Source organism: Passer montanus, unplaced genomic scaffold (assembly GCF_014805655.1).
Source record: "Passer montanus isolate IOZ18808 unplaced genomic scaffold, ASM1480565v1 scaffold52, whole genome shotgun sequence".
Classification (NCBI taxonomy): Eukaryota; Metazoa; Chordata; class Aves; order Passeriformes; family Passeridae; genus Passer; species Passer montanus.
This window is the reverse complement of record NW_024370152.1, coordinates 4021901-4165380: the sequence shown is the minus strand read 5'-3', so window position 1 is coordinate 4165380 and position 143480 is coordinate 4021901. Positions and strand designations below refer to the sequence as shown.

Below are 143480 nucleotides of genomic sequence, written 5' to 3'. Positions count from 1 at the left end.
TCCATCGTCTCAAAAACTCTGAGGTCAACAGTCTGCTACTGATCTTGGTGACAAGTGCAAACCCAGATGGATTTTGTCAGCCACAATGGAACCATTCCAGGTAAACCATGTTTTAATAGATTGGAATCTTGCCTGCTTACTAATTCTTTTTACTGTAGTATTTGTGGAAAGTGGAAAGAGAAAGTGAGAGAATTCTTATCCAAGGAGAACAGTGTACTCAGTTGCCTAGTACAAATACATAAAGGAGGTAAGTAACAGGACCCATATTTTGCCTCAGTTGCAGCACTTCAATGTCCTCATGCAGCAAAACAACAGAATTAATTAGTCACATAATATGCTAATTACTTTCTTCTAAAAAGAGATTTGACTTAAGGACTTTATTTGGTCAGATAAAAATGCTCCTTTTTTTTTATGTAAAAAAAATTTACATATTTCTTCCCTTTCCTGCAAAAAAGGTATCAACACACACATGTTCACACAGACTTTCAAGGTATCTGTCTGTCATTGTTAAGACTGGTACTCCCAGTATTTTATGTACTTCTTGAAGCTGCATTTTACACTAAATTTGCCGTCGTTGGAGCATCAAGGCATTCCCAACCACTGTGCTGTTCCCCTCTAAGGCTACCTTGAAACATGTCAGCCTGGGAGTCCTGCAGTTTATCACCCTCAGCTCTTCAGTCTTCACTATTTTGCAGCAGATTTAAGTGGGTTGATTTTACATATTTTGACTTTTTTACAGCACTTTACTTTTTTTACACGTGTCTTTTGGCTTTTCCAGAATAAATCTGGGAAATTTCTACTGTCTTCCCAAGCTCTGTATCTCACAATGTGTTACATAGAGCAATTTTAGTTGCTGGATTCATGTCCTGCTTCATTATTCATAGCATGTGGTGTTTTTCCCACTAGTCACATAAACCAGGAACAGATGTCTGTTAAAATCTGCAAATGTTCTTTCTTAATGAAAATGAAGACAATAGCACCTGTTGGCTTACAGCTGTGTGCTCCTTACCTTCAGATACTTCTTAATACATAAAATACATATGGAGTTTAAGGAATACTAAGTAAGTCTGCAGATGTAAGGCTGAGAGACCTTGATAAATCAGAGGGCTTGGCAATGATCAGCTGTTGGAAGTTCAGCAAGGGCCAGTTCTGGATTCTGCACCTGGGAGGGAGCAACTCTGGATGAACTGGCAGAAAGGGGAATGACATGATGGAGCGCTGCAGAAATGGATGTGGGGGCCCTGGTTGATGGCAAGTTGAACAAGAGTCAGCAGTACCCTGGCAGCCTGGGGGGCCAACCCTGTCCTGTCCTGGGGTGCATTAGCCACAGCATTGCCAGCCAGGGTGATGTAGGGGATTGTCCTGTTTTGCTCTGCACTGGGAGAATGGGGTTGATGACATAGCAGTGTCAAGTGCTGGGGCTTTAGGCAGTTTTGGGTGCGAAAACATAAAGTAATTAGGGGCAAAGGAGGGCTACAAGGATGGTGAAGGGCTTCAAGGAGAAGCCATATGAGGAGTGTCTGAGGTCACCTGCTTTGTTCTGGCTGAAGAAGAGAAGACTGAGACCTCATTGTGGTCTTCTACATTCTCATGGGGGTAGGTGGAGGGGCAGGCACTGATCTCTTCTCTGTGAGGAACAGTGTCAGGGCTTGAGGAAATGTCTTGAAGCTGTGCCAGGAGAGGTTTAAGCTGGGTATGAGGGAAAGGTTGGACTTGTGATTCCCTTCCAACTCAGAATATTCTTTGACACTACATATTTTTACTGAGTCCTTTACTGTCTCCATCTTTCCTTTACTTGACACTAAGCTCTGAAGCCTGGCATTGCCCAGTTTGGAAAGTACTCTAATACTTGGATTCTTTAGTCACTTCACAGGTGCACAGAAGGAAGACCAGAAAGAAGCTTAAGGAATAGAAAATGGGAAGATATTTTAAAGTAACTAAATAGTGAAACTAGTAGGTAAGAAATGCCTTTTTCCTGAATGTATTTGTGGCAAGAAAATCCCTGTCTGAAATCGTGGTCTTCTCTGTCTCTGCCCCATACCATTCCTATTGTTTCTCAGATAACAGCTTTGTTGATCATAGGAAGTATTAGTCTAAAATCTTTAAAGAGTGCTTGTGCAGCACTACTGATTTTCTATGTATTGCTGTATGTTATGTGGAGTACCAGTCTTATGCTAAACCTGATACATGCCCTACAGGCAGAAAAATTTGTATATTTCAGGTTCATCTGCAAAAAAACCAACCAGAAAACCCAAACCCCAGCCTCCCCACTTCTCTCTCAAGATACTAATTTTCCATCAAATACCATGCAACTTTTGTGTGAAGAACTGGACATTACAATGGTATGTTGTAACTTTTACATTAATATTATAAACTTCCTTTCTAATGCCAGTGAATTAGACTGTCATTTGGGATTTTTTTTTCAGAGAATAAAGCAGAAAAAGAAAATATTACAACACAAAGCTTACTTTTTATAGCCTTGGCCAAATGTTTTTTCTTCAGATACAGTTCTCAGGATCACACATGTTGTGCTACAGGAGAAGATCTCTTAGCATTGCAGGGTCAAAAATAGCTCTCTTTTCCCCTTCCTCAGTCTGATCAGGAGCAAAAGGATTCTTTACAAGGAGTGATTTTTTACTACAAGCTCTCATAAGCTGTACTCATAGAAATTATGCAGTCTCACATGAATGATGGAAGAGTAGAAGTAGTTCTTTATACATACATTTTAAATGGGAAAATTAGGTTTTCTATACATAAAAATCCTGTTCACCTTAGATTTGTAATGACATTTAAGCAACATAGGTGGGGATCAGACCAGGGACTTTGTTTTTCATGCTGTATATGTTATACAATTACAAAAATGTGGAACATTTACATTCTTGTCAAACACATCCACTTAGTGAGATGGAGCACAGAGCTTCAGAATCTCTTGAATGCATTCAGGCCTTACAACCAGAAATTAATTGCCTACTGCAGTGGTTTGGATTCTTTTCAATAAACTCTTCAACACAATTTGAAAGAAATCCTGTTAACTATAGTGAGTCTTTGTCTGCAGAGAATGAGTTTTTGGGAAACAGGGAATATATTTCTCAGTCTGTTTGAGCACAGAACTGTGAACCAGTATAAAATGACCAGGTTGTATCTAGAGCAGATCATGTAGTGCCAATTCTGAGGATTTTGTGGGTGTGTCTGGCTGAGTTTATGGTGTGTAGGTGTTGATTTTGTGTAACCAGTGATATTGGGTAACCCTGAAACCAATATGAATTGAATAGGTTGGGCAAACTCAGTTCTCCTAAGCAAGACACCTGAGATTTAAAGCCTCCTGAATGATCCAAGAAGAATGATGAAAGAGTAAGTCAGAAAATTAATATAACCCAGACAGCTGTCCAGGAAGCTGCTCTATTACTTCCCCTCCTCAGCAGGATAGTGGGGGGAGAAAATCAGATTAAAAAAACCTTGTGGATCAAGACAAAGTCAGTTTAATAATGATGGAGCAAAGGCTGTGCATGATAGCAAAGGAGAACAAAATATATATTATCTCCATCTCATCAGCAGGCTATGTCCAGTCAAGTAAGGATTCAGAACACATAGCAGTTCTTCCAGAAGATAAACATCTAAAGAACTAATTCTTCCCACCCATTTCTCTTATCTTTTATTGCTGAAGAGATGTCATAGTTTATGGATTATTCCTGGGTCAGTTTGTCTCAGCTGTCCTTGTTGAAGGACATCCTTGAGCGAAGGGCAGCCTTGAGTGAAGGGCATCCTTGATGCTGTGGGAGCCTTGCAACCAAAACACTGCTATGTCATCAACCCCGTTCTAGCTCCAAATACAAACTACAACATTATCAGAACTGCTGTAGAGAAAATTAAGTCTACCCCCTACAAACCCAATACACAATCTGAACATGATACTACAGTGAGTCAGTTGTGGGATATTTGTTTGAACTAGTTTTGGTTCAGTCTCTACCCTCCTAGTCTTGTGAAAGAAGAAATGTCCCTGGCAGTTCAGACAAATTAGATTCCTAGAAAATCCAAAAATTAACTTAAGCCTATAAAATGAATATACCCTTAAAGGAGAGAGAAATTAGCTGTAAACAGTGTTTTCTACATATGCTGTTTGGAGTAGCATAGCTCTGTAAGAGGCTGCAATATAGGGAAGAATGAGTAGATCCATATCCTGGAGTCAAATGTACTACACTGTAATCAAGTGAGGTCTGTTCTTTGTTTGAGAGTAGCTCCAAGAACATGGGAAAATTATTGCGGTAAGTAACTAAAGAAATGTTGTGTAATGTGGTGGTATCTGGACCAAATTGCTATCTAGCTGTACAAACTTAATACTGCCCGTATGCATGAACACTGAAGTCCCCAAGAAATGCGAATGCAGTCTGCATTCAGCAGAGTAGGACCACAGTATGCACTGGGGACCTAGAGCTGTAGAGAACTTTCTAGCTGGTGCATGAGTGAGATCAAGATAAAAAGTGCTGACCTTTTGGAATTGTCAATGATCTACATGTTTTTCTGTAGAAAGTGCTGGAGTACACGTTAAAAAATGTATCTGAAATAGCCTGCAAATTATTGTGAAGCAAAATATTTTGTAACCTGAAAAATATATGTAGAGGTCCCAATTTAATATTTAACATAGCAGCTTCTTATCTTGTGTCTAAAGCATACTCATTTTGATCTCTCATGACAGCACAAAGAATTTTTAAGTGAGAATTTTTCTCACTGGGAGCTGTCAAACAAGTCTTAATATGCTCTGTTAGCTACTCCTTATCCCACACAGTTATATCCTCAAACATGAGACTATAATCATGCTGAGCCAAAAAAGTTTGCAAGTCTCACTTGCCTGAATTCATCAACTACCCTGTGTGCCTACACAGCAAACAAATGCATATTTCAAAGATGTACACTGTGTCTTTTTACCCTACTCTCTTTAACCCCAGTAAGAAGAACAGGACCTAGCCTGTTAAGGTTTTTTTCAGATCAATCAGTCTTTTGATGCATAGCGTTACCATCTTGTACAAGTAGTGAACTGCTTTAATGGGGAGGAATGACAGAGCTGCTGATGCCAGTTCTAGTGGCATGGATATGAATAAGGGGCCTTCAGAGCAAGTGTTTACCCATGGGAGGTCAGGAAATAGGGAAGACTGGATGCTAAGGTCATGACAGCAAGGATTTAATGTTTTACTGGGTAGCAGCCAATGCTACACCTGCATGAATATATAAAGCCTAATTCTCGAACTAACAGCATTGAGATGTCTCTCCCAGCACCTCATCTGTTACATCTGCTTTCAATTCCTAAACAGCCAGGTGCATCCAGGAAGACTAAAGTGACTGATTCCATCTAAGCTGTTGGCAGAGACAGGACTGTGATGCCTGATCAGTCTGATTATTTGCAGTTCTCTGCACATGCATAAGGAAAGCTCTACTGTTTTTCTACTTTTATAAGCTTTCCAAGGGTGTTCCCTACAAAAGCATCACAAACAGATCACAGTGGTTTATTTCTGGTGAGCTGTGACCTCATTACCCCAGCAGAGGGAAATCTGGAGACATTGTCAAAGCAGATTCAGTTTTACAGAAGTAAAACCAGCTTGATGTCATAAATATACCAGAATTAGCTAGTGAATGCCTTCCTTTTCAATTATATGACTGCAGAAAATTATTAGTTGATGTTTTTGCTTAGTATGCATTAGGAAATATTGGTTTTTATGCTGCACTCCCGAGTAGTATCTGGAGCCTTAAATTCATTAGTGGTGTCACTTGACTTCCTATAAAAATTACATCTGTTTTTTTAAGGTATTCATACTTCTAAGTGTTATTGATAGAAGTGTGATATAGTATTGGGCATTTTTTCCCCTTCTTCTTTACGTATTTTACATGTGCCAAAAGTAGATAACTGTTCTTCACAAAAAATAAAGTCATGCTTTATTTTTTATATTAAAAGCATCAGGTTTTATAGAAAGGGATATATATTACTTAATGAAAACTCTTCTGGTGCTTAATAGAAAGTTATTTTGTGGAAAAAAAATGGTGGGTTTTTTCCTTTATTTTCTCTCTCAAGTTTTCATCTCCTGCAGAAACAAGAGAAAATGTAATAGTATCTCCAAAAGGGAATTCTGCTGACCTACCTATGGTGGATAGTAACAGGAACTTCAGATGCCTGAGAAATGTATAAGTGACCAAAGTCTCTAATGTAAAGGTAATCATGAGAAAAAAAAGATTCCTGATTAGTCAGGAGAGTGAGAAAGAATAATTACTTGATTATTGTTGAATGTATTGAAACTAGAACAGAACCACAACTGAATGGCTTAGGACAAATTTTATCTCATTGTTCTAAAGGAAAAGTCTAGGATTATTCTGAACTGATAGGAAATAAAATATTTGCAGAAACAATGAACTACAGACTCCTATTCAATTTATTGAGCAAGTCTCCATAGCCTTTTAGGCAAGCCCTTACCACAAAACTACACTCCAGAATTTGAAATTTCATTTTAATACAACTAGTTCCAAAAAGGAAAAATAAACATGTAAGAAATGGAAACAGATGCACACTGCTACTTGAAGCTCAAGAATGCTGACTCGCCATCACAAGGAACTTCAACTCCAGTGGTTTATTTCTCTTCCTTCCTCAAGCCTTCCCCACAGACTGTTGACCCCAGCACTGCAGGAGCATGCAGTGCAAACATATATAACTTCTCCCTATTCTCCTCAGTTCATAATATAAGCTAAGATCATCAGCAGTTTATACATGTCAGGCTGGAAGCAGTGGTAGGAGTGTAAAGGATATGCCATCCTCACTGTAGAACTGATTGGTCCATGAACAGCTGACTACAGAGCAAAACTACTGTTTTTTATTTGCTTATTTAAGAGTTAATTTTAACCTTAGTCAGTTCCTTGGTTTTGTCAACTGTGGCTTTAGAAGCAGTCTCATCAACTTCACAACCACCAACTCTGGGGGGGGACATGACATGGGGAAGACACCAGGGGACAGGGAGGCAGGAACTGCTGGCTTTAGTTTTGCCAGGAAGCAAAATTTTGCAAAACTTTGACAGAGCAAAACTTTGCTCTGTCACTGTAGCCAGCAGCAGGGCAGCGGACCATGCTGATTGTGGGGAACGGGAGATGCTTCTGTGCCTGCAGCTGAGCCTACTGCAAATACAGTTTAATAATGTCTGTCTATACAGCATGTGAACTACATAATTTGTCTCACGGATAAACTGTCCCAGCAGTCTATAGCAGTTTGTGTCACTAGTCAGCTGTTCTGCAGAATACCTTGGTAATCTTCTTAGCCCTATTCACAAGTGCCTTCTAGGTGTGAAACTAAAATATTGAACTCAGAAACTGTGTGTTTGAACACCATCTTTAGGATTTCAATGTTAAACTCCTCATCATAAGTACATACATCTGCACTGAGCTAAAGATACAGATGAAAAAAACCCAAAGTACACTGAAAAAGTATATCATTGTATTCTAATTTTTTTTTAAAGAGAAAAAAAGAGCAACTTGATTTTTAGAAGTGTCTGAAGTTCTGTAATGGTGGAATGATTTTTAATTTTCTTAAGCAAGTTGACTTTACTCCTGAGACCTGGAGCACTGGTCAATACAGAAAAGCTTTGCTACAGGGTTCTCTGCCAGATTCCTATAACCTGTGTATCTGTGAAGTTTTTCTGTTATGTCAAAGCTGAGGTCCTTTTACAGAGAGATGCTCTTTTCCTGTGACTTGTTATCTGGCCTGCATAGTAGGGCATACTCCAATGTGCTTATATATAATTGAGGATAAACACAGACAATTCCTGATTTTGCATATGTGTCAGCTAGACACATTGGCCTTTTTAATTGCGGCTTCACACTGTATAGGTGATGAAGGTGCCACGTTTATGAAAATAATCATGAGAAAAACATCTTATTTCTGTATCACCTAGAAACAGTTAACCATGAAATTATCAAAAAATGGGTTACAGGTGAGTCAGGGGAAGAGGAAGATTTTACATCTGGCAGAGCAAACCATTGCCAGGCTAAGTCAGTATATTTATTTTGTTGGTGGCTAAGTATTTAGGATAGAATAGTTCTTACTCCACATTTGTTGGCAGGAAACAATCTTGTCATGTGGAAGTACCACAAAAATTAACCAGGATGTGCAGTTTAAGATACAACAGCTAGATAACAGGCCTTCCTAACTCACAGTGCTAACCAGAGTTTTGAATTATCTCTACAAGGAATGAGTGTTATATGTGTTAGCACTAACGCTATATGTGGTCCCACAAGATAAGTCTTTGCTGTCTGGGACAAAGCCTCTATCTGATCAGCATTTCAAACCTATCTGCAAGTACTAGGTCAGCAGGTTAATTGGAAATTTGTGACTGGTTTGACAATCCAGGAAAACTAGAGTAATGTCTCACAGCTTTGTATTTGTAAGACGCAAGTATATTGAGGTCAGTAAGTCACAGGCCTTACAGAAGCATCCCCAAATTTTTTCAATTCCTGTGTCAGCAGAGCACTCTTACTATTTACTATTTTGAGATTTACTGTCAGCAGGAAACCTCTAATGCAAAAAAACCCTGGGGCTTGTGACTGTATAATTCTAAACAGTGTAGCAATATATTTTGTAGCTTTTATCACTCTGATGCCTGAGGCTGATAAACTGCAGTTCTGTTAGGTTTACTTCCTCAAAATGATTTAGGAGAGGGTATTTGAGTAGTAGAGATGTTCAGAAGCCAAAAGAGAGTGAGTGGTCTGTGTCAAAAAAGAGAACTGAAAGTAAGGGGGTTTGCTTGGGCAGACATCTGATTCTGCTGCTTTCTTCCTGCTGCTGCTACTCTTTTCCCATGCAAAGCAACAGGTTCCTTCTGCACAGTGATTTGCTGTTCCTGTAGCTCTCCCATTGTTTCTGGCATATCTTTTCCAGCTGTTGCTTGGCAAGAGCCTTCCAAGAGCACACCCTGTCAGTGTCTCAGTCTCTAGTGGAATGTTTGAAATGTGTATGCTTTTGGAAAGGCATATATAATGGTGGTCCAGGCAGCCCCTTGATGGTAGCTTCAGGCAAAAAAGGACAGTGTGTCTAATACCCAGTCCACATTTTGTGCTCTTACTGTATACCACAGAACACAGTAATGCTTTCAAATTTTCTTATCTCTTTCATTAAAGAGATTTAATTTCAAAACTGAAAATATAGTTTAAGCCCTTTTTCTTTAAATTTATCTTCCTCATTCTCTATGGATTATTAAGGTTGGTTGTCTTTAATATCATGAGGCAGATACCATAAATTGTTAGGGAACTAAATATGTTCGTGTTGAGATGCAAAGTTCCTCTCTTTGTTTCCAAGCTTACTGCCTCATGCTAGGCCAGATTCTTTAGTCAAGAAATGCAAAGGAGTAAAAAACCGTTGTGGTCCATCCAAAGACAAACTGATGCTTTAAGTCATATGCTTTTAAAATCTGCATTTACACTTCCTTTAAAGACTTACCCAATTTTCTGTCTGTAGAATTTCTCTGCCATATGAGAAATTGTTTCCAGTACATGTTCCATGCTGCGACGTACCTTATTTTTCAATAACTCTACATAGAAGAGTTAGTTCTTGCTTCCTGCTGAACTTGCTCTGTAGCTTTGGGCTGTTTGGAGTAAACCTGTTTCCTGTCCCCTCCTTAAAACTCCATTAAATCATCAGCTTCTGTTCTTAGATGTGTCATATTTGGTTAGCAAAATGGAAACAGATCGAATTCTGTTGTATAAGATTTCCTTGGATATGATCTGTGTATGGAGAAAAAAGGATCTGCTGCCTTCACTATCAGAAACTTGCTCAGGGCAACTTAAAAATTTATTTTCAAAAATCATATCTCATGTCTTGGAAGAAGATAAATGTGGGTGACAAGAGTGAATGGCTGTTAGGTGAAACATATTTAATTTCCCCATTTTAATCTTATATGGTAACACTTAGTGCTCAATTTTTAACAGTTCTGCTGGGAATTCACAGTAAGAAAGGACACATTTTGGTGGGACAATGTCATTATTCCATCACTGAGCATGAACTTGGCCCAAAATATTGATATCTTTGTCCATCGAGATAAACAACTCCATTGTTGCTTGGATTCTCTGATCTGTATCCTTTTTAATATTTTACTGCAACACAGGCACCAGAGAGCTAGTTCCTCACATTTACTTTCTTCATCCAATGCCACAGGGTCAATTTCTGCTAATAATGCAATGAATCTTGTGATTTAATTTATCTCCAGATTTATAACTGTTTTCTTGATGTTCATAAAATTCACATTTTTCAATAGCTTCTGAATTTTGCCTAATAAAATTAGAGAACAAATTGTTTGGCTTGGAGTGTTTTATTTTGGTTTCATATAGGGTCTTTTGTTTGTTTGTTTTTGCTTTTTCCTTTCTAATCTTATAGATTTGAAAGAAAACTGCTACACTAAAATATGCAACACTTGTGAATTACCTAAGATACTGTTTTGGAACAAATTATTATGACATTCCTGACCTTTTCTCCCTTGTTAAGTTGCTAAAGATTTTCCTGACAAATCTGAAATGAGTACATTTCTGCATGTACTTGTGTATTGTCAGACACGTATTTGAGAATATGGAGAAGCTTGTGCTTCAGCAACCTACTCAGTGTGCTTTCATCTAGCATTTTTACAGGCATGGAAAATATCTCTTTGCATACATGAGAGTAATTAAATCTCTTGTTTGCAGTAGCATTTTTTTGCTGACTGAGAGGTCCAGCATTAGGCAGGTTTGCTTCAGTCTGTGAAAAAACTTGCCAGTCAACAGAACAGCTGACTTAAGGCACTAAACAAATAAAGCCTTTACTAAGTGAATGTTTTTCTGCCTTTCTGTACATATACTTCATTGCTTGAGTAAAAGCTACATGGGACTGTTTACTGGGCCTTTCTTCTGCCTTAGGACTTGGGCTCATGAAATATCAGTTTCCCTCCTTTAGTCTTCTAGAAGAAACTCCTTACTGATACCATTTGTGCATGGATGGCTCTGCCTGAGCTAGGCAAAAATCACTTTTTTCTTTAGCAAAGGGATTGGAAGGGCAGAAGTGCTTTGGTGCCTCTGAACAAGAGAAATGTGACACACCGGATCTCTTGATGTAGTAAGGGAACAAGGAAGAAGAAAAAGTAGATTTGGCTTGTTTGAGGTTATTCTAACAACATTGTGTAGTAAAATAAGGAAATACAACGTAAGGAGATTATGAGTGGAATGTACGTCAAATCTACCAGATATGGGCAGATAATACACTTTTGAAGAAGGCAGGTTATTTTCAGATGAGAAAGCACACTGGAATGAACATTCCCTCATCTAACTCCTACTTTTTAGTAGCTTTCTTCTAAGGAATGTTTTTTCATTGGGAAGGATTCCCAAGAGCTATTTCTAGGAGAAATTATAGAGAAACCATAGTGGTTTTCCTTTAAACTACCATTTAATTACATCAGATGCCACCTACAATGTACTAAGCCATCTGGCTTAGTACATTATAAGCTGGCTTATGGAAAAAAAAGAAAACTAGATTAACTCCAGTTCAAAGCTTGGACTGGCACACCTATCACCTAGAGAAAAAGCTATGGTGATGTTAAAGTTATTCGTCCAGCAGTTATTGTTCACTGTGGGCATCAGTTATATTCTGTAATAGAATGGAAAGGGAGCACAAAGGCTTCATATTTCACATGTCTTTACGACTGGTGAAAGAAAATCATAAACTATTTCTGCATAAACATTTCCCAATTTGGCCTGTTATTACTTTCACTGGAAATTATGCCACAACCTAAAGGCACTAAATTTTTGGGGGTTGAAAAAGGGAAATTCCTTGTATTTTTGATCTGACTCCAAAAAATGATGTCTTATCTCTTGTTTTGTTGGTTAAGACTTCCCTGGAGAGCTTACACTGACTATACTGACTATACTGACGATTCAGAGCCTATTGAAAATGGTGGTCTCAGACAAAGCTGGAACCTCTAGGCATGATTCTAATTTAAAAAAAAATCCAAATTCACTGCATGAATGAATTTGTAGATATCCTAAGGCCCTTGTTTTCTCTTGAGAGTCATCTTAAGTATATTAATTACTTAACAAGCATGACATTGCAGAAGTAGTCTGAAGATTGCTGCTAATACACTTCTCTGTCCCATTGTTTGCTACCTGTCCTTGAGGGAATATATGACTATTCATGCATGTAAGTCAGGATGGCAGCCCACTCTTCTGACATTGTTTGAAAGTTTAGTTGGCTTGAGCAGTTAATAAAGATTTATAGTTGAGCAGAGATTTCAGAAATGTACCAACCCCATTATTAGCTGGGGACACTATGCTCTTGTATTTTGGGTTTGCTTCTAAGTGGAAAGGAAGAGTGGAAAAACACAGAAGAGGTCAGAATGACCTGATCTGACTCAGTTCCTCTCAATTTTTGTCCTACGCTTCTTCCTCCACAGTCCCCAAAAATGTCAACAAGAAACAGTCTCCAAGTTTCACTTCAAAATAGCTCTCCCTTCTCAATCTGCTGTTAATTTAAAGCCAACATTACAGTATTCATGCTTGCACATGGTGGAGATTTATTTAATTTAGTAAGATTGATAACTATCTTTATAGATTTTTGTTAAAACAGATATGTAGCCTGGTACTGAAAGTGTAAAAAGCCACCCAACAGCTACTAAAGAAAAGAAAAAGCAAATCAAACCAAAACTACACTTTTCACACTCTTGGGAGGCACTTATTTTTCTAACCCTCTGGCTCCTATTTTGACATAGCTCTACTTTTCTGTCAGCATATTCTTGCAAATACATCACAAAAGGTGTGCAACACTTTCAGAAGTGCCTGTAATTAGGATTCACTGTTTATGGGAGCACCAACAGCTGAGAGGATATGTGGATCACACGCATTTCTTTCTTACTGCATTTACTACTATGAGTCATGGAAAAGAAATTAATGGGTGCTCCAGCATGTTTTCCAAAACTGCAGCAGCCAAGTTCCTTTTAGTAGCAATTGCTTGCTTACATATGCTTATTGTACATAGACAGATTAATTTTGATCTACTTAAATGCAAAGGGAGAATATCTTATTAAAGACAGAGAACTCAAATGGAGAAATACCAAATATAGGTGCCTTGTGTCTCATCAGCTACTGGCCAATGAATGTATGCTTTTCACCAAGCTGTTCAATCCTGGCTCATCATGATAAAACTATTTTAAAACCCACATATGAATGACAGAAAAGAAATGAGAGAAGCCTGACTATCCCTGATGGCATTTGCCCATTGTTATTTCCTTTTGTTTGCATCCTTATATATAGGTTTTCATTTTGAAGGTTGGAAATTTTTGTTATTAGTAGCTACAGGCTGCATTTAGTCCTTGTTTTCTCTTAGCTGGCATCAGGCTCCACGCAACCCTCAGCCTCATAGCTGAGTTCACAGCTGTCCTGTGATCTTGCTACATTGTGCCTCATATATTCATTCTTATGAAATGTACTGCTGGAGTGCTGTTTCCTCATCCCTAGTAAAACTCTTACCTAAGGAATCAAAAGCACAAAAAGAAAATACAGAAAAAGAATTATGTATACTTAGGAGGTTGACCTGCAGAAGAGGTCAGAGATATTGAGGAAATCACCATATTTTGCAGAGCATACTTGAAGTACAAGTGCAAAAGCACTATCTACAGTGCTATTGCTTTGTAAGTCCCTGTGCTCTGTCATGGAGTTGGAAACTCCTAACATTAAACTTCCTTGCATCTTTCCTCAAGTGTATAACCACTTCTTAAGTACTCAAGAAAAGCTCATCGATTGAGTATGGGTAATCAAGGCACCTTTAAGTTTCCACCCCAATATGCACCACTTCCTGAGACCTGCTAGCCTGAGGAAGCTCTCTTACAGTAGATAGGACCCAAGAGAAGCTTACTTGAAGAAGATAATGATCTGTGGAAATAACACTAGCATCAGAGGTGAAGATGTTTCACCAAAGATCAGTGTTCTAGTAGCTGAAATATTTCTCTGCAGAGCAGTTTTTGCCAAATGCTTCATTGCCATAATGAAGAACCTTAATTATATGAGCAAGAGTTAAACCTAGAGTATGTAGTTGCTGGTAGCTTATCACACTTATGGGACAGTGTACCTATTATTGTAGTTCCAGATGTGTTGTTCATATGCTCATTTACTAATCTTCTCCTTCTCTCCCCTGCTATTTTTTTCCTCTTTTTTTTCTGTGTCAGAGGTTGAGAAAATAGAGTTGTGCTTTGCACTGTCCTTTTGTGGTCATGCACAGAGGAACTGGAAAAAGGGACGCACACCACAAGGTTCTGCAACAACGCCAGAATAAAATAGGACAAAAGAAAGCAAACAGAAAATCACCATGAAGAGCATGTGGATGAAAAAAGTAAGGGAATATTAGAGCATGGAGACAAGCAATAAAGAGAATAAGGTAACTGCAGTAGCAGACTACACAGAGCTTTGGCCACAGGGGCAGATCTGTGAGGAGAGGAGAGTTGAGAAAGTGTCTACTTCTGATGCTGCTGACCCAAGCTCAGAGCTGCCATTCAGACTGCAGCAGAACTTTAAAAATGCTCCTGTTCTGGTGCTTTTGTCCAAGCCTCTTTGGTACATTTTGTTCAATGCAGCTTGAGGAGAAGATGGAACTTTTTTTGTCATTGTATGAGGAGTTTGGGAACAAATAGGTTGGGGGAGAAACCAATTGCTGCACAGATATCCTGAAGATTTTCATGCTACAGACTGGCATAAGGCAGTGGGTTTTATAGGGAAATGAAATGCATGTGTGACAATTTTCATGCTCTATACTTGCAGCGTATCTTGCTCTGGTTATTATATTACAGAGTGCTAACTTTATTTTTTCCTTCCTGCGGGGAGTACATTCCCTATCTGTGTGATACGTGTACCTGACACCTTCTAACAATCCAAGGTGTGCAGACACACGGAGTGAAGGGAGGGGAAAATTGGGCTATGTGTAAATTGATGGAGCAATGTACCGAGCAATCACGCTGCCACCATTTTCAGTGTGCAGGAAACAGCCAGGACAGCAGAGCTGCATGAAGCACAGAGCAGCTATTCCCTTTGTAGCTGAATGGAATAATACCTTCAATGTAAGTGGCTTCATCAAGAATTGCAACAATGCCCTGTAGATTGCCTAGGCAGCTGCCTCATTAACATCTGCTCTCAAAATCCTTAATGTATCTGCAGAGCTGGTTTCTTATCCTAAGTGAAATTTTGGAGAAAAATGCATATGAGCTTTCTGTTACATGCATATGTACATTCCCAGGGCTGAGGGATGGGGAACTTTCTTTTCCTGGTGTTGGTAGGGAACTTCTACATGTGGTACTAGAAAACAGCTTGTCCTCATGGAGCAGCATTTCAAGGCACAGCAAATCCAGAGGCCCAGAGTGGGAAACACTCATTCACTGCCATTCCCTAGTGGAGAGAGACTGGAGCCTTCCCAAAGGGAAATGGCAGTATCAGAGCAGCATGAGGCCCCTTGGGATTACTACAGATATGATGTGCTCTCTGTGTGGCTCACTCCTTATGCTTTGTGCTGTTCATATATGTTGGTCCTGCATATCCTACACTGCTATGATCAGCTTTAGAACAGGAAAGATGCAGTGGGATGTGAGAACAAAGCACTGCCGGAAGACCTGAGACGAGGCTGGAAGGCTAGTTGTGCTCTCTTACTACTCAGTAACATCTCATGTAACTGCTCTCAGAAGCAGCTTAGAGACAATGAAGCTTTGAAAACCAATACCAGGCGGTAGCATGACCTGAGAACCGGGCATGCTTATGCAAAGCAGACATGTACTGCTTTGTCCTGTGTACACTCTTCTCGTACAACATGTTTCAAAAACAGTATATTTCCTATCTAGTTCAGAATTACCTTTATTCCACCTAGACAGAATAAAGGTGGCTGCACAAGCAGCTCTTTGAATTTATCTATAGGGAAATAATGGAGATTAAAGATGTCAAAAACCAAAAATGGTTTCAACAGTGCCTGCCAGGTCAGCTGCTCGCCAGGTCTAAGATGAGACAAGAGATCAAGAATTCAGCCAGACTTGTTGGAAAATGTTAGTATCATAGTGTGAATAATGCATTTTCTTCTGCCTCATCCATATTTTTGTGCTAACTAGGGCTTATTTCTGAGAGCCAAATGCAGCAGAAAATGTGTAACTTTTTCTTGGTCGTGCACATATTTGTTAGAACTTTTTTGTCTATTGCTGTTGGGGAGGGAGGAAAAAGCACTGTCACTAGTTATTTCTTTGGTTTGATCCTCAGAGATTTGGGACAGTCTTAAGGGACATACAGAGAAGCTTTTGTATTTCTGAGGTGGTAAATATCTTAGGGCAGTAAAATGTTTCTTTTCAGTGTGTCTGGTGGGATATGGGTTGTTTCTGGGTGGAACTGGTACTAAAATGCCTGAGAGCAAGGCTCATAGCTAGAAGTAAGGAGAGACAGTGCAACAGGAGGTAGGGCTGCCAGCAGAAAGCCACTGGCAGTGCCAGGTAGGATTTTCAGCTTTAACTGAAGCGAAAGATTAGAGCAGACAGTAATATGGCACATATGGCACTGTGTCAAACAAGCAACTCTGTTTTACCCTTTAGAAGAGAGCTTTGCTGCTTTTTTTGCCTCTCCTTTGAGCTGAGGATTCCGTGAGCGTCATCACAGAGCTAATCATAGCGGGTGCTAAACTCCGCCTGTGCTGCCGAAAGGCACAGCCCAGGGGAAGAGGGGCTCAAGTGCAGATGGGCACACAGCAGGAGTCCCGGTCTCACACTGCTCAACCCAACCACCCACTGTAAGCTGATGTGTAGCAAAAATTTATCAAGTGTTTGGGATCTATTGGGTAATGTCACACTAGGGTTTTTCTTAATTTACATTATTTTTCAGGACTTCAGACCATTTTAAAACAGACAACCAAATGCATAGTGATAAATGGAGTTGCTCTGCATGAGACAAGTCTCTGAGAAGCTGCAGTGTGTTCTGCAATGGCAAGAAAGCAAAGTCAAGGGGGAGAAAAAAGCATATACGGTTTTATAATCCTGGTCTTGATCCATGCGTTTCTATTGTTCTCTTGGAATGAGAAATCAGTGTGCTTCTCATCTGTTCATAATGCCTTCTTCCTAAGAGACATGCAGAGGAACAAGGGCAGCAGCACACCGAAAGACTTACATGGTGACTCCCACCACCACTGGCAGTATGTCAGAGAACCTCTGAACACTTGAGATTGTGCATCAGTTAAAATCACCATTACTCAGAGGTAGGTCACCTGTTAATACGAATTTTGGTAGCAGACATCTTAGACCACCTGTTCCATGCAGTGTTGTGAAGAAAATTAAGCTTAGCACTCACCAGTTCACCTTGTCCAAAAGTGGATAGTATCTGCCCACCATATTTTTCAAATAAGCTCTCAGGTATAAAGAAGAGCTTAGTAATAGGGATGTATTGGGGTTGTTTGGTTTATCCAGCAAGGTTTTGATAGAAGGGGGGGACTGCGGGGGTGGCTTCTGTGATGCCAGAAGCTGCTCCCAACAGACAGTGCCAGTTCCAGCTGGCTCTCAGATGCACCCACTGCTGGCCAAAGCTGAGTCCATCAGGAACACTGGTAGCAACTATGTGACAGCATAATTAGGAAAGTGTAAAAAAACCCCACTGTGCAACAGCAGCTGGGAGAGAGGAATAAAAATATGTGAGTTAAAGAACTCTGAAGACAGCTCGGTCAGTGAAGAAGGTGAGGAATGAGGTGCTGCAGGCAGAGCAGAGATACTGCTGCCCTACTGCTGCTTGTGAGGACTGTGATGAGGCAGGGTGTCCCCCTGCAGGCTGCCCCCTCAAGGATGTCCACAGTGGAGCAGGTATCAACTGCAGCTTGTGGAAGATCCCATGCCAAAGCAGCCTGAAGGATGCTGTAACTGTGGAAAGCCCATGCAAAAGCAGGATCTTGTCAGGACCTGTGGCACCATGGGGGACCACACTGAAGCAGTCTGCTCCTGAAGCACTGCACCCTCTGGAAGGGATACAAGCAGGAGAAGCTCTCACAGAGCTTCAGCCAGTGAGAAGGATCCATGTTGAAGAAGTCCATGGAGGACTGTCTCTCATGGGAGGCACCACTAACTGGAGCAGGAGAAGACTGTGAGAATTCATCTTGCTGAGGTGGAGGAGCAGCAGAGACATATGATTTAATAACCCCATTCCCTGTCTCCCTATGCCACTGGAGGGGAGGACACAGAGAATTTGGAGTAAAGCTAAGCCTGGGAAAAAGACTTAGCTAAATTAAACTGATGTCCCCAAACTGAGTCTCTTTTGCCTGTGATGGTAATTGCTGATAATCCTTCCTTGACCCTCTCTTGATGCATGAGCTTTTTGTTATATTTTCTTTCCACTGCCCAGCTGAGGAGTGGAGGGATAAAGCACCTTTGGTGGGCACCTGGTGTCCAGCCAGGATCAACCTACCACAGCTGGCAAACTAACACAAGGGTCAAAAGTAGAGGGAATAGAGCTGGACAATATAACAGTTCTTCAGCGTTATTATTCCTCAGACTACATGGCACAGTGAGAAAATCTGATGGGGGAATCAGAGTTGAAAAAGACTCCTGCAACAAAGGCAAAGTTATTTCAGTTCATCAGTAGATATCACTATGTCTTCCATCTTAGTCACTTCTGCATCAAACCCATCACTGCTCCTCCTGAAGGCAACTGCTGCTATTCAAGGTCAGTTTCCAGTTTTCTGTGAGATTAAAGAAATTAATGTCACTTAGCCTGCCATCTTCCTTCAGTCCTGATGCTGACAGTTGTATCATCTGAGACTTTCCAGATATCCATTTGTCAGTCCAGAAGGACAAGGTGTCTGTCTCTTCCTTCAGGGACCAGGTCTGGCACCACTCCCATTTTCCTCTATCTAGGCAGTTTTACCTGACCAAAGAAAGTGGAACCTGGAAGTGCAGTAGCTGCTGTATTTTCCTTTTTCACTCTCAAAAACTGCTGCCAAAGTTGGCTTGTATTTGTGGGCTTTTATTTTGAGACCTGTGTTCAGCCTCAAAGCAGCTGGACAGCTTCACTGTGGGTCTGGCTTTTTGGAGAACTGCTGATTCTGTAACATACACCTTTTAGTGTACTTTCACTTCCAGGCAGGCTGGGATTTTTCTGTTGCTTCCCTTTACACATGAATGCAAACATCATGTTTGCTGATTAAAGAATCTCAAACAATCAAAATCAATATTGAAGCATTTAGCTCTGATGAGTACATGTGCCATGTTCACAAAAGCATTTCTCAAGTAATGACTCTCCCTGTAAGGAGAACAGGTGGTATGTTTTTCACATCTCTGTTCTCAGAGATAAGAGGTGAAGATGGCATTACATCAGTGCCAATGTTGTGTCATTGGTGCTGACTAAGAGGATGTCTTACTGTTGTAAACAACTTCTCTGATGATCATATGCAGGCATACAGTCAGAAATATTTGTCAAAACCATGCAAAGTTGCACAGACAGAGAGCTCTGAGTATTGCAAAGAGCTGTGATATACTGTGATACTATGAGCAAAATGCCAGATATGAGCAGCTCTTGTGGACAGACCTCTCAGTTGCAGCAGTCATGACTGTGACAGCCACCCTTCTGCTCTTCTTCCCTCTCTCCCTGGATGTACTGCTCATAGGAACCAAAAGTTTCCAGTACCGGAAAAAGAAGTATCCCATCTACCTGCATAAGCTCCTGAGACTTACGTCCTATGTTTTGGTGTTTCTTTCGTTGTGTCAAGATGTCAGTAACAGGACTGTCTCTGCAGAGGCTTGGCAGAGGACAGATCTTGTTCCTGTGTCCCAACAAATGAAAAATTGAGATAGATGGCACTAAAACTGTATCTCAAGCTGTATTAGAAGTGGAAGTTTCTTTTTTCACCAGATGATTCTAAGTGTTCTTACTGACAAAAATGAACAAAGTAAATCTAAGTTGCAGTAACCTCTGGGAAGAAAAGTTGTCCTATCCTGGTTTAGTTCCTGCAGTCCTTGTTCAAATAAATCTTTTTATTACAAAACAAATGAGGCTTTTTGACAAGAATACTGTGACCCTTTTTACTTTTCTCAGAGGATCTAGGTTTTCTTATGTCATGGTAATTGCTTGAAGCAGCAGAGAACTCTCTTGTTACCCTGCTGCTTCTGCAGGAGTCTTATCTTTCTGACTACAGAACACAGGCAAGGGACAAGGCAATTAGTTTATGGAAAAAATGGCTAGTTTTATATAATTATTACTAAAAAAACAGATGAGTTTTTCTTTTTCAAAGCATCTATTATGCCCTATGTACTTGTGCATCTCACTAGGAAGCTCTGAAGTAACCTTACAGTAAGTATTACTGATGAAATGAGGGTTAGGCATGGGATGCCAGTCATTTGATGCTACATTACAAAAGCAGTGCTCTTACCCTTTAGAAGGTTTTAACCCCCAAACAAATTTCAAACCACTGCTGATGCTACTGGTTTAGGAGCATTGTAGATATTTGGGGCAGTGTTCTTATGTTTGCTGTTTCGAGTCTCACTTAAATTCATTAGCTCCGGCTGCATATTCCCGATAATCCATTGAGATATGGGTGTGATGACATTTATGTTGGGAAAATTAAGACATTCCTCAGGTGAGAAACAAGAAGCAGCAGCAGCACACAAAGTCTTTAGAAATAGTTCTCAGGAGCCCCAAAACCTTAAGCAGTACACAGTGAAGGAATAAAAATGCAGATGATGCGGTGTACCTGAAATTTGGGCAAAAGGTTGTGCAGAGCAAAAAGCAAAGCACTGAAATCCTGAACCGCAGAAAATTACTCGTAGTTCTGTAAAATCATCTAAACTCTTTGCAGCTCTCTGATTCCGGATTCTCTTGGTCTGATCAGAAAATACCATTCTCATTTGCAGGTTCATTCATGGTCAGAGCACTGGACTGTAGATTTCTCACCTGGGAAATAGTTCAGTGTGCTGTGAAACTGGCTTTACCCTGAGACAATAGAGAATCTAAAGCAGTGCCCATCCAGAAAAGCCAGTGCCCACTTTCTAATTATCTAAATATTTATTAAAATTTTTAAACATATTGTAATGTGAACATCAATATTGCAAATAATGGGGCAGAGCAGGGAAAGGTTATGGGCCCTGTGGCATGGTTTGTTGGACAGGGCTGTGGAAATTTCTTACTTAAAGAGGTTAAATTTAGAAGGCATGTCTATTCCCCAGAGAACTTTTCATCATGGGTGTGGATAGATTTCCTCAGTGAGAATGCTATTCAAATGAGCAGCTGCACATACTTGATCAGTTTTCCAAGCAGTGACAGCTCTGATTATTGTATTGATAATAGCCAGCCCCAGTGGCCCTTCCATGAGCTGACTCTGCTGGCATAATCCTGCTATATGGGGGCAGGGAGCAGGATGATCTGACTTTCTTCACAGCATTAACCAAATGCCTTTTCTTAGAAAATGTGATTTGAAAAGGATTTTCTTAGTGCAGTACCGTGCAAATTTGCACTTGGAAAGACAGCAGAGCAGCCCAGGAATGTGATGTAAATGTCTCACTTAGTGCGTGGGGAGGCTGGAGGAGTCTAGGCTGCCTCAGCTGCCCCTTGAGCAGGGCAGCTGCTGTAGCAGCACATGTTGGCCGACCCTGCAGGCCCACTGAGCTGGGGTCAGAGCACTTGCATCAGGCTTTACCTGTTGCAAGCACTCACAAAAATAGCTGCAAGTCCCTTGCGCCAAATGGCTTCTGCACTTTGGCTTGGGATACCATGTCTGTCCTATCAATGCTGTGCTGGCCTCCACATTGCTGTGGGAGAGATGTTTGAAGTGCTGCTTCAAAAAGGTGGACTCTCAGACACCAGCTGAGAAGTGCCTTGTGCTCTCAGAAATTGCACTCTTTGAGACAGAATTATTATGTCTCCTTATGGCACGTACATTGCGGACAGTATGGGCCATTGCATCTACATAGATCAGAAAGTTTTAGTTTTGCTCTACAAGACTATGCAAGTGTGTTGTAGGAAGCTGAAAATCTTACTTAAAATTGTTTTAGTAAGCAGTCATCTTCATATAACTTCCAGTTCAAGGTTTTATAAAGCTGTTGTTTTAGCCACAGTATTTCCTTCTGTCATGTATTCCACTGCTCTGGTTGTGATTCAGAGAATAATCAAGGAAGCTCCTAAATCAAATCATGGCATGGCAATTTAATTCCCTTCCATGGACTGGGCTGGGTGCATTTTGGCAGTCTCTGAGGAAAACAGCATCTGTGCAATTGCAGTCAGATGTAAGCAGATAGAAGTGTGTGGTTCTAGTGGGACTTGAATCTATAGCAGTAGGTTCAAGTATCATCTTGATTTTGTCCAGCTCCAGTAAATGAGTATGGAAATACACTTCTTAGTAAGTTTTTAAAGAGATGTGAAGCTGCATGGCCATCTATTCACCATCCTACATATGCTCACAGTAAGAAAAATAGTTTACATTTAATATAGACTTTGAAAATTGTCAAAGAGTCTCATTTCCCAGCTCTGTTCACCACACAGCCCCATAGTCCTGGGCTGCTCCACTGCCCATTCTGACAGATCCTGATTATGCCAGCTGGAAACCAAACAAGCATTGCAACTTACAGAAAGAGTAATTGTCTTGGAACGTACTACCTAGAACAGTGAAAAATTAATAAACCTTGCTGCACTGGGCTCTGGTTTTTGCAGCTGTTGCCAATAGCTCCTTCTTGAAAAGGATGCCATGGGGAATACAATACAGTGCTTGGTCATCTATCAAATTTAGCCTTCCCCCCTACTTATTCTTCTTTCTTTTCATTCATGCATCATTTATATCTGCCCTCCCTGCTGTCCTCCATCCCTCCCAACCCAATACTGCTTATTGAAATGTGACTTTTTATTGCTTGTTTCCACCCTTGGAATTTTTTTTTTTCATTATAAATGTGAAAGAAAATGCTGTGCAATGCCCCCATATCAATGCATTACTCTACTGCTTAATGCATATACCACACACGAGATTATTTTTAATGTTCCAGAAGGTGGAATTTTGACAAGTAAAAAAAATCTGTGGAGTGCCAGAATGTCCATTAGCATCAACCACTTTGAAACAGTACTCTTTTCCAAGGTGTATGGTTCTTTGAAAGCTTTATTGCTAGTGTAAAGATGATTTCCTAAGGAAAACTATTTCAGAATAGCCATTTCCCTAAAGATACTACATTTCAAGAAAGCTGAGGACTTCAAAATTAATTTCAAGCTGTACTCATTTTCCTCTTTAAGGCAATGTTTTTTTTTTAGAACTGGCCCTGCACAACCACAGCCAACCACACACTTTGGATGAGGGATCACAGCGAGTGACAGCAGGTGCAAAAGATAAAACCAGGCTCCTCAATGGTGCATTAGAGTTCTTCACACCACTGTTCCATCAACTGAAGCCATTCACCTGGAGCTTCCCAGCAGGAAAGGGACAAATTTGATATAAGTTTATTTTGCCTGGCAGATTATTTCAAATCAATTAGGACCTACAAAGACTGATGAGAGATTTAAAAAGGGAAAGCCAACAACCCCTTCCTGGAACTGAAGGCATATATGCAAAGCATATTCCTGGGAAATAGGGATATGCCGAGGACTCTGACATGCAGGGCCCTGGTAGAAGACTAACACCCCTAGAATGCTGACATCAATATATAAAGCTTTCTTACTGCTTACTGATGTTCACTTCACTTGAAAGAGCTGATAAATCAAACCTCACACCCTACTGTTATTTTCTGCTGATAGGCTCTGTTACTATCTTGTATATAAAAACACACTACCAAATTTCTTGAAAAACACCCCTAAGAAACCATGAACTTGTCTATAGACAATGAATGCTATAAGCTCACAGAAATGCTTAAATAGCTACAAACGAATGCAGCTTTTTGCATGACAACTTAGTTATTCATAAATGGGCCATTCTGCATCATATTGAAGGAAGCAAGTTTGATATTCAGCAATTTACTGCCAACTCAACCAGCACTTTGAGTTTTCCAGTCTCAATAGAAAACTTGCTTGAAACCTGAATTTATAATTTCCCTTGTCTTGTGTGATGGTAGAAAGTGATTTTTTGTGCAGTGCTGATAGATTACCACTGATAGCAGAAATAAATCATACTGCATGAGGATGGCTGACTCTTGGTGATGATGTTGTTCTTTTAGCAACATTTTCAATGTGCTCTGTGCCCCCACAACAAGCAGAATACTGTGGACAAAGCTGGTGAGCACAGTACACGGAAAAAGAGGTCCAAAAATGTGGCATTAGTCTTTTCAGTAGACGTATTCACTGCTGCAAAGTCTGAATGTTCTGTTTTGCGTGTGTTTTCCTTTTGGTTTTGTTTGGTTTTTTTGTTTGTTTGTGGTTTTGTTTGGGTTGTTTGTGTTGGTTTTTTGTTTTGTTTCTTGTTGGTTTGCTGTTGTGTTTTGTGTTTGTTGTTTTATTGGTTTAGTGATTTAATTCAGAAAAAGCTTGATGTTTTTCCATGGCCAAACTATCAATGTTCCCTGTAACAGATTATCTCTGATCCCATGACACTCACTCCCATGCTTACTCTGAATAAGCATTAAAGCATTGGGAAACTGATCCAGGTTGAAACTAACCAATGTGGTCATACAACCTTTCCTGGAGGTCAGTATCCATGAGTTAGCTGCTGAATCAGTGTCAGAGCTATCATGGACTGTAAGGGTAAGCAGATGGGACCAATCCAAATCAGTTTCACGGGTGTGCCTTTGAAGCAATCCTACCAATTAGTGGCAGAACCTTTAATGTCAATCACTGAATATGCACTTACGGTGGAACATTTGGTCTTCAAAATATACCTTTGTTGACAGTTTTAAGTATCTATAACGTCAGCATTAAAAAAAGAAGAACCCTTTAGTTGATTTATGTCTGTCTTTATTTTAGAACCTTATTTCCTTCTAGCTGCCTTTTATTCCCTCAACTGGCAATTTAATGGACTTGGCATGAGCTGAAGAATTAATTATCAGTCTTTAGAAGAATTTAGCATGATATTTAAAGTAGTAAATTAGCGCTTAAGGAATAAACTTTGAGAGTGTCAAATATAAAAATTAATTGACCCAAATAGAGAGTAGGCAATACTGTACCTCCCAGGTACTTTTAATGTAGATGAGCATATTATGGTGACAAGTCTTTTACTGACCACCATAGTAATCTGCAGCACAATCAGGAAAGTAACACACATATGAGTTGCAGTCAAAAGGAAAGATTTCCAAAGTATTTTTAGGACACTCTCCCTTCCTTGCCCCGGCATACATGTTAAATCAATGCAACAATAATACTGATAAAATTACGGGTTAATCCATTTGGCAACAAAAGCGTCAAGTGCCACGAAAAAAATCTCAAGCCTGCAATTTATTTATTGTCACTAATAGGTTACTCTTTTCACCACAAATCTGTCTGTAAGATCCAAGTGTTTTTCTAATGCAAATACAATTTATGGAAAGGAAAAAGGGTAGGCCACCAACTGAAAGAAAACATTTATTGAATCAAAGTCAATACTTTCCTTTTAATATCTACAAGCCAACACTGAACTGACTTTATTCAAGAATGAACACAATGTACAAAAAAAGTATGTCTGTTATAAAAATATGTCAATTTTTTTTCCTGGCTATTGAGCTGAAAACATTTTGGCAAGTGCAAGATAGGTTTGGCAAGCAAATTTAACCTGCTATTACCAATAACAAAGATCAAATAATTTTATAATAGTTTTGTAGTATTTTTAAGAGTCATTGTTAAAGTGGCATTGGAAATGCTAACCCCTAAAAAAAATATATGTATCACTGCACCGCCATGTACTTATGCATCCAGACAACTGAACATCTCATCAGGAATCAGTATTATTACCAGTGAGCACTATCCAACCTACTTTGAACTATTTAACCAGATAAGTGACATCTACCACTGAAGTACAACCTAGGGAAGGCAAACTACCTCCATAGCTGTGTATTTTATGTGTTACTTACAGAGAGAGAAGGTTAGGTAGGTTCATAGATACCTAAATCAACCAGACAGCTGTTGCAATGTGAAATCAGGGAAAGGATAGAAACAGAATAAAGAATAATTTATGATAGTAGTCTACATGCATATTTGCATATAGAAATTGATTTGATTAGGATCAGTTACACCTTATTTGTTTAGATGGTTTGGGTCTTTTTCCCTCATAAAAATCTAATGTAACCAGGCCTCAAATTGACTTCTCTAAAACCACCAGCAAGAAGCAAAAAAAGGGACCATTTATAGAGATAATCTGAAAACAGTGCAATATTAAAATGCAGTTTCACAACATGTGAAAGAAACATGCTTTGGAACCTGAGCAAAAAGGCATTTTACTGACTTAGTAAAAAGTCACCCTGTATGTTGTTTTCATTGGCACCTGTTCTGCCAGATTAGTATGTCGCTCTTAGCAACTTCCATGGCCCTAAATATTTAGTACACAGAAACTGCCAACTACTTAGAAAGGTCTACTAAACTTTTCAGCCAATATTGCAGGCAGTCTGACATGCTGCTACTGGAAATGACTGTACAGGTTGAAATTAAGGAAAACTGTAGAAAGAAAAAGAAGCAGCCAAACATGTTGCTCTTCTGTGTAAATAGACTAAAGCGATTCCACAACACTTAGATACGGTACTACACTGGTTTACAGTCTCAAGGTCAGCTCTTTCAAAATAAATATACTGAACATTTACAACAAATGCCTCATGAATGCAAGCTCTCTCTTTATTATTTCAAGACCAATTGGATAAAATCTAAAATAAAGACATGACTGAAGCAGCTAAGTTACAAGTCCTTTTTCAGAAACAGGCATGACTTGGTGCCACAGCAAAATTTTTCACATCTGCAGTAAGCAATTTTTTTTTTCTTTTAGCACCAAGCAGGCCACCATAAAAAGCAACCTCACAAAGCATGCAGTCATCTACTCTGTTGATTTTGTATGAAATAATTATTTGTGCTTGCAGGTCTCAGACCTTTCAAAAATTCAGTGAACATTAGGTAATTGAAGACACTAGTGGAAACTCATTCATTTCTAAACTATTTGAGTGGAGAAAAGATTAGAAGACTAAAAAGCAACAGAATGTTGTGCATTAGTATTTCTGAGGAATGAGGAAAGCTAAGATTGGTGCTTTAATTTAATCCTTAGAACAACTAAAAAGTGACAACCAATTATAAACAGCTCTACGTCCATGATACTTGTAGAGGCCAATGCGTGCATGCCACTGAAAGGCACAGTTGGACCAATCTGATAAGTGGCATCATCAGAGCAGAACAGCAACTTTTCACTGGACTAATCACGAAGGGTGAACAATGAGCCATCACTTCTCTTGTCATGAGCACAGAAAGCAGTCACCAAGGCAAAAGAGAGGACACAGGAAAGAAGATACAGGAACTCACATAAACCTAAAAGACAGAAAACATGCATTAAACCAAGTTTTCATCATTCCGACCATTTTCCAACTGCAATACTGCTATACATTGACTTAACACCATACATCTTATGGAACTACTGCAAAAGCGGTATCATAGTCACATCACAAATTTCTTGTGAGATTTGTTTTACAAATAACTTCACCTGCAAAGATTGGCCTACAAGATCACCTTTAGTTAAAACATGCTTAAGGTCAGACTGATACAGTCAGAACAATCTGAACTCCTTTTTGTGAAAAAGTAAAATTCTTACAAGATATCTAATTTTTTACTCAGAAGTAGATTTAAAAATTGGTCATCATAAGGAGACAGGGTTTTATAGGGAGATAATTATGAAGCAGTATGATTGTTTTTCATACTGGTCTAACAGTGCCTAAGAAGTAGAATGAAATACTTACAAGAAAGTTATCCCCAAGGTTATCCTGCCTTTGTATCTACGAGCTGCATTTGAACATTTGCAGATATGCCACCTCCATAGCCTCCCTTGGACTGCATCTGATTCTGAATGGAGCTGACCTAGGGATAGAAGGGAAAAGAGGGGTAGATGAAAGAAGAAGAACAATGAGTTGTAGCATCTTCCTGCTTTTAATTTTATTTTTTCTCTAGGTTTAGTTTCCAAGTTCTCCATTGTTGCCAGTAAAGCTATATTACTTTTGCACAAGGACACGTGCATCCAAGGCTTGCTGAAATCTTAACTTCAGCACGCAGCCCAGCAGAAAAGATTGAAGAAATGGTGCTGAGGCAAAAGTTCTTCCTCTCTCCTAAAGAAAACTGTCTGATTCATGGTTTCACTGACCTACTTGATTAATCAAAACATTTAAAAAATTGAATCTTTTACTGGCGTTGACTCCCCCTGACAAACTAAAATTTATCTTGTTATATGGAAAACATTCTGTGGCAAGTATGATGAACCATAAGTTTATCACTAAGTTAACATCATTATATTGAAAGTATAATATCCAACTTGCAAATACCTCTATGGCTAATTCAGATCATTAAAACAGGGCTAAACTAGGATTTTCTAAATCAAAAAGGACCTTTTGGTTTGTGGAACATTTTTGGTTTATCTATTTACGTGACAACATACAACACTTCCCTTAATCGATACTGCTCCTTTAAATGGAAGGGATTTGTTTTTTAAACCACAGTCAATCTGAACTTTCCTGAACATAGCTGATCTGAAGGTATTTCTAGCCTGATGCATATAAATACATAGAGACACAGTCTTCATGCCCCCATTTCACGACTCATGCTTCAAGACATGCACATCCTGCTATGACTTTCCCTGCCTCCATCACCAAACAGAAAAGGAAACCCATAGTTCTTTCCTGCTTGTGTTGCATGAGTCAAAATAATAATGTCCAAGTGCCTGCAGGAAGACAACTTGGATCTTAAAGGTTTGGCCCTTTTTGCTATGCATCCCAGAGCGTACATAACAACTACACAAACAGTGGAAAATAACATTCATTCAAGGCTATGCCTGCAGGGCACCACTTGCAATTATTTCATCTGTGCTCCTCCTTCACAGAGACCTAAAAACATCACTGGAACATCACTGTGCTGTATTAAAACAGCACAGGAGAAGTATTTCCAAGCAGCTTGCACAATACTCCCTGTCTACAAAGACAGAAGAAATATATTTTCTTTTCCACAGCAAGCAAAACACATGCACATGTACAGAATGCATCAGCAAATGAACGCATTGTTCCACGCAGTTTTTCAAACTAGCAAAAGAGCCTGTTTTTTTCATCTGTGTCTTCAATGGCATATTGCAATGCTATGCAAAGGATTGTGTTTTTATGTATTTAAGTAGCACAATGTAAAATCATTTTTTACTTCGGCCTTTTGCTGAAATAAGTGATACAGCTGCAGCAAAGCAATATTACCATCTTATTTTTCTTTAGGGAAACGTGTTCAGAGCCAATTTTCTAGTGCATCTGACATCAAAGACTACAAACTCAGTAAAAAAAGAGGGTGCTAAAGTGCACGGGGATGTATTTAAAAACTTTCACATTTTACCAAGGCCATTCATCTTCTTCACTAAGCATCTTCTGCTACCCATGGAAAAAAACAAAGTCTGAATTCAAGTTTTTTCCTCAGAAAATAATTAATCTACACATAAATGTATTCACAAGAGTGAATACAGGATGCTGGTAATTTTATCTGAATGAACTCTGACTCCAGCATAAAAAAACCTACAAAGATCTCCAGGCCACATCACCTTTCAACCTAAAAACTTGCTTACAAGTCTTGAAATTTTGGAAGGCAGAAATCAACACAAATTGCAAGGCTGAAGTGTAGGTTTTCAAGACTATTGCTAAAAGTTAGACTAATTTCTGTGGTTCATGACTCACATGAGTAACTGAATAAGGAAGTATAAGTCTTAAATGCAGAGACTGCTGCCCTTAAAACAGAGAATGCAACAAATGGAACTAGTCTGCATTAGCTATTTTGTATATGGAAACTTTTGTAGGAGACATGCAATGTTAAAATTGCTAAGCAAAAAACATCTAACCTTTGTAGGTTTTTAAAGTGGCATCCTTCTGAAGCACCCTCCTTTTGAGGCTGAGCAACAAGCACAAGCACTGTGAAATGCAATTTTGGGTTTTTTTCTTTCCCAAAGACGCCACTGCCTTTCTTTGATGATATGCAACAGCAAGGTTCTTCTCTCTTAAGTCTAATTTAGATGGGACTTAAAAATTTTAAAGATTTTGGAAAGGAAAGAGGATTGTACCCATTAAGGGTCATGCAAACTGTCATGTTGCTTATGCATCTCATTAAATTTCCTTCGTTCCTTTTTTTCACTCTCCCTTTCAGAATTAGGAAACAGCACAGACAGATCTTGAAAGAGAAAACAATGGGAAACTACATGAAATCAAAGACTGAACTAAAGAATATGAAGCATCAGAACAAAGATTTCACCATGGACTGTGAAAGTAAAATAGGGAAAAAATGGATGGGAATGAACAAGAAACAGTGCACAGAGGGCTCTTGCCGTTTAAGTACACATCTGACAAAGAAGCAAGGCACTCTACAGAAAAGGAAAACAAAAAAGCAAAATATTTCAGAAATATTCTGAATAGTCAGAAAACTATTCAGTCAGAATTGTAAGGATGTATAACAAAGAATAATGCTGGTGAAAAAAGGCACAGGGCAGACAGAAAGTGAATAGAGAACCAAATAGAAATGAAAAAACAGCAATTAAATTGCAGGTATTCACCTAAGTTATTTAAAAAAGTAAAGCACAAAGAAGTTCGTGAAGGAATATAATGTCCATACTATAACGGAAATTATGCAGGAGAAGAACATATGAAGGTTAATGCTGTAATCTTGGAATTTACACTGCAAAGTATGAATGTGAAGACCACCACAGAACAGGTAGAAAATATGCAGTGTGAGAAAACAGAGATTTGAGTTTCTGAAGCAGGTAGAGTGCGAATGATTTGTTTTCACATACAGATACTTTCCATCTAGGATCAGAAAAATCTTGCTGATCATTGATGCAGCACATTATCCAAATGAAAAAAATAATAAAAAAAGAGAGAAACAGCTACTTAGAAGCATTCAAAATGAAAAAAGTTTATGTAGAGAGACAATAATGATTACCTACTGTTTTGGGATAAATTTTGGGATAAATTGGTATTATGCAAGAAAAATATGAGCCCAAACAGGCATAAAGTGAAAAAATAAAGCTTCAGACTACCTATACAAATCTCAAATGAGCTCAGCTGTGAGAATGAGGAAGGTTCTCTCAGGAGAAACAACAATTACTAAAAAAGCAAAAGTCACGCTTCAAAAAAAGTAATCAAACAAGCTGGTCACATTATATCAATCTATTATTTCCATTTATACTGGCTTTAAATACTAATGTAATATATCACATTAAATAAGGAATCAGCTTTAACTAAATTTTATCAAGTGGGATCTAGTTTGGCCATTTAACTTGCTTACCGAGGTTTTACTAAACAGTTCCAGCCCACTATGTTTCTAAAAAAATGTATTGCATTTTTTGATGTTGAATTTTTTAGCTTTGCCCTTCCTCATTACATGCTGAATTACAAAAATTTTTGTCTTATCTCAATAACACCAACTTAAACTAGCTAAAGCTACAAATGACCTCCCTTGCCTACATTTAAGTTTTTTTAGCTCTGCTTTCTATTCTGATACCTTTGACAGAGATGTTTCCTCTTTGTCATCTCCAAATATATTTATCTTTAAAGACTATTAATGAAGTCAAGAAATATTTTTAATCTACATACAACCATTTTCTATATTTTATATTATTGACCTTTGAAACAGATTGACATTTCACAGAAATTTGAAGCTCTAAAAGATACACCTATTTCCATAAGCTCATTTTCATTATTTATCTTACCTTCTGTTTTTTCACTTTCAGAAAGCTAAAAATATTTATTGCGCCCATCTTCTACAGGAAGCTACAAAATCTTACCTGTGACACTGCTTGCTCTGGAAATAATTCACACTGCAAACAGGGCTACAGAATATAGAAAAAGCTCAGCAAGAACACCCAAACTTCAATTTGTATGCACCATAAACTGAAGTAAGTTAGAGTTCTACACGAACTATATTTAAAAGAGCTTGAAGCATTTAAGGTAAGAAATCTAGCCAGCTAAAAGACACTTGGATTTTTCTATATAATACTTGAGTATATTTTCAGGTATACATCTATTTTGGTTCATACATATAATCAGAGTGAATTTTTAGCTTAAAAAGTGTTCTATATAATTTATACAGTGTCTAAAATGTGTTATCAATAAATATAGGAATTTAAAAAATTATAATCCATATTCTTGATTGCTACCAGGTCATTCTTCAGTTTCATACAGATTCCTTCTTATAGCTGAAAGAGTCATTACTCCAGCAACAACATACAAAAACAGTGTGACTGTATTCTGTCTAATATAAAATTATGTTCATCCATTCATGCTTACTGAATTCATTCCACTGAACAGATCTCCAGATCCTACATGAGCTGTGTGAACGAAGTTTGTCGGCTCCCCAATCATGCTTCGATCAATCCGCCGTCGTCTTTTCTGAAAGGAAGGTGAAAAAAACATCTGAGATTCACTGAAAAGGCAAAACCAGTATGTCATAAAGATAGATGTTAACCATCTATAGGAAGGATATTGCATACACTGTAAGCTATTTTAGCAGAGTCAAAAAACAGAGACCAAATTCTGAGGTTATCCAAAACACTAGTATTACTGTCCTTTTTTACTTGGAGGATGTGTACCAGACAAGCAGAGGTACCACTCCCAGCATTTAGGCCAACAAAACATTTGTAAATAACTTTAATAAATTCCACATTTATTAACCATGCAATGTTATTTGCAATGTTTCATACAGTAACTTCTGTCTATATTTGTATTTAAATCATGGTGGGGCAGATCAAATTTCAGTCATTCAAAACCAGCATTAAGGATCAAAGTGTGTTAGAACAGTCTTATGAAGCCACTAACTTATGGAATTTCTTATTTGCGTGCCCTGATGTCACTGTTTGCAATATACTTCATGGCAATGTCCAGAACAGTGCCTTGAGTTTGATCAGGGTTAGTCATAGACATATCTTTACTGAACTCTGAACCCATACACTCAAGATCACTTCCAGTCTGCATGACCCTCAGGTGTGAGCTGAAGGGGTGCAGTCCAGTAGTAAGGAAAAATGCCAGCTCAGGGATTCTTCTGATTCCTATACCATGTGACAGAAGGCAAGAATTGCTTAACCTCTGCTTCCCAATTTTCAGAGTCACTGCTTCATTTTTTAGTATTCTAATAACATGCAAATAAAAAAAATTAGAGGCAGTAAAGAATTTCCCTAATTAAAAGCTGCTTTGGTTGCCAGCCTCCAGCTAAGTATGGCATCTAAAGGACAAAACCAAGAAAACCCTATCCTCATTTCTCAGGCCAGAGCCAGGAGCTTACACGGAGCAATTCATGCAGTGTGTAGTCACCACATGCCCATACTCTGAAAAATGTCTCCATTTGGAAAAAAATTAAAAAGGCCACCAAACACAGTTCCAATATCTTTAAGGTATGTTGTACAAAGCAGAGTTTAACAGCTAAAAACTTACTTGAGCTCAAGTGAGACCTTCCCATTACCTTTAAGTTCACTTGGTCTTGTTTTTAATGATGGCTACTTCTAATTGGCTATGAGATTGTAAGACCACATAGACTCAAGGCATGAAGGTACATGCCTCGAGTGTGCTAGCTACTATTTCAATAGCTACAGATGAAATCTTTATGAATCAGAGCCCACAGCTAGGAGAATACCTCACAGGGTTTAGCCAGCAAGTACAAAACACATTTAGTCCTGTCCTGCTCCTTTTCCCTATTACAAAAGGAGATTTCAGTAGGTCTCTTGCATGCTATGAACAGCTGGGATGAGGAGAAACACATAAAATTCTGAGGGAACAGCTAAATACAATGATCTGATCTATGCTAAAACTACTAGTGAATTCTCTAATTCCAAAGAATTTTGCAAAATCAATCAATTGATCAAATAAAATATTCCACCTGTAAAAATTTGTATTTACACCATCCTGTACTGCAATATGCATAATCTTGACACAGAAAGGTGATCTAGATAGCTGTATGAAAATACACTGCTTTAATTAAAACACTTAAAATTTTTTAATGCCTGCAGCTGTTGCTCCCTCCCTCTTTTAAAAAACCAGTAACCAAATGTATGTATCTACACAATACACCCATAATTCATTTTAATAGAGTTTTGATGCAGAGAAGATATAGAAAACCTCAAAGACTTTAGATTTTTCTTATCTTGTTTATGAGTTTTTAAGACAATTGAACTTTTTTTTTTTTGTTCAAAGTAACTTATGTTACTCCTTAACTTGTTAAGATCACTGGTATGCTATTAACAAAGTGCTGGATCTTGTGAATGACTGTAAATGATTCTCCACTAATCATCAGGTAGTCAACCAGTAACCACTATTTAAACTGCACTGTCACCAAACCATGTCTCTTAAGCGAGTTCCTTATCAGAGGCCATCAGCCTGCCACCCCCTGACATGTGTCCACTGATGTGAGCTCCATGAAACTGTGGAACAGTATTTAAATGCAGTGCCACAAAATAGTTCACTGTGAAAGCTAATAAAAAATTTCCTTTTGGGGTTTTTTTTCTGCAGGAGTACCCAGCTTGCATTTACATTACTGTTTTAGCTTGTATCCCGAGAATGCTTTTGAAGCAACTTCACCAGTTCTCACTTATCATAATTCAATTTTAATTTTAGACTACCCCAGAGTGCAAAAAATTACACTTTTTTTTTAACAAAGCTGAAAAGACTAACTGATGTTCTCCCACAGCTATCAGACATTGAGGCCAAAGAACCAGGTGAGCCAGGCTGCAGTAGACCACAAGACATCTAATACACATCCCCAACAGCAACTGTTCTGCTGTCCTACACAGCTGATCCTACTAGAATGCGCTGTTCCCTTAGACATGGTCTCAGCCGGAACCAAAATGACCAATTAGAATGTGTAAAGAGACATGGGGAGCACTCCAAAAAAATCACCTCTTTATGAGGAGTGTAACACAGGAGAAAGCAGTAGGGGAACACACTTGAAAAGGTTACAAAGCTTTTACAGAGGACACCATAAATACTAGCTTTGCCGGGATTTCATTCTGAAGTTGTATTTTTTGAGGGCTTGTATCTGTTTGAATACATGCTTAACAATGTATGTATGCTATGTATGAATTAACACACAATAATAATTTTTTTCAGTAAATTGAATTTGAAGGAAACAGCACAATCATCTCCTACTTAAAGAAGAAGAAATTAAACATAGTTATGCTCATTTCCCTCTACCATCTGTGGCTTTCCATGCTCTCTCCTTGCGCAGCTCACAAGCCTTCTTGCATGACCGATTTGTTGCAGTGAAGGACTGATTTTGTGTTCTGGGAGTTAAAAAAGCAGTGCTTGGGATGTGGCCCCTGTCTTCTCCAGGGCCAGAGAAGCTGTGGCTGATCAGCTGAGATAATCACCATGGCTTTCAGGAGGGGAAGACACATAAAATAATTCATGTTAAAAAGAATGTTAAAAATCTTAAAAAATGCTGACAGGGCTCAATAAAAATTTAATCCCACTAGGCTTTATCCATACCTGAAACCGCTTGACATCACACCATAAATAATTATCTCTAGAATACATTTACACACCACTGATCTAGTAATAAGTAGTATTGAAATGTGACTAAAGGTCATCTATAAAACAAATGAATGTTTAGGACACTAGTGCAAAGAACTTCAACATACAGACCTGAGTACTTGTACCATCTAAAAGTTTGTTTTCAAGATGTTTCTGACTAAAGAAATAAATGTCCTAACCTAACTAAATGTCAGCCTAACTACAATGAGTCCTGTGTCCTCTATTTGCATTCCCTGTGGATTTTTTTCCTAGCAGGAGGGAAACAAAAGAAGGTTCACATTACAACTAGCTAACTTGACTGTTATCTTTCTTGACAGTTTAGGTCAAGTTACTAAAACAATCAGTATAAGTGGACAAAAAAAGTTTGAAATCTGTATTAAAATATTTTTTTCCCTTTTGCCTTGTGCCATAGCACTTCTCCTTTTGCTAGGAGGGCAAGGGGTGACATGGAGCACAACAATAATGAGATGAGAGGAAAAGACCTGTAAAAGGATCCTGGAAGTGGAACATGAAGTGTCATCATTTAATGGCTTACTCAGTTTATTCCCTTGACAAAGAGCTGAAGAATTTGGATTGCGAAGTACATACCACACAATCTTTACACCATGAAAAGAAAAACTGATCTTGAAACTGAAGCAGAAGAGATGCAGGCTTGTGTGTTAAATGTCTTGAGAGTAATGGAGATAGCAGGAAGACCCACCTTAGAAGCCCTGTTTTGAACGTGCACTAGATGCAACGAAACAGGATCACATTTCAGTTACCATAGAAATGAAGTAAAAACGGATCTTTTCTATTCTTAACTTGTGAGTTATGCTTTGCACCCACACGGTAGCATTTCCTTTGAAATACCAGATTAGAAATCAGAAAGCCTCCAACAGTTGCATCACACAAATATTTGAACCTGCAAGTTTCTTGAAACTTTAAACAATTTTAAACTTTTGCCTAAAAAGTTAAAACAATTATAGCATGTATTCAACCTGTCCTTCAGCAAAGCCACAAACATTTCACTGAAATGCTGTTTTTCATAGTTCCAAAGACTACTTGTTGCAAGAAATTCAAAATTGTAATTTGTTTCTTTAAACATACTGATGTGTCTAGAAGTATGTAAAATTTCCTTTCTATTCCCTTGTATTTTTGGTTTTCAGGAAAGAAGTTATCTTTTTTCACTATCTCCAGATTTTGTCCAGAGGTCAGGCTGCCCTTCTTTAGCTCAAGCCCTTTCATAAATGATGGCAACACTTCTGAATTGACAAGATCTCTACCTGTATAAAAAAGACAAGTTTGGGAATTTTGGGAATTTTTTCTCCTTCCCATGGTAATGCACCCTTCTCTGCTCTTCATGAGAGGTCCTATCAACAACAACAACAAAACAAAACAACAAAAACCAACAACAACAAAAAACCACAACCAACGAAACCAAACCAAACAAACAAAAAAACCAAAAACCAAAAAAACAGAAAAACAAACAACAAAAAAAAGGAAGTTAAGACTAACACCAAGGTCTCAAACATATAAAAAAATATTAAGTGATATCACTTAGATCTTGGGAGGTTGACAATTACTTTCCTGCTAGAAGCTGAAGATGCCAGTGAAGTCAACCTTTGTATCAAGTTTCATACAAAGATATTCCGAAGTCAAGTGCTAGCCTGCATTTGCTGGATATTAAAAGCAAAGGAATCTGTTAAGCTCCAGAAGAGCACGTTTTGCTAATTCTACACCAGATATTTTGAGATGGCTGTGACAGACATATCAGAAATCCAAGTCTAAGTGAAATGTAAGTGACAACAGCATTGCACAGGATTCTCCAACACAAAAATCTGTGGATTTTACCTGCAGCAGGCAGTCCTCAAATGAAAGGTTTACTGCAGGTGTAGATGAGGAATGTGCACTAAAGTACATGGTAGACACTGAAGAAATTCAGGGGGGATGATGTATTGTGAATATAAAATCTCTAAAAACAATGCTTCTTTTTTAAAATTCACACATACGGTATCTTTCTCCCATTGCTTACCCATTTAATTTATCCCACTTTACAAAACAAGAAAAAGTTCCAACTCTTTTTTTCCACACAGAAATATTCTTTATTCAGCTGTATGACGTCCTGGCTATTTATATCGTAGTATCTCAGTAAACTAAACTGTAAGAAACCAGGCAACAGAATACCCACTGTCCCCAATGTCTACACAAGCAACAAATCAGTGGCAGGGACAGGCTGGATCTTTGCATCTCATATTGAGAATAACAAATCTTGGTATTTAAGATACAAGCAGTAAATCCTTGTTTTAATCATTCTCCTCTAAAACTAACAAAGACACAGTTATGTCTGTATTGAAGAGAACTTTTTAAAAATTAATATTTGTTAATGTCATCAAGGAATCACAAGGGAAGGATAACTTTCCTCCTGCCAACTTTTCAGCATTTACCCAAATGTTATGAGTGCAATTTTTAGTAACTGTTTTACACATATAGTTTTTACTTATTTCATATGCAGTAAAAATACATTGAACATACCATGTTTATGTATTACTTAAGTTATATTAATATATCATGCATCTAAATACATTTTTTTCTGTCATTCCATACTTATCTGTGTCCCAAAAGAACAGGGCACAGTACATTAGAAAGGAATAGCATGCTGATCTGATCTATCTATTCTGATTTTGTGCAATGTGTTTCCAACCAGATCCAAATCAATATGAAGTGTTCCATATATAAATTGCCAAGTGATGCACCTTCCTTTTTTTGACCAAGATTATCTAGTCTTTCATTTTAACTGAGGAAGAGGAAGTTTTGTTCAAATTTGTCACAATTTCTCCTTATTCTTCAAGACACTAATATTTTTCATGACATATTATTTTGGCTTGATGCATAATGAGGAAAAAACAAAACTATATACCATGCTTTGGTATCTCAACTGATACAGAGTAAAAACATCAGATTCCAAGATTAATTTTCCAGTCTTGTATCAATTTCTTCTCTAATTTCAGACTATTAAAAACACAAAATTAAAAGGAGTGGAGATTGTGTAGATCAATACACAAGTGCATTAATAACACTCCACATTTGAGTGGGTTATGGCAGGAACATCTGTAGCTTCAGCGGGCCCCGTTCACCTGCCAGGCTTGCCTTCATGGAGTCACCAATGCTTACTTACTGTTGGCTGCCAGACTCAGCAACCTTGCCAAGCCAAAAAACAGTCTTCCCTTTTCTTTAAATGAATATAGTCATAAAACAGGCTTATCTCTCTTGGTAAATGCCAACTAAAGCAGATTTAATTCCTCTCCACAGCCTTATTCGAGATTTAATAAATTTACTTGCTAACTTCCTACATGGAAAATCTCCCTGGTGAGCAGAGAACTAAATGATACATCTGCAGGCTGTAAAGAGTTGCTTTGCAGAATGGGTTTCTGTGGTCAGAGAAAAATCACTTAACATTTATTGCCTTCAAAAAGTTTTCTTTTTAAAAGCAAAATGACTGTGCATTCATGAACACTAGAAAGTTACACAGTTTTCAATACTTGTTTCCACAACATGAGGGTAAATTTTGACTGCTAGCCCAGTCATTACAATGGCATCAAATACAATAATAAAAAAATCACTCTCTGATACCTCTTTGCAAGCTTGACTGTTATGCAACAGTATGGTAGTTAGAACATAATGAAATATAGTAACTTTTAACATCATCTAACCCTTTGTAACACTAGGAGATCTAGTGCTAATACATCTTTCCATTCTAAACCAACCCAAATCCCAAACTCTCCTAAAGCAAGATAAATCCCAGTAGAGCCACCACAACTGCTACTCTTATGACAGACAAGGCAAATGCTAAGAAGGAATATGCTCCTGTTTTTCCTTGGTATCTACCTGCTACATTTCTTTTCACTATATTTTGTTTTCACACTATATGGGTGCACTATCAAGACACTGATAATACAGATACAGTATGGATTTTTAGAAAAAATTAAATAAGAGCTATCAGACTACTGGTACTCGCATCTACTGTGTTTGATGTTTCAGAAATAACCCTCAAACAGCAAGCCTTTTTTAGAGAACTTCTGTTACCACTCATTCTAGTGATAATTTCATGATTACCTACTGCAAAAAGCAAACTCTCAATCTGCAAATTCACTTTGGGTTCTTTTTACCAATCAAGATAAGTGTCCCTGAGGACATTTCAGTGATAGAACAGAGCCATTTGCTAGCTTTGTATTCAAAAACTCAGCTGAAACTTCAAAAGCAGTTGCAGGCCAAAGATTAAAAAAATCCCAAGACAGAAATCTAAGGGAAGGATTTAATCAAAGTCAAGATAGTAAACGATTTCAAGATGGAGGATTTGGATGGTCAGAGGAGAAACTGAAACCCTTCCCTTTATTTTCCTCCTTTGATCTTTCATACTTTTGTATCTGCTCTTAAAAAATACAGCAGCAAGACTCCCTCTGCTGTGGCACCCATCTGATCCTCCAGACACTAACACACAAAATAGGAAAATTGCTCAGAATAGGAAGTATCAATTCACCCTGTAGAGGTAGTTTTCTGTCCTCCCACACACATGCTGTTCTGCTTCTAAACAGTCTCGTAGACAGAACATCTGAATGTGTCTCAAGACGAGCTGTGGTCTGAGTGATGTGTCTCAGCTCCCTGTAGTGACCCATCAAAATTGCCTATAAAGGTTGTAGCATCTTGCATCAAACTCTACATGAGGGGATTGTAGGAGCAAGGGCATCCCTTGCATTTGCTTTTGTGCATTGAGTGTTTCAGATGCATTTCTCCACACTTTCCACCATAATTAGGAACCTACAGATTCATGTCAAAACTAACAAAAAACATGTATGCAAGTGAAGCTGGAAAGCTAACACCCATCTCTATCAACTAGATCATTAGGTCACAAACTAACACTGTGAAAACAAAAGCTGGATGTATAGGATCATCACAAAGTCAGTGTGATATTTTTGAAGAAGAAAAGTTGCAGGTTTCCTAAACATTTCTGGGTTTAAACACCACTAAGTATTGTGGTATTCCCATTTTTTTCAGCTGTTTTAAATCTGTGAGGTTACAATGCAGTCCATCATTTATACAATCTCCAAGTACTACATAAAAGTTGTTGAAAGAGACACCATACTGAGTAATACTAAAATTCCAGTCAGCACTAGTATGTATTTAACATTTCAGTGTTTAATTCAATTTTTGAACCATAAAGTGGCAATGACCATTTGAAATGTAGGAGCCCACATACTCTTTCAATGAGCCAGAGTAGACCTATGAGTTTCAAATGCCTCATGTCAAAACATCTCCCACACAGAAGAAACACAGAGACGCACAACTAAGGTAATGTACAAGACAAATTGAAATGCTAGACACTGCCTCCAAACCACTGAATTTCAGTGACAGATTTATTCTAAATCAGTAACATCCGATATCTAAGCCCAGCATAAAGATGTTCTATCCAATGCTGTGATCTCCATCAACAAGATACCAAAGCTGCTGCCCTCACTGAAACACATTTTTCTCAGTCTCCTACTTGGGCAGTTTTTAGCAGATTGTTTGAAGACTCCTGACTGATTAAGGATCTTGCAAACTGTGGCGTCATCACAACCGAAGCAGGAAGAAACTGGCACAGGCTTTCATGCCAGCTCTTAAGCAACAGAGGTAAGTAGCAGGTCTCCACCACACTCAGCTTTCATTAAGTTTTCAAAAGTTCATGATGCCTCATAATTTCTCTAGCTAAAGGAGTTAGGAAATTGAGACCAGGGACTCAAAAGAGGTAAGTTTTTTAATAATGTGAGCTGTTACAACTAGCATCTAGTAAGCCGATTATCAAGCGTACACTGGATTTAGCTTTTACAGCAAAATCACTTGGCATGTACTGACTGACTCAAGTGGAAAAAAAAGAATGAAATCTTATTGTCCGAGCTCCTCAGCAAAACAACTAGCAGTTTCATTCATGTACATAAAAAGCAAAATTAAAGGAAAAATAAAATAATCTGAAATTATGATGCAAAAAGCAAAATTAAAGGAAAAATAAAATAATCTGAAATGTCAGCAAAGATGGCATCATCAAATCTTTGCAAAATGAGGTGGATTTTAAGTTTCAACTTCTCATCAAATTAATATATTTTATAACTTTATATATCAAATTGGATTGCATATTATCTTAAACAGCTTCTTTTTTTAGCAAATTCACCACCTTTTTGCATCTTTTGAAATATAAGCTTTTTTGTTTGTTGACACAATATTCCATTATACTATGATGATGTTAGTCATCATATGACATAACTGGCAATTGTAGGCTATGTTTTCTAAATAAACAGGAAAAAATTGCCAGATGAGGTCAAATGACTTTGAAAGACAATAGGTCTTTTAAGAAATGTGTTTAGCTCACACATCAAAGGGAACCATTTCAGATGCTTGAACCACCTTTAAGTTACACAGCAAGTCCGAATTTGTTCCTTGGCATTAGCTAGAAAGCACTGTCTTTTTCAAAAAACACATTAGTAAAATTTTAAATTGACATTTGCAACTTTCAACTTGGCTACCGTTTTGTCCACAAATTTACTTATCCTTCTAATAATTTTATTTTTATTACTTTGGGTGGTTTAATGTCTCTTTAACATAATTTTTAAAAAAGGTATAAAGGTATTAAAAACCCCCAGTAATCTAAAAGAATCACACTTGATATTTTTACTACAGTAACTATAGTGTTTTAATGTCTTTAGACTGTGAAGTCTGACTGTTAATCAACAGGTAATCAATTAAAGGACAGTACAGCATGATGAAAGCAACAAATTCTAGACTCAGAGAACAGTCTGGATTAGAAGAGACCTTAAAGACCATCCTCTGACCTCCAAGTTTCAACTGCCCTCCCAACACCTTACACCAAAACACATTACTCCAAGTCTCTCACAGGGATGTGGCAACAACAACTTCCCTGTGCAACTTGTTCCAGTACCTCACTATTCTCATAGTAAGAAATTTCTTCCTGACATCTAATCTAATTCTACCTTCTCTCATTTAAAAGCCATTCCCCCTTGTCCTACCACTAGCTGCCCTTGTAAAAAGACCCTTTCCAGCCTTTGCAGGCACCCCTGTCTGTGACACCTTGTCTGTGACAGCTTTAGTTTCTCAGCAAAAATCAGAACTTAACATATTAACTCTACCCTTAGAGCTGAGTGACTTCCAACACTTTAGCTGGTGCTTGGATTAAGTGCTCATTATCAGCCTGCACAGATGAAAATAATTAATCACTGAAACTTCAGAGTCAATCCAGATCCATGACACAGATAAGGGACAAAAACTCTGCTGGACAGGACGTGGGAAGAGAGACTGAAATACTGGCTTTGTTAATCTATAAGAAATGAGACATCTCCTTGTGGTCTTAATGGTCCTCAATTACTTATATAGGAGGGAACAGAAGACAGACATCATTGAAGGTCCACAGTGGCAGCTTGAAAAGCCACAGCCCAAAGTTACAATGTAGAAAATACCAATTAAACATACAAATAAAATAAACAGTTGTGTAGGTGGTCAAACACTTGATCAAAAACTCAGTGAATTTACATGTCTGTCCTCTGAAATCCCCAGAACACAACTGGTCCTGCAAAAGTCGAGTCTAGCTGCTGCTTCTGCTTTGAGCAGCAGCACTGCACCTGATGGCATCCAGAGGTGTCTTGCAATCTAAACTACTTTACAAGCCTCTAACTTCAGATGGTAATGAAGAGCAGGCTGCAACTGATTTTCCCATATATTCTCCCTCATAAGCAAAAATGATAATAACACAAAACAGAGGTTAAACGGATTATATAAGGACTCACCACAGCACAAACTTTCTGGAAACTTCTAATAGCTTCTTATAAAATCAAAGTCTTGATAAGAGCATGCCATGAACTGTATCATACTGAGCTTTCTTTCAATCTGCTTACTGACCTTTCCCAACAAGAACACAGGAAATACTTGAAAGATCATCTGGCATGATGAGAGCTGTAGTTCTCTAGAGGATGTAGCCAGGATTACAACATGTAGCCCCGCCTGCTCAGTCAAACGAACATCTCCTGACCCCCCAGACACAACACAAACAAAAGCCTTGGGTGTGCTTAAGAACACTGAGCATTGAAGCAGTTTTGTTAAGAAATTATCTTCCATGCTGTAGTAAGACTTCCCAGAGCTAGGTGACTAATCTAAAGAGGTTTGTTATATCTTGTGTGTGCAGGTGTCTGAAAACAGACATTTGCATCTTGATGGAAGCACACGTTAGGTAAGGTACACCACATGCAAGCCTTCTCTACTCCTTTGTACACTGTTCATCTTCTACAACACAATGATATGCACATGCCAAATTTCACTGCAGAAAACTAAAAGAACAAAAAATAAACTGAAATATCACCTCCAAACAGGTGATAGCTACTATCAGACGCAGGATCCTCACACTCACCATAAAAAAATCAATCCCTTAGTAAGCTTAAAACTTCCTCTGGACCAGCTAAAGTATCCACTGCACTGAAGGTAATACCCCTAGAGGCACTGCCATATGTTGTCACAAGCCTGCACATTGTGATTCACCTTTAACTATGACAACAAATCAGGGTCCACGTGGTATTTTCGGAAAATCTCTTTATGCAACTCAATGTAATTCCCTTACTGGGAAACAATGGATTTTCATGAGTTATGGCACTGTTTATTTTTTAGCAGTAGGATTAATGAGTGGAAGATCTAGTACTTTTGCTGCAGGCAAAGACAAAGCCACAATATTTACACAAAGCAATATCCTCAAGAATCAACAAACACACACATAGTGAATTCATGAGTTTCTAAACACCTCTGTGAGTATCATCTTAGAAACATGGCATTAGTTTGCCCGGATAGCAGCAGCTTCTTGTTGGTATATATATATGTGTATACATATATATGCAACAAAATACCTGAATTTTTTCCTGGTTTTCTAATGACATACTCTACTATTTACTTCTCAGTGAAGTTTTACCAAAATGAACTTGCTCCAAATGTAGATACTTTCTTCTTTTTTCCGGTACAAATCCCTTTTTAAGGGAAGTCATCCCATTACAGCTTTGTGTGTCTCAGTCTGAGACACATTCCTAACAGCTAACCTTTCTGGAGATCCTCCCGTTGGCTTTTCCTTGCTAAGTTATTTGTCACCTGAACAACCTCAGCATTGTCTTGGAGCTGTCCCTCCCACTCCAAAGATATACTGATTAGTTACAGCCTCAGCATGAATGCTGTCACATAGCCTTGGATACCCTCATCTGCAGTAAGGGAAAAGAACTTGTAAGCATGGAATCAAAAATTTCTTTCAGTGGCAATCCCACTTCTTGCTCTTGTGAGGACTTCTGCAAGACTCCCAAATTTAACTGTCAGTCCAGCTCATTTTAGGCAAATCATTTTGTAAAAAATTCATCCCAAAATACATTATTATGTGACAGTCTATCTTTGCTTGTGCTTGAGGCATCAAAGGAAAAATGAGTTAGAAGCTACACAAGGGAAGCAGGAACAGCCTCCCATGTTCTTCTCATACTATGAAAAATAGTCTCACATTTGAAAAGTGATCTCACTAGTGGATGTAGAAATAGTGACATTATACACAAAATTATTAAAATACAATACAGCAAGTAGCCAAGACAATTTAGCAAGAGATGGCCCAGTAGGTATTTTAGAGATCTTTACACATCGAGCCTGTACACAGCATGGCTAGAAGCATTTCTGGGAGAGCAGTCTACCAGTAAGTCTTAAGGAATGTTCAAATCAGGAGCTGTGCTTAGATTTAGATTAGCTTTCAGCTCAGCTTTTGACATATTCAGAATAGTAACTAACACAAAAGCCTGTGCCTGACGTGTGGCAAATATCCCCAAATGAGAGAAGGGATGTTGCTCAGGAACCAATTAACAAGTTCCAACAGAAGCATGGCAGCAAATGAGGAGCAACACAGTGTGGCATTGAAAATCTGTGGGTTCAAAAGACAGACAATATAGACAAAAGAACATTGTGTAGGAAAACTAGTCAAGCACTGTAAGCCTACATATTTTATTACAACAAGGAACATAAAAAGGAAGCCCTTTCAAGAAGTGACCTGCTTCCCTTGGCAAAACAAAGGAATCTCTACTGCCTTGTCCCATGTCCCATCAAAAGGAAAACACCAGTTCCAAACATGTACAGACTTTTTGTGTAGTCTTGCTGAGGCATGCCACAATTCCAAAGGCTTTGAGTGTAAACAATCACTACTATTTCAATTTCATCTCATAAGGAAGAACCTCATACTCCTAACTTGTCCCATTCTACTCCTCTAAATTCAGTGTTATTGAAAATACATATTCAGGAGCAGTAGCAGTTTTTTGTGTAGTCTTGCTGAGGCATGCCACAATTCCAAAGGCTTTGACTGTAAACAATCACTACTATTTCAAAAATATTCCCAACTTGTCCCATTCTACTCTAAATTCAGTGTTATTGAAAATATATATTCAGGAGCAGTAGCAGCAGCTTCTTACTGTTCCACTAGCTGCACTACAGAAAAGTGGTTAGGGAGCAGTAGCAGCAGCTTCTTACTGTTCCACTAGCTGCACTACAGAAATGTTAAGTCAGGTACATTCACTAATCAATTTACTGCTACAATCACTAGTAGTATCAACAACATCACACCATCATTAATAGAGGAAATGTTGGCTGTTCTTACTACTCAGGAGAACCTTCCTATTTACTAATTAATTTCTGTGGCAGCCTATCCTTCCATATCTTGCAGGTTCTTTGCACCAAGTTATCCATGATAAATCTATTCCTGCAAAAGCAGATTTTCTATTATTGTCTATGTCTCCTACTTGTATATTTTTTTGATACCATTACATACAATTTCTTCAGCTAGTTATCCATGATAAATCTATTCCTGCAAAAGCAGATTTTCTATTACTGTCTATGTCTCCTACTTGTATATTTTTTGATACCATTACATACAATTCCTTCAGCCTAATACTGACAATTCTGAAGCTGAATTCACTGTAGAAATCCAGAAAATATATAGTGTGGTTTTCTCAGTGTGTCAAATCTAGTGATCTTACAAGAATAAAATCAAATATTGGAGCATCTTGTAACAGGAAGAATAGGAAAGCATGGTTTCCTATTGCCAACTGCACAGGAAGCTTTGGCATTGCAACATTGAGCACCATGGAGATATCTAAGATTCTTCCAGGTTCATGCATTATTGGCAACTTCAGGGCAACTGCTTCCCTGTTCCACAAGTGTAGTCAGCTTCTACCAAAACCAAGATACACCCAACATCAACTTTTGGCTACAGATTTGCAGTGACTGGCAGTTAAAGTAAGAATGAAGAGTAAAAAGAACAACAAACATACACAGAAAATCAGGTCTTCTGAAGAGCTGCTGGCTGGGCATTTTTAAACTGGCTGCACAATAATAACTGCACATTATTTATAGCAAGGATTTTTCATTTTACTCTTCAGCAAATGCAACCATGTAATATCTAAAAAGACAAAACATAACTCCATTTTCCTAACAACTAGAATTATGAATACAGAATTGAATAGTAATTTTTGGTAGGAAGATAGACATTGTTCCTAAATTAAAGAAAAATGCCAACAACCAAGACAAAATATTACCATCACCACTCTGTTTCATAACCTGAAACAGGACAGGTACTCTTTACTGACACCCAGGTTTTCAGTGGACTATGGTACCTATGCCAATTAAAAGAAAAAAAAGCTTCGAACCACTGGCTTGGCAGCATGACAACTGCCAAATCTTGACCATTTTTGATTATTTTAGGATAATGCTACACTGTCATCTGGCTATACCACCCACAAACACATTTCCATGATCAAGGCACAGAATTTGCAATAATTGAATTTTCTTACCAGATTTCCTGCATGTTTTCTATGCCTAAACTTCGCTTCACTATCTCACCAGGTTTCCCTGAACATCCGTCAATGTCCTTGAACAGAGGCATTAGAGTGGCCACCTACAACTGCTGTCATGTACAGACATTGACACGACTTTACCAACTGTGGTAAAGTTTTCAACTATGGAGAGATGTATACTACATCAAAATAATTTAGGGCAAGAACTGACTCTGGTTTTCTCCAATGATGTTATCATCATTACAGACAATTTTAAATGTAACATCTAAGCCATGAAGTTCATTTTAATGCATACTGAAAATGCAAACACATTTTGAGTACAATTTTAAAATCCAGTATTTGTCAAAACTCAGGGGAAAAAACATTCTCCACTAAGAACACAAAAGGTGTTTGCTTTTCAGCTGCAAAGCTAAGAAAAAAAAAAAAATCAGGATTCAGCATTATCATGAGAGTTAACATACCCTCTTAGGGATTACTACATAAACATATTGAGAAATTCAAACCTTTCTGCCCTTCCCAATAGCTCCCCAGCAATGTTTACTTTCAGACCGCTCTTCTAGGTTCAGGAATTGTATAGTTACAGTTAATTTTCTTTTCAAGAAACTAAACCACATAAACTCACGTGTGGCTGTTTATCTGGGATAACAGTAAAATCACAAACCATACCACAGTCTGCACATCCTACAGAATTTCCTGTCTTAGGTATTATAAAAACAAGTAAGTGTCTGCTATGTTTGGGCATAAAAAATACTTTGTCAGTAATACTCACCCCTGCAATGCCTGCAGAGCCAACATTGCTAAGAACCTAATCTGAATTCTATTCCTTCTTGGGCATGACCAAATTATTTACTAAATTCCAGTGAGCTGAAGCAGGGGGATTATTCACAGAAAGCTTACTGTACCAGTGTGGGAAAAAGATTCAGCTTGACTCTCTGAACACAGTGGGAGCTTGTAGAGCAGTGGCAACTGGAAGTTAAAACGTGATTCCTTGTCAGAGTCAACCACTTGATGTACATTTTAGTGATCAACAAACAACTTTAGGGTAAAATAGCTTTTTGAGGTGTCTCAGAGTATCCTTCAAAGGGAAAAGTTTGCTGGTCATTTAGATGAAAGTTACAAACACACCAATACCAAATAAAATCTCACTCCCTTTACCATTTTTCTTTCCTTTTCACTGGGGAATAAAGTGAGCTGACTAATTCTAGGACACTAAATTATATAAATTGTTATGTAATGTACGGTTTTGTAGGGTACCTGGTCACTTTTCCTATCCTAAAGATAGATCAGACTGGTGCAAGACTTCTGTTTTCTCTTACTAAACAAAGTGAACATTATTTACACAGGTGTCTAGTTTAGAGGCACTGAGAAACAGACAAAGATATTGCAAATCATGATTTTGGTGATATGAGATATTGCAAATCATGATTTTGGTGATATGAAACATGCTACTAATACACCAGGAGAATAATTTCATTGACTCGGACAATGATCACAGTTGTAAGGTGTTACAGCATTTTGCAGCACTTATGTCAGGTGAATATTGTTCCTGTCAGAAACCCTTCTTGTTCTATAATCTTATTAGATACAAAAAAGCTATTCACAATGAATATCTAGTAAGTAAAAAAACAAACAAACAAAAAAAGAACCCCAACAACAACAACAACAAAAAACTAACCAAAACACCCAAAGCAAACCACATAATCCAGAATTAGCATTATCCATTTTAAAATCTAGCTAGAATAAATTTTTGCCTTAGCACCCAAGATGAGCTGCCTTCAAAGAAAACCATGATGCTTCTACACATGCCCCATAGAAACTACTAATAAGCTTCCAAGAGTATCTTTACAGTCAGCAGGATCTCAGGGAAGCACCAAGGAAAAAACTCTGGCAGCTGGGTTTTGCTGTAATTCAGCAGATTATCCCAAAACACCCACAAAAGAACCCAAAGCAAACAAAACAACCCCACCAACTAAGCAACAACAAGAAAACCCCAACAGAAAAAAACCAAAAAACCCATCACTACCACCAACAAAACCTCAGCCAAAAACCCCCCAAAAACCAACAAAAAATCCCAACCAACCAAAACAGACCAGACAAAAATCAACCAAACGGCAAAATCCAGCCTACAATACAACAAATATTTTCACAAATCCGAAAAGAATTACTTTGGTATGTAGAAGAAGTTTACATCCTGCAGAAATCCCCAGAGCGTTCAGCTCTTCAAACAGAATCAGCCAACACACATCTTTGTACCTCAGTCAATTTTTTGTCAGGTTTTAATCTAGGTGTGTATGTATGAAAAAGTGTAAACTTCCTCTTCATTGTCTTCTCCGTGTAGGAATATTAATCTTCTTTAATAATGGAAATGTTGGCATTTTATTCCTGTGTTTAAAACAGGAGCTGAACCTCAGTGATGTGAGATGCACGGCACATGTTTTGTTTCTTTAGGGGTAGGACCATGCAAAGAGGCTTCAACTGCATCCTTACTAGTTTTCCAGCAGTCATTTTAATCCATGCTTTCATTACAACCACACTTTTTAAAGGTTTTTAAATAGTATTTAAAAGCAATAATTAAGTAGCACACACACAGATCTCATTTCTTTATTCCCTAAACTACACAGATTGAAGCTTTGTTCCCTCCTCCTGTAAATTCTCCTTTCTTTGCATTATGAACCCAAAAGTCATTTCACTTTTAAAATTTTGTTCCGATGTTAAAAAGAGAAAACATGCATTTGATATTCTTCCATGGAGAGTAAAAGGCCTGTGAGATCTTTCACCTGCTATTCTGTGCATCAGCATACCTACTCTTGTATTGGCATTTTTCCATGCCTCCCAAGTTCAGCAATGCCAAGCTGCTGCCACAGCAATCCAGTATGTTGCATATGTGCATGTATGTGCGTGTGTGTTTACATATCCTAGCATATTTCTTTGGAATTGTGCCTGGCAGAATTTATTCTCCCATTTAACAGTAATCCTTGATTTGACCACCATCCAATAGCCTAGGAATTAAATGAGGTTTTAGTAACTGCAGTACAACAGGCTGTATTTAAAGTAATATTTGTTCCAAACAGAGTAAAATAGGACATGTCCTATACAGATTTGACTCTAGTCTTTCAAGAAATATACTTGAAGTGGATTTCAGCTTGTAAGCCACCTACATTTAGAATATATATCATAAGTGTAATTTTCTTCCAAAAGTAATACACTCCTTTGATACAGAGCTCCAATTCCCAGTTGAACACAGGCATATCAGAGAGCTCCAATTCCCCAGAGGCATATCACCTTTCTTTAGGCAATTTAATCCCTGAAAGCATCAGCTTTTCCGTTCACAAAATAAAAAAAAAGTACCCCAAAAGATAAGTTTTATGCAAATATATATAATGAGATGAATAGCTACATTTTATGTAACTTTCTTTGTTAAAATTTATTTCCCCCCTCTAAAGGGGGGAAACAGTACTTTAAGTTTTAGCTTTCATAGTTTTAGATTCTGTGCTGCCTAGGTGCGTAGCTCTGAGCTTCATATTAAGTGCTAGTAAGTTCTCTTCACAGAAGAGGCAGACAAAACAATCCTTTTCCAGCTTGAAACCCACTGTTACAAGTTTCAGTCCCAAAAAACGTAAGAGTGAACTGAAGAGAGAAACAAGGATGGGACTTCATAACCTGAAGCTGTAACTGGACAATTAACTCCAATATGCAAATGGACCAAAACTTATAGAAGTGTGAGACCTTGCGACCAGTTGTCTATTTTGGGTCCATCTCAGATGTAGCCCTGGCCAGGTTCTGGTACTGCCCAAGGTGTATCCACTAAGGCCTTTTAATGAATACCTACTTTATTCCTTTAGCTCTGTCCAGTCTCTGTTGCAGATCAGCCTCCCAAGACATCAGTTCCATGTCTAAAATTCTATCATTCTGGTGTAATCTCCAGTTAACATCTATTCATAAATCCTGCTGGAAGTATTTTCTTCCATTTTATTCAAATGAGATTTGTTTTTCACTATGTCATCCTTTATGTCCCAATTTTTCTGTTCTTTCCTAATTTAAGGTCACAGGTTCTGAAGCCACTGATGGACCACCATGCAGTTTCCAAATAACCTGCCTGTCATTTTCCAGCCGTAAAACAAGAATTGCAATGTCAAACCTTCAAATCAGTCAAGCCTGAACTGCAAGAAAACAGAACTCAGCACCAGAGACAGAACTGGAGGGTTTCAGTGAAGGTAAGACTAAGGCTACTTGGGGCTGTCTGAGGCCAGAATAAAAGAATGCTAAATTTCCAGAGCATTTACCTACACTCAGCAGTCATGACACACACTGCCCATGGGAAATGCTTTTACTTTTTAATTAAGTACAGTACTTTCAAAGGTCACAATTTCTTTTAACAAATATGAAGTACAACGTTTTGTGTTATGCCATATCCCACTCAGAGAGGTGGATGTAAACCAGAGGGCATGCAGACACTGATAAGCAACAATCAAGAACTATTTCCTCCTGTGCACTGGGATGAGAGGAGCTCTGTATGTCTGGTCCAGAGATGGAAAACTCCAGGTGGATGAACAGTAGAGCATGAATGCTACCCTGTGTCAGCAAAGAAAGACTGGTCCAGGCAAACTTAAAAACACAAATCACAATTTGGGCTCAATAAATTTCTCATTCTCTGGAGATAAGGCAGCCACATACCAACTTGAAACCATCTTGAGCAGATGAGAAACACATAAATCGAATGTGCCAAAGATAAGGCAAAATTAAAACAGTCTGATTTGAGAGGATCCCAGTACCAAAACTTACGAACTGTGAAGTAGGTGGTTTTTAAGATACACTATCAAGCAGAACATCAAGGGTGGTTATGTTCACCCTGAAAAAGTTATACCACAAGCCAGGGAAAAGAAATTAAGACCCTAACCATGTTAAAGACAACATATTATAAATATAAATCCAGACTATCTTCTAAGCCTGAGCAATCTAAATTGACAATTGCAGTAAGAGAGACAATGTAGTTTAAACTATTTTTAAAAATTCCATGTGAGCCTCATCCTTATTAATGTCAAATCACTTTCAGAGCATGACATATCAACAAATCACTGGGTGTTACACATTCATCTGAGAGAGTAAACACAAAGAGAGATGGTATCTTTCCTTGGCTACAGTTAACTACAGCTCTCTTGAGGATACATCCAAGTAACTAAAAAAACTCTCTAAAATTATTTGACAAACAAAAAATACCAGTGGGTTCAGAGAGTCATTACTTCCCTAAATCTGCATCCCAGTGCAGTTGACAGCTTCAGCTTTTCTGCCCTGCCTACACTCTCCTATTCTCCTCACTCTGGAGACTATCCTCCTGTGGCAGGATATTCACCCAGAATTACAGCAGTCAGCATTTTAGAGTGATCAGCTAAGCCACTCTGAAGACAAAGGCAAGAAAATAATTACAACTGATTACCTATTAAATTCTCTGACTATCTTATAAATTCAGGATATATGAGAATAGTGAAGAATAGCATTATCGTAAGTAAATGGGAACTTTGGTATCATGCATATCTCCTGTGTCAGTAAGTGTCATGACAGGAACTGCAGAACCAGAGGTTTGAGGAACAGTCCGAAAAAGGAAAACTTTCAGCATTATGAAATGCTAATGTTGGGAATTGAAAATGCAAATGCAGGCAAAGATCTTTAAAACTGCAGTTTAAAAATACATATTTTTTGAGTTGCATATTGGTCTTAAGAATTATCACCAACAGAGTATCTGAGATCCATTCCATTAAAGTTACAATAAAAATACAGTCAGATATCAGCAGAAAAAGCTTCCAATCTCAATACTCCCTTTCATATCAAAAGCAGCCATAGCCAAAAGGCTGAACAAGTAGCTTTAGGGCAACTAAAGTTACAATAAAAATACAGTCAGATATCAGCAGAAAAAGCTTCTAATCTCAATACTCCCTTTCATATCAAAAGCAGCCATAGCCAAAAGAACAAGTAGCTTTAGGGCAATGACTGACTTCTCTATTCACTAACAAAAAGCATGCTTCCAAACAGTGTCAGTGAAAGTGCACATCTCTCAGGCTATGTCCAGATTACCCCTGCCTCTAGCTGTTGGCAAGTAGAAATGCCCCTAAATCTTCATGCTTCCCCATCTCCCCGCTCTGATGTGAAAGGCAGAATGGGATAAAACAGCTGAACTGACAAACACTAGAGCTAAGGCACACCAAAAACACCAGAGCTTTATAGCTTCAAGTTCCATTAGAAAAATAGAAAAATTACAAAAAATTGCATTGGAAATGCTTCAGCACAATCTCCAAGGGTGCTTGCAAAACTATCAATTTTTGCTAGGCAGCATCAACTAGTTCTTGGGGAAGCTCCTTTTGTCAGTGACTCATACCAGGATTTTGCTGTTGAAAATGTCTTCTCACTGAAAAATTTGGAGATTTAAGAGAAATAAGAAACAAGAAATTCAAGGGCTCTAGCACTGGTGTCAAGATCAACAAATAGCACAATCTACTTCCTGCCCATGCTTAGGTGGAAAGCCTGAGCTCTGTGGAGCCTGCAGATATTAAAAGCATACTACGTCCTTCTTCAAGTATGTTGAAAATGGCAAGACACATTATCATCAACTGAAAGTTGACATAATTCTTGTTTCCAACCTCCTTCAACGAGCTATTTTCCATGTCATCAACTAGTATCATATTGAGCAAATAGCATAAATGCAGCTAATGAAGGGCTAAAAATTTCACAGCCATAATAACAAAACATAAAACATTCAGTTAATTTTCATTCAGGTATTTATATATAAACACAAAACACTTCCTTTGTTTTTTTTGTAAACAGTTTAATACCTGAACATCTCCAAAAATATTTCAAGATGTGTGGAGGCTAATTTAAAGGTAAAAGAAAAATCTAGAGCAGCTCTATCAGGCTGAAAGCCATACAAGCAGATCACATTTTATAAATAAAAGCCAATGATTTTGCTGCATTTTTGATTCTGCTCCCTTTGATAATGTATTCCCTCAAGGTACTTCTGACAACAGCACTGAATAGGAAAAAGAAAGAATTTCAAGCCTTTAAACTGGCAGCTCAAAACGTAACTCAGTAGGGTAACTGTGATATCTGAGGGCGCTCTAAGGTTGTCATCTTTTACATGAGTCTTTCTTAGGATTACTGAATACAGTAGAATGATTGAATTTAATGAAAAAGAAAGCCTGAATTTTAGGTATTTTATACCAGAAGCTGCACTTGCACAGAGCAGCTGTACTGAACACAGAGCCTGAACCAGTATTTCAAGTAGCAAGGTGGTATGTGTGCCTGCTGGGGGAGTGACCTATTCTGCAACTATAAGGCATATGGATGTGCCTTATGAATGTTTAATGAATGAATGTTTAATTCTCCCTTTTAACTGCTGCAAAAATTGCAGTGTTAGATGTATCCTTAGCTGTATGTCCTGTAGGACTCCTTCTCCAGAAAGGAAGCTAGGGATGACAACATCCAGCCATGGATAATTTCCTTAGGTAACTAGGGTTAGGACAATTTAGGTCTTCTGAAACATCCAGCATTCAGTTACACAGCAGTATGCACAGGACTTTTTCCTGCCTCTCTTTTAAGACTGGCTTCCCCACTTTAAATACCTACCTGTTGATCCTCTTTCATACATCAGAAAAGACACTAAACAAACTTCACTTTCCAAACCACTTTAAACATTCATGGCATAGCACGTAACAAAACACTAATACCCCCTTGAGAAAACACAAAATGGAAATCATCTAAACAAGAGACAAGCAACAAAACATCAACAAATTAACTAGGGAAGGAAGTGTGGAGCCAGAAGTAAGAGAGCACAGTTTATTCTTTTGTAGCAAGGTCAAAGCAAACTGAAAAGCTCAGCTGTACTGAGTTTTGGCCCAAATCGGGTGGGAGTGCACCAGATCATGACCAAAGGCTTCTCAGACCAAAAATTAACTTTGCAAGTTAAAAATGGACAGACCAGGAAGAAAGCAGTATAGGAAAATAACAGATTCCTGGCATAGGTAACAAGCTTAGCCTAAAAAAGAAACCATGGACACTTCCTCTAAAAACCTGCAAGATTTCTAAGCTTCTGTTACCAAGCAATACATCTAGTAGTGAGAATTTGGCAGAGTTTAGTGAAACTTAGCAGTGGAGAGATGATAGCACAGAGGAAGTACGTGAAAAATTACTGATCTTGCACTAGGAAACAAAATCAGCTTACAGAACCTGTAAAGGGTATCAGTGGGAGGTGTAAGAAAACGTACAACCACAGAAAGTGCTACTTCTCCCAAAACAAAAGTCTGATCATAAGAAACTGAATTCAGGCTACTTAAACCACCAAGAAAATCTGGACATAGTTATTAATAGATTAGTATCTACTCCTTGGTATCATGAAAACCGATATGAAAGCAACTAGTTGACTAGTGGTAAAATACATTATGAATAAAAAAAACCCAAAAAACAACTTAAGAGGGTGATACAAGAACACTCTCCCTTGGCTTTTGTTTGGATTCTACTGTGGTAAGAACCTCAGGCTACTAAGAAACCACCAAAAGGAACAAGCTTTTTTCAGCTGCATCTCTAATTAGTTTCATTGCTTTGAATACCTGCTTTCTTAACTTTATCACTCCATTTCAGAGAAGCTTAGAGCTTCCAACATGTGCCTTCTGCAATCATGAGAACTGGATACAGTTTTGGATACACCAAGTGAAATATTTAGCAACCAAAGTAACATTTAGGAGAGAGAATAGAACACTGCTTTCCAAGACAGGTGCTTTATTTCACAGCAGCATGGTGCATACAATTAGCACTGACAAAAGACTAAAAGCTGTGCCAAAACAGATTTCACTATAAGATGATGGTAATACTTGAACACTGTCTTTGATTTACAGAACCACAAAGAACACTAGTATATAACTGTAACATTGTTACTGTTCTGCTCTGGGGTATGCTATTCACAAAGTAATGTGTTCTTATTGTGCTTCCATAAGAATGACTGAAAGGACTTGTGCAGTTTCTCATGTTAAGTGCACTATAGCTGAAAAAAAATATAGATGCTGTATTTGACCATTTCAAATGTAGCACGCTAGAATTTTGCCAGCAAAATTCTGAAAGCAGGGACAATTCTGGCATCCTGGATTTCAAGAGAGAATGAAACTCCTTAGCTCAATGGATGATAAAAATACCACAGAAACATGAAACTACTAAGACTTTCTTTTTATTTCCCCCTCTAGCAAGGAGGGTTATCATTTATGTCACTATCCACGACATTAAAGGTGCCTCAGATATCAGCACCTGCCAAAGATACAGAGAAAAAAGAAATCATCATTTCAGAACATGTCCCCTGGCAGAAGGAGGGGACCCAGGAGACACAGGGGAGAATGGAAGCAGGTTACTACTGCTTGTGGTGACAGGCAAGTTCCCTCACAGACTGCCTCACCTTCCCAAGTGCTCTTACACTACAGGCATGAGGCCCTGGAACAGGATGGACAGACAACTAATGATGTGGGCAAGGTTTTCCTGCTGTGCTGATCCTCCTTCCTCTACTGAACAGTGACAGGACCTGAGGGAACACATGAAGATGTGTCAGGGAAAGTATGGGCTGGATATAAGAAAAGATTCTTCACCAGAGGGTGAATGTGCACTGGAAGAGGCTTCCCAGGGAAGTGGTCACAGCACCAGCCTGACAGAGTTCAAGAAGCATTTGGACAACACTCTTGAGCACACAGAGTGAATTTTGGGGCTGTCCTGCACAGGGCCAGGAGTTGGACTTCATGACCATTTTGGGTCACTTCTGACTCAGGATATTCTGTAATAAATATAAGTTTAAAAACAGAAGGAACATTTTCAACATTGATCAGAACAATTACCAAATTAACTTCCTGCTTTCAAGGTCTATTTTGAGAGGCTGGTGGTTGTTGGTGTTGCCACAAGACCATATTAGTCCTTCCCCAGAAGAAGGTCACTCACCATGTAATGGCTGAACATGAAATGGCTGGGACACTTAGGCAGGCCAGGAAACTGGTTGAAATGCAGGAGTTAAAACGAAAGAAGGCACATGAAAGGAGTAAGACTGGGCAGATTAGGCACTTCTCAGAAACTGAACTCAACTGACAAGTTGAATGCACAGCAAGGGACAGACACACAACTTTTATCCAAGTTTGCATGTTTCACTTAGTTTATGATATAATGGGGAAATATATAACAGTATTTTGGGACTAAAACCTATAATGTTTTTCAGGAAGTCTCTCAAACATGCAAGCACACAACATCTGCAGAGACAGGGAAAACTGCTTGCTTACCACTTGTCTCATTTATCAGACTCATTTGCCTTGGAGTTACAGTACATGCTTTGCTATTTGTCAGAAATGGAAAACATTCCTGTACTTACTTAGAGGCATAAGTGTCTGATTAAACACTCCACTTAGTGCAACCGAGCATGGCAGAACAAGTGCTGTACAACACAACACAGTAAAATGAGATGAGTAACTGCAGGGAAAGGACAACTAAGTGCCTTTTGTCAAGCATGCCAAGAAGGGCACACATCTCTTTTTTTTGAGACATACCCCGAAGAATTTTGGCACTTTTTAACAAGCAAGTCTCCTAGAACACTTGAAAGGCACATTTCAGAAACTAGGATAGTGCTCAACAACATGCTATTAGGATCTTAAACACAAGGATGGTTTTAATTATCAAGCCAATGCACACCACTGTATCAGCAGAAACATAGTGGGTTGCTTCCCTTTCCTCCACTTTCCATGTACAATCTCCAGCTGCTTGATGAGGCATTACTCACAGATCACTGTATTAACTAACGTATGTGGATTTCTTGGGCAGTAACTTAGATCATAGAACTCGAGCCAAGATTTTTTTAAGGACTGAGCCTCGGGATTCTCAAAAACAAAGAGAATATGCCATTTGGCTATCTGAAATACTTTGAACTGTCACATCTTATTCAAATATGCTCAAAACCAGAGATAAATAACCTTGGCTCCATATGAGCACAGCTAACATTTTAAAGGACTGCATGGTATTCAAGCAAGAGAGGAGGATCACAGCTTCCCATCCTGGTATCCCTGAGTTCGTCTCCCACAACTCTGCTTGACTAAGACTGAAATAAAGTTTCACTCATTAATTCAAAATGTTAATGGTCACACTTCAATATCTGCATGCCATCAGTCTGGCATTCAGGCTCTGTGCAAAGACAATGCCTAATGTGAGGTGTTTTTTCCCAATCCTTTAGTTTCCCTAAAATCAAATATTAGCAGCTGAGCACATTGATGTGTGTGGCTTCTTTATTCACTCTGGGTTTCTCTTGGTTACTTGTAATACTACCAGCAGTAAGTAGGGGTTTTTTCTTATGTTTGTAAAACTACTGTATGACCACTGTAATTTCTATAGATTCACTTAGCTTGATCTGGATATCACATCATAAAATTATCTTTCTCACAGTCCTAACCATATTCTTGGTTAATGCCACCTTTGTACAAGCAGAATTTCTGCCAACAGCACTGGACTCAGAAACATACTCTAAAGGTACTTAAAAATATATGAAAACAAAGAATATTTCTGTATCTTCTGTTTTCCTAGCATATGCTTTGAAATTTTCTTTTATCTAACCATTTGCTATATAGTTTTACACATAACAGCCATTTTTAATTCTACTTTTAAATAAGTATTTATAATATGAGTGCATCCCTTCACTCTTCAAAGATTTAATCTAAAAACTAACCTAATAGTTAAAGGTGAAATCCTTTTTTGAATTAAGGTGGTGGAGGATGGGATTTCACTTTGGACTTTTTAATGTAATCATTTTCTTGCACCATCATTGTCTAGCTACACCCAAAGGCAGGCCTTAAGTCATATAAAAGTGAGAACATTTACACATCACCACTAAGAAGTTATTTACTCTAGAAAGACTGTTTACATCCTCATCACCCTTTTCCCTTCCCCTCCTTTTCAATTCCAACAAATACAGGCTCTTTCCAAAGGCTTTGGACAGATTCAGTCTCAAGGACAGGAAAGTAACAGCAGTTTAGAACAGACTTTTTTGATCTGCATCAAGGCAGGTTATCAGTTAAGTGCTTAATTCTCACCAAGGCTGGCCAAGCAGCCCTAATCAAGTAATAAAAAAAAGTAACATAAGAAAACCAATAAACATGAACAATTTAGTTAATTATATAAAAACAAAGCAGTGCCAATATTCATACTTACAGGCTGAGGCTGTTCTGCAATACAGCAGTTGAAACACAACCAAAACTCACTCATTGTTTACAGTCTGAAGTGGGAACACGGACGAAAAGCAGGACTCAACCTTTGTAAGTCTGCCTGTTCTTTGAACAGGTTTATTTTTAATGGCTCCAATGTGAAAATCTTTTCTGATGAGCTCTTCTCCAAAGACAAGTCAGTCCCAGGACAAAGAACTTGAAGGCAAAAAGTTATTTTAGAGTCTTCTTCCAGAAGGTTGATCCCAGCACCAGAGAAATATTACGAATGCTTCTTTGGTCCCTAGCGTTACGAGAACCTGAAAACAGAAGTACATGAATCAAGAAGAGAGAATACAAAGAAGCTTAAGCTCCAAGCCAGCCACCCACACCACTGATTTTTTGGTAATACCCTGAATCACAGATTGAAAGACATTAGCAAACAAGTCAGGTGCATTTTTTCTACAATGACTACCAAAAATGGCATATAACATAAAATCTATATGAGACTTAAATTCCAGCTTTGGTTAGATGAAGTGACACCAAGAATTGGTGTCCAATCTTTTGGCAGTCATCTTGGTTTGTCTGTAACTTTCAAATGTCATTTCAGAAAGTGATAATTGCCCATACACACCTTTATCTTCTTAAGAGAATTGCGCCTGTTAACACACCATACTTCTAGATGCATACATACTTTCCATCATACACTCACAGTGTGAGATTTAAAATGTACTTAACCTCAACCCTGTCACACAATTGTCAATTAAAGGTATACTCTCCGAAATATCGAGGAAACAAATACTATTTCTGTATATAGAATATTTGCAAAATGGCTGGACCTGGTCAACACATTGTATTTTCTTTCCTTCCACCCTCTTCTACCCTGTATCTCATTTACAGCTGACTTCAAAATAGGATATTAATTGTAGACCTTGAAATTGTTTCCTTAAACCTCTAAAATTCCTCAAGTGGAACAAATGAGGCTCCGGATTCCAATCATTCCTTTGCTCAAATAATGTTTGTTGGTAAACCGGCATTCTGGTTTCTTTCAGTAGGAGCGCAATAAAAATTCCTGTGAGACTTCACTTATCTTGCTACATATCATAAACTTTACTTGCAGAGAAAGCGAGATAATGAATACTCAGAAGTTTCTACAGGCATACTCCTTAATAACTCCTTATACACCTGCATCTTCACTCACACAGATGTTTTCATAACCGTGCAATTTCTATTTCTATGCAATTCCTCGCACTATGAAGTGGTTTGGAGGCTCCATGCAATGCATGAAACCACGCATATATCAGTACACATGTTCTGTGGTAGAGCAGCTCCACTTTGCTACCACTGTCAAAAGTTCTCTATGGGCCAAGCACATGAGCAAAGCTGTCCCTCATCTATTACATACATGCCAAGTCATTGCACTGTGTGGCCATGACAAGCCATGTACTTTCCACAGCTACTGTCTACAACACGCACAAAAAGAATACAGCAGAACCTTTTCCATACTATCTCCAAAGCTTTTGGGAAGCTCTCACACTTCTTAGTTTTTAAGACACTATCTGAAGATCTTTGAGAAAAACATGCATGCTGCAGTAACAATATGTAAATAGCAAAACCCCATCTAAAGTACTCTCGCCTCCTAGCTTCAAAAGATCAACTGATACTGTCAAAATTAGGTTTATCTGCCTGTTTCTTACATTCCTTGCTTAAAGATCAGAACAGGAAGGGGGTGGGGGATATGCTTTGCTAGGTTATCCTGTTGCTAACACCATAAAAAACAAAGCAACTTTATTAAACAGGATACCTTGAGGGCAAGAAGGAAACATAAACAAGCAAACAATCCCCGCTCTGACAAAAATACTTCTATACAGCCTTTTGCTTGTCAGGCACTTAAAAAGAAGGTCTTAGAACAGTGCTAATATGACATATTTTCACTACTTAAAAGATGTTTTTCCTGCTTTAAAGATCACTGTCTAAATCCCATGAATGAATCAAGAAATTGCAATAAAACTCAGGTTTCAACAACCAGTAGTGTGAAACCCAAGAATGAAAATAGAAGTCTCTATGGAAGTTCTCACTCCATACTTAGGTGGTTTCACGCCCATTTTCTCAATTATTCTGGCGACTGAAAATTTCAAGAGCAACAAAGAAAACCTTGACAGAAAAACACTCAGCTGTTCTCCACAGGCTCACAATTTGCATGCTACACAATTATTTTCTAAATTTGATTCAGTATGTTACAAAATCAGAAGTAAAACGCAGTTAACTCCTGTTAAGGATGTAACATTTGACAATTCTGGTCCCATGTCTGTTACAGCTTATGCCTCTTTAAGAACTGGCTGATTTACTTGTAAGACAGGCGTGAAATTTTTCTGAAACACAGCAATGCCTCGCCAGTGCTAGCGGTTCAGATTATGAGGAACTGAGAAATCAAACACTCAAAGTTAGCATTTTGAAGTTTGATATATTGTACGCTGCTAGAGCAAGGAATGGGTATTGCACAGTGAGCTTTTCTTGCTCTGCAAGTACCCCCAATATTCTGATCTGTGATTCCTAAAATGATTATATTTTTTGCTTCCTTACAATCTCTTCCTGACTAAATCCAGAACTGACATATCAAATTCATATTCTCACGGAGGATTAACTTTGATCTGCCTGTTACACCCAAGTACAGAAAACATACTCTGAAGGGCAGGGCGATTCCTTTTGTTGATCTGTCTCTGTTTGTCCACTGACAGCTGCCACACTCCCCCAGCTCACTGCAGCCTCGAGCATTGTGCTGAGCTGAAGCGCTGGGAGCAAACCTGAAGGGCTTGTGTGGGCACCTGTGAGCCTGGAAAGCTCTTCCTGGTTACAGAACACCCAAGGGCACACAAGTCTTGCTCTACACAGCCACTCTCTGCATGCAGGACTTGTGACCTCCAGGACAGTCAAACTGACTCCCTGCCTTAGATCTAAAACTTTCTATTGAGAAATCCAAGCTAAAAATTGTAAAGAATGATCTCTGATCATGTGTTTATTCCTAAAAAGGCATTTAAACTCTATAGCCTGTAAAGTGCTACATTTCCCTTTATTTTGGTAGTTCTGCAATCACTAACACTTCTTCAATCTGTTGACTTTTTATTAAAACACAGTTTACATATCATTATGTCTGGGAAAAACTGACATTAACTGCACCTCTTAAAAGGCAAACAAATGCTCAGCAGTATTTTTTAGAGCTCTGGAATTTCATACATCTTCCCAGTCTGCTAAACAAATTATTTTTACAGGAATCAAGTTAACACAAATATCAGGTATAAATCTGTTGCACCATCATGAAAAGAAAAAGCAATCACACTGAAAGCAAAAAGGTGTATTGGTCCTGTGATTTTAATGAAGACACACTAAAACTTCTTTTACACTGTCAGTTGCTTCTTTAAAGAACAAGCTAAAGCAAAGAAGAAAAATCTCCTGTTCTTTTCCAAATTTTTGGTTAGAAAGGAAGGAAGAAGAGGAGGAGGGGGAGAGGGAGAGGGAGAGGGAGAGGGAGAGGAGAGGTCATAGCGGGCTACAGCTTCTAGTCAGGTAATTATGTAATATTAGCACACTAGCAATCTCATGGGAAATTGCTCCTGCAAAGCTTGAACTGCATTCCAAGCCTAGCTGCAATTAATGAGGCCTCAAAATATAAGCAGTATTTCACATTTAGTTCCCTCCTTTTTCATTGGATTAAGATTTCATTGGATTAAGATGAATCACAGAACCATAGAACGGTCTGGGTTGAAATGGACTTTAGAGATAATCTTGTTCCAGCCTCCCTTCCATGGGAACACCTTCCACCAGCCCAGGCTTCTCAGGGCACCATCCAACTTGGCCTTGAACACTGTCAGGGATGGGGCATTCACAACTTCTCTAGGCAACCTGTGCCAGTGTCTCACCACCCCCACATGGCATCGCTTGCAGTATTGCTGGATTTGTCAGAGCAGACTTGCCAGATGAAGGGCACAACAGAGGCTGAAGAACACACTTCACAGTAACAGCTCTGCCACCCTTTGGTTTTGCTCTTTGCTCAGTTTATAGTGCTCAGAGTGGCAGAACAGGATAGAGCGCACATTGAAAAACAAGGCAATTACTCTGTCTGAACCAGAAACTTATGAGAGCGATGAGTGGTGAAACACTGATTTGCTGTTCCCATGTAAACTTTCTAAACTCTGAATACAGCTTATTTTAGAGTGGATGATTCACATGAAAACAAAAACGCACAGGATTATAATGCTGAACCACTCTGTTGCATCTTAAGGCTTTTATACCTTAGTTATGACATCAATTTAATAACTTTTATAGAAATTCTAAGTATAAATAAATCAATATTTTTTAAATAATACATTATTTAAAGTGAAACACCAATAAGGTAACTTTCTTCACTCTAAGGTTTATTCCACAGTGGCTGGTCTAATGTGAAAACCAAAACTCTTATTGCTTATTGTTAAATATCAGTCACAAAGGCTGGAAGTGCATCGCATTAATGATTAGTGGGCAAAACACATCTTATTACAGTATCACCCATTTTTCTTACTAAAGCAGTATTAGCTTTTCAGTGAGAAATACACAGAGCAGGAAAGCATGAAAGGTAAACTAAGACACCAATTTTCCCTCTGAGCTTTTCACATTTATTGATATGGAATAGGTTAGACAGCATTTACCTTAATTGATGCAAACAGGAATATGCACTATGTGCATGTATGGAGAGTCAGTTAGAATAAAACTACTTATTAAATACAGAGCTTGAGAACAGTCTGGTCTTTTGAAAAAGGCATCCTTTTAAGGGTGAGTTTTCTATATCCCTTGGCTGTGTACTCTTCACTGTGGCTTTACACAGGAAATGTGGTAACAACGCTCTTTGACAATCACTTGAAACAAATAAAACCACAGGAAGAGAAAAAAAAAATTACAGGTGTTAGCATCTGAATTTAACTAGGCTTGCTCCAAAGCTCAGACTACTATTTAAGAAGAATGGGGAAAAAAAAGAAGGGGGGATAAAAAAGGCAAATCTTGAACAAAAATCATGCCATGCCATGGTATGTCACGACACAACATGATGTACCATAATATGCACATGTAGGCACAAAGTGATGACCAAGCCCAGTACCAGTGTTTTAGTCTCAAGTACTTCATAAGAAAAAAACCTTCCAGTTGCTCTTACTATAGGAGATTCATCCCATGAAATACATGGGCTTTTTTATTTGGTTTTTTATGCTTTAAAGACTTTGAAAAACTATAATTTCTTTCAATCCTGCAAGCTGTAAGTAGAAAATCATCATTTCTGAATGATAAATTTCTATTATAGCCACACTATTTCCTCTTGATTGTGACTAAATTAAGTCGCAAACCAGAAATGAGGGATGGAGAGGACTAAGGCGTGTCCAAACCAAGAGAGTCTGTGCTCATGCACACTTACAGCTGTAGCAACCAGAGGACACTCTCCAGTTCTCAAAGGAAGTGAGAGATGTTTTCATTTGCCAGCCTAATTTTTTGAAACAAACCATCTACAAGAAGCAAAAGGTTTTAAACAAAGACAACCTACAGAGAAAGCTGCTTCCATTAATGAATTCTGTATCAAAAACTTTATCTCATCAGGGCACTGAACCTACAGAAGCACTCCTCCTCCATTCCCCACTACAAGAACAGACGCTTCTGGGCACTTTGACACTGATTTTAATGTAGCAATTATGTTCTGCACTTTCAAATCCTGAGAAACTTGAGCTGCAAACAACTCTTGCCACACAAAAAACAACATTCACCATCAACACAGCCTGAATAAGGATGAAATCCTTTTTTCATTTCTTCATAATCTTCCCATATCAATTCAGCATTAGTGCCTCCCAAGTCCCTTAGGGTTTAGTTTCAATACATTTAACAATCTTCTTAGAAGTCTGAGTTAGACTTTCTTGCATGCACATGTCCTGACTCTGTAAAAAGGTTATTTTATTCATGTCTTTGTGATAGAGTTTTTCACATCATTACTAAAGTGGTAAGGCTATAGGGCTTTATTTTGGGATTATTGGTCACTTGGACTAAGTTCTTATTTTTTGCCCTTATTAATACCAAAATGATTTTCATAAGTGTATTTCCTTAAGCAACTTAGAAATAGTTTGTACTTCAAACCAAGCTCAACACAAACTAATAGCCATAAACTCAGAAGCATAAGAGCTTCTGAGTTTAAGGTTTGAAAGACTGTTGAAAACATGGCAATAGTATGAAGGCACGATTTACAGCTTACTTAAAGGAGAGAGATAGGGCAATTTTTTTTTTTTAATTGTAGTTGTTGCTAATAGTACAGAATCTAGCTTTAGGAACAACCACATCTTTCAGTGAACACTCAGCATTAGTGCCTCCCAAGTCCCTTAGGGTTTAGTTTCAATACATTTAACAATCTTCTTAGAAGTCTGAGTTAGACTTTCTTGCATGCACATGTCCTGACTCTGTAAAAAGGTTATTTTATTCATGTCTTTGTGATAGAGTTTTTCACATCATTACTAAAGTGGTAAGGCTATAGGGCTTTATTTTGGGATTATTGGTCACTTGGACTAAGTTCTTATTTTTTGCCCTTATTAATACCAAAATGATTTTCATAAGTGTATTTCCTTAAGCAACTTAGAAATAGTTTGTACTTCAAACCAAGCTCAACACAAACTAATAGCCATAAACAATTACTAGCATAAGAGCTTCTGAGTTTAAGGTTTGAAAGACTGTTGAAAACATGGCAATAGTATGAAGGCACAATTTACAGCTTACTTAAAGGAGAGAGATAGGGCGATTTTTTTTTAAAATTGTAGTTGTTGCTAATAGTACAGAATCTAGCTTCAGGAACAACCACATCTTTCAGTGAACACTTCCAGTTTTTGTGCTTTCAGTTTGTAGGAAGCCATCACAAGCTCCCCTGCAATAAATGTATCCACCTGGAATAATACACGGGAGGGCAGCAAATGATACAGGAAGGAAACCACAGCAAGTTTCTAAGGAGAAATCCTAGGTTTTCCTTATCAGGTTACTGATAGCATGAGAGGGAGCTGTAAAGAAGGGGACAGCAGGAAAGCACACAATTCTGTCAAGGAAAGTACAGCTCATCAAGTGTGACAGTAAACACATTTGCAAGTGCCAGCTGTGACCTTAAAGCAGAAAGGCTTCTTTAAACTTTTTTTTTTTTTTTAATATTGCCATCTGCAACTGCCTGAGTTTAATTCTGTAGCCATTCACTTACATTTATTTATTTCATGTGACGGATCCAACCCTTGAAAGGTCCTTACTATTTTGGGCACAGAACCAACAAATGAGACATACCACCTAGTCATATTGAAATTCTTCACGTCCAGTTCTTTTCAAAGCTTGCTCCTGTCTTTAATTAATAACTATATTTGATATATATGGGTTCAATGCATCTTTCTGAAACAGTCAATTCATAGCTCACACTATTCCCCACATTTACATGCCCACAGAAACCTACTTCTCCTGAAACCACAGCACTAATAGTTCTGCACTATGAAAATTTAGAAAGACTAATAAAAAATGAGTAATGCAAATTTTTAAACTAAGTAACAGGAAGGCAAACCACAGACTTAATAAATATGTTCTGTCCTACCTAAGATATAGTCTAGGCATATTTTGCCCTACCTCCAAAAAGAGCCAGCTAAGAACAAGTGAGAATTCACCCCTATGGTTTAGAAAATCTGATTTCATACTGACTTCCTATTTGTGTGAAAAAAAATGCTTTTAGACAAAGTTTTAATTGGTCAATAACATTTTCTTGTTAAGTGGCAAGTCCTATAGAAGGAAAAACAATGCTTTTCTCAGCTAGCTCTCCTCGTTACTTCTAACAGGTAATACCAGTCAGGGAGGAAAAAAATGAACAGGTCAAAGTAATGGTTCAAGGAAAACCATCAACAATGTACCATTTCTGTAAAGAATGAAAAGAAAGAAACCCCCAAACAAACTAACATTCCTGAAGAATGCCCAGTTATTATTATTACTGCCCTGTTCTACAGTAATGATGGGGAATCCTCACCATTGGCATCCAGGGAGACCATCACTCTAAAAACAGTGCAGCCATTACAGAGAATGGAACAGGCTATGCTCACAACATACTACATGGCAGATACTGAAGGGATACTTCAGGATACTGAAGGGATACTCAGCTGTTCTTACTACAACAGTAGATAAAAAGCATTACTCACAGTGTTTAAAATGTTCTTTTTTTCCACAGGAAACTAACACATCAAAGCAATATCCAAGGGAAGTTTGGGACAGAGGAAAGGAGTAAGTGCGAACAAGGGAAGAAAGGCCATTAAAAGTGCAAGAGTTCACAAAGGCAGACTCTTAACAGTACAGTAAGTGTTCCATATAGAAAAATACATCGCTATGGCACACAACTATTTCAGATTTTAAACCAGCCACTGTAAAACAGTGGTGCAACACAAGTCTGACGTGGTACCTAAAGACCTTTAAATGCACTTCATTAAATTATTGCTGCTACTTCTGTTGTCCCAAATGCCTGGTGTGCAGTGCCAATTTATACACTGAGACAAGGTATTCCTATTTTTTTATTCTAGTTTTATGCAAAGCATGAGCTAGGTGACAACCCACAAAAGGCTGGCTCCCCAGTCACCAAAACTTTACACCATTTATCCATTTCAGCAAAGAAAGAAATTGCAGTTCATTGGCTACAAGTTACACAGGTATCTTTAGTTAGTATTACACCTTTTACTGGTTAAATGTTCTCATGCTAAGTAGTTCACATGCTCAGGCTTTCTCCTGAGTTGGTAAGTTTCTTTAGTTCGTGTGAGTCAGTGGTCCTCGTCTCCCTCTGCCAGAATTACTCTTTACCCAGTTGGAGCTGGTCCCAGCACAGTTGCTGGGTTTGCTTTATTAGTTTCTTCCTTATCATAGGAGTCATGCCAAAAGTCCTTGTGGCACATAAATTCTGCTTTGTTTTTGTCCACTATCAGCAGCACATCCTTCTCCCCAAGCTTTGTCAACCTCCCCCTGGGTCTGAGATCACAGAAGAATGTCGAAGCCTAAATCTTAACAAGGCAATTTTACAAAAAAGTAATTTATCTAATACCTGGACATCACTTCACCTCCCAATTGAGCGCAAAACAATTATGAGACCAAGTGCAGTAAGCAAAAGCAGTCTCACATTTTGTGGGACTGGGTAAGTCAATGTCACTGTTACTCCATTAAACTACCCAGGATTCACATGGGGCTATGTGAAAAGTCAGATGAATTATCTTTGTTCAAGTCCTCCTTGGCATGCAACAATGCATGCTTCAAATGGCTAGAATGTATCATCAGGATGTCTCTGCTTTAACTTTCAGTTCCACAGCTGGCAAAAAACAAAACAGAAGTAGGTTTTTGTTCCAAGTGCAACAGAACTGGGTATTTTTAATCTGCTGTCATTAAAGGCCTTATGAGTCATTAATATTTGTTCTCTAGCCATTTTATAATTTCTCTATTATTAGCTCATTTAGATGACTTGAACTCTGTGTATGCATCCACATGCAGGCACACGGGAGATGGCTTAAAGAAACTTAGAAGTTAAGACAAATCACATTTTCAAAGATAATTTGGGTCACTCCAGAGCAGAAGTGCAATTTAGGACTTCTGGAGTGGGTACTCACAGAAGTTGTAGGCCTGTGAGCTCACGCAGTCATTTTTTCAAGCGTACTGATTCCCAAGAAGCAATACATTTTCTTGTTACTGCCCAGTACTCTCAGAACTCACTTAAACGACCACTCTGCAGCTTAACACAGGTGACATCTCTTGGCTTCAACGTCAACCTCTGTTGCTGTTGGTTCATTTGAAGAGCACGCACACAAGAACCACACACACAAGTCTAATTTAGGCTTTGACTGGTCTGAAATGGTATCAGTTTTTCCTGACTAGACACTTGAAAACAGTATATGGAACACTCAGTTTATTTTACATGCAGTCCATCTTCAGACAGAAAATGGTGCAGAAATATCACCCAAGTTTGGCAGAAAAAGCAGGATGTAACTGGGGCATATGGCAGAGCCAGAAAGCAAAGAAATTTTAGAACTTGTGAGAGGTGGCAAGTGCTAACTGGGCCTGTTTAGATTTCACTCTAAAGACAAGCATGAGGAGCAGCATCAGTAGACTCACAAAGCAAAAAAAGAACGCTCTAGTCAGAAACCTGCATTCATGTAAAAATCCTTACCATAGCATTATGTGTGGTTTCAGACCAGACCATGTGGAAAAGAAAATTGGTAAAATATTTGGCTTTTTCCTATTCTCCATCAATAGCCAGAGATTAGCTAGCACATTATTGTGTAACACACAGCATAAATGATGCCTAGACAGGAGGGTAAGGTTTCATCTTTTTCTAGCAGTATAGAGCAGTAAATGCTTTTTTCTCCCGCCTCCAGACATTTCTTAAAGTCATTTAAGGTAAAGGAAAATCCAGACATACCTATAGCAACAAAGAAATCTGGTCCAAGTAGTATAATTTAAGTATGCCATAATGCAGGTGAGAGTGTACTAATTCTGTAACACTTAAACAAGTGCAAAGAAAACAATGAACTGAAATACAGCACACAAAGAAGCTCCTACGCTTCCACAGGACAGAAAACCCCTTTCAGCCACTTCTACACACAAGAAACCTGCTAAATACTGTGACTGCATGTGCATGTCCATACAAATCCACACACACAACCTACAATTAGTAACTGCAGCATCATAAAGTATTTCTACCCCTATGGCTAAGGCTCTCATGCTACATCCAGCAAGTATGAAAACCACCAACCAGAAAGCTAACAAGCTTTTTCCTCCACAAACTTCAGATAGCCAGCTGGTACTAAGGAGAACAACTACAAACTAAAAAAAGTTTCTAGGGATACCTGGTAAAAAAACCCCAACATTTATTAGAGTTGTAGTCAGTACGAAATAACATTTTTCAAGTCAACAGCACTTTTTTTTTTTTTTCCTGGAAGCACCACTCATTTTTAGAAAGAGAATGAAATTCAGAAAAGGAACTCTTTTTCTGAAATTCAGAATTTTTCCTGGAAGCACCACTCATTTTTAGAAAGAGAATGAAATTCAGAAAAGGGAGAAAAATCAGAAACTCTTCAGATTTTTTTATACACTCAGTGCTCTCACTAAGGCATTACACATACACAGAGTTATACGTCCTTAATAGCAATAACACCAGTACCTACACAGGGTTGTTTATCACAGAAGAAATACTGTAATTTCCAAAACATGTTCTTTTGTAACTTCAAATTACAAATTTTGTAATCTTCAAATTTCAGCTTGATTCAGATAAAGCACATTAAATCACAGAAGAAATACTGTAATTTCCAAAATATCTTCTAAAATGCACATTAATTAAGAGGAATTACTGCTCTTTGCTTCCCCCTTTCCCAAACTGAAATTCACTGCAAATGAATTGAATATTATTGAACTGAATTCAAGTATTTACTCTTTAAAGTACTTGACCACAGAGAGCTTTTGCAGCTTACCAGTGTAAGATAAAAATGTTTACCTCCACAGAGTATGAAAAAAATGCAACTACAAACAAAATCTTGAAAATCCTCACTAACTTTCATTTTGTGATAGATAGATGCTTACTCGTTTTTTGGTTGCAGATCTTGTTGTTTGGCAAGTCTGTGATGGATGAACCCATTCTGAGTGAAGAGTGCTTTGATCCAGACAGACATCATCAGGTCCAACTGAAGTCAGTCCTGCTGTGCAGAATGCTGCTAGGCCATATCTTCACAGGAACTAAGGAATCTGGGCCATGTCCTACCACGAGCTAACAGAGCCAGCCTGAGCTGACTGTGATGGGGTCATTCCCTCAGCTTTATCTTCTCCAAGCTGAACAAACCAAGTCACCTTAACCACTCTTCAGAAGTCTTGCCCTTGAGACCTACCACCATCTTGGTCACCCTTCCCTCTCCAATAGCTTTAGACATGAAGATATTTAAATTGTGTAACCCAGAACTGGCCCCAGCACTCAAGGCAAGGCAGCCCCAGTGCAAGCAGAGTGGAACAATCCCCTCTCTTGCCTGGCTGCTCAGGCTGTGCCTGATGCACCCCAGGACATGGCTAACCCTCCTGGCTGCCAGGGCACCGCTCACTCATGTTCGTATTCAAACTGCCAGAAAAACCAAGCCCCAGATCTCTTTCCAACTCTCTTTCTGGATGGTTGCTTTTCAGACTCTTGCTCCCCAGTCTGTATATTCAAGCAGCATTACTTTGGATCAGATGCAGAATCTGGCATTTGCTCATTTTACATTCCATACGTCTGGTGATTGCTCAGCTCTATAGTCCATCCTGACCTCTCTGCAGGGCCTCTCTACCCTCAAAGGAATCCACAGCTCCTCTTAATTTAGTACGATTGGTAAACTTACTTCATGTAGGACAACTTACTTAATATCTACATTCAGAGACCATTTCTTAAAACAATAAAGAGCACTGTCCCTAAGGTGTAGCTCCATGGAACCCCACTAGAGACATGTCACATCAGTCTGATGTCACCCCATTCACTGTAGCCCTTTGTGCCTGACCCGTGAGCCAGCTGCTCACCCACCATATGATGTGTTTATCCAGCTGTGGGCTGGACATTTTCTCCAGAAGGGTCCTGAGAGAGACAGTATCAAAAGCTTTGCTGAAATCCAAAAAAGATTACATCAACTGGCTTTGCTTGGTCAACTGGGTAGGTTACCTTGTAAAAGAAAATTAAGTTGGGTAAACAGGTCTTTCCCTTCATGCTGGTTGTGACCAGTGACTGTGTTGTCCTTATGATGTTTTCCAAAAACTCCCATACCAAGCACTGAAGGGAGACTGACAGGCCTACAGTTACTAGTCCTTCTCACCTTTCCTGAAAATTTGGTTAAATCACTGCTTAGTTTCCATTCAATTACTGATTGATTGATTACCATTTAATTTCCATTCAATCACTGATTAATAGTAATTTGATCACCATGTAATCACTAATAAAAGCCTTTTAGTTAACATTATAACCACAACTTCTCTTAGTTCTCTGCCACTTAGCATTTTATACATTGGACAACATGAACAGCTTTACCAAATTAAGTTCAATAATAAGTTATTAAAATTTAGAAAAGCATAATAGGAAACCAGGTAGTGATGTCTAGCTTTAAGCTCAAAAGACACTATGACATCTTTCCTACATATGCAGAAAAATAACTAAGTACATACAGTCAACTTAAAAGAAAAACACATGGTGCACAAATTTTCAACACTTCAATGCAATTTCATTGAAGATACCAGAATTACTGACCTAGTTAAGAAACAAAGTGCTATAGAAAAAAGGGAGTTTCAAAATGTTCCAGAAACATTTTAACAAAGTACATATCCTCAGCAGAACAGTTGCTGCTGTTCTGCAATCTGAACCCAAAGGAAACTAGACGGTCTCCTCAGAAATGTGCTTCCTATCTTGCCAAGGAACACTGACTTGTGTTCCCTGTGTACCCACAAAAAGGTCGTTACTGTTAAAAATGTCAATTTGGGAAATGTCCTGTGGGTAATATATCAGTGGCAGAGCAGAACTCACCTGCAGTTCTACAGCCAGTGAAAAACCACTGCAAACCTCAAACAGTTTGACTTTCACAGGGAACACCTACACAACACAGTGGTGTATGACTTACCTACATTGACAGGTATCCAGGGAAAGGAAACCTAAAATAAACCTGTCAAGGCTACAAGCCATTTTTCCTGCAAGCTTTAAATAAGCTTGTTCATACCAGTAAGTCTAAAACAGATTTATTTCAGCTTCCGAAAACGAAAGCTGCTGACAAAGCCATAAACAGCTTGCAGTACTTGTTCACTAAATATGGAAGAAATCTTATGTCCCTCAATTCTTAGCTTCTTACTATAAGGAAGCAAATAGGTAATGTGAAAAGCATACTTTGACACCAAATAACCACAGGAGAAAACTATTTGAACTCCACAGGGAACCCCTAGTTATAGTAACAACTCCAAATTGTACTGTCATATAGCAGACAAAAAATACAAGCAACACCCTCTTAAAAAACAGGCATATTCACAGATAGGATATAATTTGATAGATGTAAATTCAGTCTGTCAACAATAAATTGCAGATTAACCCATGTCACAAACTCTCCTGTCTTATCCAAGAGCCTACTAACCGATGTGTTTAAACATGCTTTGTAGCTTAAAAGACCGCTCTTTTACATTCTGAGTTTTGGGGATATTTCTCATAAAAACAAAAAAATTTTAAAAAACCCTCAATTTTTGAAACTGTCAAAACCACATTCCTATGTGGTAAGTTGTGCAAAATATAATTTATCAACTGAAGAACCCTCTGTTCTCTGTGATGCAAAGTATTTTCTATAAGCCACATTAATAAGCATGAGAGGACTGAGAGATTATACCTGGACACTTCTTGTTTTGTTCCTCAGAACACAACTAGAGAAACTTTCCAGGTTACATCTGGATTCAGCACATGGTCTCTTGCCTGCCCTAAAAATAACAACTTTCTTGGCTGTGTCTATTTCACCATTAGCCTGGAAGTTTTCTGTGAAACAGAAGCATTTGGTTTCCTTAAGATGTGGGCTGTGTGACAGCAGGGGACAATAACCAGATCAGCAGGTACACTGGCAAGATCTGGAGCAGGTTCTTGGCCAAGGGTGCAGCCACTGGGCATCCAGCAGGCTCCAGATTCACCCCAGGAGGCAAGCCCTGGGTCAGGGACCTCACACAGCCTTCCAAGCCCCATGTACAGCCCCGTGGATGTTATCTACCTCTGCAAGCACCCTCAGTGAGGGTAGCTGATGTTTTTAAAAGCTGAAGGAGAAAACAGATGGATATGTAGATTACTAAGGTTTTATTTTTCTCCCCACAAACAAAATCCGATTCACCTGAATTACATTTATGTATTCACTGACTGCAGAAGTACTTCAGCCAGCTGGCTCTGATGCAGTCATGCATCTGCCGTTAATTCTCTTCCTTAAAAATTAATTTTGTTTGCTCTTAAGCATATTTTGCACCAACAACACCCTATTATTTTTTCCCAATACATTCCATATTAAGCTCACGTCACACAATATAAACTATACTCATGGCAGGCAAACATGACATTTGCAAAGTTGAGTCATGACAGCTACTAAATACAATCTCTTTTAAAGAGAATTTAAATAACACAATTTTAAAAAATCAATTAATCCAGGGACTGTGAAGGTAAACTGTTAACTTATTGTTGGTAGAAGATGTTTTCTGTAAGCTAGAACTTAACTCCCTACAAAGTTACCTGCTTCTCAATTAAATTAAGTTAGAAGAACACTACTTCATATCCTGCTACCCAGTGCTCACAAATTGATCATCTGAATGCAGAGTCAAACACAGTGCTTGTGCTATCTGGAGTCCTAATTAGACCCTAATATCTTTAAATGAAAATTAACAAGGTGCCCAGCTCTTCTTATCAGGTTCATGTTCTTGGACTGATCAGAGAATTCTATTCTGAATTAGTAGGTAGCTATCACAACAACATAAGATGTTCCCAAACAATCTTAAGCACACCAAAGAGCCCACAAAGAACCACATCAAATCCTCTCTGCCTCCAAATAAGGGTATTTAATTATTTAGCTCAAGGCCAGACAGCATTTGCTGCTTAATTCCTTTAGCTTTCAGTCACTCACGTTCCCACACAAAAACTTCTGCCTTTGAATGTAATTCACAGATTAGAGACCAATTGATTAACTAAGAAATCAGAAAACGTATTCTGGAAAGGAGGCAAAAAGAAGGCAATGCAGAACACACTGGATATGAGGCTAGATCTGCCCGTGGTTAGACACACTATGCCTACAGAAGAGGTAGGTGTTCAGCTGCCTGAGATGTGATTTCATGCACAATCATTGCGCTACGCTCCAGCCACGTCCCATGATGGCACCTCTGGAGATGCCAGGTGTGGCTGCATGTGAGGGAGCTGACTTGCACAAGCAGAGCAGTGTTAGCTACAGCAGACAGAATTCTGGAGCAGACTACAGAAAGTGAGTCTGGACCAGTTGCTGCTGCAACTCCCACAGACAGGCATGACCCAGACTGGCCAAGCCTCCGAGCACGGCCCCTCCCAAAATGCCTCCCTGCCCCTCACACATTCTTGTACATCAACCCCTTCGTGGCCATCCCTGTAGGGTTGACAGCTGGGCTTCCAGAGCCACATCTAACTTTGTTTTAAGATGTGATAATTGCAAAGCAGAGTCTTCACATATGGCCTAGCTAAAAATTACTTCAGACAAGTGTTTTTTCTTCTGAAAAATGCAGCGTATTGCTATCCAGCACAAAGAAATCAGAGCTGCATCACATCAAAACTAAAATAAGTATTTCCATGTAATTGTAACAACAACAACAAAAATAGGTACTTAAGAGATTTTGAGTTTAGCCTCAGTAAATGCTTTACAATAGCACTGCGCTCATAAATGGCTTCTATTATAAAATACTGAGTTACTTGTCAATAGCTACTACATAGCACAAACCAGCTCAGAACATGCTGCTGTCAAACACCTTGTACTACACTTGTCAGTCAATTCCACTGAAAAGACACTGTTGCTCTGAAGGGAAGCAGAGGTGCCCAAGCTGAGCTAGATGTGGACTTCTAATTTAGTTGATGCTAGCCAGAAAGTCCTCTGTAAACAGAGTATTTTTAATCACTGCAAACAATGAAAAGACCAGTATAGCATTTTCAACAATAAATAAAAAATCAAAGTTAAATCACAAAGGATAAACATGATAAATCAAGTTATCTAGCTTATTTAGCAAACATAAGGAGGTTTTTATTTGCACAGTCATGCTTTCAGATGAAAGATGAAAGCATAAAACACAACTTTAACTACAAAAATAATTACTGTGTCCAAAACACAAAGGACATTGTTGATATTACTTTCTAAGGACATTGTTGATTATTACTTTCTAAGGCAGGTTTGCAAAGTAGCACTTTTGTACTCTGACATGCAGACTCCAGGCCCCCATTACTACTCTAACACAGACTTCATCAATTTATCCATTAAATCAAGTTAAGTGGTATAGGGGGAAAAAACAGAAAGCTATTACCAAAATACATTTCCTGGAGCTTTTTTCTAAATTGTAAAACGGTCTCAATAGGTAAGTAGTAGAAGTATCAGCCCATCATTCAGTGGGGGAAGAAATGAAAAGGTTCTTGATGTATGTTAAAAAGCCACATTACAAAAAAAAAATATAAAATATTATTCATTAATGATTCAAAGACTTCACCAAAACTTTGAAAAATAGTACCAAGCAAGTAACCAGCCTATAGCTTTTTTCCTGAACAGGTGTGATTCATCATCTTAGATCCAGTGACTTCTTTGATGTAATTTGTGGTATCAATTTTGAGACAGGTTTGTCACAGCAAAGGCTGGTAGTTACAGTAAAAAAACCATAATGCACATATATAAGGATCTTTGAGTATAATCAATCATCATGAATTCTATTTCTAGTATTTAACAGGAATTAGTTTTAATGATAAAACCAAACAAACAAATAAACAGGAGGCTCATGGCAGGTATAGGCTTTAAGGAAGTCTCCTGGCCTCTCCCTCTTTTATATGTGTGGGAAACTAAGGCATGCAATGATTGTCTTTTAGGACAGCCAAGAACATTAGAACTGTGTTCTAAGCACACACATTTCCACAATGTGAAGGATTTCCATGTGTATCTTTCACACAGGTAAGGCATCGGAACTGCTCACAGATGCTGAAGACAGAGATCCTTTCAACTGGCCGACAACTATCTACTAGTTTTTGAAATTCTGTATGTTAATCTTTTACAATTTTATGAACAGACATTACAACAGTAAAATATGTTACCTTTTCCTACAAAGCAACATATATATGCCTCAGCAGAAGTTGTTCTATACTGTGCTTAAAGAACTTTGCAGTTCATTGAATAGTATGCCTTGAAAAAAACCCCACTGAATATGCATTGCTGATTACTTTAATTTGTGCTGTATTTAAAAAGAACTCTACACATCTGCCTTGGTATCTGTTTTCACTGCATTCTAGCAATACACTGTAAAGACATATTCAGACAATTTCATTACAAAATCACGTTATTTTTAAGGGGAATATTTTCAGTTATACAGTTTTATTACTCAGAACAAACTTAACAAGTGGTCCTCTGTATGTCTGTTAGTAACACACAATTGCTCCTCAATTAACATAATATTAAGAGAAGACCAGGTTTAATCCTTCTTTAAGTGGAAAGACTGACTGAAGTAAGGATATATAATATGAATGTACTGCAATGGCTGCAGTGTCCATGGAAACTACTTCTCTACTAGATGGGCAAAATTACAGTATCCATATGGCGAGTTAAGAGTATATACCTACCAAGTTTTATGTACTCTTAGTAGCATCACTCCCCTTATGCCGATCTTGTATATTTATAAAAGCTCTGCAGTATCCTCAGCAGCTCTTTGACAAAACCATCTAACAAACCCCTAATGGATACAGCGAGTCTGTTCTTTAGGCAACACTAATAAAACACAGTTAGAATTGTCCAAGCTTACTTGCCAGATCACACCAAGCAAAATGTAAAAGAAGATTTGTTCTCTTCGCTACAAATACACAACAATACAGGACTGCAACTGTGCCAGATAACACTTCATTTCTCACTGTTTATTAATACAGGGGCTTGTGCAAGTCACTAGAATTTTGTATTCTATTTTGAAAGGATTCTCATACGGCATACCAGGATTTTAAAATGCCTCATTTTTTTTCTCAAGATACAGACTTTATACTTATAGCTTGAGATTATGTATGAGTCAAAAGCCTTGTAAGTGAGACAACCTGCACAAGAAAAACAGGTTAAAAAAACCAAAACACAGTTTGGAAAGAAGCCTTAATGACTAATGCTGACCTACGGAAGTTACAAAAAAACCCCGACTAATAACATCCTGGTTTCTGATGGATATATTTGCTACAAGTGTATTTCTTTCCATAACTGCTCTTTGCCAAGCATTATTAAGTTGAAAGTACAACAAATAAATATATAGTTAAGTCATTGGTTAATTTGTGGTCACTAACAAGCCACTAACATGCTTGTACTGCTTTGTATTTATCTGAATGTTCAGTCGTCTTTAATTTGTTTGGGGTTTTTGTCTTATTTTGTAAACTAAGAAGCAGAAAAAACCTCCCTGAAGTTTGAAACTTCATTGTGTAGATAAATGCCAGATTAATTAAAGGTAGCCTGCTTTGGAATTCCTAGTTACAGACAGAATCAGTGATAAATGGACAGGTGTGCTTCCCATCTGAAAAGGCCTCCACACTACAAGTAACCACTACTCTACACAAAGAGACAGTAAAGCAATAATTGAAGATCTTGAACCTCTAGTCCACTTGTATGATTTTTTAATAGGCATTCAAATGCCATTTGAAGAAAGCAAGTGATGCAGCATTCATTAGTGCCCTTAAAAAGTTATTCTAATGATTAAGCCATCTAAGTCTGAAAAATAGGCCCCTTCATTTCCTTACAGTTCACAAGCACTTTCTCATCCTGCCCCTTTCCTTAACATTTTTTCCCCTCTATCTCCTCACTTTTAAAGAGGCAATATACAGGAAGGAGGCATCTGAATAGTGTGCATATTGGGGAACTAGTGCATCACTAACCTTTTACTATTATTTTCATTATGAATGACATTCCAAGAAGAAACAGTTTTATTTTGGAATAAATTAACCAAGTAATTTTCCCTATTTCACAATTCACCTTGACATTTTTGTCATGAATGCATTCCATATGTTTTGTTGTTTTTTGTTTTGTTGGTTTTTTTTAATTAATAAATATTGTGTTGTTCTTGTCTATGTATGTAGCTTCTGTAGGATGACCAAACTGGTACAGCTCAAATCTCAAAGAAATAAAGATTCTAGAGTGACAGAGGATGCAGAACTTGGGAAAAGTAACCCCCAAACTACTAGGCATATTCCTTAAGATACTTGCACTAGTATGCTGCTGTTAAGGCTGAAACTAATGTTAGAATTGTGTGCAGCTTTTATCTTTCTCCGGGTGCTTCAAACAAAACAATCACCCTCAAGGTGTGTCAAGCTACACAGTTCTCAGTCTCTTAGTGCTTTTCCTTTTGCTCTGTCTCTGTTCTTCCCATTCTGCACTACGAAGCAGGAATTTTAAATCCTGGGAACAGTACAGGTAGGAGCCAAAAGTTAGTGAACAAAATAGAAAGAACAAGCCGAGCAGCCCTTTCATGCTGTGTTCAGCTCTTTATGCAGTGATGGTGAAAAACAGCCATTGAAGGAGAACTAGGTTCTTTTTGCTACTGAATCCTTTTATACTTATATTCCTACAACTTCTGTTAATAGAGGAGCCTGTGCTTTCCATGCTGTCCAGATCTCCACACTAGCCCAGCATGGTCTTCAGACATTTCTCTTACCTACTTCTTGATTTCTCCTCTTTCCCAAGTATATCTGCACTTCTCCAGTGAACGCGTGTGGCAAGGAAAAATGATCTATTAAATATTAAATTCTGTACTGTAAAAATAGTATCTACTTACAGCAAGTGTTATCAGGGTGAAATAAAATCTTATTGCTGCAAGATGGCACAGCAATGAAGTTACATTCTTTTCCCCATTGTGGGCACTTCAATTTGGCCATCACATTACCTGGCAATATTTGCTTATCCACGCTGAATGAACACCTTCAAGTACAAAGACCTAACACTGGAGACGTTGTTTGATAGGAAGGAAAGGGAAAAAATTAGATTATTTGTAAGAAAACATATCTGAAAACAGTATCAACAACTGTGATACATATAAGAGGCATCCTGCCTCCATGCAATCTCTCTTTTATTATTTCAGTTAGTTACCTGCTTGCCAACAGGTAAGGAAAGCAAATCAAATACACAACATACTTGCCTCTAGTTCCCAAACTTCTGACCTAAGCAGAAACCCTAAGTGAAGCCTAAAAAATAAACAATATTTTGACCACAGTATTTCTCATGCCAAAACAATCACAAGGCATGGAGTACTTCTGCTGATAACTTGAAAGTCCTGAATAACAAATGTGAAGTATAATACTTGTGCTGCCTCACTATGAAAAGAATGCTGCTTCCACACTGAGTAAGAATCTCAATAAATATAAGCATGAGAACTCAAGTGTTTCTCACATCATTCAAAACCATTTACCCACTTGAAACAGGGAAATACAAGTTCCTTTACTCAAGATCAACTACAGATTTTTCAGACAACCAACAAACCAGGCAGTTTTTTGTAACACATATGACAGAGTCATAAGGAAAATGGCGGTGACAACTATTGCGGCTCTTTGTATCAGGAAGCATTCCTGCGTCAGGTTCCTTCAAGATCCAAACTAGCCACAGACAGCACAGTAAATTACAAGGCTTAGCTCCTGATGGGCTTCACATCAGATGCTTTCAAGTTTAAATCTAAACACTTTTCCAGAACCTTCTATACTACTCTCACCATCCGGTGTCTTATTCTACTCTTCTGACAGGTCAACTTAGTTAATAAGTTATTTCTCTTGGTGATTACTTAGTTCCTTAGACCACAAGGTAAAAATATATTCAGAAGTATCATCCTGGCTCCAACTGCTATTATGGCAAAACAAGACAAACCATAAGAATTTCCTTATATACAAATCCACTACTTTTACTGGTACTGCCACGGTCAGCACATGCTTCCCTTTCAAAACAGAGATGTAGTCTCATTTAACACGGCAGAACTTGTCCCATGCCCTCACTGCAGCAATGCAGAGATGGAAAGCACTGATTAGTACAACAGCTTCATTTTGTCTCAATAACTACTGTGGCAAATGACCACAAAACGGTCATTACACAAGTTTGAAAAGACAAAAATAGCCTAAACTAGCACACTGCCTTTTACAAATGAGGTACAAATGAGAGATTTTTTGACTTTGAGAGAAGATGCACAATTTTCTTCAGTTCTATTGAGACGCTTTCCCCAATCTCCAGTTACCTTGAACTCCTAAGAAGCTTTGCAGGCACTTTTGAAAAAGACATTGTAGTATCTCTGAAATATATGACTGGTATTTACAACTGGTAAATATCTTCATACTGACATTCACAAACTGCGGTTTGCTTAAGCGCTCTGTCTGCACACTACAGAAATGCTGAGAAACTCCATTATCATGACAAGTTAAGTTGTCGAACTCAGTGGAAGCCTCTCTATTACAGAAAAAAAAGAAAGGTGCTTCCTGCCTTCACACTTGTCTTAATTGTGTCTGGTTTTGTTTGTTTGTTTTGAGTTATTTACTAGCATAACAGTATTTCATTTATATAATCCTTCCCAGTGAAAGATCTGTTGCGGAGTCATTACAGTTTTGCTGGAGGGTACAATCAAATCTGCATGTGTAATTGACTTAAGTAAATAAACTCAAATGAAAGAAGCAACTACTTTGACTAAATTGTCAAACAGCTGCAGGGTGACAATTCAATTTACCATAAAAAGTTTCTCTATTCTGAACAAGGTCCTATCTCCACCAATGTCATACATCTGTTCATTTTTCCTTCTGTGTGTGTGGGTGGGGTAGGAGACATTTTCCTTGTATCTGCTGACAAAGAGTCACTCTGTATATTTGGAAACAAAAACCCAAAAAACCACACACCAATTCCTTCGCCTGGGATAACAGTTTTTATCTGAAAGTTTAGATTAAGGTGTAAGAAGTATGCATTTAGATAACTAAGTTGCAGTTGTTCTTGAACATGTTTTTTCCTTCTCAACTAAAGGAGAAGGACTGTTAAAGATGGTGTCAGACCAACTTTAAATCTGTAGCTTTGATTTCCCTAGCAACTTCTGGAAAGAGCACAAGATATAATTACTCAGTTAAGTATTTAAGTACAGTCTCAAGTCCTCTCCCAAATGAAAATGTTTCCCTCATTTTTCCTACTCCTCACAAAAAAGATACAGAGAATTCTACAACTTGAGTATTGAGGTGTCTCCAAATATTTTAACACTTGAACTTTCCCTCTGCACTTTATAGCAAGTCAACAAATATACCTAGTAAAAGGAACATGTTCTCCTTAGCTTTCACCGTCAGTGCTCAAGTTGAGAGACAACAAAAAAGCGAAGCCAAGAAATCAGAAACTCATTCATGCTACCATCAAGCTTCATTTAACCTTGCTTGAACAGTTTAGTGGGATGATAGCTCTTCACCAGCTCCTGTGCAGGACAATAGTGCCTCTGGAGCACAGTCAGTGGAAGTAAATGTGGTCCTGGACTTGCAGTTGCCTCAGGTCAGCATTTTGGCCTGATCAGAAAACATCCAGGAATCACCACACGTGCAGCTCCATTTGTTCTGGGCTGTGACTTACAATCAGCTCATAGGACAAATACTACAGACTGCATCTAGGAGGTATGAAAATGTAAGGCAGAACAAACAAAGATCTGTACATAACTTCTTAAAAAATGTTTACTGCATTTGACAAAAGACTGGAAAACAGAACTACAATAACCAAAATTTCCTTATTACAGTAACTGGATGAGTATCATGCAGTCAGTAACAGCACCTTCACTGGTGCTGTTACTGGCAAGGTGCACTTGCTTCCTAAGCAGATTTGATTTCCCCTTTTTCTCTGGAGAAACAAGGAGTGACGGCTCACATGTGAGATTCAGCATGCAGGCCAGATATGGTTGTGGTCCTTTCACACAGAATAATCAGTCACTGCCCCAAAGCCCTCTTTGTCTGCCACTCAGACACAGATCATTTGGTTTAAGGTATTCATTATTCAGTCTCTCCCTCAAACAAATGCCCCCTCTCTCCCAGACATGCAGCCTAAACTGTGGCTTGTGAGTCCCTATCTACAGCAAGGTAATTAATGAAGCCTGTCGTATTCTCATCAATAGAGTTATTCTCAACACATTCATGAAACTTCCCATGGAAATAGATCAGATTGCTGCACCTAAAAAATGAAGTATTTAACATCAGTTTCTCTAGAAATCATCTGTCACAATAAACATAACCACTTTAGAAGCACCAATGCAAATAACCCTTTGAATTCGTACACTTTTAAAAATAAATTCCTTTCTTAAGCCATTGCATCTTTAAGGATTTTGTACACCTACACTACAAAAATCAAAACTGACTTCTTTCATGCTCTTTAACTGGTGACAATGAACTGTCAGCACTGTACCAAACACCACTATGAATTCTCCAGAAAACACACTATCAAGACTCTTAAAAGCAACAAAGACACTGTCAAGCCTTTAGTCATTGGTTTATCACTGTACTAAAAGACACATGGATATATTTCAGTCTAAGCATCAAAACTAAAGCAAAAGAAAATATATCCCTAGTAAGAATAACAGGCACACAGGTTCATCTAAATACTACGCTACCCATTCAATTTGCTCATCCTTAACCCCTGGCCATCCTGTGCTGGGAAGCTGCCCTCATTCTTTTCTGCAGGCCCTTGTTGCTAGGGTTGCAGCTGCACAGTTCATTGCTGTTTCTCTGGAGGGGGACACAAAGGGTTTCATTATCTGCTCCTCCCAGCCGCCAGATAAGAGCATTCCCCCCTCTCCCCCCACCAGAAGCAGGCAGGCAAGCCTTTGCCAGCAGTGACCACGGACATGAAGAGCTGCAGAAGGCACAGTGCCCTGGCCCAGCTCCCTGTCACCACCAGCTTGCTCCTTTCCAGGGATGCTCTGCAGAAGCTGCTCATGTATGAGCCAGTCTTGACTCATGACGTGATGGGGAGCTCACCTGTATTTTTAAAAATAGTGAGAACAGCCTCCTAATAAACCTAGTCTTCCAGAAAGAGCTCTGTTCAAGAGATGTGGCCTTCTCTGGGGCATACAGATTGAAGACAGAAAAGGATTCATTGACCAAATCAGCATATTGTGCTGCTGTCTCAAGCACACTTCATGCGCACTGAACAACCTTCCCATGGTTTAATTTAAATCTTTACCGGCATTAAGAGCTAGACTCATTCTGTACACTTGTGAAGGAGAGGGCTACAGGCAGTGTTTCCATTCAGGAAATGTAGCTAAATAAATAAAATTAGAAATATTTAAAAATAAATTATTTCTTGGACGGGTTTTGTTAATTGTAAATGCCAGAATATTGTCAGCAATTTCCTAAAAAGAAGTTGTTCAGCATTTCTGGTGTCAGAAGAAAGAAAACAAAATTAATTGTTTTTATTTTGGATTTCTCTTTCTCAGGGCAAAAATTCACTGCTGAAGAGCAGAGAAAAAAATTAGAGAAGAGAAAGATATTAACTCTTCATTAGAATTCTGAGTAGCAACACACAGCAATTCATTAAATATGGTTTTTTTTTGGCTATGTACAAGCAGTTTACAAGGGAAACAGAATATTTATTTCATGTACATCTTACACATACACTTTAAAGACTCAGTTCCACATTAATAGCAGATGCAGAGATGGAATGGAGTACAAAAGTATTCCCACACAGGGAGCCAGACTATCACACAGCAAAAGGTGGAAAGGAAATCACAGTTTATCTAGGCCTTTACTAAAGGCCAGACTAGTTTTTCACTTAATGTCATCAAATCAGCAGTCCTGTTCCTGAAGGTCTGTCTCTTTACAACAGTGGACAATGGAGGAAACATCTAGGATCTGTGCCAGCTCCAAGGAAACAAAGTCTCCATAGAAGGCAATATGAATTCCACTGTTTCCTGCCCCTAAGATTACCAGGCTGTGCATGTACTGTACTCCTGAACAGTCAGGGGCTGATGACTTCCAGAGAGTCTGAGACCAAAAGGCTGGTCTGACAATTGTGACCTGGGACTGGAAGGGCCATAGGCAGAAGCATGCTGTTTTAACTCTGTGCTAACAAAGAACAGCCGAGTCTTGTTCATGGTAACTTTCTGAGAAACAGGTTAGATCTTCCCTCATGGGTTTCCCCTTGGTAGTTCTACTGAGGTCTTCTAGGCTCATTGTTACTTCTGAAGGCCACAAAGAAAGCGGAGCTGAGCAAACCACACTTCCTTCAATGAAATAAGAGTTCACATTTTGAAAAAAGCAGCACATTTACAATGACCTATCTCAGTTCCATATAAAGCATTTAATCCTGAAGAATACAACCAGTATTATTCAAGGACCCTGAGTGAAATACTTCAAATACAACAAAAAATTTATTTTTCTTCTTAACCTACAGTTGTGGGCTTTCTTCCATCATGAGAATATATAATAATATTTAAAGCAGGAACAAAATAAGATCAAGAAATGGTACAGGTACCATGGTTTACTTGTAATACTATGTATCTCAGTATTTGATTCCACCTGCTCTTTCATCTAGACTTATATCTCTGTCTCTCCCTCCTTTGCATAGGTCTGTAACTGGGATGATAGAAAAACTACTAGAGCGAACTTCAATTTCCATGTTAAAGACATCCATCAGCTAGAGTCCAAGAAAAAAAAAGCAAAAAACATCACAAACAACACATGTATTTCACAATTAGGCAGCCAACAAGGCCGATGTAACTAGAAAAATAAAAAGGGATAAGAGAGGAGCAATAGAATAACACACAGTGATGATGAAATAACTGCAGTTCTTGAACATGCAATGTAGTGAGGAATGCTGACACCTGTCAAAAGAGAGTTAATCTTCTTTTTATATCACTAGTACATCCATTATTGAGCATCTGAAAATAACTAGGAGGTGTGTATATTTTTACACAGCTAAATAGATACCTCAAGCATTTCAACTGCTCTAGTGAGATGTGCACAAACCTATCACTCTCAAAAAAAATGTATTTAACTTGTTTTGTAATATACTGATATCCAAAACAGCTGCAAAATTTAGACAGTGCTGGTAACACTAGCAATAACAGTGCATAGTGGTCATCAACTTCAACAAATATGTTTTAATGAAAAAGGCACAGTGCTTAGGATTTTTGCAAAAATTCTAAACACAATAGTCTAAAATACATTCTTTCACTTCTTGATGAATATCCTATTTTACTGTAATATTGAAAATACGGTTTTTCAAAAATTAAATGCTCTTTAAGCGTACCAACACTAACAGCACGATAATGAGATACTGAAAAGTATTTTAGAAGCTCTTCTGAAAAGCTATTGGTCTTAATTTGTCAAGTAATGGACTTTTGTACCTGCATGTTACTAGCAAATGTGTTACTAAACACATCCTCAGATTATCATAATATTATTTCTGCATATATGTGAATCTTGCTTCTAGAGGATTCTCAGCTACATGAAAAAGAAAAAAAAAGGCAGCGAAACAAACAAAAAACCACTTCCACACTTGAGCTCAACTTGCACTACCAAATTAGCAATAGCTGCAGTGCTACACTATTGTAAAGCTTCCGGTGAGTAAATGCTACGTGACTTCTTTAAACACATATGGAAATGAAAGTGCAGCAGTCTCTAGAGACTGGAACTTTTTCATTTGGGACATAGAGATTTTTCTGCTACAAAACTCCACACTGGGGAATTAGACATCTATTTACAAAGGTTACTAGTCACAGCAATCCAATACATAGGACCAATATATATATTAACAAAGAGTATCCATGAGTCACCAATACTACCTTAAAGATCCATTTTAGCCCAAACCATTCTGTAATTTGTAGCACATATTAACTCCCTTCCCCATAATTGGCATGATAGTCAGTATTTGCAAAGCTATCCACTTTTTCCTGGGCTTTAAAAACAGAAATAGTTACAGTCTTTCTCCTGTACCACCCACCACAAAGGACTTCTTGATGTAATGCTATCCATCAGCCTTCAAATTCTGGGTCAAACTAACCAACCACTGTAGCTATTTTGAGAAAGAAGCAGCAGAAAGGAAGAGGCAGAAAGGTAACAGGAAGGGTTAGTGCTATATTGGAGGTAACAGGGAAGGCTGGTGCTCTAACAGGGGAAAGAGATGAAAAGGAGAAGCAAGGCAGAACACAGCAGAAGAGAGAAACTACATCAAACAGGTCAGAAGTTGACATATGATATAAAATAACTGGGTTGATTTGTTTGGTTTTCAACAAAAAAATCTGAAGAATGGAAAGTGAAAGCACAACAGATAACCTACTACATTAAAAAGCTTTGCTGAAACATATCTTAATATTGAGGAGGAGCTAGATGGAGAGCAAAAGAAAGAGGGTACAGAAACAAAGGAACCATTGTATTTATGAGAGAGCACTTGTTGGCAAAACCATTCTATGGACTGGGTTATCTAAAGGTAAATAAAATTCTGACACTAAGCTTTGTTTTCCTTCCACAGCAATTCTGTTAACAATGAGATATTTCAGCAAACTTCCATGAATTTGTTTTCACTACAACAAATAAATCTAGTAGCAACACCTATATACAAACTACTCTGGGGATCTGCACTTTAAAATCAGTGGGGACCAGAGATTCATGTCACTGTGTGGCTTTTCATTTACTTGTTAAGTCACAGTCCATTAAAAGACATTCAATACAGCAGTCTCTTGTGGCTTCTCAAGTTAGGGCCCTTATGTTAGAAGCATCTCAAAACTCAGATAGAAAATTAGACCACGAGATTGTCTGAAGTGTCATGTACCCAGCAGTTTCCACTCAACGCCTGACAGATTTTTTGAGATGCAGGTGCTACTCAACTACAGATGCAGCTTGCTACTTTATAAATCAAACAATTTCTCTGGTGCTCCTCCCTCCCAGTAATTAATAACAATGCTTTTCTGTGCCTCCCATCCCTCTTCTGCCTAAGGTAATTTATGTGTACTTAAATATAGATATAATACAGATAGATAGATATGCTGTAACAAGTAACTATCCCATGTAGTCTTCTTTAAGAGAAGGTATTTCACACTTCCTCCTTACCACAGTAAAAGCATCTTTCCCACAATACTAGCACTAACTTGAGCAGACCACTCTTAAAAAGGGAGTTAGGGTAGCCTTACTCTCCTCATTTTTTAATTCACTCATATTAACTAAAAAGCAAACAAAACCCCACTGAAACTCCCCAGTATTTTCCCGCCTGAGACAATTCAAAAGCAGCATTCCTCTTCTGCCTGCCAATGAGATTTAAAGAAGTTATAGCTTGAGGCCATCCACTCTTACAGGTCTTCCCACTGCGCACCAAGGAGTGAACGTGCCCAGGATGTACACATGCAGCTCAGCCTCTGAATGTGATTCATAATTAAGGTCCAACATGACTGACAAACTGTTGACAAATACTTGAAATGAAGTCTAATAAACCAGCCCCAAATGGAAGGTCAGTCATGCATAATACAGCCAGAGAGAGGCAGATCAATTATGCAACAGGAATAACAGAAATACTGGCCTACTTACCCCTCCTCCTCAATTTACTCAGTAACAGAAAACATTCCTGGTAGGATTAATAACTGGGAATGAAGAAAGACTAGAAGGATTAAAGACTGATTTCAATGCAATTGAAATTTCGTTTCAATGCAGAGAAAGACTTAAGACCCATATCTTTTGAATTGCCTTGGTCAAAAGAAGAAATCAGAGTCTTGAAAAATCTACAGGCACTACTTCATGCTAAAGGGAGCAGGAACAGCAAGATATTTCTTCTTTCATTGTATTTTAAAAAGAAAATTACATAACTAAGTGATGTCTCATGGCAAGCCTAATATGACATGAAAGAAGCATATTCCAGAAACTGGACCAGTATCTCCTGGACATAACAGCACATAAACAAACAGTCAAGTAATTCTGGACATGAGCAGACATGCAAACTAGGTCTCTGTGAAATGACAGAAAGGAAGCAGGAAGTCTGTAAAATCTGCACCTCCAAAGCAAAATGTTACTAAAATTTTCAAGACAGTATTCTGAATCTATGTGCAAAACTCTGAACAAGTGTACTGAACACACCACTCCTTCAAGAGACACACGTTAAAGTGCTTTTCCTAATAAGGATGTAAGCTGCACATAATGTTAAGAACAAAGCTAGAATACAATCCATCCTGTGTCCTTTAGTGTGTTGTACCAACTGTTGGTCCAAAAGACATACTGCAAGACTGTTTTGTGTGGCAAAGATGAACTTGAAAATCAATTTCTGCCATTACCACAAGTCTGTTCATTACTTGTATTTTCTTTCTTTATACTAGATCATTCATATGAGAGAGAATAGGATCCTTTTCTTTCCTTTCAAGAAAATGGACAGCTGCATGATTAGAAGCTCCACCCAGAATTCAAGAACATTTAGACACATTGATGGAACAAACAGATCTCCCCTGTTTGTGCTCACTTTCAGACAGTTCTTAGATTTCACAGGAGCTTTTCTCTGCCTCTGAGCTACCCAACTTACTAGGTTTTAAGTATTTCAAGTATCGTCATGCTGCAGAAAAGGAGACTTTAATTATTTCATAGCTTTAGCAATCTAATCTGACTATGTAACACCAAGGCATTGTCTGGCAGCTTTAGTGAATGCACAGCATTGCACATACAAACATTGCACAAAGACAAACAGTAAGCACTGAACATAGCAAGGACTATTAACACTCAGCCCGGGCTCTCCCAGGAAACAGGATGTCAATGCTCAAGTACACCCAGGACATTTGTCCTTGGCATTCTCTCTGCAGAGAGCACTTTGTCCCAAACATTAAGTATTGAATGGAGTTTGGGACATTTTCCACTGAGATGTGATTATTCAAGGTGGAAAAAACCAGAATTATACTCCTATGCTTCTTGGGCTTTGTGCCATAACTACAAAATGACAGATTTTTTTCCAGTATAAAATCACATCTTTAAAAAAAAAACATTGTTTGCCAAGTACAGTGTAAGAGGGCAGGACACAGGTTTTTCAGTAAGTCTTATTTCCCACTGCACATAAGATTAGCCATTTTTAAGAAAGAGATTAGAGCATACAACTTCCAGAATGGAAAAAAAGGCCTTATAGAACTATTTGATCTGTAATATAAAGTGGATTTTAGCAAATCATAGGTCTTAATTATAAAACTCCAAAAATGCAAGATCTCTCAGGTGTATATTCAGTATTTCCAATTACAGAAACTGGACATCATGCAGGTGTATTTCCCAGCACAATTGCTTTGTGGATCTTGTGCTTTCCTTTTCTTCCCCATTACCGCACAGAGGGAGACAAACCAGTTAAAGTATCTAATTTAGACATCAACCAATATTCCCTACACACTTTTCTATCCTACTTTTTGTTTATTATCCTCTGCATACAGACAGGTATAATGAAATCTGGTTTCCATGACTGCAATTGTCCTACTGACAAACATTGTTTCTTAGCTTTCCTCTGTTTTATGGTTTCCAATGCCACAAAGCTTCAGAGAATTTGTACTTCATGTTCCACATATTGTGAAAAGTGAGAGCAAAAGGACTGTGGACTTTCACATTAATATAGTTCAGCTGGATCAGCTATGTTCTACCTTGAAACACAAACAAAATGCTTCAGGGAAATTAACTGAACCATTTCTGAACACTTGAGAAGCTGGATCAGTCACATAATTCAGCTGCAACCCAGTGATCTGACCCAAGTTTAACAATGGAGGAAGTGGACGACAGTCAGATATAAATACAGATGGTACACAGTTAGCAGTAATGGAATGGATGCACAAAAAGGCATCTGAAATGGAGTAACAGAAGGACAGTTTTCTACCTGTGTTACTTGAATTATTCTACAGGATTAATAGAATTATATGAATTTAGAAGTTAAACGTAGTTAAGCTACATTGAAAAACAAAAGTCCTTCATGAAATAAAATGTGGAGATCCAACATCTTATGTGAGTTTCTTTCTTTTCTTTCTTTCCTTTCCCTCAGAGTAAAAAGCACAGAATTAAATTTCAATTACATAAATCAACTAAAATTTATCTTTATGGCATTGCTCCAAATTAATGAATCAATTATTAAACTGAAAATTAGAATCATAGAGAATTAATGAAAGTGTGGCAGATGAAGTCTAAACATTTCCTTACTCAGGAAACTAAAATCTTGCACAGAAAAGCCAGCCCATGGACCCAATTTGAAAATCATATACCAAAAAAGCAAGGAAACATAATGGAGATTTTGAAGATATGTGTTTTTCCTATGGTGGCATCAAGATGTGCGCACAACATATGAACAGTCCAACAGCATTTTAGGGTAATGACTTCTGGATGCAAAGAGTAATACAGCAATGTTGCACCAGCTTTTAGTTCTAGACATGAATGGAACAAAGGCTTCCTTAAGTCCAAACTTAAGTAATTTACACTTTTGACACTACCTTCACGAGAGGTTTTTTCCCATCTTTTCCCCCTCCCCAGTATTCTAGAACTTTAGTGAATTAGCAATAAGAGAATGGAAAAATTGAGAAAAACACATTTTCTTTTTTTTTTCTTTTTTAGATTCTTCTGAGTTTTCTCTTAACAGCTGGGAAGTGTATGTTTAAGAGTATTGTAAGGCCAGATGAGGAATATACTAAATATGAAGAAGAGCCACAAGCCTAAATACTTCTACTTCACATGACTGGAAGTACTTCCACAAAGCACATAGTCAGAGTCATGAGACAAAAGCCCTGGCATGTGAACAAAGTCCACCACACAACTGCAGTGAAGCAGGGAAAGGAAAAGTTGCAGGGTTCTAGGCAAAGTGGCAGCAGGAAATGGCACTAGAGCACTGCCCATCACTACCTTATATACTTTCAATTTCTGAACCTCAAAAACTTAAGAAAAATTAAGAAAAATATTAGGAATATTAGGATCTAAGGTTCTTATTTTTTTTTTTAATCTGGAATAGGTTACATTAGAAGGTTTTTATGAAGATTTTACTGTCACCAACTTCATAGCTGCCAGCAAGGCAAGCCAGGAAGGCTGCACTTCCCGATCTATGATTGAAGCTTCCTGCAGACACTCCTGGAGCTTGCACAGAAAGGCCAGCCAACAGGTTGGGAACACCCACTGCACTTCACTTGCTTCTGGCACAAGAATGAAACACACATTTTTGCACTGTGAATTCTCTTTGCTTCCGGTCTGCTCCTGATCCAGTGGGGATCACCACTCACTGAACCACTGCTCCAGAAGTTCTGCTTCTTCCCCACTTGCCTTCCTGTACCAATTGTCATCCATCCCTGAGCACTCCTGCTGCTGCTTACAGTACAGCCCTTCCCTCTGGTTTAAAATACTGCTATTCTTTTCCTCTGAGTTGTCTTCTTCAAACAGACATGATCATCATAATCATCTTTTACCTATCCTTATCACCCCTACACATGCTACCCAACCACCTGCCTTCTTTCTTCCATCCACTTTCACAGGACAGTATTTTTCTGGTTGTGAATTTTTTGATTGGCTGGCAGTTTATAAAACTACTTAAAAATTACCTTAGAGTTAGGCCAGTCACTACAATTGGGCTACTACTTCTTTCTCTCTCCCCTTTCCTGACTGAGTCAGGACGACAGAGATTCCCCATTTACACAGCCTATTCTCATTCTGCAGTAAAACATTTTTTCACATGGTGGGCACATGAAGCATCTGGGAATGCCCCTGAGTCCCAGCAGCAAGCAGCAGGCCAGAGGAGGAGCTGCAGGGTCAGCAAAAGAGACTGCAGCTCCTGCTCCCAGCGTGGGATGCCATTTACACTTCAGTTTCTCATGCTAATAATACAATCATCTTTCTGTCACATGCTTCTCCAGGATAAATTCCTGAGCAGACTTTCTTCCCCGGACTCCCTGGCAGAAACGTTTTACAAGTAATAGTGAAATCAGAGCTAAAAAGATCAGGTGATAATGGAAAGGAAGTGCATAACATGAAGGATAAGCCCAAACACGTCTGGTATCATCAGTCATACTGAAAACACTTCAGAGTGTTCAAAGGAACTTGGGGGAAGGGAGACAGAAAGAATGAAACAGAAAATGTAACACAGACCAGTATCTTAAAATATAAAATGTAATTTTACCAGTATTTAAACAAAATTCAATATACTTTGAGTATTTTTAGGGTAAAACATCAATTTTTACTGATATTTGAATTGCATACTACATGAATGGTTATAAGAAGCAGAGAGTAAGGTAAAATAGAAAGGCACTTAGTTCCTGAAAAAGAAATTAACAACAAAGCCTGCAAAACACTATACAGAAAGTTTTTACAATATATTCCACAAGTTGCATCTCTTTCTGAGGAAACATGTATAAGAGATTTTTAGGTACATTTTCTAAGGTACTGATATCCTACAGAATTCTTTTCCACCCAGTTCATTTGGACTTTTAGAAGTAGTAAAATATGAAAACAGTGAAGAAAAATATTAAATGAGAACTACAAGCATCTAAAATTGAAATTGCTACGTAGAATTGATATCCATAAGAAATCAGCACTAGTTTCAGGGTTTAACTGTTTCATTGGTATTCGTGCAATCCACAGCAATTGGATTTAGCCCACACAAATGTGCTACAATCATTATCAATAGGAGATATTTGATTCCTATCAAATAGGAATAGATCTATCTGAGAATTTTGGTGGAGGAAAATTCAGGTAATTAAAACTACAGGCCATTCCTACAAATTATTTAACACTACATCAAAGCATATGAACTTGAATAAAAAACTAGAAAGTAGCGAATTAAAGTTGGATGGATCTTTAAAATCAGAGCACACCAGGATAAACAACACTGTAATATATAGAGTTGCAAACTAAATCATTAAAGCCATGAAAGTTATTACACAAAGAATACCAAAAGAATTTTATATAGGAATTAACTATTGGAGATCTATTTAGAAGCCTTAGTTGAAACAAAGGATGTGATAGGAGAAATACATGTAATTAGCAAATCCATCAAGAACTTTCCTTAATAAGAATATTGGGAAAAGAAATGGAAGTGTATGTGGTTGCACATACCATGAATACCAGAGTCTGTTGGGGCAACAAGACAATAGTTTGTCAAAAATAGTTTGTTAAATTTATTGAGCATTCCAAAGTACCTGGACCTCCTGTCATATTAGATATGAACATTAACATATTTTTATTATGAACACAGAGAACATTTGAATGTCATAAGTCTGCTGGACTTCTTATCAGGGCCTTCTTAGAGCTCACAAGAGCTGCCATGAAACTACATTAAACCTTAGTAAAGTTAAAATCTATATCATGCTTTGATGGTTTTGGTACTACAATGAGTATTTATAGATCTCTCATACATATTTGCATCAACATTTAAAGTGAATAGTAAAGTCAAAGTATTGCCTACCTGAATTTCCCAACTTCTGTTACTTTCTTTAAGCAGCAAGTTATTCAGTGAAGATATCCCCAATTCTAGAGAGCGATGAAAAACTGGAAAAAACAGAATTAAGTTACTATCTGTTACAACACCTAATCCAAACTATTCACAGTGAAGAGCAATGTATCTTCGTGGTTACAGGAAAAAAACAGCCACCAAGAGGGAGAGTCAGGAGCTCCTCCAAGGCTTCTCCTTTGCAAAGCACTGCAGATGTCAGAATGACTGAACTACTTCCACTTGTGAATGATTTCAAGGATTATGGCTACCTTGTTTACAGTACTGCTGAAAGAAACTTTCACTGACTTGTGTACTCTCAGGTCCTCTTAATCCTTATATGCCAGTATGTTAACACACTGTTTAAAATACATAAATAATTTTTATATACATACATATACTTGACATAGTTAAATGAAGTAAATAAGGAACATGGGTACAAAAGCAGTACCTACTTAGTTATGGCTGCTACCTTTGCAAGGGTCAGACTTTTATATTAGCAGAGATGTGTGCAAATTGTATGTAGGTTCCAACACTATTTTTGCAAGATTATAGCTAGGTAACCTTTCTTAGTGATCATATTTCAAATTACTGGCAATACCAGTTCAGGGAATAATTGTTTTGTACTAGTTCCCAATAAGAATACGTAACATGGCAGCAGTTAAATGGCATGAAGTGTGTGAGGTTTAGCAAACAAGTTTGTTACTGAATCACATCCATGACATCAGCTACAGAATTCAGCAGCTCTCAGTGAAAGGAAGGATGGATTAAAAGTACTGCAGGCAATAACAGAAAGGAAACACATTCGTAAGAGCTGGCTCTGAGTAAGAAGAATCACTGCTACTTGAAGCAGCAGGAGAATATTTAGTCCTGTTAAACCTCTATTCAAAAAAACTCAACCCAAACAACCTGGTATTCACAGAGCACCCATCTGCAATGACAGTCATGAAAGCACTGATATATCATAAATGGGTTTCAAACCAGACAGAAGACATGAGGAAAGCTGAAAATACCAAACAATCTAGTTCACACTTCAAGTGTGCATATAAAAATAAGGTAAATGTGGTAGTAAATTAAATTTTGTACAGTTCCTGTGTTAGATAGGGAAATGTTTTGCAGATTTTATTAAAATAACCAAAACAGAGAAAGAATCTCCCAGACAAAAAGTTCCACCTCCCTACCATACCTGAGATCCCCAATGTTTTAGCTTTCATGCTCTATGGCAAGGCATTTGCTTGCTGACTTCTACTGGGGGCTTTTTTATCATATCTCAGCCCTTCCTTGCCCACACACTAGGAAATTAAGTCTTCTATTTCTTCTCAGACTGACATAAGATAGATTTAAAAAGTAAAATTAAGGGGTTTTCATCTTTACCCACATAGTTTTCACAAAAGATTGTCAGAGAAATTATGGACTAGAAATGAAGAGCAGACGAGAGCAGGTATAACAGATTGTAAATGCAGAAAAATGGTTAATGAAAAGAAAAATGTTGTGAAGGAAAAGGGGAAGGCAGTAAACTTGTCTGCATGGTATTGCATGTCAAGAGCTGTGAAAATCCAATATGAAGCAAATAAAATCCTTAAAGCCAGAAAGGCAATCATGTCTTTTTACATCAGATGTCGACTTTATAACAGAAATGTCATGGAAATTTATCAACCTTCTAGTTTAAGACTCTGTGGACAATATCTGATACATAGCTAGGAGAAACAAACCATTTAGCTGCAGTTAAACACAGACCTCCTCACTCAAATGCAATGCAACTGAAAGCAAAGTGGAGAAAGATTCATATTAGTAAATTTCACTGAGAGAAAACTACATTATGAGAAATTAGCAAAAAGAACACATTAATAGCACACATAACATCCTAAGCATGTAGAGACTAATTCTGTATAAACAATTTAAATATGTAATAACATTTATACAAATAAGGTAACAGTAGATATAAGAATATCTATATTTACAATCTCTAAGTCTTCCTCCGCCCTTCTCCCTAAAGACAAAAATACTTCAAGACTTTCCTAAACTTCAGCATTTGAAATCTAGGGCCATGCTGTAAGAGCAGCAGGACAGAAAAAGGAAAGCCCTCCTTGTACAATAACATCTTAAAAAGTCAGTCAGAAATGAGATGATCTGGACCAGTGGCTGTAAGTCGTCATGTCACAGCTATTTAGAATCCCAGATGTATGAATCCTGGAGGCTAAACATACATCCTAATGGATAATTTAATTAACAAAATCATTGCTATAAATGGTGGAGTTTTGGCTTGAAAGGCTATTATATGACAGCAGAGTGGAAAAAGTAGCTGTTTGCAGGTACTGCCAAGGCACACTACTTATCCAGCTGTGCCAACTTTCTATTAATTCTGGACAGCTTACTGCAGACTTGCCCACATCACATCCATTAAAAAAGCCAGTTATAACAAGCATTTTTCTAAGTGCTATCATTTGTGTGAGAATTTGAAGCTGTATGCTTCTCTGTAGCCTTGCTTTCAGGCCTTTATTTCTACATAATAATTACCTTACTGATTTAGCCAGTTACAAAAAATCACTAATGTGATCACAGGTCACATTAACAGGTGATTTCATTGTCATCCTGATATTATCTGCTCAGATGATTTGTTATTTTACTTAGTGAATTGCAGCTTATATTTGCCTTTTATGAGGCGTTCACTAAAAATCCTGTGTATGAAAACAAAGATGACAAAAGCCAAATCAATATGGCTGAAAAAATGAGACATGGGTGCCCTTAGAAAAGTGAAATGTATCTATTAGTACAGTGCTTCTACTGAAGGAAGACACCATTTTAGAGAACCTCAATGCCAAAGAAGTATATTTTAATATGCTTCTACAGTATAGTGAAACAGCTATAAAAGCATCATAAGATTCAACAAAATTGAGAAAATTAATACTGCTATTCCTAAGTATCAAATTCAGACAGTAAAATCATTACTGTAGCTCCATGCCTTTTCTAAGTTGTTTTCAACATGGTTTGTATAATTAGAAAATATACAAAACAGGTTGAAATTTGATACAGAACCTGAAAACACAATGCATGTACACTGTAAACTTTAAAGATGCATTCATACCATAAAGAAAAATATTTTCTAAGGTAAAGAGCCTGTGAATTTACAATACATGAACAGGTAGTTTGCAAACATTCAGTCCTGTCTGCTGGAAGAAAAAAACAGTGAACTTCAGCAGTTTTCACTGTTTTATCCATTAGAAAATCAAAATTTAAAGTTTGCATTGGGTTTCACTGTCTTCATCTGGAACTTTTTCATCATTTTGAAAATTATTAAAAAACAAGAATGGAAAAAATACCCATGATTTATCTAGCACCAATGTCATTTTTATCTGCGTAGACAAACACCATATATACACACAGATTTTAAATCGTCATTCTGTTCTAGTCAAAGGCAAAGTTACATACATACAGAAAATTACAGACAGCCCATAGAGCATATTTTATTATTTCACTATGAAGCCTGTACTTGGTACAGCAATTAATTACACAGAACCATAATGAATGGAGTCAGTGAAACATCAGTGAGTTTAGACTTGTACATATTTGGCACCAAAAGAGACATACAGTACATAAGTTGAAAAAAATTGTGAAGGTTCATTTTAGTTTCTCCCATTCCTATCACAGGGATATAAATCTCAAAAACAGTTCCTTAGAGGACGAAGTAGAAATGGAGTTTACACTTAAGGTATGTCTTTAGGAGAAAGAGCATCTTTCTTTAGGAGAAAGATACTTCTATTCAGCAATTTAGCCCTACAAGAGGGCTTGGGACAGTGGCCTATTTAACCTTACCTCAGAATGCCTTTTCCTCACCTCAAGTACTGTTCTCAAGAGAGCCTTGCAAGACAAGACACTAAGATATTTCAGTACTTTGTAATGTTTGCATTTATCTTGGTTGGCCTCCAGAAAGCCTCCCAAGTCAGAAAAAAAAGGCAAATAATTCTCCCAGAAACTAGTAGGTGTCAGACACCCAGAAGACTGGTCTCCAGGTCATGTTTAGCTGTAATGGCACCAGGCTTTCCTATTTCTCCTCTTTCTAGTGAAATTCCTTGTCTCAAAGACACACAGGCCTACTTCAGAAGATGAACACACTAGGGAGAAGACTGAAAGGTACTTTGGGATTAGAAGCAGAAAGTGCAGAAATTCAGGTACATAAAGGGTGAAACCTTGCATTTCACTTTAATTAGACACACTGAATTTTGAGTATGGAGAAACTCAGTATGTATGAAAAAGTTTGAGAGGCTAAACCTTTCTAAAGTGAAAGATGAAGTACCTGTGTACTAATATTTCTTTCTCAATATTATTTTACTACCATAAAGGCTTTTATTTTTTTTTTCTAAACAGTGGGAGGAAGGTGTATTTAGTAGCATGCTTTTCAGAGCCTGCTACTAAATATACCTTCCTCCTCTGTTTTCACACCTGCCAATGCAGACTTTGAAAACCTGGCATGACTAACTTCACTGATTCATCAGATAAAAGATGAATTTTTTCTTCAAAATCTAATATGAAAAATCCGTCTGCTTTAAATCACCCAGGTGACAATCAATGTGTGTGGTACTACATATCCTGTACGTAACAGAAGTAGACAGGTCAAGGGAATGATGGAATGAAAAAAAAATTCCACCCAAAACTACAACAGTTCACTGTCTGAAGTCCTACTGACCCTCAAGCTTTTGTCTATTAAAGAGCTTTAAAGAGATAAAGCTCCACTTAGAGCTTTATCTACTAGACTAGAGTCTAGTAGATGGTAAGTATCTTTCTCCTCAAAATGCAAAAAAGGACCTAGCAAGTCACTAGATATACAAATGACTACACTGCGTATACAGTGATGTTCAGCCCCCACAAAAACAGCCTTGAAAAAGCAGCTTATTTTCCTAAGGCAAAGACTGTCAAAGCCATCACTTCCCACACTTGCACTCTCAAAAGAGGGCCTGGCATTTTGAAGGAAAAATATCACAGTAATAAGTGTTATTGCTATGACAGATTGTGTACAACAAGTGGATAGCATTGTAAAAACAAAATGCACCAAGTAATGTGAATGCATGCACAGATGGCTGAGATCTCCAGATGACCTCCCAAGAACAGTCTGAATGTTCACGTCACGCCAGGCTAATAACTCTGCTCTACTGGTGGCAAAGGCAGCTCTGGTGATTCATCTGAACTCTACTGCAGCAAGAGCATCTCAACTCCTTGGTTGTTTTGCTATAAGGTTTGCCTATGCAGTGAAAAAGTTAAGAAGCCCAGAATCTCAGGCCATCTAAACAAAAGTCATGACTTGGTCTGCATTTTGAACCTGTATCAGTGCCTATAATTCTCAATAGCAGTGGATCAATATTTTTAAACTAGTAAGTTGTTGCAAGTAATTAAAATTTCATAGAATCATATGATGTGCTGAACAAGGATCACCATCCCCCTCCTGGCCCTGCACATGACAGCCTCAAGAGTCACACCATGAGCCCAAGAGCATTGTCCAAACACTTCTGCACTCTGTCAGGCTTGGTGCTGTGACCACTTCCTAAGGGAGCCTTGTCCAGGAACAAAACACACTCTGGGTAAAAAACCTGTTCCTAATATCCAACTCAAACCTCTCCTAGCACAGCAGCTTCATACCATTCCCTCAGGTCCTGCCACAGGTCATCACAGAGACCAGTGCTGCTCCTCTTCCACGCACAAGGAAGGTGTAGAAGACTGCGATGAGGTCTCTGCCTCTCCTGTCTCCTCCAGGCTCAGCAAACTGAGTGACCTCACTCACGTTTTGTATGGCTTCCCCTCTATATCCTTCACAGTCTCCATTGTTCTATTTTCAGGCTTGAGACAACCAATATAGCAATGGGGAAAATAAATCATTCTTCATCCAAGTCTGCAATTTTTCCAAGTTTATTTAGACTACAGTAACAAAAAGACAAGAAAAGTCAGCTTTAACTTTCTCTTGTCCACTTTTCCTACAAATTCACAGGCATTTTTAAGTTTATCTGTAATCACTACTAAGGGCAATTAAGAACCAGTTTCAGAACAGAACACTGTTCTTCTTTATTTAAAAAAAAATAAAATAAACTAGCATTGATGATACGTCAGAACTAATTCTGTATCCAAGAAAACAACTGCAAGTACAAAAGAACCCAAATATGCTTACCCAAAATCAAGAAACAAACATTCACAATGCTTTGGCAGAAATCACCAGGACATGCACTATGAGTAGGAAGTGTTCTTGGAAGATATCTCTAGCTGTAACACAATGACTTTGAATTCTATCCATAAGTTCTCAGAGAGGGAGCAAAGAAATTGTGGAGCTTCTTTGCTAGTTTACAAGATCATCATATGCCATTTTCTGAACAGAAAGAAGATTCCAATAGTATTTTGTTATTTCAGTAGATTTGTTTCAGAAACACACATACACACACAGAGAAAATTAAAAGGTTAAAAATCAGACAACAGGGGCTTTTAATTCCATCATATTATTTTGTTTTTAATTAAGCAAAGAATGTGCAGTCAAAGAACACGCATGTCAAAGAACAAGCAGTGCTAGTGCCACTGAGCACTATGTAATATTAACAGATTCTGTTAATGCAGATTCCAACTTTAGCCTTCCTCCCACGCGCACACACGCACATTACCATGGTGATCTGCAAAATCTGCTGCCTGGGACTTCAGAACAGTACAACATTTGACCTCAGCATCTTTGAATAGATGCAAACACAAATTAAGTTACATTTTAAAAGACATTAAGTCACAAAGAGTTTGATGAAATTGTCATGTACAGAAGAAAAGTGACAAAAATATCTAAATATTATCTCAACCAGAAGAAACAAAGCAACAAAGCTTTCAGATCACACCTTCTGTCCTTGAAAGAAAAATAACAAAGTTTAAGAATTTGAAAAAAGAGGTAGCATATATACAGTATAAAAAGCATAATCTAGAATCACCCATTACGTCTGTGAATATTTGAGTACCTATCTGATCTGTGGAAATGTCTCTTTCAAAACAACATATTTTCTTTAATAGAATTCTTAATTTGCATACTATTTCACTGAAATGCACACTTGTTTGGACTGTCACAGGTCTGTGCCTGCTGTGAGTTTCTCCCAAGCTGGATCACTCTTGATGCAGTCTCCTTTTATCTATTACAATTTTCAACTGAACTAAATAATAATAAAATAATCTTAAGAAATAAGGATCATTTTACTGTGAATACATATATATCCTGACAACACAGAGGACGAAGGACTGAGAGCACAGGTGACAATTGTGCCCCAACCACATAATAAATACGTTAAAAACCAAATCCACCACAACCTCCAGTATCTGTATTTTTCTCTATATGAACTGATAATGCTCACACTTTGGTTTGTGAGCACCTCTGGACACAAGTATCTGCAATCCCACTGAAGAAATACAAGAAATACGACTCCACCTTAACTGCTGGCTGATGGCTGGTATCACTCTCACAAATGCATTCTTGCAGAGCTGCAGCTATTAAAGTCTTGCTTTGCAGACTTTAAATTGTAACGAATTTAGGATCCCAGTGAAAGCTTCACCACTAATTTAATCATAGCCAGGGTTTGACCTGCAATGTTTAGAGATGAAAGGAGTCACCACTCCTGCTGTCTTCCCAGAAAAGGCCTGTTCTAAGTGGAAGCACCACTTAGCAAACATTCCTGGAAAGTAAATGCACCAGTTTAGAGGTTCTTCTACAGAAAAAGCTTACAGGAAGCTTGGATACAGTAGACCCTAGAGGATGGTCCACATGTGAAACTGTCTATACCGATATATTGCCCCTTGAAATTCACCTCAATGTATAGTCTCAAGTTGAACTAAGATTTTTTGAAGAGTACCACAAGGCTTTGACATTTTCAAGACACCTTAGAAGAAAACTAGGTACAATTATAAGAAATAGCAGAGCTGAACGCACCTAGACTTATCCTTTAAAAAAAGTCCCTACTTCAACACTAAAATAAAGACTTGATTATGTAGCAAACCCTGGCTGTACCAGTGATGTGCTCCTACTGTAAGCACATCATCTAAGCATTTGTGCAAGATGGATTTTTGATAGGACAAAACCAACCAACCAAAAAGAAGTAAAATAACAGAATGCATCAAAGCTTAGTTTTCTATTACCTCTGCAAATTATAACCAGAAAAATCGGATGAGTAAGGAAGGAGTGCATGAAATACCAAAAATAACACCTTGGTGTTATTTGGTGAAGACTACTCCCTGCTCCCATTTTCCTCCCATTAAAAATTAGGTGTTACTTAAAATATGCATTTTAAGCCTTTCTTCCAATCCACTGTACCCTAACTTTTTTGAACATGTCTACACCAAATAAAATGGGTAAACTCCTATTTCTGAAATACTTATACTTAATTTTGGCTGGAGAAAACAGCTTCTACTGTATCTCAAAATCTGTTTTTATAGTTCAAGTGAAAGGACGACTAAACTTGAAACTACATTCTCACATCAATTTTAGGTTTTTTTAACTATATCAAGGCAGAACAAACCTTATACAACTCAGCTTACTAGAAAAGAACTTCAGTGCAAATATACCAGGGCAAGATACCATTCACTTGAAGGGGTAAGAGAAGAAATCGGTAGTTGAGCTCAAGCGAAAAATTGTTCTCAGGAAGCTTTAAAGGTGGAATTCCTCTAGCAACTGGTGTTTGATGCTAATAGCTGCATCACATGGGGCCAATTAAAAGAGGTGTTATCAGACAGCACAAGACTTACTGAATATGAGCTGTAAGATAAAAGCAATCAATAAATGTAACAAGACACTTTCTGCATATAATATTTCAGTACTAAGCAGCATGACCGTTTTGACAAGGAAGCCAGCTGCAAATTAGAAAAGTCCTATTTTTGCAAGAGATTTAAACAGTTGGTCTCCAAATTCAGTGAGTGACTACAAAAAAGATGATTAAAGGCCCCATTCAAAAAATGAAGCATGGGAAAAGTACATCAAGCCCATACAAAGATAAGCCAGAACTTTAAAACAGAAATGGTATTAAATTTAAGACAGAATTCACAAACGTCAGTCTGAAGACACTCATTTATTTTTTCTGTGAGGACAATTGGGATTTTAACTGGGGAGGCTTTGGTGACAACACACTTTCTATTCTGTGAAAAGAAAGTTTTGTAAGGAAACATTTTTGGAACTCTTTGTAATAACTGATAAAGTTCAAGGCACACACAGTTAGAAAAAAAACAGGTTGAGTTGTACAGCGATTTGTAAAAAAGTACAAGATACCAAAACACCCAGCGAACCATGATGCAGTCTGTAATCAGTTACTTGGTTCATGCACAGTTTTGCCCTTGTACTGTTTATATATTGATAAAACAAATAGCTCTTTTTTTTAGCCTAGATGGATAAAGTATTTTATCCCTGCTTGCCTAAAGTGCAACTCAAAGCATTCTAACTGTTTAGCTGTGAGAAGTTACTAGATCAGAGAGGTCATCTCCATGTGCAATACTCTCCCAGCATTACAAGCCCCTTACTGTTTAGATCAAATTTTCTCCTTTTCTATAAAGATGAACGGCAATTTCTCCTCCAGCACCTCTTCCCCAACACAGAGGCACTGGTTTATGCAATGCAAACAAACCTCATCACAAGCCAGCACACATCTGTTACAATTTATGTATGGCAGGGAAAGGATTTAAACTCTGTCCAGTGAAGAACTGAGGTAACTGTTTTCTAGTAACTGTGGTATCAGATCAAGGGCTCAGGTAACTGCAATTCAATAGACCTCTGACATGACTAGATGTCAGCCTACAACATGATCCCTACTTTCAACATCAGCAAAATAAGTAAACCCTTGAACACAACAGAGACTCATTTCAGTTGTTTGTTGAATATAGCTTAGCCATAACACAGAAGCAAGCTGTACAGCAGTTCCTAGCTCTTCAGGCAGTGCAATTATCAGAAGCTTGCTTTCTCCCAGGCACCACTCATGCACTAATGCACGTGCAGACAGAAGGCACCACAGAATCACAGAATATGCTGAGTTGGAAGGGACCCCCAAGGACAATCAAGTCCAACTCCTAGCCCTGCACAAGACATCCCCAAGAGTCACACTATCAGCTCTCCCTCTGATGTCTCACAACAAATATTGCAAATCTGACTGGACAAAAAAACTAAATAAATTAGAAGAGGAAATTAATGTAGGTCAGTTATGCTTCAGGAAGAAGCACATAAAACCTGCCAAAAATTCCATTTACACCTTACGTCTTCCTCCTTACACCCTCTTCCTAATCCATTCTGTTAATGTGATACTGACAAAGACTACGTAAGACTGCTCTGAAGTAGGTCTGCATGCCTTTAACTTTGCCTTCTATATGGGCAAGGCAGCTCCTCTTCCCCTTGTTGTTGAGGTGAACAGTCAACAGAAACTATTGTTCCTCTTATGACTGACTACCCCTTCATCTCACACATCCACTTCTAAGCACACACAAAACATTCCATTTGAGAAAGACCAAAGGAGTCCTCAGGCAGAGTTACCATCTATGTAATGGGCATTGAGCCAAGATCTTCTCGTAGGATGCTCACCAGCCTAATTTTCCTACATTCACTTTGCTACTAATAGGCAGCTTTCTTGCTGCTAAACTTCCTGTTCAATCTGCCCTTTACTTAAGGACACTTAAACATGTTCACTGCAGCTGTTTGCTCTTTTACCCACGTTCAATTGCTTCAGGTTGCCTCTTCCTTGAATTCATCATCATTTCTTATCATTGCTAGTCCTACAATAAAATGAGACACTCATCACGCAAGACAGACTTGCTTCATCAAAATAACATGAAACCTTTAAGTGACTGTGAATACTCAAGAGCCTCTCTTCAGATCAACTGATTTTCTTTAAAGAAAAATTAATCCAATCCACCCATCTCAAGATTAGCATCCTTCAGAGCAGCATTCCTCCTCCCCCTCTCTCCTTCATTTTCCTCCTAGACTTGGCTACAGGAAAGAACATCATGTGACTGCTTTTCTAGTGCATCTACATCCAGTCTACTCAAAAAATAAAATAATTTATTTGTGCAGTGATATACACTTTGCTTCAGTACTTTTTTAACACAAAAGTAATATAGCAGCTACAATATGAAAAATAACTCCTTCATGTCAACCCTGCTAAGTATACTTTGAGCATTGATAAAACTGGATTGAGAGACAGGCATTCGTATTTCAGCAGTCAATTGTGTGCAGTCCCTCAGAACAAATTAGAAAGCAATTCCCCCACTTTTATAGTATGAAAACAGTGACAAACACTTTCACAACACCCTAAGTTCCTCAAAAACTCTTTTAGTCGCTATACAATACAAGGCCGGTATTAAAACTAGGAGACAGAAGATGGCTAATATTAAACAGTTATGGTAGCCACAAACACATCTTAATGAATATGGCATGAGGAACAAGGGCCACGCTAGCCTTCATCCACTTTCTCTATCTACATGCACACAGAGGCGTAGAACGAGAAACACACACCCAGGGCTAAGGCGGTGACCAAAGATAAGTCTTTACATATGTTTACGTAAGGCAGCCGTCTATAATGCTTGCTAGAATCATAGCTAGGAAATACATGTATTGCACTAATGAATTGTATGATAAACTGCTACTCACTACCTGAACTCACACTGTCACGTGTAATCAAGAGCTGCAACTGAGTTGCTGAAAACTGATTTAAATAGGCAAAGTGTATCACTCAAAAGTGAAAATTAGTCTCATTCGAATTCTATCCAAGCACTCACTGACACTGACCAGAGCCCAGGGGGTTTTAAAACGAAACATGACAGAGTATGCAAAACAGACTGGCACAAGATTTTCCTTAGCAGTATCGTATGCCAAGTTTACATTTAATTTGTCAAGCTAAGTTCACTGAAAATACAATAACAACAACAAAAAAATTTAACAGGAGCAGTATCCCAAGGGAGTACTTCAACACCAGGATTCTTTTTTCCATTATTGAGTCATTTAATTCCACATTCTTCATGCCTAAAAGGTAGGTCTATAAATCACATTAAGCAGAGCAAGTATCTCACTGCTATTCCTAGTTTGAAAGAATAATCCTGAACTTCAGGAAACTGTCACCTCAAAGACATACCACAGAATAAAATATGTTCTCCTTGTCAGTGAAGGAAAAAGTATTTTTTCTAACAATGCAATTCCAGGCAGGAGAAACTCAGGAGGCAAAAAAAGAAGCCCCTTCACCCCCACCACAGGGTCAAAAGGTCTGGCACAAGTATCTTCAGAGTTTGTGCAAGCTTGCTCAAGTTAATGGGTGTTACATGGACTCCTCTGCAGTGGACAATCAATTACAGCAACAACTATTGATTAGCACTATTTCACCACCAAAAACCATTACTCCTAGAAAAGCAACTTCTTGTTGGGCAAAGAGACGAAATGAGACATATAATCCTTCTTGTTTATTGTAACAATGCTATGACACATGATCTGATTTTTTAGAACCATTTTAGGGTTAATATTTTATCACTGCAATGAAACCTCTGATATACAGGTTAAAAAAGACACAGTAAAATATACAGAAAGAAAGCTGGAATACATACTCAATTTCTCATCTCCTTTTCCTGTTTGTGAATCAACTCAACTTTTTTTTTTTTCCCCTTTACTTGAGGGGATATTTGAAACATTTCTGTCTTTTCCCTATTGTGATCATCCACTATGTCAAGACTTCCCATAGACCATCACACTGCACACCAAGCCACCACAGAACTTCCAAAACACTCACGGAGTCAGAATTACTAGCAGGCTTCAAAAGAAATTTATTTTGTATGGTTATATGACAGCACAAGTAAATTGACTGTTTGGTTTTTTTTTTTGCAAAACAGAACAAAAGATAATTTAACTGTAATATTTCTGTACAAGCTACATAGAACAAAAGTTTTAGAGTTATTTGTTCCTCTGGTGCACAAATGACATATAACATATGTATATATGCATGTATGATGTAATTTGCAAGCTATAGAACTCTGACCTAAATATAGAGAAAATTCACCAGGAAGTGTCTTAAACGCTGAAGAACTCATACTTGCTAGCAAAATCACTTTAGATGCTTAGACAGGTATATCCATGTCCCAGCTTCTCACTCAAGCTGATGGGAAAACCCAAATTTAAAAGAGCAGTGATATAGCTATTGACATACAATGAAGTTCATGTATATAGTAAATTTGTACAGTGAATTATCTCATTGTTTATTTGATCTGCTACTTATTTCATTAGTGGTTGTAGTCAATTGCTTGATCATTTCCTGCAATTTCATCTACAACAGTCCTTTTCACCTCTCAAAACCCCCATTATTACAGTAGAAATTTCGTATTTAACTACTTCTTTCAAAAATGCATCTATATTTTAACACTGTGAAAAACAACTCAGAAATGTATCTATACCTTCAATGAGCTGCTATTAATCAGATCACCTAAGTAAAATAATTGACTAAATATGCCTTATGAGTGTGGAAAAAGCAGCATCCAATCCCAGTTATTTCAGTCAAATACTGAAATAACTGGGAGAAACAGAGAAACACACTAGTATTAGGCTTACAGCATCCAATCCCAGTTATTTCAGTCAAATGCAGAGAAACACACTAGTATTAGGCTTAGTGGTATTTCCTATACACTGATTTAAATCTAAAAGGTGACTGTCAGCCCTGGAGGATTAAGTGAGATCCATCACACTAACACTTATAGCAAGCACTTAAGGCATCACTTTCTCCCAGATTTTCTTTACTTTTTTAATTTTTAACCAGTTACTGCAGTCTAGGAGAGACATATATATGCAACAGGCATGGGAAAAGTCTGCCTAGGGTCTCACTTAAATTACTTCTCAAGTTTTCATCTCGCAGACATTAAATAATCACTCCATTCATCAATCCACATTCAGAAACAACACTGGAAAACTTACAGTTTAATGCATATCCAGCTTCAGAGTTAAATGTCACAGGGCCTGACGGTCTCCTGGAACGTTCTCCTATGGAAGAGTTACAATTCTGGTAAGCGAACAGCGTCACACACACGGAGAATCTGCCTGAAAACCACACGCTCACCCCAGCAGCCAAGCGGCACATTTCAAACAAGAACTGCTAAAGGCCAGTTCACCTCTCTGGAGGCGCACCGAGGTCACGGCTGCTGCCCCCCGGCTCGCTCCTTGCCCCGCCGGGAGGGCCTCGCGCTCCTCCCGGGGCTCCGCAGCCGCTCGGGGCGCGGCTGGGCGGGACGGCGGCGCCGCGGCATCCCCGCCCTGCCCGAGCCCAGGCCCGCTGCCCGCCGCGGCACCTGCCCCGCTCGGGACACCCGGCGGGGGCGAACGGCATTAAATAGAGCCAAAAAAACCCTCCCAGCCCACCCGCCAAAAGCCTCACAACAAACCGAAAAAAAAAACAAAACCAAAAACCACAAAACGCAGGAAACCCAAATCCTTTTTTTTTTTTTTTTAATCGCCCACCACCAAATCTGTGGCTCGCTCCTCTTTGTCCGCGCGTCAAGCGGGATTCCGGCTGAGCATCACCCGCCGCGCCCGCGGCACTGCCCGCTGCCGAGGCGGCGCGGCCGGAGCCTCCCCCGCATCGCCCCGCCCAGCACCGGCCCCGGGCACCTCGCTCGGCCCCCGCTCGCAGTGCCCGGCCGTGGGGCTGGCGCTGCGGGAAACACCGGCGGTGCCAGGCGGCGGCGCAACGCAACCCCCCGAGCGCTGCCAGCGGGCCCGCGGGAAAGGGAGTGGCCGCAGCCCAGCCCCGCGGCAGGTACCGCGCAGGGTGGCGAGCGCGGGGATCCCCGCAGCCCTGCCCCGCCACTCACCGCTGCCCACGGCGGCGCCCGCTCCTTTGTGTGCCCGCCGCGCCCCGGCACCTCCGTCTCCCGCTGCCGGGCGCCCCGCGCCCCCTCCCCGCCGCGCCGGGGGCGGAGGAGGACGCAGCCGAGATCCGCGGAGGAGGCCGCTACCGCCCGCCGGTCACATGCAGCGGGCAGGCGCGGCGCAGGCTCCCGGCGGCTCCCCGGGAGCCCGGCCGGCAGCGTCCGGGGCGAGCTCGGGGGTGAAGATGGCGACCTCGGCGGCGCGGCGAGGGAATCCCCAGGCCGGCCCGCTCCGCTCCGCGCTGCCGGCTGGGCTGGGCGCGCCGGGGAGGGGAGGGGACAAAGAGCGGCTGCCGCTGCCCGTCAGCGCTATCGCGGTGCCGCCCGCTCCTCCTGCGCCGCCTCCGCGCGGTCCAACCTCCGGCAGCGCCGCAGCGCTCCCTGCCCGGCCCGCTCCGCTCCGCTCCCACCGCAGCGGCACCCCAGCGCTGGCCCTTCCCTAGCCAAAATGTGCTGGCATCGCCACAGCCTCAAGGAGTGGCGAAAAGCAGGTCACCAAAGCTGGCATGCTTGTGGTCGGACAAGGAAATGAGAAGGGGATTTGTCTTCTTACCCCCAGCTGTTGACAGCAGCAAGCCCGCCCTGCGTGTCGGTAAAATTTCAGTGTCCTACATCCCCCGTTCCCCGGCAGTCACTTCAGCTGCTGACAGAGAGGTGGTGAGTCATCGAGGGTGCTCCGCACCTGTAGCTGGATTCAAAATAGGTATGGTGCCACTGCGACTCTCGAAGAGAGCTATCTCCACTCCGTTCCAACAAATCATACACTGCCTTTAAAAGTGAATGATAAGGGGAAAATGCTGAAGGTGGCAAGCATGACTCAAATATGAAACACGATGAGTACACAATCTGAGGTATTGCTTGCTAGGTGCAGAAATGTGGCTGGAAGCTATACCTGGTGACACCGTGTTGCTGCCAAGTCGTGGTTCTTTACAGAGTTAGGCTGCCATCTCTCCTGTGCACAACTTTTCCTGATTTTGCACATTGTGCCGCTCATTTGGTGGCATGATTAAAGTGAAAAATGTGCCAGATACTTTTTTTTATTATTGTCAACATATTTATGGTTTATTATTTCTCCAGGCTGTGTTTTTACAATTTTGGATATGTTTCTGAGAGGGCTTTGTGCCCACCAATATACTTATGTCTAATTCGCCTTCAGAAGGACATAATGTGAGAAATGTCTCTATCAGTCATGTCCTGACACTGATCTTCCATTCAAGAGTCAGTCACTGAAAACAAGTTTCAGAACAGTGCCCTGCAGATTGTGTTTTTGCTCTGTGTGTTTAGAAGATGAATACCCTTATTTAGAACCCTAGAATCATCAAGGTTGGAAGAGACCTCTAAAAGTGTCAAGTCCAACCATCAACCCAGCGCTACCATTGTAACCCCTGAACCATTAACCCACATCACCCAGCACCAAATCCAGATGCCTCTTAATCGCCTTCAGAGATGGTGACTCCCCCACCTCCCAGGGCAACCTGTTCCAATGCCTGACATGCCCTAACAGTGAAAAAAATTTTCTAATATCCAGTCTAGTTCTCCTGTCTCAGCTGAAGGCCATTTCTTCTGATCCTCTCACTCCAGACACAGTAGAAGAGACTAATGCCCACCTCACTACAGCCTCCTTTCAGGGAGCTGTAGAGAGCAATGAGGTCTCCCCTGGGCTTCCTCATGACTAAAGAAACCCAGCTCTCTCAGCAACTCCTCATAAGACATGTCTCCTAGACTCTTCAAAAGCCTTGTTGCCCTTTCCTCCAGCAGCTCAATGTCCTTTTTAAAGTGAGTGGCCCAGAACCAGACTCGGGGTGCAGGATGATCACGTCCCTTGTCCTGCTGCCACACTGCTCTTGGTTCAGCCCAAGCAAGATGCCATGGGCCTTCCCGGCCACCTGGGCACACCGTGGCTCACACTGAGCCAGCTCTCAAGGAGCATCCCCAAGTCCCTTTCTGCAGAGCAGCTCTTTAGCCAATTCTCCCCAGCCTGTAGTGCTGCATGGGTTTGCTGAGACCCAAGTTCAGGACATGGCACTTGGCCTTATTTTATACCTACAAAGAACAGCTGCAATTGTTATTTCCATTCTGATGAAGATTATCATTACTCTTAATGGATTTTACTTCATAAGAATCCTGTTACCTAGAGAAACTATTACTATCCCTGCTTTCAAGATGACAAATAAAGAGACAGTATAACTTGCCTGAGGTCATATATATATAGTACGTGGTAAAACCAGAAACTTAATCCAGAATTTTGGTGCAGATCCAGTTAGTTTAAAACCACAAGTTCATTTTTTTCCTCAAGCTCTGTTCCTCAGGACTTCACTCATGAGAAACTGTTGTGAGAAGGAGCAAAGCAATGTTGAAAAAGACATGCTAAAATCAATTTTGTTGCATTTGTGCAGAAAATAATGTGTACTTACATGGAAGTGTTGAGAGTAAGCATATTTGCACATAAAATGTCAGCAGAAATATCTGGTTTCATAAATATATGAACCAATAAGGGGAACACCATGCAAATGTGTTGTTTCAATATTGTACATTCAAAGTATGAGATGTAAGAACTTCCAGTTTTTATTGGTTATGTTTCATGCAGGAGCAGGTGAATTGCAGAAGCACCATGAAAACTTTGGCCAAAACTGCTAGCACAGTAATGATATCCTGAAGTACTGCCTACATTAGTAGTACCATTATATTCTAAAGAGTTGTGACATTTTCATCAAGCACTGTGATGAACACACAGTTTCAGCAGTTTCCCACAGCAATTCCTCTCAAGGAACAGAGATATGTCAAGTGCACCCACAGTCATCTGTGTTGGATGCCTCTGGTACCAGTTCAGGGTTTCAGGCCTCTCCGCTGTCATGTGTCTCCACAGACACTGGTGTGCCCAAAGTGACATTGTGTAGCCAGCAGCATAAACCTGTAAGATGCCAGCCCCTTCAGACCAGGTCTAGCAGCAGAGTCAGAAGATTTGTCAGCATTGTGAAAGCGTATGCCAAATGCTTGTCAGAGGACAGTTGTGTGCCAGGCTCCTGGCACTAATGGTATGTATGCAGCTGCCATCGTTGCTAACAAAGTACTAATCATGGTGTGTGTGGGAATGAACTGTTCATAGAGCCAGCCATGCTTGCAAGTGAACTCAAGCCTTCCAGAAGATTGAGCTGTGTTGGACAAATGTGCTCTGACCAACAGTTTTTATTCTGTTTTATTATGGTTAGTTCCTCAAAAGTGCAGTCATGGTGCCTTTACCACTTTCCAAGTATCTCTCTCATGTACTTCTGACTAAATACTGACAATTCTCCTGATTTCTTTCTTCTGTGACAGTCTTGCCTGTATTACTGACTACTTTTACTGATTACTTCTCCCATATCCAAAGACAGGCAAGAACTTTATCTTTAAGAATCCTCTTCCTCTCCTGCTGTCCTCAAGGCCTCATGCCAAAGCCTGAAATAAATGGCCAGGCAGGACATACTCAACATTTATATGAACCTTTCATGGTAAATGTCATTCTTCCCGCTCTGTGGTTAAGAATGTTTGCTAGTTAACACACCAAAAAACAGGTAGAAAAATCTATCATTGCTGGTATTGATGGTGTCTGTGAAAAAAGAAAATATTGATTTTAAAAGGGAAAAATTAGCTTATACTTAAAAATGTGTTGTCTGCTTTTTCAAATGAGCAATAAAATACACACACTAATTGGGACTAAATAGTAGTGTGTGAGTATAACACTCATGAACACAACAGGATTCTTCCATTTCTGACGTAGCCATATACATGTCAGTGAAGGTATGTACCAGCAAAATCAAGACATCTACTTGCTGAGTTCCATTAGCTGACCACAGCTGCATTTTCTCACCTGTAGCAACTGTCTACCCTCATACCTTCATAAGGAATTTTTTAATGGAAAGGTTGTTAAACATTGGAATGTTCTGCTCAGGGAGGTAGTGGAGTCACCATCCCTGGGGATGTTCAGGAAACCCCTGGGAGTGGCACTCAGTGCCATGTTCTAGTTGGCAAGGTGGTGATCAGTCAAAGGCTGGACTCCGTGGTGTTAGAGTTCTTTTCCAAACTAAATGATTGCTGATTCTGTGATTCATGATGGCAGCTGAGGCAAACTTACATTGTTTTGCAGCTGCCAGAGGCAAGGAACCAGCAATGTGGTCTCTTACTGTAGCTCAAGAGGCAATGTGTTATACTCTGATTGCTCGGTTGGTTGCAAGGGTCTGCTCGTGGCCAGTGCAGAAGGAGAATGCAATCACAGCTGCCAGTTTTAAGGGGAGCTTAGCCCAGTGGATGGGGGTGGTGGGGCTGGAGCAGAAAGGCTAACTCCTTGCTTGTCTTCTTTTAGGGTAAAAGAAGAAGCTGCTGAGGATATTCACTTCCCAGTGTTTCCTCTAATTGGTTCTTCTCTATGAACAAGCCAGGGTAAGGACATAAACTTTTGCTTTTTTTTCCAGAAAAGGCAGAAGTTTCATCTAGAAGTACCAACAAACTTTCTTAATCTATATATTTTGCATCCAAGTCCCTGTATGTGGCTTGATAACTACCCGTGTGGAAGCTGATGCACCATGTGTGCTCCCTTAAGGCTTTAGAGCTAGTATATGTATTTTTCTGAATTAGATCCAGACAACTGAAACACAGGCTGAGGTGCTCTTTCACCAAGTAGTGTGACAGATTTACCACTGACAAAAAAATTGTGGGAGAATGGAAAAGAATGTGTGTCCTCTTGACGCAGTAACTTCTCACTCAACATGTAAAGACCTGAACTTGGCAAAGTGGCTCAGAGCTTTTCCGCATAATAAAATGAAAATCCTTAAACAAAAGAAACTCACCAAATGGAAATTCAATGGGATTTTCTCAGATAATAGTACTGTTTCTATCAGAAAGGAACTTTGCTAAATAGCTGCAGTGATATAGTTTCTTCATTGTGAGCCTGCAATGAAATATCTGTATACCTTCATTCATTGTCCTTTTTTCCTGACAGAAATGAAACTCCATGAACAATAGCATTTTTTACACTTTCAAGAACCTTGATGGTAATTAGGTTTCTAATATATTTTCTGTAACTTCCCTTGGTTTTTATTCTGGCTTTGGAAATTTGTAAATATTTAGCATGCATATTTGTTTCCTCTCTTACCCTCTGGTGTGTTTAGGTTGCATATTTCTGTGATGTTTGTGCTTTGTTTGCACATTGCCCAGTATTAAGCAATTCACAATTGGTTTGGCTTCTCTACTTGCTGTTGTGATGCAAATTGTAAATATATCCACACTTCTAAAAATCATTATTATTTCTGAAACTCTAGGGATTAACTTTGGTTTCCTCTTCATGAGAATACAGTTTTGTTGGGTTAACTAGAGACTGGGGGCATTCCACTAGGCACAGTAAAGAGCAGGCTTTGCATTTTACAGACTCTGCAACATGCTACTCTGAAAGCAGGTAGGATAGTCTGGGAAGGGGAGAAAACACTCTGGAATCCTTTGTGACATCTAATTTTTCTTGCTGTTGCTGTTAATGGCACAGAGAGTTTTACAGACTTATCTCATTAGTGCTGCTCACTAGGTTCAAGTATTTTCCAAGGAAACTTATTTGTCTGGGAAAAAATCCTCTGACTTTTTAGCATCCAGCCAGCACTTCTTGAAAGCTGACATGGGTTTAGTTTTTCAAGTTAATTTTACAGCTATATTTTTTCTTTTTTAATTTCCATTCTCACTAAAGGTGAATTTTCACTCATTTGTTGGTTTTTCTTCAATGCAACTGTATCAGCCCAGTTCTGATCTGCAAACCAGGTGTACTCACATTGTCACCGCTATTAAGCTACCTGTACCTACAATAAACCAACTTAGTGTAACTGAGGATAAAGGACAAGTTGTTAAGCCTTTATCTAATAACAGTATAAACCTCCATTGCTTTTTCTTACTTCAAGCTGTTTGAACCCATTTTGCCCTATCACCAAAACTAAAGGAACATCAAAAGGAAACCAGCATTCCCTGTACATTCAGAATAATTCTATTTCTGACTTCTATAAAATAAAATAGGGTGGTGTATCCAGTGTCAGGGGTATTTTGTGCTTTTTTTATGAATTCTGTCATATCCATTAAATGTTCCCTGGTTCTTAAACACAGGGAATTACCTCAGTCTGATCCTGACCTTAAAACTTGAATGACTTAGTGGAAGACATACTACTCTCTTCAGTGAGACCAGTTCTTTCACCTTGTAAAAAATTCCAGGTCTTAACAGAGGGCTGTGTGTGTTTGGGTACTTTTTCTTTATACCAGGGGCTTTCATGTTCTGTCCCACCTTACAAAATACAATGTATCTTTTACTTTGATTTTTGTTTTTCTTCTACACTGTTTATTGTAGCTAGTTAAATTTAATTATTTAATGTTAGGCAGGTGAATAGAATCTTACTCAGCTGACAGAAAGGTAAGCTAAATGATGGGTTAACTCTAAAAGCCTCTTGCACTAGTATTTGCTGTGCCATCAGTCACTCCATTAAGCTGCCTTCCTGGTTTATGTAACTTGCAATAAGTTGCATCAGCTCATACACTGATGGTATTTTTGATCTCTTGACAACCTCCTAGACTAATTTGGAATTGTTTTCAGTCTTAGGCCATCACAGATTGCCAGCATTTATTTTGAACAAGATATTCATATTCATGAGAAGAAAACAACCGCCCTCAGCATCTGAACAGGGACTGTAAGCCTGAAGCATATGCTTTGAACTTGCAGCTGGGATGTCAGACAGTGATGAGTAGAGGTGTTTATTTCATGTCCACAGTACTGGTCAAAAGAGGTGGGGCTCACAACAGAACCAGTTGATGTGCTTGGAAAACCATGCTGAGTTTTTCCTATAACAAGAATCCCACTAACTGCTAGCAGAGTTGTGAGTCTTTCAGAAAACTCTCAGGTCAAGCCAGAATATATAAGAAGTCACCTCAGAAATTAAATTCAGCTGCTATTCATGCCCCAGAAAATGTGGGGGGGTTATAGAGGTTTTTTATCATTTTGCCATCAGCCTACCTGATTCATTCTTGGGGAAGGTGCAGTTTGCACGTCCAGCTGCGCTGCCAGACAGACAGAATTTGCCACAACAGGGCATGGGTGTCTGCACAGGCCTGCACCCAAACACCTGCCTTTTCAGTCCTAAACAAAACAAGTTCACTGATAGCAAATAACATTGGCAATGGTGTAGGAGAACATTTTCCTGAAGTTGAAATGAATGTTAGTATCCATTCTGAATGCTAGTCTCAGATTTGCAAAGGGACAAGATATCTCAGTCTGTGCCAAAACTATGGAAGACAAAAGTATGCATATAGGTTGAAATATTACTAAGATGGACTATCAATAAGACAGCAGTATGAAGTTCTATGAATTCTGTAGGCCATGTATTCTAGTTTCTTGGACTTTCTATCATGTGATTGATTCCCTAGTGTGTGGTAAAAAGTCAAATTACTAAAGTATTTGTTGCAGAGGAGACATTCAGTAAGTCCCTATTGTGTAAATTCTGCACAGTATAATACAGATTGTGTTGGTTTCCATCTCCTGGACAGTATTTATCTTATCTTTTGGGCTACCTCTTTTGTTCAAACTTGTGGAGTCTACAAATCTGGGACTTTACCTTTTTACAATAAATGCATAGAGAGGTACAGCATGTACAATTTGAATTAAAGTAATAAGAGCCTTACTTATGCAGACACACACACACACACACAAAAAGAGCAAATAAAATTAAAGGAAAATAGCTGTAGAGAAATCACTCTTTTCACATTTAAGCATTTGGGAGAATTGGCTTAGAAAATGAGTCTATCCAATTACCCAAGTGATATGATGAAAATCACACCTGCCATAGGCAGCCAGAATACTTTTTTTCCAGCTTTTTGCCTGTAGCAATATATAGTGACAATAAGGTCTGCCATCTAATCACACTGTAATCCAAACATTCTGTTAAACTCTATTTCCTCTTGAGTGACTGCCTTTTCTCCTCTATGACACAAAGTAAAGAAAGCATCATTTAGTCAACTTTTCTTTCCTATTACTATATAGTTAATTTATTTCCTTTTGTCAGAAAACCGTGCAAAATGTGGGAAGCTCTCTTCAGATGTAACTGCTGATTTCTCAGTAACAACATTTCTGTCTAACATATCAGAGTGTCATGATATTTAACCTGAATTAAGTACAGTCTTATTATTTTGAAAAACAAAGGAAATGAAAAACATACATCTAAACTAAGGGGATTTAATGCCTCAGAAATTGTGCTGGAAGAAAAACAGTTCAGCAGTTTGAGTTAACTGGTATGTTGCAAACTAAAAGATAATCAATTATGCTTTCCTGAGGAGAGTCAAAAGAAGCGGTTTCAGAAGTATGAGCACTCAGTGGAAGCAGTTTGCTGCTGTGCCATCAGAGCTCTCCCTGGGAGCCAACAGCAGGAGCAGTGCCGTAGACTGGTACTGGTGTAATCAGAGTGAGATGACCAAAGCTTCCTTCCTACTGCAGTGGCATTTTTATCAGGTGTTCATTCAGTGAGACAAGAATTTAAATACATTTTATTATGATAAAAAACACTTCAAATGGCACAAAAGTTGTTTTAACTGACATTTATTGCTGTCTGTTGTATTGCAAGTATTCCTGGAACCTCCTTTTTTTGTGGGACATCAACAGTAGCACAGCAGGAGGTGATTGCTGTGTTGAGAAACATCTCCCCTTCCATTCTCTCAGAGAAATCTTGGAACATTCAGACTTGTCTCACAGAGGTCTTACCTCCATCTTCTTCTGGAACTGTTTAAAGAAAATATTTGAGGTGAAAGTAATGAAACAACCACAGAAACTCATACAATTAAGTTTCTGTGGAAAAAAAAAAAGTGAAGGAATGCACACCTGATTTTCTCCTTTAAATAGAAGCATTCAGCTTCTGCTAATTAGCAATTTGAGTAGAGCTTGGTGGACTCGGCTTAACTGCAAAGGAAAAGAGGCACAGCATGATAAGATTGGGTGAACAAACTTACAAACAATCTGTGCTTGAAATTGGTAGTAAATATAACCCAGGTTCCAAATTAGATTTGGATGTGCTCCAGATATTGAACTCCCATCGAAATTACAGCAACTTCAGAACATCTCATATTAAAAAGCAATAGAATTCTCATTGTGTTTAAGTAGATTTCAGCTATTCAATCCTGTATGGTTCATTTTGTAAACTTAGCACACTTGTGTATGAATACCAGTTAGGTATTCTATCAGACCAGGTTCAGCAGTTTAACAGGCTACCCTTTGCTAAATAGTACAAATGATACTTTTTTAAGCCTCCCAAAAACAGTCTGAGCAAATTCTTGATGTGTTCAAGTTTAAAAATCCCTGACAAAGAGACTGATTACAGTGCACATAAGAAACCAAAACCAAACAAAAATAAAGTTAAATGAGAAGAGTTATAATGAAGATGTGGAGGACAGCAGCAGGGAACAACTATATAAAATATCTCCTATATTTAGGAAAGCATTCCAAGGATTTCTGTGCTGAATACCTGACCGAAACTGTAAAAGGTCTTTTCCTCAATCAGCCTACAGCTGAGCTGCACGTGACAATGTTATCTAAATAGGACTGTGTCCTGGAGGATATAAGGATGTGTAATTTTGGTGAGTTAGTGTGTACCCTGGTGCTTTGTCTCCGCCATGTGATTGCTTCCCTTTTGGTTTTTCTATCTCTAACCCTGCTGGTCCAAATACATACTTGGAAACAAGTTAACCACCACTTGCTTCACCAAGGAATTGCAGCCTACCTGTGGGACAACCAGAACCAGCTGTGACATCCTCGTTGTTAACATGCCGCATTGCCCTGTCCAGGAGCAAGGAATCCAAAACATCAGAGTATCCTAGAAGAGGATGTCTAGGACACCAAAAGCAAGGGAGTTGTGGGAGTAAGACTGGGAATGATGTTCTGCTTCATAACTGCCACCCCCAGTGTTCTCAGATTTGTCAGCAGCTGGTTATATATTGTAGTTCGATTTTGAGGCCCTGTCCCCATGGCACTTCAAGTGCGGATAGCCAGATCTCTGTTTAAATCACAGTCTTGCTGGAAAATACCCCAATTTTTCCCTGCCAAGTGGGATCATGTTTAAAAACTATTAAATCCTCTCAGGCACTGAGCTTTTGTTTAAGGATATTTTTTAACCTGAATGCTGCCAGTGCTAGAGCAACTTCAGTAATGTGGAAAACAAGTGGGAGCAACAGCAAAGACATGTTGCTGGCAACCAGTGCTGCTCAAACCTGTTCCACATAGTTGCCAGAGCTTTCCGTGTAATGTTACACCAGCAGATTCACACCACTCACAAAAGGTTGGAATTTTTTGACAAAAAAATATTTCTAACCTCTAGCAAAAGTTTACAGATTGGTATTGCAAGAAACTTTGTAAGACATTGGCAGGGGCAAATCACGTTTAATATGTAGGCTTATGTTAACGGGTGTTTAAAGAAAAACAAGTACTAACTAATTTGGGTTACAGGACAGATTTGGAGGGCTCCTCCAAGTTTTTTCCCCCAACTCATTCTAGATTTGGAAAATAATGTGACCTTTCCTGGGAAGTGAAATTATTTTTCCCCACTGCCACTTCCTCAAGAATGAAGATGTATTTATGATGATATAATGATGAAATAAAAGGAAATAAGTAGCAATGGAAGGATATATCCCAAAGGCCTATTTTTGTCCCCAGTGAAATAAATTAAACAATTCCCATTTACTTCAGTGTAACCCGGCTTAAAATCTGGTAGTATTAAAGGAACTTTAATAGCAGAATAGTGATCTACCTTAGGCAAAAAGAGAGTGGGGGACTTCAAAGTATCAAGTTATAGACATTGTATTCCATTTATTATGCCTGGACAATCCGGTGCAGGAACAGAATGGTTAAATATGCTCTGGTCTTCCTTTACAAATTTCCTACTACCAATTCTGTCAAATGGGACTTAAAAAGAATATAAGCACATACACACACAACACCAAAACCCTCCTCTTGAAACTATAAAAATCCTTCCTTCCTTCCTTTGCCACTTCCCAAAATTACCTCTGCATCAAACATGCAAATTTATAATCCAGGAACAGGACAGATTCAGTTTCAGAAAATGTTTGAAGAAGACAACTAGTGCTGGATCCTCATTTGTCAGTACCAAAAGAAACCTCTTTTATATATACTTCTTTAAGTTTCAGATAAACCTCTTATGACACAGAGATCACAAAATATAGTAGAGTGCCCTAAAAACTGACTTAGGCCACCTGAACTCACTGATGTGCATTAAAAGATGCAAACTGAACAGCTATGCATAGAATATTTTACTTCAGTATTGCTCAGAAATGTTAGACTGTCAGAGCCTGGCCATACAAGGACTGTTTGATTGTTGTATTTATATTCTCTACAGAGAATTAATAAATATTTAGGTCAAATCCACGTGCATGCATGCATGGTTGACAGAGGAAAAGAATCATTTCCATGAGGCTTCAACAACTCCATACTGCTGTGAGTATATAAAAAAGTGCCTTTCAGACTGAGTCAGTGGTATGTACTAGCACATTTGCAAATAAGTGTATAAATACAAAGTAATCATAAAATAACCTTTTAAAAACTGCCTGTAAAAAAGCAAGTGGTTGATTAAAAGGGTCTCCATTGTTCTTGTTTATTCCCTTTTGTATCAGTGGTTATGCTGCGATTCATATTGTATTTTTGAGTCACTGCCAATTCTGCTATCTGAAGAGAAACAACTGAAGCAACTTCTGTGATTGCTGTCTTCATACAATCACAATATGCCAATACTGCAAGGCTGCTAATTCTGTAAGCTGACTTTTTATCATTTTATGCTTCTATTATCTCGAATAAAATAACTACTGCAGAAAATGTTGTGAATAGCTCTGTAATGTCTCCTCAGGCTGGCAGCAGGGTGCTATAGAAAGCTGTGTTCTTAGTTCCTGCTTCTCCTACACATCTTTCCCAGTTGTCACATCTCTCTGCTTTCTTTGGTGAAATGGGTTTGCAATTGCCAACAGATATAAACCTCTTGCAGCAATGCAGAAATAAAAGAAAGAGAGCTACTGGCAGGGAGAACAAAAGTACCCGTGGAAGAAGGACCCTTTCCTCAGTATCCTCTTCAGCAAGGGAATAATCTCCATGGCTTATGATTTTTACTGCGTTAGACTGAATGAACATCCATTCTTTGATGATGCAAAGGGTCCCCATATCTGTTAACCAGAGAACAAGAATAAAAAACAATTTCCCTAACTTGCTTGGAGCACATACTGTAAATAGACAAAATGCAATGCAAGCAATCCTCTGTAATTCAGGCCTGCAAACAAACTCAGAAAGATGGTATAGTATGTTGCTTGTGTTTGAGTCTCAGGAGATATTTGTAGGTTTTAGCTTTCCCTTTTAGTTTTTTTCCAGAAAATTTAATTGCAATAACTCTAATACATCACTAAGGCCTTGGCCCTTCACACATCCATGTCAAACTTCATACAGACAAGTTGTCTCATTCATTTAACAAGTCTGACACTGCCTGTCACCATGCTCTAGCTTTGTGCTGCCTGCACTCACCACATGCCTGTTCTGAAGGGAGTGCAGGTAGCCCAGCAGCTAAATGCTGCTGACATGACCTGGTAGTCCACCTCCAGAAGCTGCAATTTTGCCTTACAGATTGCCTGTGGATAACTCCAGAATGGCAATGTGCCTCACAAACTAAAAATGCATATTTTTCTTCTTTATCCCCTATTATGGGAATAGTTAGATTGCCTTAAGTAAGACTGTTCACAAATTTGAATGTAGATTGATGTCCTGCTGTGCATGGAGAAGAAAATACAAAATGCTGATACTGCTCTATGTTTTTTCACTTCTCTGTCTGATAGAACAATTCAGATTAAGAGTTTAGAGTTTTATTGTTTTAGACTTCACTATGAGGAGAACATTAATTGTGGAGAGAAGAACCATTCACTCCATTCAGAGTTGGACTGGTGAACATGAGAGGAGGCTCATGATGTTGCAAATGTTTTAAGTCTTAAAATGTCTTGGTACTAGCCAGAAGCTTTTATTATGCAAAGAAATACTTCTCCTGCCTCATGTAATCTGATGTACTTTATTAAAAGTCTAAGTTTAACAAAGCTATTTTTATTTTCAGGAAGTCATAGTTTATATGATTTAAAACATGAATGCATGGAGGACAGCCCTGGGGAAACTAAGCCCATATCTGGAAATGCAGAAAAAAATCACTTGTGCAAGTTTTTAATTTAACTAAGTCTATTTGTAGAAGCCAGAACTAGTAGTGTTCATGCTCCCAGTTTACTCAACATAGCAGTCTCTCAGCACTAAATGTCCTCTTCTGTTTTATTAATTATTTTAGCCTTGTTCTCCTAATTTGCCATTTCTTACAGTTCTCCTTTGCTGTAATTAAGTACCTGTATTATACAAAAACCCCCGGTGTGAATAATGAGATGCTTTCCAAAGAGTGTCACTTAGGTCAAGGTCATGAGAATTAGTCTTCTTGAAATACTCTCAGGTCTGCCACCAACTTTATCTTAGACCTTCAATAAACCACTTAACCTCTCCACATCTCCACCTGTCAAAGGAGAATGGCAATACTTTCCAAGCTTGCCAGCTACATTTTACTATGAAAGTATTTTTGCAACTCATGAGTACAGAACATCTCCCAAGAGCCAAGTGTTACTGCCCAGGCCTTGATGGACTTGGCACAGTAAGAGGGACAGACACAACCCTGGTCTGAGCTGGAGGTTTGTGCAGCTGGCTGACCATGGCTACTTTGCAGGTTGATACTACAGTGGAGGCCTGCAATCAATTTATTGCAGAATTTACCTCATAGTTTTGTAGGTCTAAAAGTTATTTTGCAGGTAAATTTGTTAGCAGATGTCCTATAATAATCTGGCAGAGAATAGTTTAGAAACCCCAAAGTAAAAATACTAGCAATTTAATTTTTTTTCCCAAGTATTTTAATCTATTAAAATTGTCTGGATTTTTTTAATGCATCTTGAAAATGAACATAATTTTTAGTATGTATACATTTGGACTCTCAATTTGAAGATTTTCTGAAGTTGAGAAATATATGGAGCATTTTGGAAAAGTGGAAAATTACCTGGAGAAGGGGTGGTTGTCACTCTGCCAATCTGACCTGTTCTCCTGACTCACTCTTCTCTTTTCTCTTCTTCTCTTTCCCTTTCCCTCCCAAGGCTCTTTCCCAAGAGCTATTTAACTGATGGTATAGTTCTCTTTTGCTAAAACACTGCCAGTCTTCCTGACACTAGCAATTAGTTTCAGATATTGTGAGCTATATTACAACACTGTGCTGCAGCACTTGGGAGGTAACAGCTGGTTGAATAAAGGATACATCTAAATTTCACCAATTCTTTAAACCAAAAAACCGCTGGTTAACAAGAGGACTGTTTTATGGAAAGGGGTCAGGAGAGAGAGTTTCTTGGAGGTTCCTTGATAGTTCCTTGGTGTAAAAGAAAGTCACCTAGCTGAAAGGGACAGGCTAACCTTGGCACTAGATTTCTCCTTATGTAATTCTATGCTGAGAGCTTACTAATGATGGCCTTTATGAGCCCCACTTCTTAGCACATAGTTTATCTGAAGCAGTGATGAGAAAGCCAAGGGTGCAAACTCCATTCCACCGCTAAATCGGACATCAAAAACATAAGGGATACAAGATCCAGAAGTGCAAAGGCTTTGTCCTTCTGTCTAGATGCCTCTAGTTTTTTTTCACAAGTGGCAATAGCTGGAATATCTCCATAGTGCAATCTAGGCCTTATTTGGGTATCTTATGGTAGGGAAAGGAGAAGAATAAGTAGAAAAAAAGAATAATGTATCAGTCATCAGAGTAATAAATTTAATTTTTATAATTGATCTAAATTTCATAGTATTTATTACCAGCAACTTCTATATATGGAGGCAGCTGTTATTTCCTTTAATGTGCTTATTTTACTCCTCTGCCCACATACTTCCTTTGCCTCAAGCATGCCTTCCTGGCAACATTGATTATGAATCAGTTTACTTTTGACAACTGTTCTCAGTACAGCTTTTAGAAAGCCATGAAATCCTTCCTTTCCCAAGGTGTTTTATGTACCAAAAAAAGTGCTAATAATATAAAACTTAATGTTTTTAACAAGCTTGTCTGCAGTGAAAAGAGGGAAACTGGTTCATATTGTTACCAAGGCAGAGACAAGGTTATTTTTGTTCAATGCTCTTCACCACAAGGTAAACGAAGATTTTATTTGATAGATATCCATAATAACTATGGATAGTCTGGGACCAGGCAAGCACAGGTGATAAAGCAAAACACCAGCTCCACTAAAATATGTGCTCAGATCATTTTAAATGGGAGTGTGAGCTGTGATAGCTGCTGGGAGGGCCTAGATCTAATTTTAATTTACTTTCCCTCCTTTGTTTTCCTTCAATAACAAGCATGCAGCAGTACCAGTTAGTGAAGTTTCCATAAAGACTACTAGTACCTTAGAGGACTTGAAGCCAGTCTGCAAATGTCCCCAGCTATAACTGAAAGAAAAAACAACCCACACCAAAAAACATTCAGTTAATGTGAATCACATCCAATTGGAAATCCTCTAGGAAATGCAGAGGCATAAATGGTCTGTGGCTTCTTTAAGACCTTTTTCAACCCAAAACAGATTCCTTATGAAACAAGACAGTAGCTGTTTTTTTCTAGGTGCTCCATTATCCCCCAAGAGTCAGGAGCAGCACTGAGTTGATCCTGAGTGGTGGTGCGGTTTCAGAGCCACCCTGAGCTGATCTTAGGCCCTGTTGCTGTTAAAAGAAGCAATTCTGCTTCCCTTGTGCTATCCAGCTGCTCAAGCTTGTGATATGTTTGCACATTTGTAGGGGTCCCTTAGCCATGAGACATCAACTCTCTGATATTACTGAAGGCCAATATTTCTTTCTTGAAGGCACAGTTTTCAACCTGTAAGTTCTACAAGCTTATCTCACTTACCAAGTAATTTCTAATTTTGATAGGATAGAGAACATGTTCCTGAGACCAAGGCACAATCCCCCTTTTCAGTGGCAATTCCATCAGAAGCTTAGCCAAGCTAAGAAAGTGTCTTGAACACATTTTGCATGACCAGAACCAATTGGTTTTATGTCTTCAGTGTTTCCTTATGCAACTTCCTTTAACATTATGAGTGTTGAAGTGTAATTTTGTCAAGCACAGCCTAACAGTGTCAGCATCAGCTTCAAACACAACTATTACAGTTGCATGAGAAACCTGCATGTTGCGTCAGGAAGTGTTTGGCTCTGTCCTTGTGCCCCTTGTGCTCTGTAGAGCACTAGCCCTACACTTAGACAACGTCCAGTTTGTGCTGTGTAGCAAGAAACCCACAGACATAGCTCACTCTTTGAGCTGAGCTCAGCACTGACAAGGGCAGCTACCCAGTGTTAGAGCCTCATGACCCAATTCTCACCTGATGGCTCAAGACATTCAAGCATTACCTATATATAAACGTGCAAGCACACAAGATCATGAATCATAATCCAGGCATTTTATTAATCATATAATAATACTTTTCAGAGTTTCTTCTAGGACAAGCTAAAGGCAATTAGGCTTTGTTTTTTCTTTGTGTTCTATAAGTGTATAACATCAAACACAAGCACACACAACAATTATTACAGTGATTTATAAACTTCCAGCAATTTTCTGTAATCTTTCCTACCTTGTTGTGGGCACTAGCAAATTCTCCCCAGCTTCATTCTGGGTAGTGCATGTCTGACAGATAATTATTGCTCAGAAAATATTCCGTGTCAAATGTTTTGTAGCACAGTGATGCTGTATGTAATTCATCAGAGAAGTGTAGCATTGCACCGTATCTCCTGGGATTGACTTTAAGGAGTGATTTCTAATGAAAATTCCTGCTGTGAGAAGCAGAAAAATTAGAGCAGTATTGATCCCTGCAGATTCTTCAGATCCCAGATCTCCTATTCCAGATACAAAGCCTAAAAAGTACTACTGTTTCACTGTAAAAACCAGTAGAAAGTAACCTCTCAACCTTATCAAGCCTGACCTATGACTAGATGACAATAAGGGCTATCAAGACTTTTCACGTATGTGTTTGTGAACGCATGCACAAACATGCAAATCACATGAAGAGGTATCAGTCTCCTCATATAAGGGAGGAGGGTTCTAAAACTGGGCACTACAAGATGAATAAGACAAGATACAGTTATTTGCACAAGAAGGAGACTAAAATAACACAGACATGACCTGTAGGAGCAAGACCTTTCTCCCCCAACTACCTTGTTACATTCATCTTGGACACACACACTGTGTAAAAAAGGACTTGACTTCCACAACTTTATGCAAAGTCCCAGGCCTTTGCCTTTCCTCCAGGCCTTTATATGCTGGTTTTAGGTCTGCTGACATGTCATGGAAAAGTAGGTTAAAGAGGCAAAGGCAGGAGTTTTCTTCTTACCAAACTAGTAAAAACCCCCCATGTTATTTCAACACAGCTTCCTCTTTGGGATTGCTTTATGAAAACCAGCACTTTTAAATAGATACCCTTATTCCTGTGCCCTGGAGGACCAAGCTCTTGATTCTATTAATCTGGAGGAGACATTTCCCCCTAAGGAAACCCTGCAATGCCACTATAACCTTTCTCTTTTTCCTAGCCCCCTTTCACAGGTCTGCTTGTGGCCAGCTGCAAGGTGGTGCTATTCAAGTTGCATATGCTGTTCCAGTTGAAGAAGTGTCCTCTTTGTTGTGATTATGTGCATAGATGCTGATCACTCATACCACTTTTCCTGGGACTCTCTCTCACCCAATCCTGCCTGTGTGTCCTGACATTGTACAGGGTATTTGGGCGAAAACCAGAGCAATCTCTGGTTATTCTGTACAGTCATTGTGGTGCACACTCATCACCCTGCTGCTTCTGTGCTGTGCATGCAAACACACATTCAACACTGCTGAATTTTGCAATGCTCCTGTTCCTGCAGCTAAATGCAGGAAAAAAAAGAGAAACACAGTCACTCTAAAAAGCAACTGTGGTGTCATGCAGACAGCACAACCTGACTGTGGCTCTCTAGCTTTCTCTGCCTTTGGGAGCTATAACCTGCTCTAGTCCTTTCTGCTGACAGCATCTATTTTTTCACCCTCCGCTGCCTTTAATGCATGGGCCATTAATGCACTGTGGATACACAGCCAACATTCATCCGCTCACTCAGCCAGACATCTGGAGCTCAGTGGCATTTGACCTCTTCTTCACTCTGGACCAGGCAGCGTGGGCAGGTTTCATTACACTCCCGGTGCCTTTGTGTTGCCACACAGATGGACACTCCAGACCCTGACGTGAATACCTCACTCCTGCCTTGGCTCCAGATGTTTTCTTCAGACAGGATATGTAAGTAAAGGAATCAACAGCTAATTTCATGAAGGGAGGAAAGGAGGGGAGTTATTACTATGAAAACAATATTGTGCTTGCAGGGAAAATACTTTGGACATGAGAACTTCAAAGTAGGACAAGAGTGATAAGAAACAGATCTCAATCAGAGCTTAATTTCCTGTTTTCTGTTCAAAACAGTCCTATGTTACAACCAGTGCAGTATTTCTATCTTTGCTAGGTCAAGGAGATTTTATCCTAAACATTACTGATTGCTATGATCAGAATATGAAGAAATAACAATACACAAAATATTTTTTCTACAGAAGATTTTGACCTGCTCTCTTTCTGCTGTTCTGGTAACCCAGCTGTGAGTATGGATTCTCACTACCATGATTACTAAAACTTCTTTCTCTTTGGCTCCCCATTGTAATTTAAACTATAAAGCAGATCTTAGAGCTGTTCAACTTGTCTATAAACCTGGCTTCATCAACCCTCTTCATTACTTTTAGCTCAAGGCTGCTGTTGTGATCTCCTAGTCAAGTAAGAACCAGCTCCCCTCTAGGAATTCAGCCTCTGATGCATCTCACCCTCTACACAACCAGGCTGCTACCCTCACATCATAGTTTTCTCTCCGTTTTCTCCTCTGGAGGTGCCCTCAGTCTGTTTCTGGCCATCTCTGGGTTCTTTTCTTCATGAAAATCATGGAATCATACAGAATCACAGAGTATATGGAGTTGTAAGGGACCCACAAGGATCATCATGTCCAACTGCATGTCTTGCACAGGATGGTCCCAAGAAGCACACCATGTGCCCAAGAGCATTATTTAAATGCTTCCTGAACTCTGTCAGTCTGGTGCTGTGACCACTTCCCTGAGGAGCCTGTTCCAGTGCCCAGCCACCCTCTGGGTGAAGAACCTTTTTCTAATGTCCAACCTAAACATCCCCTTACACAACATTAGGCCATTCCCTTGGGTCCTGTCCCTGGGTACCAGAGAAAGAAAAAGAAAAAGAAAAATAGGGTCTATCCTAGGGAACAGTCTATCCGGTTCCTAGCAAGATGGAAGAATGAAGAAATTTTCAGTATTCTAGAACTGCAACTAGTCCTCAGTCTGGAATCAAAATGCAAATGTAATCTGCATAGTTATAAAGTATTTGCAACCTAAACACAATATATATCTACATCTAGTGAAATAACAGAGACAAATCTGGGCTTCCTGAGCTGATTGTGGCTTGCTACAGGCAGTACCTGCTACTGACAGATTGTTCAATGAGAGAGGGCTCTATAGGCCCAGAGACTGTTGGATCACATCAAATTCTTTGGCTAAAGGAAGAAAATTTTAGCCAAAGGGAAGAGTTTCTGTGGTCAATATAAATTGCTTTTTCTAGCTCTTCCTCTGGTTCTGGTGTTCACCTGGCTTAGCTGATAAGGAAATTCCAGGCAGGAAGCCGTTATGCTACTGAAGGGAGCATAAAAAAACCCTGTGAATTTCCAGGGGTCTGGAGACAGCTGTTGAGGAGCTGATCCAGAATGATCTTTCCAGAAATTCTTTGCAGTGTTGCCTTAGACAGCTCTTCATGTTGGGGCGATGACCATCTCCCACAAAACACCAATCAGCTCCCATGCCTTCCCCAGCAGCTCCTCCCTCTGCTCGCGCTCAGGCACCGGGAATGGCCAGTGACCCTGAGGGTGGCCACTGCTAACCACTCCTGTCTAACAGAGCTAGGGGCCAGCTACTGACCAAGGTAGTCAGTAGATGATGCTGGCAGGATCCAGTCCTGTCTGTTGCACTATGGGAGAGGCTATCATGGCAGCAACATTGTTTGGGATTTTGAAAATCTCAGAATGACTGTGCAAAGAGGTTAGGACTGAAAAGTGCAGTGCTCCCAAGTCCTGCACAACCCACTCCCAAGTGCCAGTTACTGTAGCTGTGGCCTGAGTGTGGGTACAACTATCCCTCCCGGCTCCCATGCCATGCACTTCCCTGAGCAGTGCCCTAGGGACTGCCTCAACTGTCCCTCACCTGGTTTCATTCACTGCACTCCTTAGGGTCAGCTGGAAATAGGCCAGAGTACTGTCTGCCATTTGGAGCTCTGAGAACACACTTCTTATGGAATCAGGCTTTTACCTAGAATGCCAATGATCAGTTCTCCATTCACATCTCTATCTTTCCTGCTTTTCCTGCAAAGACGCATTATTACATATAATAAAGGAGCCGAGAGCACAGGTGAAAGCCATAAGACAACTGTGTTAGTGTTTGTGTTCACCTAAGGCTGTTCAGGTACACAGATAGATAGAAAAGTAGAATACTCTATTGTGCTAAATGTACAGTCCATGAAATCAAACACATTGTTAAAAATACCTTTTAAGTCAGGTGCTACCTGTTAAAGCATTAATATGCCATATGTAAAGGCATAAAGATGAGCATAACAAATGAGGAAAGTTACAGTGTCTAACTTGGTTGTGAAGCAGCATGTCCACATCTGCACAGCTGAGAAAGCATTCTGTAGTGTGAAGCTTTGTCGAGTTTCTTGGACTATTTTGTTGCTCCATACCAAAATGCCATGTCCAAGCACAGGTTAGAAGGTCTGAAAAAGGCTTTGTTGGTGTTCTCTGCAGTTGGTTCTATGACTATCTTTTTGGACTGATACATTACACACACATATGTATATATTTAACTGTGCTAGATATACTTCTTAGATAACAGCCACATTGTCAGTAGAGATAAAACATGCAAGACATGAAGCACAGAGCTACTTTCTCTGAAAGTAAATCAATCACCATGTTGAAGATCTATACAGATATTTTCCAGGATAAAATTTAAAATGGCTCCAGAAATAAAATGAGTGGTTATGCATTCTTTGTATTGATTTCTGTATTGCTTTTAGACCACTGCATACCCAAAGGCATGCAGTGCACACAGGAGCTTGGCATGCTTTGAAGATTATGCCAAATTCTGCTTGCTTTACGCAAGAAGGTGAAGTCAATGATATTGCTCCTGTACGCAAGACAGAAAAAACATTTAGTCCCAAGTTCCTCATTTCCTTGGCAAACTGTCCTTATAAAGCATGCTGCCAGTTCTGCAAGCTTTTAAGCAGTGGATTTAATTAGGCTGTTTATATAAGCAGAAGCATGTATTTGTTCAAATGCTGCCCAGTTCAAATTCTATGCCACAGCTGAAATTTTCATATGAAGTCATGCTTAAGGGAGTAAGACACTCCCTACTGAAACCCCTCTCCCACTGCTGTGGCAGTAATGGTGTGGGTGAGGGCCACACAACTGGGAGCTTTAAAACTGTATTTCCATGCAGCACCTTTCTTCTTCCTTGTTATGAGACTGATGAGGAAAGATAAGGCAACAAGAAGCACCAGCCTTTCTGGTTTTAATGGACTCAGGATATCCACAGTGATTTACATGTTGCATATACAGTTATCTTGCATGGAGTATGCTGCTGTTAACTCTTCTCAAAATTCAGCAGGGGTAGCAGAAACATTAATCACTCTAAAAGAATCATCTGATGTATGTGGTACATGGTTAGCATCAGTCCCTATATATTGAAAAAAGGAAGAATTTTGGTTCTCAGCAAGAAAATGATAAAAATCAGGATGGAAGAAATACAAGACAGATAATGTCCAAGAGACAGAAAACATAGAGAAAAAAGACTCTTTTCTGTACATTTTCTAAGTCTCTTCTGACTCTTGTACCCAAGTCAGAGTCTGCTGTGGGCCAACATTGCATAGATAAGCAGAACTAGAACTTCCTACTTACAAGAAATTCCTCTCACATTCCTAAATAGCTTTTGAATGAACCTGATATGTGGAATAAGAACAGTGGAATCCCACTGATTCATGTGGGATTGAGTTTTTTCTTGTTTAGCTTTGTGGAAATACCAGGAAAGCCCCTGCAAATAATTTTTAGCCATTATCTTTTCAGGAGTAATATGGTCAGAATCCATCCGCTGGGTAAGGATTAAATAACCCATGCTAACACAGTGTTAACAGCCAGTAACTTTACATGGCTCTGCATGGAGTTTATAAAGAGTGTGCTGCATTGGTTTCACACAGCAAAGTTTTGGTGGCTGGTGGGCTTCTGTGAAAAGAAGATCCAATGCCAGCTGGCTCCAGGATGGTCTATCCACTGGCCAAGGTCAAACGCATCAGGTGGCAGTGCCTCTGGAACAATGTACTCAAGAAAAAAAAAGAACAATGTACTCAAGAAAAAAAAAACCTGTGCAGCAGCAATCACAGCCAGAGAATGGAGGAGTGAGTGCACATGACAGCAAGAGCCCTGCAGACGCCAAAGTCAGGGAGAAGGAGAGGTAGGAGGTGCTCCAGGGGCTGGAGCAGACATTCCCCTGCAGCTGCTGGTGCAGACCATGGTGAGGCAGCTGTGCCCCTGCAGCCCGTGTGGTTCCACAGTAGAGCAGAGATCCACCTGCAGCCCATGGAGGACCCCACTCTGGAGAAGATAAATGTGCCTGAAGGAGACTGTGACCCTGTGGGAAACCTCTGCTGGAGACTCTTGGCAGGACCCATGAAAAGAGGAGCCCAGCTGGAGCAGGTTTGCTGGCAGGACTTGTGACCCCACAGGAGAGCACTACAGAGCAGCCAGGTCCTGAAGGATGGTACACTGTGGAAGGGGTTTGCACTGGAGCAGTTGGTGAAGTCTGTGAGAAAAGCTCATGATGGAGAAATTTCTGGAGGGCTGTGTCCCATAGCAGGGATCCCACACTGGAGCAAAAGATGAGTGTGAGGAGTAAAGCACGAACAGGACCTATTCTCTACCTCTCTGCAGGGGCAAGGGGCAGAGAAAACCAAGAGACAAGTCTGGAAAGAAGGGAGAGGTGTGAGAAAGGTATTTTAAGATTTGGTTTTATTTTCTCATTATCTTAGTCTGATCTTATTTCTAATAAATTCAGCTACTTTCACACACGGATCCTGTTTTACCCATGATGGTAACAGGTGAGTGGTCCCTCTCTGTCCTTATCCTACAAGCCTTTTGTTATTTTTTCTTTTCCCTGTCCATCTGAGGATGGAATGGATAGAGCAGCTTTGGTAGGTATCTGGCATCTAACCAGTGTCAACCCACCACACACAGGTGGAGTTCCAATGTGCAATGCTCATACAAAAAACATTAAGACAAAAAAAGAAGACCAGCATCTCCCTGGATTTTCATTTTTTGTCACCTGGCAGGAACATTTCTTACTGTAGAGATCATGGATCTCACTTCTTACTGTAAAGATCATACGGAAGGGTATAGGTACACTCCCACCAAGTGCAGCACAACATCTCTTTTTGTTCTCTCTTTCTCCTTGTCTCCTCATTTTCTTGTAAGCAATGGTGGAGATGTAGGAATCTCCTTCCCTTTCAGCTTCTGCTGCCTTCAGTGTGACTGAGCACATTGCTTCTAAATTACTTTAACAAATATATATCTGGTGAAACACATTATTTTCCAAGCCTCCATCTGAATCCTCATTCCTACTCATTCTAATGTTTCTATTGAACATGCTCTGATACTGTGGGTGTTAAGATTTCAAATAACCTAACAAAAAGGGTGTCTGCTTTACAGGAGACAATACTTCTCTATGAGAAGTCACTGATCACAGTAATTGACATCAGTGAGAGCTGCATTTCATGCTCTTTTTGACAGTCTGTCTGTATTTTCCTCTTAGCTCTGGTTGTAGCTGTTAGATTGTCCCAGCCTTACCTTATATACGTTTTGAGGGCATATATTTGCAGAGTAATCATAGCACATAAGTGTGCTATTTTACACCACCCAGCATTACAGGTCATTCTTCTTCATTTCCTTATGTATATGGATACGGCCTTGGAGATTTATTTAAACTGTTTAGTTTATCTTAGTTTATTCCTAAATTCAGATTATTTCTTCACCTGTTTAATAACTTTTAAGATCGCTTTTCCACCTCTACTTAGCAGCCCTTAGCAATTTCTGTGTATGAAACAGTCCTCTAAAACAAACAAAAATAAATACATAAATAAACACAAAAATTCTTACATTTTTTTCTTGTTGCTAAAATTTGCAGAGCCCCATTACTTCCAAAAAGGTGCGGTTTTTTAGGATTCAGTGGGATTTTAGTTTCAAATATGTTCCAGATATTACATCTGGGCCAAAGCTATCCAGTTCAAATGCTATTGTGGTTTGGGGGTTTTTTTGGAGGTTTGTTTGTTTTTTTGGTTGTTGTTGTTTTTCCTAATTGTTGTTGTTTTTCCTAATTGTTGTTGTCTTTCCGTAATTATCTTTTTTCTTTGACATGGAGTAGAGGAAATAGCACTTAGGACCATATGACTTAACTTTTGTGGTTTTGGCTACTGTATATTTAATAAATTACTTCACCTGTTAGAAAAGTGAGTTTTAAATTAATGGAATTATATTCTTGCATACAAGAACAAAATTATGAAATCTGAAGCAAGCTTTACTGGATGTCTTGATAACAGACACGGTGTTGTTTACTCTTTCCCCAGGTTTTGGGGGCTTTTTTTTCGCACTCCTTTTCTCCTGCATATTTGAGGTGATCTGCCCTGAAATGGAGAAAAAACAAGTGCCGACATTTGCATGTTTCTTGTCTATTTTAAGTGTTTGTAGTTTGAAATACTCGTTGAAATGTGGTTTAGAAAAATAGTGAAAGAAATCACAACATGCATCTTAAAACAGAATTTCAAACAAATCTCAGGGCAATGGGAAGTACATCAAACAGCATGCTTTAAAGTATGATTCATCATTTGTTGTAGCTGATGCATCATAATATGTTTCTCATCTGACAAAGGCAGGTAATGCACCCTTTACAACTACGTGTCAAGCGTTTTGTCACTGGAGCCACAAATTCCCTCAATTCTGCCTTTGCGCAGCAGCTAAAGCAAAGCAGTACTGAGAAGCATACCTGGCACAGTTCTGCCCACCCGAGGCCTTTCTACATTTCTTCTTCTCTGAACACACATTAAAGGCATTGCAAAAGGAACTTCACAATTTCTAGAGTCCTCTTTTTCTTCTTGTATTTTTAGTCTGACATAAGTTGACATGTTTCATTTTCTCATACTTAACAAGCTTATAATGATTTAATTACATATTTTGATGAAATTGTGAGAAGCTGAGAGCTTCCTACCTAATGTGTGAACATTTACAATATTATTAGAAAGTAATATGGGTAATTGATATGATCTTCCTCATTGTAACATATAAGAGGTTTATAGCTCTCTCTTATAGAGGAAATTTTCTTCCTTCATTCTCCATAAGGAATAAAATATACAGCCAGAAATCTCCACAAGTCTTTGCAACTAAGTAATTGTTTATCTAAGTCCCACTGAATGCACCTGAAATAAAGCAGAAACAGGCAAAATTACACAGAAAAATGGACTGCAAAACAGGTAATTGACCCTCAACCTTTCTGCTCAAAGAAATTACTTTCTGAACATGTTGCAGCTCTAATTATGACTGCAATGAAGCCAGACCAAGCACAAATTAATATACTCTTTGCCTTTACTATTTCTATATTCAGTCCTCTGTTCTTCTTTAGTCCAAACATAATCAGACTTCTTTTCATCTCCAGCCTGCACTGCAGACTGTAATTAAACAATGAAAACCTGACATTTATCTATAGAGGAAAATTGTTTAAAGAACCACTTAGTACATGGAAATTTTTGTTTCACTTGTGCAGAATTAGTCTTTAATATTCCTTTATTCAATTTACTCTTCCTTCTATGCATTTTAATGCTCTTGCTCTTGTTCCTATGATCACTCATTTTGGACTATATTTATTGGTTTGACAGAAGCCAGACTTATCTCAGCTGCTATTGGACAATACTGCAGTGTCCAGTGAGACCACTTGACTGCTTGTATTTCCACAAAGCACGTTTGGAGGAAAATTAGTGAGGAAACCACATGCATAATTAAATAACAGTGACCAAAAAAAAATTAAAAACCTGGTATATTCTTAATATTAAAGGGAAATTCCTTCAGGGACTATTTTCAGGTAGGTAAGAATTCCTTCTTTATCCCTTGTCAGTAGTATATCAGAGATCTCTTCCGCTGATACAGTGTAATATGTTACAGAATAACAAAGCAAACGGCTACAAAGGTTACTATATATATTATGTAGCCTTTGAAGTATTATCCAGGGGCATTGCAGTCTGAAAGCCATGCTCTTCCCCTGGTAACACCGATAGACACAGCTATGCGTGAAAAATGCAGGTTTGTCCCTCCCTTGTCCTTAAAAGCACTTTTTGTCATGGGTAGTTTATGCTGAGTTGCCAAAAACCCTTCCAGGAACTGACTTCAGAATGTACCTCTAAGCATTAGGAGAAAGTCTGGAGCAAAGGGTAGTGGCCTTCCCAAGGACAACTCACACGAACGGATGGATAAAAGATCCACACAGCAACCTCAGTGTTGGCTCATGCTCAGGTGGACAGCAACAGACCACTTAATAAATGCACACTTGGAACAGCAAGGAAGCATTGCAATGACCTTTTTGTTTTGTTTTGTTTTGTTTTTTTCTTTACAAACTGACAGGGGAAAGTGTAGAGTATTGTACAGGTCATTGCTTGTTTTGACTAGCACAGTTCTGGTGCACAGTGAGCAGAATGACAAAATTCCCATGCTCAGATATGGAGATGACTTTCAGCTGGAAAGGGTGGCTCAGGGCAGCTGAGTCAACGGCCACTGACCTCAGAGAACAGGGCTGCCACTGCTATAGCAGCAAGTGTGACAGCAGAACTCTTCCCACTTTTATGGCCTAACACAAAGCATGCCATCCTCTGCCCCAGGTTCAAGAGGCCATCATTTCACCTGCTGTTTGTTTTATCCTGACTAATCCTGGATTCTAGCCATAGCCTTTAGTGCAGATGAGATGAAAACCTGAAGGATATACCACAAGAAAAAAGAAAGCATAATTTAAAAAGTAGGTGCTTTTACTCCACCATCTTGAGGCAACCAGATTACTGAAGTTCTAGCTAAATGGAAATTCTTGTTTCTAAAAAGAGCAAATTATTTAAACTTACTGCTATTTTTCAAAGTATAAAGACACGACCATCCTCTCTTTTCCTCTCTGCAGACTTATTCTTGTTGGCAGGAAAAAAAAAGTCACAACAGCTGTGAAAGCTTCACTAGTGAAGTCTTTCAACAGAATTAGGTATCTGGATATCTATGCCATAGATTTACCCTCAAAGAAGCTAAGTATACTCTCAAAGATGACTGGAATTTGATATCAAAATATCAAACCTGTATAACTGTAAAACCATGGAATAATCGAGGTTGGAAGAGACCTCTGTGATTGCCAAGTCCAACCATCCACCCAACATTACCATTATAACCCCTGAACCACTAACCCACATCACCCAGCACCAAATCCAGATGCCTCTTAAACACCTCCAGAGATGGTAACTCCACCTGGGATGATAACTCCCAGGGCAACTTATTCCAATGCCTGAGCACCCCAACTGTGAAATTTTTTTTCAAATATCTGATTCTCCTGTCTCAGCTGAAGGCCATTTTCTCTGGTCCTATCACTGTAGGGACAGTAGAAGTGACCACCCCCCACCTCACTACAGCCTCCTTTCAGGGAGCTGCAGAGAGCAATGAGGTCTGCCCTGAGCCTGCTCTTGACTACAGAAACCCAGCTACCTCAGCAACTCCTCATAAGGCAAGTTTCCTAGACCCTTCACAAGCCTTCTTGCCCTGCTCTGGACACACTCCAGCACCTCATATCCTTAATACCAAATACCAACTTTAATACTCAATTTGTGCTTTGTTTTAAATAATTACCTTCCCAAGATCAAAGATTTGACAGCCTACCAAACTTCAAACTTAAGGACTGGATTTTGCAAGTAGTTTTGAAAGAGTTATCTGAAGCTGGGAAGTATTAGGTCTCAGCTCTTCCTGTTAGCTGGTCAGCCTTTATTTTTAGTTTTCAATTGTCAATATTTCTTTTCCTTTTGTAAAGGAAGTTTAAAGAACTGCCAGTACTTGAAGTTGTATTTACAAGGCCAGTGTGATACAAACAGGGCTGATAATTTTATGCAGCATTCAGACTACTTCAGCTGCTTCAGCTGGCAGGACCTCTAAGGAAAAGACTAAATGCTTATGTCACTGAAGTCACCACAGGTTTGCTGATCTCATGTTACCTGAAAAACTGAGAACTCAGCTCTTTAGGGAAGCTACAAGCCACCTTTCCATATTGAACTTTTAAGGCTACTTCCAGATCAAGTCTTTGTAAAAGCACTTTGTGGTTTAAAAGTACACCCTGTAAAATTAGCAACTAAATGCTTCCTTTACCAAAGTGCACAGGAACAGAGAAGGGGATTAATTTTTCCCTGCTACATTAGAACAACCACCTTGTTTCACCCGAAACTGTTAAAAGTTCAACACAAATCCTAACTGCACAAACCAAATCAATTAATAAATTAAATCTATCACCTGTGTTTTATGAACATCAGGCTATAGAAAATATACTAACACCATGATTGATCCCTATCCTAATCTTGCATAAAAACACAACTGAAGAAACCTTTTATTTTGAAACTGTTAAACAAAGAAGAGGGAAATGTGTTAGCACAGAACTTAGTATTTAAATGGAAAAAACTCTTCTGATGTATTTCATGCTCTCAATAAAGCTACAGTGTATATGAAGTCAACACTTCATGACAGAGAATACCAAGGCAGAAGGCTCTAACAGCTGCATCTCAGGTAGATGATGCCAAAAACGGAAGTGCTTAGAATTGTGCTACATGGAATCACTGAGGTAGCATCTGTTCTGCCAAACTCTGTACACATGTGGCTACCTCGAGCAAACCTGAAACTCGCCTGTACAAGCCCAGGTCTTGCTAAGCAGCACTGCTGGTGTCTCTGTACAGGTCATGGACATGCCCCTGCACAGCAGTGTGTGCTGGTCAGACCACACTGACCTCTTGGCTGTGGCAGCTGGGCTGTAGCAGAGCAAGCACTGAGGCTTTTCCAAGAGCACCTCCTGTCTGCCTGGAGAAGAGCTCTAGGGTTTTGGGTTGGTTTTTTTTGATACACACATAATAAAACTACAGTTTAAAGAACTGTTCAAGGCATATCTTTTATGATTCATTATATATACTCTAGAAGGAAAGGCACACACATTTGCTTTAAAAATTCTGCTGTTCCAGTAAATCTAAAACACTTAAATGTGATTGAATTGTGTAATTGTGAACCTGTTAAAATACAGTTTCTGTTGTAAACAGAAAACCCTTTTCCCTTTCTAAGCCATTAAGTGAAAACTCCTGTAATGACTTGAAAAGTTTCAACTAAGACTTCAACCTTTGCAAAGAGAGATTGCATCAACAGTTCCTTTTTATTTTTTATTATTTTTAGTAATTAAAAAAATAAAATACATATATATATGAGCACAATCCTAGCAATATCAAGAACAGATTCATACGCAGCATGAAATTAAAAAGGGAAATGGAAACTGGGGTGATGGCTGGATTCTGGAATGCACACCAACAGGTAAGCATGAAGTAAGGGGAAGAGGAATAGTCACTACGATCAACTAGCATGAAGAAGACTTGAATTACGCTGCTCATTAAGCAGGCTTGTGAGATTCTTTCAAGGCTGAAAAGTTAAATTTGAAGAAAGCGAACACCTACTGGGCCCAGACAGCAAAGGCTTGTGAGATTCTTTCAAGGCTGAAAAGTTAAATTTGAAGAAAGCGAACACCAGACAGCAACCAAGTCTGGGGTACTTGGGGCCCAGACAGCAACCAAGTCTGAGGTACTTTTAGGCTCAGTATCATATTTGGGTTTCCATTTACCCTGGTCTAGATACTCCCTGGACTCCTATTTAAGATCACATTGAATAATAGCAAGGAATAGGCCTGTCAGCCTCTTATGTCAATAGCCTTTTTGGTATCATCTTCATTTTCTTCATCTTAACACTGCAGAATTTGGTTTGTCTTTGCTGCCAGGAATGCACAAGGACAGCAGGAACATAGAATGTTAATGCACATACCATAAAGATACTGCACAGGAGTGTAAGAACAATCATTCTGAAGACAAATAAACGGTACCCATTATTTTTACAAGGTACTTTATTTTCACCAGTTGTGTATGTTATTCAAGTGACTCATTCTGTATTTTTATTAGGAGTATTCAAGATATATGTAAGATGAAAGACACAAATGCCCGTTGAATTGCAATCCTGATCCTGTAAGTTGACACTTCCTACTGTATTTCTACTGATGTATTCTTACTAAAAAATAAAACCCTGGAACACATGACAGCAGGACAATACCAAAGCAATAGTCACATGACAAATTTCTCCACTTGTGGCTTCCTCAAAGAGCATATAGAAGACCACCATCTACCGCTGACATCACTGAAGTCTTTTACTAACTATTTTGCATAGTAATGGGTAATACTGTTTTACATCTGTAGTGAAAGAGAGAAAACTTAGCAAACATCAGTTCTATAAAATCAATCCGAAGGGTAAAGTTTCTAAGGCTATACCCACAGCCTAAGGCAGTGGCTATGAGAGGTGAATTCCCCCCAGTTCCAACATGCCATGCATGGGATGTCCACCTTAATGGTTATATCATTTCCCAGTCTTGCCATACCCCTGTTTAATTACTTCAGTTTAAAAGTTGGTAATTTCACCTGAGGCAATGTTCTGCTTTCTCTTTACAAGGTAGTTGCAACTACCTTGTATTTTCTGTTTCTGGCATATGACTCTTTTATGCTCATTATCGAAAAAAAAAAAGTCAATGTAGGCAGGCTGCAGAAGGATGGGAAACCAGACATGGGATATAGTTCTTAGGGAAGTAAACAATACCAGGGGCCTGGAAGAGGACATCCTCTACAGACAGACTTCTGTTTTGTAGTGGAGCCACTAGAATACAACAAATGGCAAGAACTGCAGTCATTTAATTCCATCTCCCATCTTGTGCCTGGTGCCTTTTAGCTACAGCGCAGGGAGTATCAGTGCAATTCAAAGAGAGTTACTGACAGCTGTATTTCCTGCTGGCTGACCTGGCCATCGCAGCCAGAGGCAAGAGTTTTAAAGAAAGGAGTACTTGTCACATTGACATGCTTTGTGAGAAAAAGAGACTGGATGAAGGCACGAGTTTTCTGGTTTATTCATCCAGTCAAACCAAATCAGTACAGACATAGATAGGCAATTCTGACATCTTGGAGACTGAGATAACAGATACAGCAGGACTCATAAGGTGAGACGTATTGTCAGACTGCCTCACTCCTGTGTGAGGTACTTAGATCCTAGGGTGATGCCTGACATCAATTTCATGAAGAAAAGATTCTATGTATCACTGCAGTTGTACCTCCATCCAATTAAAATGGAAATGAACAGATCATTGCAATGAATTCCCCAAGAACCAAGGAAGTATCCTTTAAAAAATGTAAATTATTAGGGCTTACTAATCATACTTTTCATATATTCACTCTAGGCAAGTTCACTTGCAACTAAACAGCAAGGGCCTTTTCTCTGCAGTTACTCAATGATTACAAGTTAAAACACAAACCACAAATTCATAAACCATATGATGTAAACCAACATCCTCAGGTTATGTTGTGTCTGGGTTCTTTTGTGCTGTCACCTGAGAACTCAAACCCTAACATTCCTGGCTCATTCCAGAGTGTGTGGAAGAAAAACACTAGACATGCTCTCCCATCTGTAAAACACAAATAATTTATTCGGACAAACCTTTAAGAAATCTCTCAACCATCACAGTATACTAGTGTACAATTAATGACAACTTCAGAAATCATGCTTTTGGTGCAAGGAATAAATTTAACATTATATGCCACAAGATGATTTTTCATTACTTCAAAGAAGCTTATGATTGACATTAAACTTTAAAATAAATATTATCAGTATTAAGTACTCCATTTAATTTTTAAATTGCTTTGAAAAACTCTGGATTGCTGGGAAACAATCTCTGTCTGAGAGATGTCATAATCAGAAACATTCCTGGCTGAAGTAACACAATTCATGAGTGTACTTTTAAGTTCTGTGAAAGTATTACTATCTTCCACGGAACAAGCGCATGATGATATTCCAGCACTCAATAAAATCAGTGAGTTGATTTCAGTCTCTTTTTTCCTGGTAACAATATTTCCTCAGGATTCTTGTTTTTTTGTTGGTTTATCTAAGTAAGGAGTGTTGTCCTGTAGCAGATCTTTCCTGGGTATGAGTACTGAAATAGAAAAAAAAAAACCAAAACAGTAAAGACTATAATCTTATAGAAAATACTATTTCAAATTCTAAAGGTGTTTTTACATTTACAAACAAAAAATCCGGTTCCTAAGATTTTACTTTCGGCTGGTTACAATAATGTTTTCCCATCTCCTTTTACATTGAAAATTTTGATATTAAGACACCATTAAAGTTTTGCAGTAATTTTAGCAGGGGGGTCAATGGCATTTTTTTTCAAACCTGAGTCATTATGCTTACTTCAGCAGTTTCAAAAATGAATATTGGATTTGACTTAGCTCTCTCACCCAAGCCTTGGAATCTAATCCATAATATTTATCTTGTCACACCTATTTTGAAGGCCAACAGAAAAAGAAAGCACCCAGTGAAAGTTACTGCCACAATATTGTCACAGAACTGACTATTCTGTTTCCTTCGTTACCGAGTCCCCTGTCATATTCAGCTGCAGGCCTATGTTTTCTCTCCTCCTCCTTCTGTTGCTGATACACCTGCTGATATAACCCCATCCCTACATACTTGCACAGCATTAGAATATAAGTTAGTATTTGAATGTGAATCCACGTGGCTTTTGCAAAGGAAGTTCTGCCTTACACTCTCTGCTCGAGTTCTCTGAGTGGTGCTTCAGAGGTTACCACAGCATGTTTGGATTCCCAAAAGTCCCTCAGTCAATGCTTTTATAAAACAACAGCCTTATGACAGAAGTCTTGCAGAGACAAGTCACCGGTTAAAACTGTAAGATGTGAACAATAAATGATCAGGTCATCCACTGAGTGATGTCAAACGTGGAGTACTACAGGTATTTTTGCTGACATGTCACTGTTCAACATATTTGTAAATAACCTGTGAAGAAAAGGTTTTTAATTGTACCATCCTGAACAATTTCATTAAGAAGATGTCTTACTGTGAAAAATAGCAAGACATGCTTAAGACCTGACTGAGTAAACTGACGGACAAAATTACACCTGGAGACATGCAAAGCACACAGGTCAAGAAAAATACTAACTTATTTTATATATATATATATATATATATATGTAAAGTAAGTGGTAAGTTCAAAACCGATTATGACCACTCCAATGAGTTTAATGAGTACAGTTTTGTAAAAAAAAGCAATATGTATGCTTGGCAGCCAAAAATTAAATTTAGAATTAGCAGTGACTATTACCAGGAATCCAGTTGAAAATGAAAGAGAGAACATTATTGTGCCATCGTTGTGTGTATAAATGCCTCCTTGC

General features: G+C 38.8%; 2 protein-coding genes across 8 annotated transcripts in view; both read right to left on the bottom strand.

Moving 5' to 3' along the window:
• Positions 1–25079: 25079 nt before the first annotated feature.
• CDC42SE2 (CDC42 small effector 2) lies at positions 25080–110171 on the bottom strand. Of its 4 annotated transcripts, none has more exons than XM_039724107.1 (7): positions 109641–110171; positions 108748–108813; positions 94806–94888; positions 59687–59996; positions 32385–32486; positions 27831–27948; positions 25080–27405 (listed from the first exon to the last, which is right to left on the bottom strand). In XM_039724107.1, exons 4-6 carry the CDS (start codon positions 59738–59740, stop codon positions 27850–27852), a joined length of 255 nt encoding a protein of 84 aa, XP_039580041.1. In that variant the 5' UTR covers positions 59741–59996; positions 94806–94888; positions 108748–108813; positions 109641–110171; the 3' UTR covers positions 25080–27405; positions 27831–27849. The 4 variants fall into 4 exon arrangements, with proteins under 4 accessions (XP_039580041.1, XP_039580042.1, XP_039580044.1 ...); XM_039724108.1 differs by lacking the exon at positions 109641–110171 and adding an exon at positions 109288–109399; XM_039724110.1 differs by lacking the exon at positions 109641–110171 and adding an exon at positions 108942–109003.
• A 31526-nt stretch (positions 110172–141697) lies between these two features.
• Positions 141698–143480, bottom strand: part of LYRM7 (LYR motif containing 7) — a 7794-nt gene continuing 6011 nt past the window's right edge. For all 4 annotated transcript variants that reach the window (XM_039724170.1, XM_039724173.1, XM_039724171.1 and 1 more), the window contains exon 5: positions 141698–142228. In XM_039724170.1, coding sequence (XP_039580104.1) covers positions 142152–142228 — 77 coding nt within the window. In that variant the 3' untranslated portion in view covers positions 141698–142151. The remainder of the gene's footprint in view (positions 142229–143480) is intronic.

Excerpts from the sequence above, each read along its gene's own strand:
- CDC42SE2 (XM_039724107.1), bottom strand. The coding sequence starts at position 59,740 with ATGAGTGAGTTTTGGTTGTGTTTCAACTGCTGTATTGCAGAACAGCCT. Across the intron at positions 32,487-59,686 it reads TTGCAGAACAGCCTCAGCCT|AAAAGACGACGGCGGATTGA; the intron begins GTAAGTATGAAT and ends CCTTCCTTTCAG. Across the intron at positions 27,949-32,384 it reads TGTTCAGTGGAATGAATTCA|GTCAGCTCCATTCAGAATCA; the intron begins GTAAGCATGAAT and ends TTCTATCCCTAG.